A 121,896-nucleotide genomic window follows, 5' to 3' on the forward strand; every position below is an offset into this window, starting at 1 on the left:
GAGGCTGAGGAGTGCTGTCCACACCAGGAACGCCCTGAGAGGGGCCCCCAGATATGGAAGGCAGCCGCTCCTCCTCCCCTGCAAGGCATACCTATACCTCCCTGCGACCTGAGAAGTACAAGGACCTGGTGGTGACTCCAGGTGCCTCGTCCCCCTCTCACCTTGCCACTGCTGCATTGAGCTCAGGGACGAGGTGATGGTGTGCAGGTCCATGCACATTTCCGGCAGCCACTGAGTTGTCTGCTGGATCAGTCTTTCCAGGAGGGTCACAAATCTCTCGACCAAGCTAAGTGTGCATCTGTCAGAGTTATAGCAGCACTAAAGGCCGAGATGGACTCCTCCACTGTCTGTGTCAGAGTGCCTCTGGAAGCTCCGCCAGATGTTCCCTTACCTCTAGTTGCAGCTCCAGCATTTGCTGTCTTGCCGACGTTTGCAGAGGTACGTCAACAGCCTGGGGTACAGCAAAACACTGGCCTCCAACAGTCCTCTGAGTGTCAGTGGCATCAGCTGTCACTGTCTCCATCAGCTGCTCGGGCTCGTCTGTGCTGTGCTCACCATGTTGTGAACCTGAATCTATGCATGAACGGACACCCACTGAGGTGGAAATACCTGCGCTGGCGGAGGAATGATGTGACAGTGTGGCCTCTGAGGTCCCCTCCTCTTCCTTAGAGGTGGGGCAGCTGGCTGTCCCCTGATCACTGCAGTGCTCTGTTCTTGTTGATGACCTGGATAAGAGAAGACAGATGAAAGGGTTATGCGTTTCCCATTATGTCCTTTCAATTACTCCAGTTGTGGGCACATGAGCATTATGCCTCGTCTGTGCCAAAGGCTCCCTTGTGCCTCTGCACTCAGCCACTCACTCTCTTGTGTCTGCACTCCTGTCTTGCCATCTGCACTGGAGCAGACTCTGTGCTGCCCTGCCAATCCCAACATCGCCTCTTCCGTGGGGGTTAGGATGGCCAGGTATGGAACCCTTCCGCCAGTCTTGGCCTATACCTTAACATCATGGGCTATCTTCTCCTGCAAACACAAACATGAACGCTGTTAGTTACCCCACAAAGACAAGCACAATGCCTATGTTGGTGGCAGCCCAGTTGTCCACGATAGGGGCACATGATTGCTTCCTGCATATTGCCACTCTTGAGGGACCTTGCCAGTGTCAGCAATCACAGATGGGTGCCTCTCACTAAGATACAGCCATGCCTCTGACAGGATATGCTGCTGCCTGACTCCCATTTCTACCATCTGGGTGGTCACTCCCTCTCCACCAAACTCACCCTCTTGTGTTGCCACATGCAAGCCCCAAAAGGAAAAGAGGTATGCTGTTCTCACCTTGTCAGAACGAATAAGGTCATTGATGCCCTTGCAACACTGGAGCCATGTAGTTGAGGGTGACCCCATGGCTGCTGACCTCCTCTGCTATCTCGGTCCAGGCTTGCTTGGTCAGGCGGGCCGGTCTCCTCAATTTTCAAGGGAACAGGATCTCCCGCCTTGCCCTTGCAGCCTGGAGGAGTGCCTGCAGGGAGGTATCGCTGAACCATGGGGCCACCAGGGGGCTTCCTTCCACCACTGTCTCTGCCGAGTTCCTTTCCTTCTGCAGATGTCCTGGCAGTCCCCATAATACTGAGTGTTGGAAGCCTTTTAAATATGGTGTCAGCATTTGCTACAGCGTGACCTCACATTGCCTCAGGCACCTGTCTTGCCGCCTTTGCTGCCTTAGTAGTCGGTCCCCATGCGAAAGGCCTGCTCAAGTCACAAAGAAAAACCCCACCTGAACCCGATGGAACCACCATTGGACCCGAGCCCGACTGGCCCGAGTCCCTCCATTTCCCCCCCCCCGAGTTCGACCCGAGCCTGTCCCGCCCCAACCTGACCTGAGCCTGACCCAACCACCACAATGTTCCCTTTACTTACCTTCTGACTCCCAATCTGCAGGAAGCTGCAGCATGGGGGTGATGATGTCATAGAGATGCTCACACGCTCACTGCGCAGACTCAGAGTTTCCCTGCTTGACGTCCCGGACTTGCAGCTCAGGTAAGTTTTTTTCCTTTAAACACTTACCTGCAATTCTTACTGTGTGTGTCTGACCTGGACCTGGCCGGACTCGGACCCGGCCCAACCCAACCCAAGCCTGAACCCAGAAGAGCTGCCCGACTCGACCCGAACCCAACACATGTCATCGGGCCCCATCGGGTTCAGGTCGGGTAGCAGGCCTTTACCCCATACCTGCCGACTCATAATTGGCTGGCTGCTGGAAAATTGCTTGTGGTTGATCAATCCCCGCCCAAGCGGCAGCAGCTCTCACTTCCGGTACCGATGGCTGGATCGGTGGCCTAGCCACAAAATTCAGCCCCACAACTAACTTTCTTAATTTCAAGTATGATTCCAATGTTCCCTCTAATTCCCCCTTGCTGTGCACGTCCCATTTCTTGCACTGCACAGTCCCTTTAAGATTGCCATGTGGCTGCACATCTTAAAGGGACTGCTGCTTGTGTGTGGCCTGTATGTCCCCTGTGCAGCACATTCCCAATTGCTGTGCAGCCATGCACACTCTGCAGCTGAGAGGGAATGTTGGACACCATCCACTGGTGAGTACCCCCTCCTCCCACAAATACCTATTGACTTCAGTTATATTGGAGCTGCTTGGTGCCTTACTGGATCAAACATTTCTTTGATGTCAAGGGTAATCACTCTTACCTCACCTCCAAAATTCAGCTGGTTTGTCTATGTTCGGACCAAACCTGCAATGAGGTCTGGAGAATAATGATCCTGGTGGAATGCAAACTGAACACCAGCGAGCAGGTTAGTGTTGAGTAAGTGCTGCTTGATAGCAATGTTGAAAATGCCTTCCATCATTTTGCTGATGATTGGTAGCAGGCTGATAGGGCAGCAAATGGCCAGATTGGATTTGTGCTGCTTTTTGTGGATAATTTTCAGGTCAATTTTCTACATTATTGTCGAGATATCAGGTATCAGTGTTATATCTGTACAAACAGCATGGCCAGGGGCTTTGGTAGTTCAAGAGTATGTGTCTGCAGCATTGCAGCCTTTGCTGTGTGAAGTGCACTCAGTCATTTCTTGAGGTCGCGAGGAATAAATCGATTTGGCTGAAGACTGGAGTCTGTGATGGTAGAAACCTCAGAAGGAGACCAAGAAATATCATCCACTCGTCACTTCTGGCTGAAGATGATTGCAATCGCTTCAGCCTTGTCTTTCAGATTCTGTAACTATTTTTATGGCCATAAAGTAGATGTTGAGCTCAGGCACCAAGATCATTGAATCATTGCTTAGTTCCTGAGCCAATAGTGCATTAATACAAATATGGGCCAACAATACAGGGACAAGGTCCACACAACTTTCTAAAGAAGGATAAACCAGCTTCAGTCAGAGTCAGAGAGATACAGCAATGAAACAGGCTCTTCGGTCCACTGAGTCTGTGCCGACCAACCACCCATCTATACTAATCCTACATTAATCCCATATTCCCTACCACTCTCCTACACTAGGGGCAATTTACAATGGCCAATTTACCTATCAACCTGCAAGTCTTTAGTGGTGGGAGGAAACCAGAGCACCAGGCAGAAACCCACGCAGTCAGAGGGAGAACTTGCAAACTCCACACAGGCAGTACCCAGAACCGAACCCAGGTCGCTGGAGCTGTGAGGCTGCGGTGCTAACCACTGCGCCACTGTGCCACCCGCATTTTTAACCTAACAGAATGTAGCTGTCAAAGCCAGATTTCGACTAATGTGATTGATGTTATAGTCAATACAAGCAAGAACTAGGCTAAGCTCAAGGATTTTCTTTTGTTTGTTTTTTCAAGTTCTAGTAGAACTGAGAAATTTACTACTCCAGAGGAAATCCAAACCCCTAGTTTAATAAAACCAGGCAAACTTGTATTAGCTTAGAGTTCCACTCTGGGCTTTCCTCATCTTGTAGCTTGTTCAAGCTTTCTCATACAAGATTCAACATCATATGAACGCTATCAGACGCTCAGTCTCACACACACTATTTATTTACAAAAGCTTATTTTCTTAACGCTAAAACATCTCACCACCATTCAGCAAGTTATTTTCACCATATGCTTGTCTTCTGACATATTTCAACAGGAGGAAAAGCAAAACAATCAAGATAATTCACTAAAACAAATACAAATTGCATTCTAATTTCCTAGCATAAGTCTTTAGTGCCACCTGATGGTAAATATATGGAATACCTATTTGACCTCCTTGGCAAATTTAAAGATGCATCATCTTTATGCAAAAACTGTTCAGCAAACCTTTGCTTTGTTTAAAACTGTACACCAACATGAGTCTAGAGGGGTAGTCATTGCAAATTGTGACTAAGGTTATTAATGACTTCAGGAGAACATAGGTAGTCTGGCAGGTTGAGTAAATGCAATTCAATGTAGAAAAATGTAAATTAAGACATTTTGGAAGTAAAGGAAGGAAATAGGCCTTAAATAAAGTAGCAAATCTAAGGTCCTTTGATATTCAGATACGCAGGTCATTAAAGATATCAGTATATGGAGATAATGTCATAGAACAAAGAACAAAGAACAGTACAGCACAGCACAGGAACAGGTCATTCGGCCCTCCAAGCCTGCGCCGATCTTGATGCCTGCCTAAACTAACACCTTCTGCACTTCCGGGGACCGTATCCCTCTATTCCCATCCTATTCATGTATTTGGCAAGATGCCTCTTAAACGTCGCTATCCTACCTGCTTCCACCACCTCCCCTGGCAGCAGGTTCCAGGCACTCACCACCCTCTGTGTAAAGAACTTGCCTCGCACATCCCCTCTAAACTTTGCCCCTCGCACCTTAAACCTATGTCCCCTAGTAACTGACTCTTCCACCCTGGGAAAAAGCTTCTGACTATCCACTCTGTCCATGCCACTCATAACTTTGTAAACCTCTGTCATGTCGCCCCTCCACCTCCGTCGTTCCAGTGAAAACAATCCGAGTTTACCCAACCTCTCCTCATAGCTAATGCCCTCCAGACCAGGCAACATCCTGGTAAACCTCTTCTGTACCCTCTCCAAAGCCTCCACGTCCTTCTGGTAGTGTGGCGACCAGAATTGCACGCAATATTCTAAGTGTGGCCTAACTAAAGTTCTGTACAGCTGCAACATGACTTGCCAATTTTTATACTCTATGCCCTGACCGATGAAGGCAAGCATGCCGTATGCCTTCTTGACTACCTTATCCACCTGCGTTGCCACTTTCAGTGACCTGTGGACCTGTACGCCCAGATCTCTCTGCCTGTCAATACTCTTAAGGGTTCTGCCATTTACTGTATACCTCCCACCTGCATTAGACCTTCCAAAATGCATTACCTCATATTTGTCCGGATTAAACTCCATCTGCCATTTCTCCGCCCAAGTCTCCAACCGATCCATATCCTGCTGTATCCTCTGACAATCCTCATCACCATCCGCTTCTCCACCAACCTTTGTGTTATCCGCAAACTTACTAATCAGACCAGCTACATTTTCCTCCAAATCATTTATATCTACTACAAAGAGCAAAGGTCCCAGCACTGATCCCTGCGGAACACCACTAGTCACATCCCTCCATTCAGAAAAGCACCCTTCCACTGCTACCCTCTGTCTTCTATGACAGAGCCAGTTCTGTATCCATCTTGCCAATTCACCTCTGATCCCGTGTGACTTCACCTTTTGTACCAGTCTGCCATAATGGAGAGGAATGGAAAAAAATGATTTTTCTTTAAAGAAGAAAACTAGTTCATGATCCAGACAGGATATCTTCAGTAGCTAAAATTCACAGATGAGGGCTAAATTTTTCCACTGTGGCTGAGATCCTACCGACAGGGCCAAAAGCGGGAGGCGATTCCGCTTTGGTTGGTGGTGGGACCCAGGGAGGCATATTCCTGCCGGTGGCCCATTAAATGGCACAGCCGGGGATGCCGTCCCAATTAAGGTTGGCAGTCTGTCTCCATGAGTGCCCGGCCCAATTAGAGGGCTGGAAGATCAGTAGCCTCAGCACCCTCAAAGAGGGGTGTGTGGGGTAGGGGGATCATGGGAGCAGGCAGGTGGGGTTGCTGAGCCCAGGTGGCTATTGCCTCCGGGGGCTCCTCTGTGGGCCATGGAGTGCCCAAAAAGGTGGCCTCCCCGACCCCGGAGCCCGCTTGGAGGCCGCCAGGTTTCACTGGATGGTCTCCCCACACGGCGGTGGGCCACCCTGACACAGGCAAAATGCCCATGGAGGCGGGAAATGGCCGTTAATTAGTCACTTACATGGCTCAATTGGGCTCCGGTCGGGTGGCCGTTCTGCCACCTCTATTGCCACTGGCAAAATGGCATGGTGGAGGGAGGACATCGGGCATCCCACTGATACCTTCCCATGCCATTTTGCCAGCCTTCCTGCCTGACAGCCAGTCCCCAAAGGCCTGGTAAAATTTCGGCAAAGATGTTCAGCAGAAAGATGTTGAATCGAGGGATGCACTACAAGGAAATACAAAAATGTAACCTCATCCTGCAACCAGGTTTTAGGAACAAAAAAAGTCCCTGGGCGCAACAAGCCCATCCCAATTGCACGTGATCACCAAATTCTTCCATCTCCTCTGTCAAATTCAATTATACTGTCTGCTTCAATGGTCTTTCCTTGTATTTATATCATAAATTTATTACCTCTGTGCAAAGAACATTCTGCCTGACTTGTTTCTACATCTAAATTTATAATTTTAACTTCCAATTCAGAGCTTGGCCTACATTATCATGCTATTACAGGATATATTAAATATGCTTATTTATGAAGAACAGACATGTCAGAGGCAATTTTAACGCACTCCGCCTGGTGGAAAAGGAGTGATCATGCAGTTATGTTAGCTTGCCTGCCCTACTAAAGCCATTAAAATTCTTGTTGCACTGGTCTGCTGTCCTGGGGTTGTGAGAGTTGCTAGTGCCACCACCTTCCAGGTGGCATGGTGACATTTCTGGCAGGTTTGCTGCCACCAACAGCAAGGAGTATGTATCCCCCGAAGTCAATTTCCTCAAGGAGAGCTTGCAGGTCAGTGTTTGTGAAATTATGGCTTTTTCTTCTGTGCCTTTATGCTATGCCCTGTGACTTGTTTTGCTATGTCACCAACTACTCCTATAGTAGACACTCTTACAACAGTGATGACACTTCAAAAGTAATTCATTGGCTGTAAAGCCATGAGGTTGTGTGACGCTATAGGAATGCAAATTCTTTGTTTTTTAACTTTCTTGAAAAACGGTAGGAAGTGATTCTTGAGACATACAGTAATGCTAGCTGACAGTCATGCGAGAGAGCCAAACACTGCTCCTTCCTTACCTGCTTGTCCCATAGTCTGCTGTTAAAGAAATGTTTTTTTAAAGGCTAATTTCCATGCATTCCAACAAATTACACCCATTTAATATGGAATTTAAGTCAAGTACTCCTTCAAGTACGCCATCTATGAGTCAGCTTTGACCACCTACGGCAAAAGTGCGAAGAGAAATGCAGACTGGTTTCAATCTCATAATGAAGAGCTGGAACCTGTCATAGCCGCTAAGCGCATTGCACTTTTGAACTACAAGAAAGCCCCCAGCGATTTAACATCCGCAGCACTTAAAGCAGCCAGAAGTACTGCACAAAGAACAGCTAGGCGTTGCGCAAACGACTACTGGCAACACCTATGCAGTCATATTCAGCTGGCCTCAGACACCGGAAACATCAGAGGAATGTATGATGGCATGAAGAGAGCTCTTGGGCCAACCATCAAGAAGATCGCCCCCCTCAAATCTAAATCGGGGGACATAATCACTGACCAACGCAAACAGATGGACCGCTGGGTTGAGCACTACCTAGAACTGTACTCCAGGGAGAATGCTGTCACTGAGACTGCCCTCAATGCAGCCCAGCCTCTACCAGTCATGGATGAGCTGGACATACAGCCAACCAAATCGGAACTCAGTGATGCCATTGATTCCCTAGCCAGCGGAAAAGCCCCTGGGAAGGACAGCATTACCCCTGAAATAATCAAGAGTGCCAAGCCTGCTATACTCTCAGCACTACATGAACTGCTATGCCTGTGCTGGGACGAGGGAGCAGTACCCCAGGACATGCGCGATGCCAACATCATCACCCTCTATAAAAACAAAGGTGACCGCGGTGACTGCAACAACTACCGTGGAATCTCCCTGCTCAGCATAGTGGGGAAAGTCTTTGCTCGAGTCGCTCTGAACAGGCTCCAGAAGCTGGCCGAGCGCGTCTACCCTGAGGCACAGTGTGGCTTTCGTGCAGAGAGATCGACTATTGACATGCTGTTCTCCCTTCGTCAGATACAGGAGAAATGCCGTGAACAACAGATGCCCCTCTACATTGCTTTCATTGATCTCACCAAAGCCTTTGACCTCGTCAGCAGACGTGGTCTCTTCAGACTACTAGAAAAGATCGGATGTCCACCAAAGCTACTAAGTATCATCACCTCATTCCATGACAATATGAAAGGCACAATTCAACATGGTGGCTCCTCATCAGAGCCCTTTCCTATCCTGAGTGGTGTGAAACAGGGCTTTGTTCTCGCACCCACACTATTTGGGATTTTCTTCTCCCTGCTGCTTTCACATGCGTTCAAATCCTCTGAAGAAGAAATTTTCCTCCACACAAGATCAGGGGGCAGGTTGTTCAACCTTGCCCGTCTAAGAGCGAAGTCCAAAGTACGGAAAGTCCTCATCAGAGAACTCCTCTTTGCTGACGATGCTGCTTTAACATCTCACACTGAAGAATGCCCGCAGAGTCTCATCGACAGGTTTGCGTCTGCCTGCAATGAATTTGGCCTAACCATCAGCCTCAAGAAAACGAACATCATGGGGCAGGATGTCAGAAATGCTCCATCCATCAATATTGGCGACCAAGCTCTGGAAGTGGTTCAAGAGTTCACCTACCTAGGCTCAACTATCACCAGTAACCTGTCTCTAGATGCAGAAATCAACAAGCGCATGGGTAAGGCTTCCACTGCTATGTTCAGACTGGCCAAGAGAGTGTGGGAAAATGGCGCACTGACACGGAACACAAAAGTCCGAGTGTATCAGGCCTGTGTCCTCAGTACCTTGCTCTACGGCAGCGAGGCCTGGACAACGTATGCCAGCCAAGAGCGACGTCTCAATTCATTCCATCTTCGCTGCCTTCGGAGAATACTTGGCATCAGGTGGCAGGACTATATCTCCAACACAGAAGTCCTTGAAGCGGCCAACATCCCCAGCTTATACACACTACTGAGTCAGCGGCGCTTGAGATGGCTTGGCCATGTGAGCCGCATGGAAGATGGCAGGATCCCCAAAGACACATTGTACAGCGAGCTCGCCACTGGTATCAGACCCACCGGCCGTCCATGTCTCCGTTATAAAGACGTCTGCAAACGCGACATGAAATCGTGTGACATTGATCACAAGTCGTGGGAGTCAGTTGCCAGCATTCGCCAGAGCTGGCGGGCAGCCATAAAGACAGGGCTAAATTGTGGTGAGTCGAAGAGACTTAGTAGTTGGCAGGAAAAAAGACAGAGGCGCAAGGGGAGAGCCAACTGTGCAACAGCCCCAACAAACAAATTTCTCTGCAGCACCTGTGGAAGAGCCTGTCACTCCAGAATTGGCCTTTATAGCCACTCCAGGCGCTGCTTCACAAACCACTGACCACCTCCAGGCGCGTATCCATTGTCTCTCGAGATAAGGAGGCCCAAAAGAACTCCTTCAATGGATTTGCAAATGAGCTGATCTAAGAATCTGTCATGTAAATGCCTCTTGATCACCAGTGGGTGCAAATGTTTTGTTTAGTTTAGTTATACAGCACTGAAACAGGCCCTTCGGCCCACCGAGTCTGTGCCGACCATCAACCACCCATTTATACTAATCCTACACTAATTCCATATTCCTACCACATCCCCACCTGTTCCTATATTTCCCTACCACCTACCTATACTAGGGGCAATTTATAATGGCCAATTTACCTATCAACCTGCAAGTCTTTGGCATGTGGGAGGAAACCGGAGCACCCGGAGGAAACCCACGCAGACACAGGCAGTACCCAGAATTGAACCTGGGTCGCTGGAGCTGTGAGGCTGCGGTGCTAATCACTGCGCCACTGTGCCACCCTTTTACTATTGGCGTATAAGTGGACAACTCATTGTGAATTTCTAGAACAGTGCTTTCAGAAGAAGAGAAAATTGGAGAAATAAGTCAATCATTTAATTAAATTTTACATAGAAAAAGATGCATTGAGTCAGACCATTTCTAGATAAACAGTACATTGTGCACTGGAACTGAATAGTCTGGAATCATCGTCAGATTCCCTAAAGCGATTTGGAGAGATACTGAAAACTATGCAAGTCTGTACTAGTTTTAATGAAAGATTTAGTCACGTTCCACTTGCCACAACAGGATTTCAAATTGTTTTCTTTCTCTTATCTCCAGTGATACCTGGAATTTACTTTACTACTATCCCTCTACAGAATTACTGCACTTCAGGAACAGATGTTATCGCATGAATCTGCCAACTTTGCTTTTATTTTTAACATTACTGTAATACTCATCTGGAGTCATGCAGATCAGAGGGTCCCAGGTTCAAATCTCAGATCCAGATTTTAACTCCAGGACAGGTTTCGATGGATATTTTGATTTCAGTTCAAAATTCACCCACTGCTGCCAAAACCAGAGTCACGCTATTGTAACTGGCATTATTCATTATAATCTCACTAGTGAGTTTTCAACTGAATTGGCTGACCTTTTTTTTATTTTTTTTATTTATTTTTTATTTAGAGCTACAGCACTGAAACAGGCCCTTCGGCCCACCGAGTCTGTGCCGACCATTAACCACCCATTTATACTAATCCGACACTAATTCCATATTCCTACCACATCCCCACCTGTCCTTATATTTCCCTACCACCTACCTATACTAGGGACAATTTATAATGGCCAATTTACCTATCAACCTGCAAGTCTTTGGCATTTGGGAGGAAACCGGAGCACCCGGAGAAAACCCACGCAGACACAGGGAGAACTTGCAAACTCCACACAGGCAGTACCCAGAATTGAACCCGGGTCGCTGGAGCTGTGAGGCTGCGGTGCTAACCACTGCGCCACTGTGCCGCCCTGGCCTGATGGAAAACTCACCCACTTCCAAGGCACAATTTTCGGTAGGTCAGCCAGAGGCCCATTTAAAGCAGGAATGTACTTCTTCAAGCGGGTTTACAATCTCTGTGTCTTGTTTTATTTGCAAGGTTCTGGACGAAGACTCTCAGAAGTGATTAGGAGGCTGATGCCAAGGTTCTCAGGAGCCTCTGGTGAGATGAACCATAGAACGAACAATAGAAAAATTGCGGCAGAGAAAGAGACCATTTAGCCCGTCGTGACCATGCTGGCCGGACAAAAACTAGCTGCCCAATCCTATCCCACCTTCAAGCTTCTGGAAAAGGTGCAGGTGAGGAGGGATCTCCTGTTTTCCAGCAGTACCAGAAGAGTTGCCAAACACTGTGTCCACCAGGCATAGAAAGAGATTTCAGAGATTGTCAACTCCAGGAGTGTCACCTGCAGAACCTGGAAACAGTGTAGGAGGTACTTCACTGACCTCATATTTTCCCACAATTTCTAGGTGTTCTAGCAACAGTCCTTCATTCCCCCTTTCCCAGTACCCCACCACAATTTGCTTCCCACCATAATTTCCTGCACCCCACAGCACATAGGGTGGCACAGTGGCGCAGTGGTTAGCACCGCAACCTCACAGCTCCAGCGACCCGGGTTCAATTCTGGGTACTACCTGTGTGGAGTTTGCAAGTTCTCCCTCTGACTGCGTGGGTTTTCGCCGGGTGCTCTGGTTTCCTCCCACAGCCAAAGACTTGCAGGTTGATAGGTAAATTGGCCATTATAAATTGCCCCTAGTATAGGTAGGTGGTAGGGAAATATAGGGACAGGTGGGGATGTGGTAGGAATATAGGATTAGTATAAATGGGTGGTTGATGGTCGGCACAGACTCGGTGGGCCGAAGGCCCTGTTTCAGTGCTGTATCTCTAAATAAAAAATAAAAGTAGGCACACCAGACCATCTCTCATTCTTGTGCCAAACACATTCACTTCTTCCTTGCTCTGTTTACACCAGCCACTGGCAGCATTTTCCTCTCACTAGCTGGTATTTACACAATCGGCATTGCTCTCAGAACCCTTCCTCACTTGGCACTCCAGACATTTCCCATTTAACACCTCCTCATCCTGCTTGTATCTTCTCCCTCTCAGCATATGCACTACCAGCACAAGCACCAAACATTTGCACTCTCCCTTTCAGTAACCACTCATCAATTCTCATGCTCGCTGCAGGACAAAACAATGCACAATAATCACGAGAGGGGCAAGACTGAGTTATGGAGCTGGGGTTTCACTGAACAGTCTGTGACAATTACCACTTCATTAAGTACTGGAAAAATACACATTCACCCAGCTTCACTACCCGAAATTACGCTGTCTTCTGCAACTGTGTAGAGCCTTCCCATGCCATCCTAATTCTTGTCATTTTTCTCTTTCCTCTATGTCCTTCTCAACAGCGAGGGCCCCCTGAAGAAGACACCCCAGAGGGGGAAAATCTTTCACAGGCTCCATCACTCCCAAGCATTATCACAGTATTAGATTACAGAATGAGGTAGATAAATCTGCACGTGGTGATGCACCTAGCACTAGTATGCAAAAACAGGTCTGAGAAAACCTTGAGAAACTTGCAAGGGCCTCTACCAGCTCTGCTGATGAGGAGAGAGATGACTCCTTTAGGGAGCCAGCAATGAGAAGAAAATTGGTGACCTCACACAAACAGTTGTATTGGTAGTTTTGCCAAGGAGTTTTATCACCATGGTTGAAAATATAGAGGAATTCACTTCCAGCCTGAGTGGTGTCATCTTGCATGGAATCAGCACTCTGTAGTTTACCTAGGAGAGTGTAGCCAAGGATGATGCAGCCAGACCCTTACAATCAGATTCTATGATCACACACTTTTCAGATTTGGTGGAAGCTCAAACAGCTGCCATAAATGTTCTAGGCTCAAACCCCTGCTCTACATTGGAAAGCCAGATGTCAACCTTGGAAAGATTGGTGGAGCAAGTGAATAGGGGCTTTAAAGGTGTCACCTATCTTCAGCACAGGGAGCATCACCTCGCAGACCTTGCTTCAGTGCCAAAAGTGGTTTAATGACTTGACCAGGACAACAAGGGTGAGATGCAGGTCCAGAATAAAAACAGAAAGTTCTGGAAATACTTAGCAGGTCAGGCAGCATCTGTGGGGAGAGAAGCAGAGTTAACGTTTCAGGTCAGTGACCTTTCATCAGAACTGTTCTGAAAGGTCACGGACCTGAAACGTTAACTCTACTTCTCTTCCCACAGATGCTGCCTGACCTACTGAGTATTTCCAGCACTTTCTGTTTTTATTTCAGATTTCCAGCATCTGCAGTATTTTGCTTTTATTTTAGTGAGATGCAGGTCTTTCTGATTCCATTGTGACGTCATACATCTTTCCATGGTAGTTTCTTAGTAGCTTACCCCTGAAGTACACTGAACTCTTCACCCCACACAATCTGCAAACAGTTTTAACACACACCAGGTCTGGGCAGCAGCTCTCCATCTTATCACAATTGCTCCCCTGCTGCTCATACCCTCAGTACAGTCACAAAGAGCAGTGTGGGTTCACCTGCACAAATTTGAAGACCTTTCACTATTGCTTGGACCTTTTCTCACTGCACCCACTGTCCTGCACAAGAAGACCTTCCCATCCTTCTCCAAACTTTCTTCTCCTTCTTGCATTCTTTCCAGATGAAACCTCACACAGCCAAACAGCACTTTACAAACAAGAAGTACTAAATTTCTACAACTCTTTTGCAGAAGATAACATACAAGTGGGAAAGGACCCAAATTGGAGTGGGAGGGAGAGCTGCCTCCATCCACATCTACACTCAGATGGAGTAGGAAACAATCAGAAACATTGGAAATGGTATGACTTTTAGGGTGTCTACCTTTGGTTCACTTTTTCCTCTCACTATGCTGCATGAAGGCTGCACGGTGCCTTGGTACCACATAGTGCCAACAGTCATCCACTATTTTATTAACTTACTGTCATAGTAGCTCATATCCCTTCTACCATTCTCTACATTCTCCTTATCCTTCAGAACTACAGCAGAAACCTTGGAGGGAGAGAATCATCCTGAAGAAACACCATCATTCACTCTATCTCTTCCAAGCATCAGTGTAGAGATCGACATCCAACCTAGGAAAGTTAGTGAGCTGGAAGGTGGTGCATATGGGATTCGTACAGTATTTGTGAGCAAGAGGTATGGAAAGGGAAGCCCAGGGTATGGCTTACCAGTGACTAACTCTGCTGAAGAGGTTTCAGACACACAACTTAGATGCTCAACCTACAAAAGAACATGCACCAGCGGTTGTTGAGGGTGTTGGAGTGCCTGCCTAAGAGTTGCTGCAACATGATGTAAGAGACTATGAAGGAGTCTCATTCCAACACGTGTGGCACTCTGGCCAGTAGCATCAGCAGTCTGAAATTTATCATGGAGCATGAAGTCACCTTTATGAATGCTGCAGTCAGGATCTCTGCACAGGATTCTGTGTCACCAGGTATTATCCATGCAATTCAGACTCTGGATTTCTGTGTCTTCCCTGGCTTTAAAAAGCTAGTGGAACATATTGAAATGGGATTCCAAGGTATTTCTGATTTCCTATGTCTGCTCTCCGACAGATCACTAGGAATGAGTCCTGCAGGCTGATGGAAGTAGCACATGCTGCCTTCTCTCAGAACGGAATAATGTCTGCTACCACCCCACTCACTCAACTAGTGTCTGCCCTGGTGCACGAAAGGTAGCTGGGCCAGACTTCCCTAGCAGCAGCCATGACATTGCAGTCTCCAGGGGCCCCTGAGCTGCTAGAGATAGCTAATCACAAACATTGAATAGACCCTCCTTCAAGCATTAGTGGACTTCCACCACCCTTTCCAAAGCCACTGGGGAGCTTTGTAGATGTAGTTAACTGCAAGAAAACACTTAGGAAGAGCACTATAGGGTCATGAAATTATTCTGTAACACTAATCTGTGAACACATAAAGAATGATAATGGCTCAACTGTGCAAGTTTGTCTGTTCAATGGCCTATGAAGCAATCTAGCAAAACTGGAGTCAATGGGAATCGGGGGAAAACTCTCTGCTGGTTGGAGTCATACCTAGCACAAAGGAGGATGGTTGTGGTTGTTGGAGGTCAATCATCTCAGTCCCAGGACTTCAGTGTAGGTGTTCCTCAGGGTAGTGTCCTATGCCCAAATATCATCAGCTGCTTTATCAATGACCTTCCCTCCATCATAAGTTCAGAAATGGGGATGTTCGCTGATGATTGCACAATGTTCAGCACCATTTGCGACTCCTCAGTTACTGAAGCAATTTGTGCCCAGCTGCAGCAAGACCTGGACAACATCCAGGCTTGGGCTGAGAAGTGGCAAGTAACATTCACACACACAAGTGCCAGGCAATGACAATCTCCAACAAGAGAGAATCTAACCATCTCCCCTTGATATTCACTGGCATTACGATCGCTGAATTCCCCACTATCAACATCCCGGGGGTTACCATTGACCAGAAACTGAACTGCACCAGCCACATAAATACTGTGGATACAAGAGCAGGTCAGAGGTTGGGAATTCTGCGGTGAATAACTTGCCTCCTTGCCTGTCCACCATCTACAAGGCACAAGTCAGGAGTGTGATGGAATACTCTCCACTTGCCTGGATCGGTGCAGCCCTAAGTCTCCTTCAACAGCACCTTCCAAACCCACAACCTCTACCACCCGGAAGGACAAGTGCAGCAGATGCATGGGAACATCACCACCTGCAAGTTCCCCTCCAAGCCACACACCATCCTGACTTAGAACTATATCACCATTCCTTCACTGCCACTGGGTCAAAATCCTGGAACTCTGTTCCCAACAACTCTGTGGGTGAACCTCCACCCCAAGGAGTGCAGCAGTTCAAGAAGGCAGCTCACCACCACCTTCTCAAGGGCAATTAGGGATGGGCAATAAATGCTGGCCTAGTCAGCAATGCCCACATCCCGTGAACGAATAAAAAAATTGTCATCAATGGCAGGTGGCATCTGTGCAAATGGTGCTGAGAGTCTGTGGGTAGTGGGTTTCTTGCAATGTGAATTGGTGTAGAAGGACTTTACTGCAGGGCCAATGTGAAAGCGATTGGCACTGATTGTTCTTTCACTGGAGATGCTCATCTATGAGCTGCTGCCTAATTACCTTAGTTGCTTGCTGTGCTTTTCCTGCATCCTCTGGCTCCTGGCTCTCTTCCTCCAAATTATGATCCCTCCTCAGTTGGTGCTGCCTCGATGTCTTAGCCATGTCAAAGGTCTAGACTGTACAGGGCCCAGCAGATGACAATGGTATGTGAAATGCGATGGACTCAGTACTGAAGGGACCCCCCCACCCCAAGATTTATATACACACCTTAATTATTGCTTACACACACCAATGGCTTGCTCCATTACTGCCCTGGCACTTTCATGACTATCCACCCTTCTGTTAGAATTAGTCACAGAGAGATACAGTACCGAAAGAGGGCCTTTGGCCCACCAAGTCTGCGGCAACCACCAACCACCCATTTATACTAATCCTACATTAATCCCATTTTCCCCTCTCACATCCCCACCTTCCCTACCACCTACCGACACTAGGGGCAATTTTTTGTTTACAATGGTCAATTTACCTATCAACCCACAAATCTTTGGCATATGGGAGGAAACCAGAGCACCCAGAGGAAACCCACACGATCACAGGGAGAACTTGCAAACTCCACACAGGCAGTACCCAGAACTGAACCCAGGTCACTGGAGCTGTGAGGCTGCGGTACTAACCACTGCACCACTGTGGGTACTGGATAGGTGTCATCAGCTATGGCAATAACAGATAGGCCTTTTCCACTAATAGGCATTCTTGGACTTGCTGCTCTTTGATCAAAAGGTGTAGCGATGTTGAACTGATGCAGGATGAACATATCATGGCAGCTACTAGAGTACCATGAACACATCTGCATAATTCATAATGGTCACATCCCAGCTGCTCAGTGAAAGCGGTACCCCCTTCCTGTTTATAAAAGGTACTTGCTCATGTGATGGGACCTTCATCACGGAGTCCAGCTACTAGCAGGCTGGACATGGGAACCCAGCAATTGCTGCAAACCCCACTGCCCTGATATATTGATTGGCAGTGTCTACGGGGAGACTTAGGGGCAGAAATTTGTCCCGGATGGTGGTGCAGAAGGAACGGTATCTGATCAGCCACCTGTTCTACATGGCACCTGATATTTGATTCCATTGACTGTAATGGAACTGAATATCAGGCATCTGTATAACAGGTGGCTGGTGATCAGACATGGCTTGTTTTGTGCCACTGGTCAAGATGAATTTATATCCCCAGATGTACTGGTTTGCCTCAGTAAACAGGGGATCCGTCATTTACCTTAGGCAGGTATGTGCAAACAACAAGCTAACATGTGCCATGTCCTCCACTGCAGACTGGAAGGGCCCTGAAGAAAAATAGCTGAGTGCAATCACCAGTTTCACTGTCACTGGAACACTAGATGGCACAGAAATCTGCAGATTCTCCTGTAGGAAGCTGTACAGATCTATGAACATACGAATTAGGAGCAAGAGTAGGCCACTCAGCCCCTCGTGCCTGCTCCGCCATTCAATAAGTTCATGGCTGAACTGATTATTCCACATTTCCACCTACCCCCGATAACCTTCCACCCCCTTGCTTATCAGGAATCTATCTACCTCTGCCTTAAAAATATTCAAAGACTCTGCTTATACCGCTGCCTGCCAGGAGAACACAAGTTCTGTACACATTTCTCCTCAGTGAGCTCCTGGTAACCGATTCAAAGTCGATAAACCTTATGTGGAGGGTAGCACGGCACGAGTGCAACTCTCTCCAGTGTGGTAATCTGATAGTACCTGCTACAGTTCCAGCAAATTCTCCTTGCTGCTGCTAGTATTTCCCTACAATTGGGTCACTCCTGTGGCTCCTCTTCTCACACTTCCTCCTTAAAAGGTAAAGAATAAATTCTAGCAAGAATTTTCAAATAGTCCGTCTGTTATATTCAGTACTGAAGTTACAAAGTCTACAGCATTCAACTAAGACTTTCAAAGTACTTCCACAATTTTTGTCTGCAGGTGCTTGACCCTTTAAATTAGGTGCTTAATTGCCAATTCTGGTATTTACTGCCAAGGATTACTGGCAGGCACAGCCCCACCCCTCAATGCCTGATATTCATCAGGGTCATATTCATGCCATAGGATCCCAATCTGCATATATTGATGAGCCTATAATTGTGTTCGGGAGGGTGCCCAAGCCAGCTATACCAATAATGATAAAAGGGCAGTAAGTCTTTCCGTAGGATAGTTGGAACACTATTGTCCCATTTCCACTGGGCAGGAGGCCTCATAATTTGCCCCTTGAAGCTAAAAGTTCAGACAGGGAGAGAGATCACTCAGCATCGCAAAGAAAAATAGTTCAAGCACACTGATGGAGAGTGAGCTGAAAAAGAGAAAGCTAGTAAGTTGTAGACATAGGGGAAAAAAAGAGAAAAGATCAAAGGAGGAGACAGGGCAAGTGAAAAGCATAGGCACATTAGAAGATAGAGAGGGGGAAAGGGAGATAAATTGGCAAGAGAGAGATAGAGGGACTTTCAGCCACAATGACAGTACCACAACTGGCAACAGAACAAATACAGATGTCATGTTGAAGAAAACCACAAATATGCACAAGGGTATAGAGAGGGAACACCATAGTGATAAAGAAGGTTTTGAGTTTTTTCATGGCCATGGATTAAGTTGTCATATGGGTGGAAGTGAAGACAAGATTGTGCACATAAAACATGAAAATTAAATCATTTTTCTCCAGAGTTTCAAGATTTTCTTTCAATAAAACTAAGTATGCCCATTCTTGTATGCCATTATTACTGAATATCTTAAATTTTACACTGCTTGGGGAAACCTCTCTGTTCCTGTCAGGGAATCACAATGTTATTGAAATTAATTAGCTGTAATGAGCTTCCAGGGCATCAAGCTACTGGAGGTAGCTCCTTGACAATACGGGGCAACCAGTACAGCAGATTGATGACCATTTGTTTCTATCATTCAGTACAGGGAACGTTTGCTGTGAAGAGTTGAAAGAAGATGAGAGCTTGAATCATGGAACAGAGTAAGAGTGGATGCTTTAGTGATAAAAGACACGGAGTACAATCTGCGAGAACAGCATAACTTGAAATTAAGAAAGTTAGAAACTATTTTTTTTTTAAATCTTGAAATGGATTTTAAATCTAGCTTCTGATTGAGGAAAGATGCTGCCACATTCTCTAAGTCCCAAAACCCAACAGCAGAAGCTTAAAACATTTGCTGCAAATGACACCAAAACAGCGTCAAATAGCATTTCTTGGCATAACCCCAGACTTTCAGCAGAGGGTTGATAAAGTAGCGCAGTTGATGCAAGAGCAGCCCAAGAACTCAGCGGGAATAAATGAAGCAGTGGGGAGCCGAGATCACAGCAAAAGCAATGGCAATCCAAGAACACAGCGAGGATAAATTGCAAACTGTTGTCACAGCACACGGAATCACGTGGAGTGAGTATAATGGTAAACTTTTAACTTAGTTTAATCAACTATAAAGACTAGATCAATTAATTAGTATAAAAAATAAATCTAATTTGATAATTTATCATATAATTAAAATCAATGTTCAATTACTTACTCAGATCTGGGGGAATAAATTAAACAAGGGATAGTAACACTAAAGGTTCTGAGTTTTGCAATAAATTAAAATCTGAGGTGTATAGATAATAAAAGTTAAGTAAAAACATTTAAGTTAACCTCCCTATAAAGTGACATCAGCACAAGGGAAGCAGCTGATTGCGGAGTAGCGGGTGAGTCTTTATTTAAGCCTTAAGTTTAATTCTGTTAAGTCAGTTAATAGTCTAATAGAGACATAACAGGGCAACTTGGTCCCCTGGAGTGCTCATCCTGTTCCATGTGGGAATGTCAGAACGCTTCTCCTGTCCTGGACAACCACATGTGCATGCAGTGTCATTAGCTGGAGCAAATAGAACATTTCTGAATGTGGTCACCAGGAATGGGTGACTGCTAGCCAGTCAAGGAGGACTAGGCAGGTAGTGCAGGAGTCCCTCGAGTGCATCTCGCTCCCTAACTGGTATTGGGTTTTGAATACCAGTGAGAGTGATGGTTCCTCCAGGGTATGCAGCCAGAGTCAAGGCCATGGCATGGTGGCTAGCTCAACTGAACCAGGATGGGAAAGCAATAGCAATAAGGAATTGTGCAGTTAGGGGAACTGACATGAATCCAGGATGTTATTTTGCCTCCAAGGTGCCAAGGTTAAGGATGTCACCAAGCAGCTGCAGAGCAATCTGAGGTGGGGTGAACAACCAGTAGTTGTGGTCCATATAGGTAGAAAGAGGAATGAGGTCCTGCAGGTAGATTATAGGAAACAAGGAAGGAGACTACCAAGCAGAACCTCAAAGGTAGTAATTTCTAGCTTACTCCTACTGCCACGTGCTAGTGAGTATAGAAACAGAGAGCATAGAACAGATGAATGCAGGCAATAGAGATGGGGCAGGAGGAAGGGCTATAGATTCTTGGGACACTGAGACTGGTTCTGGGAGAGGTGGGACCTGTATAGGCTGGACAGATTGCACTTCAACAGGGCTGGGATCAATGTCCTTGCAGGGTGGTTTGCTAGTGCTATTGAGGAGGGTTTTAAACTAAATTGGCAGGGGGATGGGAACTAGGATGTAACGTTAGAAAGGAAAAACAAGGTTCACAAAGGACTGGGAAAGCCAGCACTAGAGTAAGAAATAGTAAAGCGTTAGGTGAGGTCAGTGTAAGAGGGAATGCAATAAAGGTCCCAATTAGGGCTACAGTGCATATATATCAACACAGTGCACGGTAAATAAAGTTGGTGAGTTGCAGGTGCAGAGAGTCATGGGCGATAACGGAGTCCGTCCTGGCTCAAAAAAGGGCAGGACTGAGTACTAATATTCCTGAATACAAAGAATTCAGGAAAGATAAGGAAGAAAAGAAAGGAGGAGGGGTGGCAGTATTAAGGAGAATATTACAGTGCTAGAGAGGATATCCCAGAGGTGTCAAGGATAGAATCTATTTGGTAAGAACTAAGAGATAATAGAGGGATCATTACACTACTGGGTGTTTTCTCTCGGCCAACTAGTGGGAAATATATTGAGGAACAAATTTGCAATGAAATTACAGAGGTGCAAAAACTATACAACAGTTATAATGCAAGGGGAAGAAAGGGAGAAGAGCTTCCTGAAGTGTGCTTGAGAATTTTCTTGATCAGTATGTTTTCAGCCCAACGAGGAAGGAGGAATTGCTGGATCTGGTTGTGAGAAATGGGGGCGGTGGTGGGAATGGAGGTCAAGTCGATCAAGTGTCAGCAGGGAAACATTTAGGGGACAGTGATCATAATATTGTAAGGTTTAGGTTAGCTATGGAAAAGGACAAGGTACAATCCAGAGTAAAAATAATTAATTGGAGAGGGCCAATTTCAGTGGGGTGAGAATAGATGTAGCCCAGGAAAATTAGAATCAAAGACTGGCAGGCAATACTATAACGGAACAATGGCCTGCCTTTAAAGAGATGGTTTGGGTTAAAGTTGAGGTACACTTCTATGAAGGAGAAAGGTGGGCCAAACAAATATGAAGCAGAAAAAGGTGTGTATGAAGATATAAGGTTAATAATACAAGTGAGAACCAGGCTGAATGTAGAAAGTTCAGAGGGGTAGTGAAAAATGTAATGAGAAACAAACAGTATGAGAAGAGACTGGCAGCTAACATAAAAGGGAATCCAAAAGTCTTCTATAGGCATATAAATAGAAAAAGGGTGGTAAAAGGAGTGGGGCCGATTAGTGACCAAAAATGGGATTTACCCATGGAAGCAGAGGGCATGTTGAGGTACTAAATAAGTACTATGCATCTGTCTTTACCAAGTAACATGTTTCCAAAGTCATAGTGAAAAAGCAAGTAGTTGAGACACAGGATGGGGTAACAACTGATAAAGAGGAAGTATTAAGAAAGGCTGGCTGTACTTAAAGTTAAGTTACTAGGACCGGATGAGATACATCCAAGGATACAGAAGGAAGGGTGGAAATTGAAGAAGTACTGGCAATAATCTTCCAATCCTCCTTAGACATAGGAGTTGTGCCAGTGGACTGCAGAATTGCAAATGTCACATCTTTGTTCAAAAAGGGGTGTAAGGATAAGCCCAGCCACTACAAGCTAAGTCAGTTTAACCTCAGTGCTGAGAACGCTTTTAGAAATGATAATCTGGTACAAAATTAACTGCCCCTTTTGGATTAACATGGATTAATTAATGAAAACAGCAAGGATTTGTTAAAGGTACATCATATTTAACTAACTTGATGTTTTTGATGAGGTTAACAGAGAGGGTTGATGAGGGTAATGTGGTTGATGTGGTGTACGTGCATTTCCAAAAGGTGTTTGATAAAGTTCCACATAACAGGCTTGTCAGAAAAATTGAAGCTCATGGAATAAAAGGGACAGTGGCAGCATGGATATGAAGCTGGCTGAGTGACAGGATGCAGAATACTGGTGAATGGTTGTTTTTCGGACAGGAAGGTATACCGTGAGGTTCTCCAGGAGTAGAATCCTAGTAAGGCAGTAGCCCTAAGATTCTTGTGCAACCTGGAGAAGCCTATAAAGACAAGTTTTAAATTCACAGAACAAGACCTCTGCTGGGTATCCGGCAGCTTTTATTAAGCAGAGGTCCATGCAGACGCTCCACTCAGTAGGCAGTTCCATGACAACACAGGACACCAATTTATGTTTATTTGTGAATCTCCCACCTCAATAGAGCCAAACCTTTCACAATTTCTTGAAATCATCAAAGGCAACATTTTGTCAACAGTATGAAAGCAATTACTTGCAGTGTACTCCATCAAATAAATGATCTGTATCACTGCAAGAGTACAAAGTAATGCTTTATTTTAAGGGGACATAGACAAGTATTTATCAACAATGTAATTGCAAAGCAGTAAACTATTTTTACATTCTGAACTCAGATTAAAATGCAACAATTCTTACTGTAGTGAAAATGAAACCAGTTTTCTATTGCTTAACCGATTAATGACTGGAATTTACCTCAGATCAATGGAAACAAGTATTCAGTAATAAATGACTTCATTTTGTTTGGGTATTCACTGAATGTTAATTGTACTTTTGAAATAAAACAGTTACTTCCTTTCAGTGGTGTCCTGTATCTCTGTCCATTTTAGGATCACCCCTTTTTGATGAAACAGGCAGCAATTTACAAGTTTGCTATAAACTTAAGAACTTTCTGCTCATCACAGTTGACCATGAAAACATAGGACCAGGAACATAGTTCCGGAACAGGCACCATCATGATCAACAAAATTTATCTGAAAAGAATTCAACTGAACAAACAATTGGCTACGCTGTGGCCTAAATAACCACACATGAGCACACTAATGAACCGAACAGAAGAACAGTTATTTCATGCAAAACAAGTTGTTGCCATTTTCGTTGATGCTTGTTTGTCATCTTAAAATAAATTGTGTGTGTGGTGCCCTTTCACGTACCAATTTGCATAAATTTCTGGTTGTAATACAATACTGCTGTTGATAATGAGAATGCATATTTAGTTGCCAACCAAAGTTAATTTTAGTTTTCATTTAGACCATTTAGGAGGCTTGAAACAAAATATAATCAATAGAGTACAATATATATGTATATTTGTATTTTATTATGTTTTTTAATTCAACTTTCCTAGCCCATGTTCATCTTCCCCGAAAGCATTTTCTCTCTACAATATTCAGAAAACTTGAGCATGGAGTAGGAAATGATAGTTTACAGTAACACTTTTCACATTTTTCAGGTTTTTTCTTTAGTTATTTCTTCGCCGATATTTTATCTTCTGATTTAATAGCATTAGATTCTTAAGTGATTACTGTAGGGCTGGTGCGGCCTGTTCGCTCATGAATCTGAGAGATCTTCAAAGCTATTTTTATTAGAGGGGCGAGCATTGCCTGTAAAAGAAACAGAAATTACATTTCTAAATTTTTTTAAAAAGCAATTATTTTCTTTGCTCTCTTATTTTGAGTGCACGCACGAGAGGGTCCAAATACCATTTTCTCTCGTACTCAGACTTCCCCAAATGATTCACCATTTGCAGTTGAGGGGCTGCTTATAGGACTTTGACGTATGCGAGTAATCAGTCTTGTGGCTCTACGCTGAATAAGCTGCAGGACTTGAATGACTCCTTTGAATGTTGTTGGTCAGAAATGGACATTCTTTCTAGAGCACTATATAATTTGAACATGACTTTGTCTGACGTGTACTCTACTGTTTTGGCCATATAGTTCAGCATTCCATTTATTTTGTTAATTGCTGCTCTGCCACTAGTGATAGGACTATTGAGTCAGCTCAAGTCTATTGAACTCCTTTTTCAACCCCAGTCTATGCTATTTTACACCTTTTCATGGGAAGCGAAAGTAGCTAAGGTCTGGATTTCTTTCAGATTTTCCTCTCTGTGAAGGAGACCTGTCCTTCACTTGGCTGTTCTCTAAAATGGCATGGTTGAGATCAAAACCTCTGTAGTGCAAGCAATCACAGAAAATAACCAATGGACCATTTCACAGTAACACATCTTGGTGTTCCAATGAATTGCAACATCATGCTATACAACTCGAAATTTGTTTTTGCTCCTTCTCTCGGAGTTGTTGAGTGATCCCGGACAGTTTCATCAGCAGTGGGAACCCAGTGGTACCCCACCCAAGTGCACCATTTTCATGTGCGAACCTACATATTGAGTGATTTCCTAGCATGTATTTTGATCATAGGGAAACACATAAATCCCAATCCTGTTTACACATGCACACCAGCATAAGTCACACAAGTAGAAGTAAAACCCCTGGCATGTTTCTCACTTTCAACCAGGAACACAGAGATCAACTACAGAACCCTAACTGCTGCCTTAGCGAAGATCAGCTAACCTGACACAGACTGAAATCTGGAACCTTCTAGTCTGTATGGCTCATTCCCATTTAATCATTGAGCCATCAAGAACAAGCTATTCCTTACATTTTTAATTAAAACAATTAGCCATGATTTTTAACTTAACACAAAGGCACTGCTTTTACTGCAAATTGTATTTGTCACAGAAGAAAAATTCAAGTCAATAATTTAAAAACTCACAAAAGATCTTTAGCTGTGCACACACCAATTCAGAACTAACAGTAATTTACCAAACAGGTCACCAGATTTGGTTTTATTGAAGTAAGTCAATAAATGCAGCCAGATATCGCTAAATTAGGGCACAAGGTCAACAATTCATAGCCCTGAAGCTCCTCCACTGTCAACCTTACAAAAACTGGCTTATAGTTGGACAGAAAAGATGACGAGGAAATATTGTGTGCACACCCACAACAAAAATACCCTTTCATTCCAATTTTCTTCCTGAGGGTACAAAGGTCCATTGGTGCCTGCAGCCCTTCAGTGTCTCGCACAGTGTATGTGATCCTAGATGGTGAGTGCTGGTAGAGTATTTGACTGTGGAGGAAACTGCATTCAAGGTGTGCTTTTCAGCAATGAGGAAAGGAAACATGGGCTGACTTTACCTTATTTGCTTAGTGGAGAGGCAATGAACTAATCTGTAGCATCCCTGCCTCCGATTGACTAATCAACAGAGCCCCGCAACAAATGCTAGCATCCAGAGCTGTACAGATAAGTACCACACCATGTAGTGCATTAATTAGCTAAGTCATTCAGTTCGAAACTGAACCATAAAAACAAGGAAATTTCACTAGAGTAATCTCTGAGCTGTGCTATGCCAACTAATAACACTCAGGGTAACAGTACTACAGTTATCTTCAATGCCCCTGGATTAGGGAGAAGCAAAGCTCCCACAGTGCCATGCTGCAAGTGCATGTTTGGATGAGGACAGAATTGGGTTCAATGATTTCCCCATGGTTGAAAAAACAGACAACACTCACCATCAAGGCTTACACATGAATAAAGGATGAGGTAATAGAGTGTCTGCATCTGTGGAATCATGTCTCAGGAGGTGAATGCATTCAGAAGATGAGGAGAGAGGAACTTTAAATTAAACAGTTTTCTTCCATGGTTCCAAAGCTTGCAAGGCTTCCTTTTAGTTTTAAATATTTCATTTTTTAAACAAAAACAAAAGGTTAATTTAAGAAAATGCATTTACAACTTTATCAGAAAAGGGAATCATAGCCAACTATGCTAACAGATTAGACCTAACTGCACAAATCGGACTCATTCATAAGATCAAACATGGATCTTAGGAAACTGGAAATTAATAATGACAAGGGCGATGCCAGTATATTACTGTTTGGTCTATGACAGAGTTATGATCAATATATCTTTTGTTGTAGATACTTAAAAGAAAGCAACAAAAAAAAATCCAGTAAAGTTGTACTGGAAAAATAAAAATCTGACACAAAATGAACCAAGTACCAATGACTGTTTAGTTGAACAACATTCTTCAAATATGCACAGATAGGCTTCATTGATTCTATCACTGTCTGACCGTGCAGGGTAGTTGTTCATTTAGTTAATATAACAGCGTCCCTCCTTATTTGTGTTTTCCAGGGCAATATCCTTTTAGTCCTCATTACCAAACCTGCGTAGAAAGGTGACCTCCTCTTAGAACTTTCCCTGTAATTGTCCACAGGAGAACAGCCTGAGGTGGTTCTTTCTGAATGAATGCCTAACCATTGTTTGAAAGATCATGCAGACACTCAGGCAGAGCAAACATGGTCTGCGAAAGGGAAATTGTGTTTGACTAATTTATTAAGAGTTCTTTGAGAAAGTAACAAGCAACGTAGATAAAGGGGAACCTGTAGATGTGATGTACTTGGATTTCCAAAAGGCATTCAATAAGGTGCCACATCAAAGGCTACTATACAAAATAAGAGCTCATGATGTAGGGGGTAACATATTAGCATGGATAGCGAATTGATTAGCAAAAACAGGAAGCAGAGGATAGGGATAAATGGGCCATTTTCGAGCTTTTAAGCTGTTGCTGGTGGAGTGCCACAGGGATCATTGCTGGAGCCTCAACAATTTACAATCTATATCAACGACTTGGATGAAGGGACCAAATGCATGGTAGCTAAACTTGCTGATGACACAAAGATAGGTAGGAAAGCAAGCTGTCAAGAGGACACAAGGAGTCTACAAAGGGATTTAGATAGGTTAAGTGAGTGGGCAAAAATTTGGCAGATGGAGTATAATGTGGGAAAATGTGAACTTGTCCACTTTGCCTGGAAGAATAGAAAAGCAGTATATTATTTAAATGGAGAGAGACTGCAGAACTCTACCGTACTAAAGGATCTGGGTGTTCATGTACATGAACCACAAAAAGTTAGTATGCAGGTACAGCAGGTGATTAGGAAGGCAAATGGAATGTTGGTGTTTATTGCAAGGGGAATCAAGTATAAAAGTTGGGAAGTGTTGCTGAAGCTGTACAGGACCTTAGTTAGACCGCATCTGGAATACTGTGTATAGTTTTGGTCTCCTTACATAAGAATATAATTACATCAGAAGCAGTTCAGAGAAGGTTCACTCAACTGATTCCTGGGATGAAGGCATTATCTTATGAGGAAAGATTGAGCAGGTTGGGCCTATGCCCAATGGAGTTTAGAAGAACGAGAGGTGATCTTATTGAAACATATAAGATCTTGAGGGGACTTGACAGGATGGATGGGAGTCTAGAGCTGGGGGACACAGTTTAAAAATTAGGGATCTCCCATTCAAGATGGAGATGAGGAGAAAATTTTTCTCTCAGGGGGTCATTGGTCTGTGGAATTCTCTTCCACAGCAAACAGTGGAGGCTGGATCATTGAATATATTCAAGGCGGTGTTAGATTTTTGATCGACAAGGGAATCAAGGGTTATGGGGGCAGATAAGAAAGTGGAGTTAAAGTCACAATCAGATTAGCCATGATCTTAACGAATGGCAGAGTAGGCTCGAGGGGCCAAACAGCCTATGCCTGCTCCTAATTCTTGTGCCCAGTCAAGATCAGGAACACACCATGTATGGAAATCACAGTTCAAACATATCCTACTTCAACTAAAAAGCAGAAACATTTGTTGGGCCAAAAGCCCTTTTCTTATTCCTGAAATTGTTTCCTTATTGCTTTATATGTTTGGTTTGATTTTAACTAGCTTTCTGGGAAGTCATCACTTTTCCACTGAATGATCTCAACATTTGTTATAATTCTGACCAAACATAGTGTTCCACCAAAGATACTGTGGCTTATCCATAACATTAAAATTAATTCACAGTTTTCCAGATGCTCAACTCCTAATCTGAGTCAGGCCTTCAGTGACCATGAACTTCCAGGCTGTTGTTCTAAAACTCATGCTAACCCACTTCAGAGCAGCACTACTTGGCACGAGGTCACAAAGTTTGGTGGGAAAATGCAAGATGACAAAGCAGAATGGTAACAAAATGCCACTTTAAGAAGTTTCAAATAATTTACCTGTGGATCTTTGCAGATTTTAGATGCATCTTTATAATAGCTATCAATGTAAATTCTGATAGTTGCTCCAGCGCTGCCAGTTCCACTTAATCTAAAGATAAGGCGTGATCCATCTGTGAAGATGATTCTCAACCCCTGTCAACAAACCATTTATGAGAATTATTGATGAGCTGATACTGATGCTGTGTCCTGTTAATGATATGGCTAACATTCTAAATATATACAGCGTGCTGCTATTATGAGTTACTGGTGTATATTTCCACGTAAAATGTAAAAGTAGAACACATCGTTACAGCTTCTAACAGGAAATCAAAAAAAAAATTGGAACATTTCTGAGGGTTCAATTCCTAGTCTTTTCTGAACGAGCTGATCCTCATCAGGGTAGCAGCTGGATGCTATAACTTATCTCAGTGCTCCTGGGGTAAGGGGTGGGGGAAAGCTATGGTTCTCCCTCCTGGCAACAATTCAGTGATTCCTGCTGGGCAGCCCATGTGCATGAATTTCTGATTAGTGCAGAATTGGGCTTTGGCTGATGTCTTCCACAGAATAGCTTGCTCTCATCATCCAGGTTCATTTCTGAAGAAAGGCCACATGGGGGAGTTACCAGAAGGTTCTAAGCTTAAGGAGAGGCAGTGGTGTAGTGGTAATGTCACGGGACTAGTAATCCAGAGGCCTAGGCTAAAGCTCTGGGGACATGGGTTTGAATCCCACCACGGCAGATGGTGATATTAGAATTCAATTAATAAATCTGGAATTAAAAAATAAGCTAGTCTAATGGTGACCATGAAACCAGTCGATTATCATAAAAACCCATCTGGTTCACTAATGTCCTTTAGGGAAGGAAATCTGCCATCCTTACCTGGTCTGACTTACATGTGACTCCAGACCCACAGAAATGTAGCTGATTCTTAAATGCCCTCTGAAATGGCCTAGTTCGAGAGCAATTAGAGATGGGCAATAAATGCTGGCCTAGCCAGCGACGCTCATATCCCATGAACGAATAAAAAAAAAATTGTACATTGGAAAGAAAAAATGAGGAGGAGAAGACAACTGAAAGAAAGAAATTTTCTGGGGATGTTAATCACTGCCTGAAGGAAAGTTAAAACACACCTCTAAGTTTTCAGTTGTTCTGTAGATTACAACCATTCCCAAATTACTGTCATGGAAGGAAGGTTTTTATTTTGTTAATGGATTAAATGGATTGTAGAAGCTACTGGTTATATAAAAATATTTAATGTATACAAGCAAAACAATTCCAAAATCTTCTTTGGTGCTTACATTGCAAAATTATTCATTTTTTGGTGACTTTTATATTCTCATATGAGGGCTTTTAGATCTGGAAATGAAACATGCTGTCAATTCAGGCATCTACTTTTAATATTGTGTGTTCCTAAGTGAGATTCACCACAGTCAAATGTAAAATAAATCTCTGTACTAGTCTAATATATGCTTTTGCTTGAATGCCAGTCTCAAATCAACCATCCTTGTGGCCTCTGAATGAAGTGGATAATTTTCAGCCAAATTAGTGGCATTTTATGCTGGAGACACGTTTCCATTTGAAACCACACTGAGGCTGCCAAAACATTGTTCACAAAGTAGCCTCATAGACTCCTCTGTTTGCTGGCTTTCATTTATGACATGGAAAGGGCTAATGTTCTAACCCATTGCAGCTCATGGTTCCCCCAACCTAATTCTTAACCTGCATTAAAGGCCTGCTACCCGACCCGAACCCGACAAGACCCGATGACATATGTCGGGGTTGGGTCGGGTTGCAGTTCCGGGTCCGGCATTCGGACTCGGGTTAGGTTAGGTCGGGTCAGATCGGGCACGCTCTATCACCACCTCAGGTAAGTGACTTTAATGTTAATTTACTTTTTGGACTTTAAAGGTGGTTTTGCTACAGTTATTTTAAGCTTGTGTAGGTAAGGAACAATGTGAAAAATGGAAGGTAGGTTTACTGATGGTCGGGTCAGGCACGGGAAAAAAATGGAAGGACTCGGGCCGGGTCGGATGGGGTTCTGTCAGGCTCGGGTCGGGTCTCATTTGCAGACCCGAGCAGGCCTTTAACCCGGATATTAAAGAAAAAAAAATCACCACCCAGATTTCCAGTCAATCACAGCTAACAATCTGTGGCTGTGTTGCAGTTTACGGTCTTTCCCATGCCAATATTCCTGACTGGAAACTCTAAAGATAAGCAAAATAGAAGAAGCAAATACAAAAGCAAAATACTGCAGATGCTAAAAACCTGTAATAAAAACAGAAAATGCTGGAAACACCCAGCAGGTCTGGCAGCAACTATGGAGAATAAAAAAGAGCAAATGTTTCAGGTCGATGACCCTTCATCAGAATCCTAATCAGAAACTAGATGAAGAGCCATCAACCTGAAACATTAACTCTGTTTCTCTCTCCACAAATGCTGTCAGACCTGCTGTGTATTTCCAGCATTTTCTGGTTTATTACAGAAGAAACTATTGTTATCGGTCATCATCTGTATTGCTTTACTCCCTCTAAGTATTATTGTGGGATGTAATCTTTTGATTCATGCAGGTTTAAGTTACAGAAATTTCAACTTGTAATGTACTTCTGTGATTGCTGGTAACTGATGAATTAGATATCGTGCACTTGCAGCATCTTTCAATCTCCTACCTGGTTTCTGGAGATACTGCCATCAACAGGGTCACAGTATTCAAAATTATCAGCCTTGTCCACAACATACTCTTCCTCACAAACTGTGAACTTGTGGCCAATGAAAGCACGATCCAACATCAGAGTCTCCAGATCCTTCATTATCTTACCTGCTGCTGCAGCATCTACTTCTTCATAGTCGTACCTGCCGCAGAAAAACTCAGTGAACAATGTGCATATAATGTGCTAAGAAGGTTAAGAAATGATTCGATACAGGTCTTCAAGGTTAGGAAAGTGAATGTGATAGTTTCCAAGACAGTAATGACAAGCTGTAATTTTAAGATAATCCTAAAAAAATTCGAGAGGTTAGAAAAAAATTCTTCAGTCAGTATGGTTAAAATCTAATTCTCTGCCACAAATCGTTGCTGAAGGAGAGTCCACAGTTCTTTTAGAGGGGAATTAGACAGTTGCTTGAAAACAAGGAATATTAAAAGATATGGGTAGTGAGCAGGAGCGTGGGACTGGACTAGGTGGCTCATGTGAACAAAAACATCTGTGCGGACTTGATGGGCAAATACCCCATCCCGATGCAGTAATATGATTCTATCTGATTTGCATACTGGTTGATCTGTTACATGCCTTACTAATGCAGCATTCCTTCAAATTTGGCCAATTAGAGAGAACAGTTGCACTTTTTTCATGTTTCTTAAACACAATTGCACTTCCCTTTCTCCCAATCTCTCCTGATTTGTGTTGAAGAATACTTCCACAGAAATTGGCAGCTTTCTGATTCTTCACATGCAGAAATAGACTGTAAGCTATTTGATTGTGGAGGGTTTCTCAGCTAACCCTAATACTGGCATTCAAAATTCACACATGAACATTTTTCAACAGGGCTGACTGGATAGAAGTAGGGAGCAAGAACTCCAGCTGATTTTCCCCCCCTCCGTAACCCAGGGCACTGAGACCAATTCAAGAGTCCAAATTAATGTCAGCTGGAGTGGAAAACAAGTTTCAACTGACCTTAATTTGGTACTTTCTTGTCTGTATGGTTTAGCACCAAACCATGTAATGCATTTACACACAAACATCGGGGGAGTTCAAACACTTCATTTCATTTGAATCAGACAGGATGTTGATAACTCAGTTTTACTCCACAGTTCCCCAGTGACTATCTGAATTTTTTACATGAAAGACGAAATGACGAATCAAGCCAGCTCCTTCCAACAGATCAAGTAAAAATTACACTATATGGGATCTCCCCAACTCATTTATCATAGTCAATCATACCATAGATGAGCAGAGATGGAAAATGCAGTTAAAATAATTACAGTTTATGAAATAACCTAAGCATGGATTGCAGGCATTTGTGACTTCTATCCATCACAAGGAATTATTCATTTTGAACAATCTCTCATCTCCGATGTGTATTCTGTTTATATGACAAAAATAAGGCAACTTAAGCCATAATTTTTTTAAAAAACTTAATATATTGGCCATTCATGCAGACTTCGTAAGAGGAGTGTGAAAAGACTCGCAAGATTATGGGTAAGAGTACAAAATCACTAAACACCACAATAACTCCACATAAAAACTATTCTCTTTTAACAAAGCAAAACAGAGCATTCCCCCATTGGAAATGCATGTATGATTTCTTGTAGGGTTACAATATATAAAACAAATTCTTTAAAAACATAGTCACCAGGCAGAAAGCCCCAGTCCAGAGCCATTAAATGGCAGATGGCTAGACAAAAAGCATATTGCAATAGTTTGCATATATAGCATCTTCTGCAACACAAACCTTCCAGGTAGCAAATAATTTGGTTCTCAAAGCATTTTTCAGAGCAGGATCTTTCAGTAACTGAATACACAGAAAATTCTGGAAATACACTGACGATTGATCAAAATTTGAAACGGAGACACACAGGCCAGCATTTCAGGAATGACCCTTTTACAAATGACATAAGGGGATATGGGGATAGTGTGGGAAAAAGGCATTGAAGTGGATGATCAACCATGATCATACTAAATGGCAGGGCAGGCTCAATGGGCTGAATGGCCTACTCCTGCTCCTATGTTCCTATGTCAAAGCAGAATTCTGAAGGGTTCTTTCTGAAATATTGACTTATCATTCCCTTTCAACTGATCTGTTTTGGTTTGTCATTATTTTATATTTTTAATGCTGATTTCCAGCATTCACAAGGTGCCTCACAATAGGCTGCTACACAAGATAGAGTCCTGTGGGTTTGGAAGGCAGATCTTGGGATGGATAAGAATTGGTTACATTTTTGAACACAGGGCTATTGATGCAGTGGCTCGGAGTGGAGACTGGTGACCACTGGAGTCCAGCCAGGATAGGTGTGAAGGCTGTTATTCTTTGTATTATACATTAATATACAGGGGAGGCGGTAGCATAGTGGTAATGTCACTTGACTTGTAATCTAGAGCCCATGGCAGATGGTGAAATTTGAATTCAATTAATAAATCTGGAATTAAAAGCTAGTCTAATGGTGACCATGAAACCATCGTCGATTGCTATACAGTTCACTAATGTCCTTTAGGGAAGGAAATCTGAAGTCCTGACCTGGTCTGGCCTGCATGTGACTCCAGACCCACAAATGGCCTAGCAAGCCACTCAGTTCAAGGGCAATTAGGGATGGGCAATAAATGCTGGCCTAGACCAGTGATGCCTACATCCCACAAATGAATAAAAATGATCTAAATGAAGGCATTTTGGGTCCTGATGTAAGTTTGTGGATAATAAAAAAAAGATCTGTGCTGGTGTCTGAACCTTTGAGAAGAAAAGATGATAATCTGATCTAGATGCAATGGGAGAATGGGTTGATAAATAAAAAACATTTATTGTTGATAAATATACGTGATGCATTTTGGTAGGGCTAATGCCAACCATTCTGGTATCTGAATTAAAATCTGCGTCTGATAGTGCATAAGTCACTCAAGGTTCATGACCACTACTGAGAGGTTGCAGCAAGAGCAAACAGAGTGTTAACATCTATACTAGGATAAGGCAGTACAAAACAAAAGCACCATAGTGTTCCTGTCCAAGATAATGGCAAACTCCATCTAGAATACGGCGTCCAGTTCTGGTCCCCTCACATGGTGTGAGATATAGAAGCATAGAACTAGGTTAGATGTCAGGAAGTTTTTCTTTCGACCTTTAGAATAGGTTGCCAGCTTGTGCAGTGGATGAAGCTTCATTGCAAATAGTCAAAAGGAAGTTGGACAAATTCCTGAACCAGTTGGATATGCTGTGTACAAAAGGTAGGTGGAACGTAGGGTAATGCACCTTATGATCATTGTTTTAGCCTGGAACTCTTCCTTTTCACCTTCAGAGTTGGAGAGAAGCTCCCCCCCATGAGTTGGCCTAGGGCTTTTTTAAAATCTGTTTGGTTGCTTCTCTCAGAAGACTGATGGGTGGGGAGTATTGAGGGTCATGTGGCTTAGCTACAACATAGCTAAAGATGACAGACCTGGTCTGCTTCTTTCCACTCATTTGTAAGTACGTATGTATGACTCTTAACACTCTTCCTGAAAATAAACTGGAAAACGCCCTGAAACAGAAATAAACAAAATCTTCTTCAAAACACTACCTACTGACAAATGATAATCTAGGACTTTGCATAATTTAACCATATAGTGTGCAGATGAACATGAGAATCAGATCTGGGATATATGCAAGCTGTTTGTTTTGAAACCCTGCATGTTACTGTGAAAGGTAAAATAAATTTTTTAAATGAGGTGATCTAACCTGGTGAAAAAATTGCGACCATATTTCTGCCAGTGTTCCTGCATGATCACCTCCACACTTTGTTTGCGTTTGGCAATAATGGACAGCCAGGCAAGCACAGCCCACAGACCATCTTTTTCACGGATGTGGTCAGATCCTTAAAAGAGGTAATAAACATAGAAAAACTTTTTGTGAATATCATGATGAGGGAATACTGACACAAGGAACACTTTTCCAATATCATCAAGCACTCTCAGGTCAGGTTAGATTGGGGAAAGCTCCCTTTACTATGCATCTAAACAGCCCTGGAAGTGTCCAATGCTCAAAAAAACAAAGCTTCTTCTACTGTATTCCAACAATGTCCTTAGCCTTAACCTACTGCACTGGATAACTATCATGATTGGGAATAATGGCTGATTTTCTCCTTCAAAGCCCAAGGAGACCAATACTTATGAAGAATCAGATCAGCCAACTCAGCAGAGATCAGAAATTCAACATGCGCCAGTGTCATTACCCAGTAAGCTATTAGAGGAGTTACCAACTCGGGGTTTTTTTTAAAATGAACTTTTGAAATTTTTTTGAGTTACATAACAATACTTTCAAGACCCGGGGAGAGTAAACAGAAATAAAAAGAAAAGTTAAAATTACAAAAGGATCGACATATAATGTACAGCAGGATAGCAATATCAAAATAAAAGCTTAAATACACGTTTAAGTCAGACATATCAGTTAAGATTAGCCAATCAACATTAATGTTGATCAATCATATAACCCAAGACAAATAAAAATGCAAAAAACTTGCAAAAGTTGAAAATCTGAAATGTAAATAGAAAATGCTGCAAATACACAACAGCTCAGTCAGCATCAGTGAAGCGAAAAGATAAGTCAATGCTTTGAGCTGTAACTTCTATTACATCATTTCAGGCAAAGGCACGATGAGCCGAATGGCTACCGTCTGTGCTGCATCATTCTATGATCTAACAATCATTCCACCAATACTTCCTCTCTGTTTGCCTACAATTTTTCCTCTTGTTTCTAGTCCTTTCTTTCAAATTCTATTAAAATCATTTTCATCTTTCATTTTCCCTTCTGAAGAAAGGCCTAAATTGGAAATGGTGATTTACCTGACCTGAGACAGTTGTTGTTTGGAGTCTTGAGGACTAAACTGATAGAAGCATACAAAGCCTATTCATGTCTGATATTGGCTGGGTGAATGGGAGAAAGGCAGCAAGCCATGGAGTTTAGTGTAACAACGATCTTATTGAAGCAGCTCCTCAACTGGTTAGGGTTGTACCTCTCGTCATGGAAACCAGTATGGAATATAAAAGTCAAGATGTAATGGTAAATCTATATAAAACCTCACTAAGAACAGTTTGAGCAGTGTGCATACTTTTGGACTCCACACAATAGAAAGGATGCTGAGACAATATGGGGGTACTGACTGGGATGCTAGAAGCAAAACAAAAAAAGATGGAAATACTCAGGAGATCAGGCAGTATCTGACAAAAAACAGGAGCCAATCAACATCACAGACCTAGGAGATATTACAGATGAGCAACATTTATAAAGGCACACAACAAAGAAAAACTGGGTAAAAAGAAATACACAGGGAAGGAAATAGAATGGCAAGTGAAGTGCTTGGGTGGAGAACAGAAGATGATAAATTGGTAGTCATGATATTAGCAGGAGATAAAAAGAGACAGAATTAAATAAAGTCAAAGAAATAAAGATATTTATGAGACCCAGGGCTGTATTTTTTGAGTGCACTGCAAATCACGGCAGCACGCTTTGAAGTTCGCGGTCCACCCACCCGGATCCGCCGTCACTGAGCCACCATGATATTTCGCGCAAGGTCTCATTTAAATGGAGGGGTGAGACGGCAGCCCCTGATGACATAGAGGGGGCAGTTGCTCCGTCCCTGCCAATGGCGTCCAGTGCCACCGCACAGGTGCCATTTTTAAAGCGCTTCAAGCCCTTAGAAGAAATTTGAATTTTTAAAAGGAACATTATTGTACATGTGGTCTTTAAAAAAATTTAAGTAAAAGCTGGAGGCCCCTTCCCAGCAACCCCCACCCCATGTTTGTTTTTGGGCCATAGAACCAAACTAAACTTTCCCCCCTGCAACCGCACCCCCCAACCTTGTTACCTTTGCCCTTCAATCCCTTCCCACCATCCCCTCAGCCAATACGAAGTGTTTTCCCCGCTGCCCCCACCCCAGCCCTGAAAGTTTCACCCCTCCCCTACCCACCAGTGTCTTGTCCCGGTTCCCCAAATGGGAATCAAAAGGTCCGGGACTTCCAGCCACCAGGCGGAATATCTGCATGGGACAGCCCCCTGGTCCAGGTAAGTTCATTAACATGCATCTGAATTAATTTTACTACACAAATGAAGGCTCTGCTGCCATGTGGTGTAGGTGGTGGGGCCGCACTGAGGCCTCGGTGGTAAAATGTGGTGGGGCCTTCTTGGCGTCGGGGGTCGAGGCAGGCCTCTCCCAGAAGAATTTTCCGGGCCTCCCGGCCACAACCCCTGACAGAGGCGGACTAGTAAAATTCAGTCCACTGTGTGTGAATAGTTAAAAAGAGGAAAGGTAGAAAGGGAAGCGTTAAAAAAACAGCAAAGCAGAGCATATTCAAGTGGCCTGGATGTCTGGTGAACGAAAAGAAGCAGATCGATATGACAAGTGCAGACCACCACAATAGTCATGTTCCGATAACAAGTAACAAGCAGATCCCACCCCCCATCATTGGAAACACCGCCACACATATTGTTTGTTCGCTAAGTTGCTGGCAGATATGAGGAAAGACGTGAGAAATTGAACTGCTTTCATTAGAACAGAGGAGATTAGAGTAATTTGATAGAGTGTTTAAAATTATGAATAGATGAACTCTCAAATTCAGATAATCATGCAAGTAAAATTAAGGATGTGTATTTAATCTTGATACATTGCTCAATTCACAATGATGTTATAATGTTAAGTCTTTAAAATTAGTCCCAAAAGGCTTGTCCATTAAAAATCAGTAGTAAAACTGAATTTTCCATTGACCATATACCAATAAATTGTTCTGTGCATCAAATTAGCATAAAATTCAGACAGGATTCAAGAAAATCACCATGATTTATAGTGGGTATGATTCCATGAGCCCACACATCCATTTTTCAGCAGGGATCACTAGATACTGATCAGGGATAGAAACCCTAGTTAATTTGTCCCTTCTTCTTGCTCAAGGGCACTGAAGCAAATTATAGAATTCTAAACTGCCACCCAAATGAAAGTGAGCACAGGCCAGAAATCAAATTTACAACCTTCCAGTCTGTATGACTTAGTACCACACTAGGTTCGTGGCATTGCCCATTGAGCTTTAAGAACAATTGACTAGTTTACACAATTTTCCAATCATTTACTACCATATACATATTAAAGAAATGTCGAGTTTCCAATGCATCAGATCTTTGCTAAAAATTAACTCAAATTTTTACCATTGCCGTTCCAGTTCCATATAATCAATTTAATTCTTAGCCGTGGTGGTACCCTGAATTGCACGCAAGAGGGGAAAATGGGCATTCTGAGTACCCCATCACCTCCTGTGTCATCTGACAGAAATGGAGCCTCTGTTCACCAATCTCAGAAAACACTGCTGATGCTTTCTGGGAAATTTAAAGCCTAGGACATTGCAGGTCAAAGAAGGAGTGTGCTGATGGTGGAGAATACAGACTGCTAGAGGAAAAAAATATGGCAGTACCTTGCTGTATTACATGGGATTGAAAATAGTACATCATAAAATCAAAGTTAACCGTATGATGAGATTCAAGTGTTGAAAATAATTTACAAAGTACAGGAATATTTCTGATCTACTATACCCCAGTGAGATTCTCACTATGCATGTACACTTATAAAGTTAAGGGGCACAAAGTAATTTATCGCCACATGGATTTTTTACATTCTTATCGTGCAGAGGTGCCAAGCACCCTCCCTAACCTCAACAAAATGACAATCCTTCATGTGTTGGCATAGGCAGTGATTTTTAACAGACAACTCAACAGTAGGGTGAATCACAACCTAACCTGATCCTCTGCCTCCCCAAACATCCACATATGTATACTTTCCAGCTGAAGTCACTGGACAGTAATCAGAAATGGGAGCCCTAGCTCATTTTTCCCCCTCACTCACCAAGAGGTGCTGAAACCAACTACAGCTCCAGTACATCACAATTCTGTTACAGCCACCCTGGTTGAAATCAGCCAAACCAGCACGGAGCAAGAATCAGAACTGAGAACTTAGGGTCTTTGTACCTCAGCAGCCTAAAGCTTTCTGAATTATCATTACTTTTTTTGAGGGTGTGAATCTCACAATATTGTCCTTTAGTACTCCACAAGAGGCCAAAGGGAAACGGCAAACCTACTCTCAGCTCACTGCCACTACTACTGGCAGGAGGCACACAGTAGCAATCCAATGATGGATTACTTTGACTTTCGATCCACAGTGATATCAACCACTCAATGGTGTTGGGTTCTAAACCTCTGTTTCAGCACTGCCAAGGCACCACATGTGGAAGCATGCCTGCTATTACAAGTTTTCTACATTTAGACTATATCTTAATGTGCTAAAGCAACAATTTTTAAAAATCATCCCATGACAAGTTCAAATGTGAGAATGATTTTTAGGGTTCTAATATACACAAGTCATTACACAGTTAAAATTTAACATTTATAAAACAAAAATGTCTTTGTTCTGACAGCAGATAAAGTCCAGCTGCACTGAAATTTAGAAACTATCTCTCCACCAAACTAAAATTCATTCTCTCTTTCATCCCCCAAACAAAAAATTAAAAAGCACCTTACCGGTACCAAAGCTTTCTTCTCCACAAAGGGAAAGTTTGTTGGCATCCATCAGATTTCCAAAGAACTTCCAGCCAGTAGGGGTCTCATACAAGGCTATTTTTGTAGCCTTGGCAACCCTTCAAAGAAAGGAGTTAAGAAGTCCAGTTTTCAATGTTGTTCAACTCGTAAGAAACTGAGACCTTAGGGTCTTTATACGTCAGTTGCCCACAGCTTTCTGAGTTATCATTACTTTTTTTGAGGGCCCAGAAAATGTACTATTTATGCATTGTGAAAATTAACCTCATGTCTTCAGATCCTGTCATAAAAGGGGAGCACGTAGAATAGAATGAGGAGAGAGCCAAGGATGGATCCTTGGGGACTCTAGAAACAATGGCATGAGACCAGAAAGAAAAACCAATGCTGGAGTGTGTTCATTATAATTGGATAGGTAAGAGTGGAACCAAGTGAGGACAGTTCACTGAGCTGGACTATGAAGCAGAGCCATTAGAGGAGGATGGTGTTTTCAACCACGTCAAAGGCTGCAGAAAGGTCTGGAAGGTTGTGTCGGGGTTTGGGTGGGGGGGGGGGGGGTGGTGGGGTGGTGAGAAATAGTGCACCATGCTCACAGTTACATTACAGAGGATGTTATCTGCGACTTCCATGGTCACTGTAAGAGAGGGTGTCATTTGTGACTTTGATTAGAACTGTTTTAATGCTGTGACGGGGACAGAAACTGGAGAGATTCAAACATGGACTTATGGGAAAGATGGGCATGGATTTGGAAGGCAACAATATGTTCAAGGACTTTAGATAGAAAAGGTAGGTTAAAGATGGAATGGTAGCTTGTAAGGCGAGTGGGTCAAAGGAGGGCATTTCGAGGACAGGGTGATGACAGCAATTTTGATAGGGAGGGATACAGTAGATTAGATTAGAATAGAATATACAGCACAGAAACAAGCCATTCAGCCTAATTGGTCCATGCCGGTGTTTATGCTCCGCACGAGCCTGCTCCCACCCCTCTTCATCTCACTCCATCAACATATCCTTATTTTCCTTTCTCCCTCATGTGTTTATCTAGCTTCCCCTTAAATGTTACAATTCTATTCACCTCAACTACTCGCTGTGGTAGCGAGTTGCACATTCTCACCACTCACGGGGTAAAGAAGTTTCTCCTGAAATTGAGGAAGCAATTACAACATCGGGGAGGTTGGGTGCTCAAAAGTTTAGCATGAATGGGATTGAGAGAGTAGGAGGTGAGTCTCATGGACAAGATGAACTCAGAGATGCATGAGGGAGATAGGAGCCAAACTAGAGAAAGCTGTGGGTTCAGAGCCAAGGTACAGGGAGTCTTTGAGTAAGTTTGGCTTGGTGGACAAGAGAAAGGGGGGGGGGGGGGAATAAATACAGCAGAGCCAATTAACAGATTATCTCTATCTTAGTCACAAATCCATGAGCTGCCTGCACTTGTTGCTGGAGGTGAGGGTGGAGGGAGGTTTAAGTGCTGATTGGTAATATGGAAACAGTTATCGATGCTCTCGCGGAGGATGTTGGAGTTCTGAATTTTGATGCCAGAGGAGAGGAAGGCCTGGTGATAAGTGTTAAATTACCAACAAAAAATGAAATGGGCTTCTTGCTAACTCAGTACATATTTTATCATTTGTTAGTCTACCTTTTTATGGTTGGGCGACAATGTGTGCATAAATGTTCATTCATGAAATGCCAAGTCAACATCAGCTACCTGTACGACCTTCGCAAGAAATGTCATATGATAGTAACTGAAAAAAATTCTACATCCAAATGACATTCACAGACTATCCAAAAAAAAACTTTAAAATAAGACTGAGGGTAGGCTGGTAGTTCAAGTGATTTAAATCCTTGACTTGGCAATAAAGAGAACAGTCAACCACAGAATGTAGATAAGGCTAAAATGGGAAACTCCATTCTAGCTTTAGAATGTTAAAAGACTCATTCAGAGGGCCCAAGTTTTAATCCGAATCTTGACTGTCACTGCGCACTCTACAACGTTATAATCTTCATTTTGGTGTCAGGAGGAGAAACATAAGGGGGTTAAATTCCAATTAAAATATAGCAGCATTGGTGGTATTTACTTAAGAGCTCAGGTCAAGCCCATCTTACTCTACTGATTGAATGAAAGGTATACACAGGCAGAAGGCAATGTTGAGGAAGTAAAGTACATACAGGCAGAGGAGGGGAACCTACAATGAGCTGGGAATGCGCAGGTTGTTCAAAAATCATTCTTTGCAAAATGTTTAGTAAAGTGTTGCAAACCACAATTCTTTGGAACATTCTGAAATTTAAACTACTATTTTCACAATATAGTACAAACGAATAATGCAGCTTTAATTAAAATTAAGTAGGAGTATCTTAATTGTAAGTGTGGTAGTTTGTCAACATGCCAGTATTTTTGTTGAATGGGAAACAATACTAGAATGGTGAAAATGTTCCAAGGAAGCATTTTCTGGTTAGAGGAAATCGTGTCATTAAAACCCTTCAAAAAAAACTGCTCTAAAGAACTATATTTAAGATTCTTTTGTTCTATTTGTCTTGATTAAAAAAAAAGTTTAAACAGTGATGCTACCATTGGCGGAATTGCTTTGGAATGATTACTGAGCTCAACAGTGTTTGAGAGCTGAATTACCAGCACTATTAAACAAGTAAGCTTTGCTGTAAATTGGACTAGTACACAGTGTTTAAACTCCTAAAAGGCCACGGTTAGCCTATTATCATGGGTCCTACTTGAGGGCAGATGATATTTTGGACAATTTTGGATCGTAACTGTTCTGGCAATTCTATGGAACTGGTCATGGAATTCTTCCACTCACAATTTGACCACACTTAAGATCACAAGCATGCTCCCATAAGCAGAAACATAGGAGCTTTGCTTTAAAAATCAAATGAAAAAGGACAAACAAATGTCCATGTCCTCATAAATGTACTTTTACCAAAGGGGTCGCAAAGACAATCATTCCAATTTAATAAAACAGAAGAGTAAAACAGGAGTCTCAGAATACAAGTAAATCATACCCACCGGTCCAGTGCTCCACTAGTGGGCATGCTGCGAGCAAATCCACGTACACCAGTCCGTTGGAAGTATGGAATAGTGAAGATGTTTGCAGCAATCACAGCCACGGAATCAGATGGGTTTACGAAGAATCCATGCTTCCCAAGGATCATGTTCCGATCCTATAGGAATACAAATATAGCTGGGCTTCATTTATTGTGTTTTCCATGTAATCAAATATAAAAAAATTCAAATTAAAAGATTTAATATTTTATCCCAAGTAAAATGGATAGCAAAAATCATATCAGGGTGGTATGAACACAGATACTCCGATACACTGAGTCACAAAAGGGTAGGATGTGTCTTAATGTGAAAAATTCTCATCTGCTGAGTAGCAGTCAGTCCTATGTGATTGAGAAATGGAGAGGATATGGTGAGGAGGTGGGAGGGGGCAATGGATGAACAACAAAAAAATTATTTCCAAGAGAAACCCAAAATCAAAAACACTTTTCTAAAAGCCCTGGGCAATGTAAAACTTGAATCAACTGTTATTACATCTATAAAGATCACAAACTTAAGATGGGGAGAAATTTACCTTTTTTTAAACAAAATATATTTAACAAGGAGAAGCAAACTTCCAATCTGGTGTCTGCTCAAAGCACTCCCTAGCTTTTATTAGAAATAATGCAGTATAACTTTTTAAGAACGGGGAGGGTGGGGTATTGGGTTTAGCTTTAATGGCCCCCTACATTAGCACAGTGATTATAGCTCAAAGGTGCTTCACTGGCTTTGGAGTGCTATGGGGCATCCCATGGGCGTGAAAGGTGCTAGGTTAATGCAAGTTCTTTCTTTCTATTCTAGTATGAAGATCCCCGACACAGAAACAGAAAATGCTGGGGTCAGTCAGCAAGAGACAAGATAACATTTCAGATGTGGTGGACCCTTCTTCAGAGCTGAAAAATATTATAGATAAGCAGTGATTAACAATAAAACAGAACGAGGGGAAAGGGAAAAAACTCACAAGAAACAGAATGATCTCTAAAAGTGCTTTATTAGAAAGCAGCAGATGGCTAAATGGCAGATGTGGCCCTGAATTTTATTATTCCCCCACCGGGAGCAACGGCAGGTGCACAAAATGGTGGCAGTCCCACCTGTGACGTTAGTGGCTGTGCAACCGCGATTACGCGACGGGCAGCAATTTAACATAACGACGATGGCCATCCTCCCCTAATCAGATGGCGGGGACAGCATTGGCGACACGGTTAACTACGTCACCTGATGATGGAGCAGGTGCTGGCGCCATCTTTAAAGTGCTGCCAGCCCTGTATTTACACTCTGCGTTTTATTAGCATCAGGTTCCTGCGGCTAAAAGTCTGTGCTCTTCAAAACGTTTCTTTTATCTGCAAGCAGCCCTCCTGGGCATCATTACATCAATGGCAGATGTACGATCAAGAGTGGCCCCACCCTTCTGTGTTGCCTCCCTGCTGATCCTCCTCCACGCTGCAAGGGCAAGGCAGGAGGTCCTTTTCCCCTGTGATGGCAAAAGGAGGTCCTCCCGCCTGACCAAGCAAGGCTGAACAGAGATCACAGAAGAGGTCAGTAGTCATGTGGTCACCCGTCGTAACTGGGTGCAGTGCAGGAACAGGGTCAATGATCGCCTACGCTCAGCCAAGGTAAGTTGCGTGGTTCCAGATAGCCTGTTGTGATCTGCTAGCCCACAAGTGTAATGCCGCACAATTGCCAGAGCCATTCCAATGATAGGAAGGTCATAGCATAATGATGACAGATGACTGACTGCATAAATGAGACCAGTCTCACTCGTATCTAACTTAGCCCAATTGAGACCCATGACAGGTAGAGTCAGTATAAGAGCACAGACATGCCACAGTTGCAGATGATAGGCCCAGGTTAGTATTTATGTGATGTAGATACGTTTGGAACGTAACGATAGCTGCATCCTTGATCTTTCAGGAGAAGAGAGCCCACAACAGCAGGGAGGAGGCCAGGACCAGTGGCGGAGTGCCCAACCTGCAGCCTCTGTCTCAGGCCAAAGAAGAGGTGCTTGAGTTAGGCAGGAGCCAAGGAGCAAGTGCCATATCAGACGTCGAGCTCGGGATCCCAGCTGAAGAGAGTGATTATTTCCAAACACAGAATTAATCAAAATTACATTTTATACAGATACACAATGATGTCATCATTGGGACATGTGTACCATAACACATAAATGTCTGTCCTTTACATTGTATCTTGCAGGACGCCGCTCTCAAATGATTCCAGACAATGATGAAACGACGACAACCTCCGCGGACGAGGAACACTTGGAGAATGCACCGTCCCATGACTCTCCTGCACCTACCACCAGCGCAGATACTCTCACCTCAGTGGGTATCCGATCAGCATTACATTTGGGGTCACAGCTGGCGAGAGCACCACACACGTGCCTGAGCAGCTGGCTGCGGCACAGACAGCTGAGGCCTCTGACAGACGGAGGACTATGGGTGTCCAGGCCCATTCTGAGCCCCAAAATGATGACGAGCCTCTGGTGCCGACAGCACAGGGCATGCTGGAGTTGCAGGGAGAAGTAAGGCAACATCTGGCAGAGATGTTATAGGCCATGCGCAGCTATGAGCGGACGATGGAGGAGTCCATCCATGCCATGACTGCTGCCATGGCCCAAGCATACGAGCGCATGGCTTCATCCATTGAGAGGTTAGTAACCCTCATGGACAGCCACATTCGCAGATGAGCCAGGATCTGCAAACCCTCGCCTTGGCCATAACTTCAAATCAGCAGTGGCAGGGCGAGTGAAGGATCAGGAGCCTGGAGAGTTTTCCCACTCCTAGTCCTTCTCGGGAGAGCAGGGAGGTTTAACTATCCTCAGGAGGGAGGAGGAGAGGATGCGCTCCATATCTGGGGTCTCACCTCAGAGTGATTGGAGTGTGGATACGGGCTCCTCAGCCCCTCCGCCAGGGAGTCCAGCTCCAGCACCAACGATGCCAGAGGACAGTTCTGCACCAGGCAGGAAGCCTTCAGGCAGCTGCGGCTCTCCAGGCCTCAGACACCCAGAGGACAACCACTGAAGTCATCCCATGCCAAAGGGCATCCTGATCAGCAGCCTGCCTTCCGTCCAGCTGCTAGCGCAGAGATTACACTGCGAAGGTGCACCCGCTAACATATTAAAGATACCATGACGCACATGAGTATTGACGGGTGAGACAGACACATCATGTTTTCTTTCATTATACCATCACAAGCCTTACAGCATTGTCAATGTGACCAATGACATCATTAACATGCCAGTAAGCATGATGTTTAATTGCACAAAAGATGTCACATAGGCACTGGCTCAGTTTGTTGCTGCCATTCATGCTGGAGAGACAATATTACGAAGGCGAAAGACTCGAGACTACATGTGTGATGGTGAGTTTTGGTAGCAAGCATATTTATTAAAATTCATGAATTGTGGAAATGCGCAATTATTAGGCTCTGCCTTGCCTCCCTTGCTCGCTGCTCACCATGTCTGGCCTCCATCACTGCTCTCTGATTTTCCATGTATGCTTGGCCTTGGGTGCCTGGTATCCTCATCGGAGATTGTCTCATGCTCTTGTATTTCTTCATCTTGCAAGGCCGCCCCCCTCTGTAGTACTATGTTGTGTAGAACGCAGCAGACCACAACGATACGCGCAACCCTGGCTGGTGCATACTGGAGGACTCCACCAGATCTATCGAGGCAGTGGGACCTCATCTTCAGCATACCAATGGTCTGCTCAATGGTTGCTCATGTGGATCCGTGGCAGGCGTTGTAACGTTCTTCCGCATCATTGCTGGGGTTCCTTACTGGCGTCAGAAGCCATGTCTTCAAGGGGTAACCCTTATCCCCAAGATTCTACCCCTGAAGGCCGGCAGGGGAGTGAAAAGCAGTGGTACCTGGGACTGGCAAAATATGTACGAGTCATGGCAGCTGCCCAGGAAGTAGGCACATGTAGGAAATGCCTTCTGTGGTCGCATACTAGTTGGACATTAATTGAATGAAAGGTCTTCCTGTTTATGAAGGCAGCTGGTTGGTCCATGGGATCTTTGATGGCCATATGCATGATCACACCTTGGATTTGTGGGAATCCCACAACAGCCCCAAATTCAATGGCCCTCTCTGCCTGACTCTCAGGGTCGGTCCTGTAGCGTACATAGTTGCTGGCCCTCCTGAATACAGCATTGGTCACGTTGTTGATGTAGCGGTACACTGCAGACTGACAGACCCCACATGTCGTCGGTAGATCCCTGGAATGATCCAGAGGCACAAAAGTTAGGGCCACGATAACTTTGAGGGCCACAGGCATAGGGTGTCAACCAAAACCCATGGGTCGCAAATCATTGTTCAGCAGCGCGCAAAGGTCTGCGATGGCCTCTCTTCTCTGGACAGCTGCAGTCTTCTCTGGCAGTTTCGCTCAGACATCTGAAGGCACGTCAGCTGAGTCCGACAGACTCGCTGGCGTATCTGGGCTCTTTGCCTTGGCAGCTGCTGCTGCTTGCATCTAGGAGCTTCCTCTTGAGCTCGCCTCTGGCAGAGACACCTCAACATAGCAAAGGGATCCAGGAAAACAGGGTGAATCATACCTATTTCTATCCTTCTTGAACCTTTGGCTTTGCGACCAATGGACACCCTATGCTTGTGGCCCTCAAAAGGTAAAGTATACCTATCTGGGCAGAGATCTGTGTTATTGTTGGTTCCGCAGGTTTCATGCATTAGCTATGTGGTATGGATTGATGTCGCTCTCAACTTCAAAAAGTATGAGTCATCATGACCTTACCAATACCATTTAAGTAACCTGTTCTAGTGCCCCGAAAAAAAAAAACACCTGCACAGTTGCTGAGTTCCCCCTCCCCTCCCAACAGTATCCACTTGCCGGGTTCCCCCCACCTCCCCTCCTAATAGTATCCATTTGCAGAGTTCCACTCTCTCTTCACATCTGCAGATTGAGTTTAGCAGCAATGCCCAATTTAAAAACAATTTCCCTAGATCACAACAGTTAACTTACCAAATTTCTGGAGGCACCAAGGACTCTCACCTCGGTGGCACCAGCTTTTCAGAGACAGGAAAGTGAGACATGTGAGTGGCGCACATCATGCACAAAATTGCGAATGCCTGGTAGGATCGCGGTGAGGTAGGTACAAATTCATGCAAAACAGCATATAACAGATTTAAATTACAATCCCATCACCTTGCGGCGGAGGTGCCACCACAGAACTTAGCTGCCTCCGTGAAAATCAGAAACCGGCATTATGGCATTGGGTTCCGTGGCGGTACCCTGCGCTGTTCTCCAGCCCTGCGCCCCCTCCCCCCGCCAAAGATCCGCCTTCTACAGGACCATAAAATCCAGTTCGTGATATCAGAATAAGACAATAGGAAGCATGACAACATGAGAGATAAAAACAGAAAATGCTGGAAATATTCAGCAGTATCTGTGGAGAGAGAAACAGAGTTAATGTTTTAGGTCTGTGACCTTTATCAGAAAGTTCTGATGAAAGGACACATACCTGAAACGTTAACTCGGTTTCTCTCTCCACAGATACTGCTGAATATTTCCAGCATTTTCTGTTTTTATTTCAGATCTCCAGCGTCCACAGTATTTTGCTTTTGCATAATGTGAAAGAATAGCTGTAGAGGTGGGGAGGGCACAGCTAGTCGAAATAGAAGCATAAAGAGCAGGCAAAGAGGTGCAGGCACCAGCAGTCTGGAAGAAGGAAAAAGGTCAACACCAAGAGGAGTGTAAACGCCCCACCAGTAAAGTGTTCTAACAGAAGGGCCCTACACAAAGCCCTACTCATCCTAAAATGCACCACACTCATCCCACACCACCAGCAATATCTGCAAAAAGAAAATGACAGCTATCGTTTATGTTTGAAGTCAATATTAAGATCACAAAGTAGTGTAATTTCCCAGGGTCCTAGGCCTCAGGTGTGGTCCAGCAGAGTGGAAGCCTGACTTCAGAGCTGGACCAGAACCTGCAGTATTTCTCCTCCAAGGCACTGAGTATTAGAGCACCAATACTCACCAACATGGCACCGCCCTCAGGAGTAGGCCACTCAGCCCTTCGAGTCTGCTCCACTATTCGATGAGATCACAGCTGATTTGGTTGTGGTCTCAACTCCACTTTGCTGTCTGCCCCCATAACCCTTCACTTCCTTGTCTATCAAAAACCTATTTTGCTCAGCCTTGAAGAAACTCAATGACCCAGCCTCTACTACTTTCTGGGGAAGAGAATTCCACAGACTAATGATCCTTTGACACAAAAAAATTCTCATCTCCATACTCAAAGGAAGACCTCTTATTCTTAAACTGTGTCCCCTAGTTCTAGACTCCCCCACAAGGGGAAAACATCCTCACAGCATCCACCCTGTCAAGTCCCCTCAGGATCTTATATGTTTCAACAAGACCACCTCTCATTCTTTTAAGCTCCTAGGGCGTAGGCCCAACCTGCTCAATCTTTTTTCATAAGATAAGCCCTTCATCCCTGGAATTAGTCGAGTGAACCTTCTCTGAACTGCTTCTAACACAATTATATCCTTTTTCAAATAAGGAGACCAAAACTGTACACAGTAGTCCTGATGTGGTCTCACCAAGATCCTGTACAGCTGCAGTAAAGCTTCCCTATTTATATATTTGATCCCCCTTGCAATAACTGCCAACATTCCATTTGCCTTCCTAATCACTTGCTATACCTGCATACTAACCTTTTGTGATTCATGTACCAGGACACCCAGATCCCTCTGTACCACCGAGTTCTGCAATCTCTCTCCATTTAAATAGTATACAGCTTTTCTATTCTTACTGCCAAAGTGGACAAGTTCACATTTTCCCACATTATACTCCATCTGCCAAATTTTTACTCACTCACTTAGCCTACCTATATGCTTTTGTGGTCTCTTTACCTCCTCTTGACAACTTAATTTCCTTCCCATCTTGGCGTCATCGGCAAATTTAGCTACCATACATTTGGCTCCTTCATCCAAGTCATTGAGATAAATTGTAGATAGTTGAGGCCCCAGCAGTGATCCCTGTAGCACTCCACTAATTACAGCTTGCCAACCCGAAAATGACCCATTTTTCCCTACTTTCTGCTTCTGTTAGCTAACCAGTCCTTTATCCATGTAATATGTTACCCTCATGTGCTCTTATCTTGTGTAGTATATTCATATATATTTACTTGGGTCTTTTTCATTTACATTTAATAATAGACTCAGTCACCAGCACTGGAATTAGAAAGTTACAATACAACAGCTCTGAGTTAGAGTACTGACAGAAAGATGAATGGTTTTCCTTACCCCATCACCGTCAAATGCAGCTCCAAAGTCATAGTCTCCTGTTTCCATGGCCTGCACTAGGTCAGCAGCATATGTCAAGTTTGGATCAGGATGGTGCCCACCAAAGTCTTCAAGGGGTGCGCAGTTTACTGCTGAGTTTGCAGGAGCCCCAAGCTCTTCACACAGAATCTTCTTAACATAAGGGCCCATAACTATGAAAGAATAAAATGAAATGAAACAAACATACTGATGGTAGAAAGGTGCAGCTTATAGACAATAAAAAGATAATACACCGAAATGCAATCGGCAGAAAAACAATGATGTCCAGACAATAGTAGATTTGAACCTAAACAAAATATATATCACAGTAGGAGCTGCTTATTTAATATTTATGTTTGAACACGCAAAACTGCCTGTATGATTTGTGAGGTTTCTCATCCACCCCCAAATATCTCCTAAATGTGCAGACTTGTACTGGGAAGTGGCATTACAAATGCCGAATGCTCTCCTGTTCAAACGGCCATTCCTCAGCTGTGAGTCTTGGCTCGTGAGCATTGGTAGACTATTTAATAAAGTGTCATCCTTAGCTCAGTTGTAGCAATCTTGTCTGAACCAGAAGTTTGTTGATTCAAGCCCCACTTCAGAGACTTGAGCTTAGTTTATCTTGTTTAACTTGCACAAACAAGATGCCAAATGCTGCCCATGGCTCAGTTGGTAAATAGATTGCAAAATGTAGAATTCAGCCAAACAGACCAAGAAGTTTTGCAGCTTAATCCCCTATCTGTGCTGAGTCAGTTGATCTTAGCTGAGCCCAGCACTCCTAGCCTAAGGGGGAAATAATCAACCCAGTTTCACATTTCCAATCACTATTCAGTGACCCCTGCAGGAAAATAAGTCAGAGAAAGAGAGAGAGACAGTGCCAGAGACAGAGACAGCTGGGAAGGTGAGTTTCAGTTTAAAATAACTTACCTTTTGTTTCAGCAGCTTTTTCTTAAGCAGCGATAGTGCAAGCGAGGTGTCAGCTGGGAAGGTGAGTTTCAGTTTAAAATAACTTTTGTTTCGGCGGACACGGGGACTGCTGGGTAAGTAAACCTATATATTCGGCAGTGGCGAAACCCGAAACACTACACGTGTAGTGTCTCCCACCCATCCTCCTCCTCTAACCAAAAAAAAAAGGACTCTTGTGTGGAGGGTTTGGTAAGGTAAGATTTTCCTTTTTTTTAATCTCTATTGTCAATTTAGTGCGGAGGGGATGGAAGCTAGGGCAGTTGCATGCTCCTCTTGCAGGATGTGGGAGGTGAGGGTCACCACTTGTGTCCCTGCTGACTTCACCTGTGAGAAGTGCACCCAACTCCAGCTCCTCGCAGACCGCGTTAGGGAACTGGAGCTGGAGCTGGATGAACTTTGGATCATTCAGGATGCTGAGGGGGTGATAGCGAGCAGTTATAGGGAAGTAGTGACACCTAAGTTACAGGATAAAGGTAGCTGGGTGACCGTCAGGGGAGGGAATAGGCGCACAGTGCAGGGATCCCCTGTGGCCGTTCCCCTCAATAATACGTATACCGTTTTGGATACGGTTGGGGGGGGACGACCTACCAGAGGAAAGCCACAGTGGCCAGGTCTCTGGCACTGAGCCTGGCTCAGAAGGGAAGGGGGGAGAATAGGAGAGCAATAGTGATAGGAGATTCAATGGTTAGAGGAACAGACAGGAGATTCTGTGGTCGCGAACGAGACTCCTGGATGTTATGTTGCCTCCCGGGTGCCAGGGTCAGGGATGTCTCGGATCAAGTCCACAGGATTCTTAAGGGGGAGAGAGAGCAGCCAGAGGTCGTGGTACATATCGGTACCAATGACATAGCTAGGAAAAGGGATGAGGACCTGAAAAGCGAATATAGGGAGTTAGGTTGGAAGCTGAAAGGCAGGACGAGCAGATTGTTCTCAGGATTGTTACCGGTGCCACGTGCTAGTGAGGCTAGAAACAGGGAGCGAGTGCAGCTGAACACGTGGCTACAGAACTGGTGTAGCAGGGAGGGATTCAGATATGTGGATCATTGGGATACCTTCTGGGGAAGATGGGACCTGTACAAGAAGGACGGGTTGCATCTGAACTGGAGGGGCACCAATATCCTGGGCGGGAGGTTTGCTAGAGCTCTTCGGGAGGGTTTAAACTAGTTTGGCAGGGGGATGGGAACCGGAGCTACGGATCAGTGGATGGGGTAGCTGTTGAACAGGCAGATACCGAGTGCAGAGAGTCTGTGAGGAAGGTTAGACAATTGACACGACAAAGTTGCAGCCAGTATGATGGATTGAAGTGTGTCTATTTTAACGCAATAAGTGTCAGGAATAAGGGTGATGAACTTAGAGCATGGATCAGTACTTGGAGCTACAATGTTGTGGCCATTACGGAGACGTGGATATCACAGGGGCAGGAATGGATGTTGGATGTTCCGGGGTTTAGATGTTTCAAAAGGAATAGGGAGGGAGGTAAAAGAGGTGGGGGAGTGGCATTGCTAATCAGGGACAGTATCACAGCTGCAGAAAGGGAGGTCGTCGAGGAGGGTTTGTCGACTGAGTCATTATGGGTGGAAGTCAGAAACAGGAAAGGAGCAGTCACTTTGTTGGGAGTTTTCTATAGACCCCCCAATAGCAACAGAGACATGGAGGAACAGATTGGGAGGCAGATTTTGGAAAGGTGCAGAAGTAACAGGGTTGTTGTCATGGGTGACTTCAACTTCCCTAATATTGATTGGAACCTCCTTAGTGCAAATAGTTTGGATGGAGCAGTTTTTGTCAGGTGTGTCCAGGAAGGTTTCCTGACTCAATATGTAGATAGGCCGACTAGAGGGGAGGCTATGTTGGACTTGGTGCTTGGCAACGAACCAGGCCAGGTGGCAGATCTCTCGGTGGGAGAGCATTTCGGTGATAGTGATCACAACTCCCTGACCTTTACTATAGTCATGGAGAGGGACAGGAGCAGACGGGATGGGAAAATATTTAATTGGGGGAGGGGGAATTACAATACTATTAGGCAGGAACTGGGGAGCATAAACTGGGAACAGATGTTCTCAGGGAAATGCAAGACAGAAATGTGGAGGCTGTTTAGGGAGCACTTGCTGTGACTGCTGGATAGGTTTGTCCCGATGAGGCAAGGAAGGGATGGTAGGGTGAAGGAACCTTGGATGACAAGAGATGTGGAACAGCTAGTCAAGAGGAAGAAGGAAGCTTACTTAAGGTTGAGGAAGCAAGGATCAGACAGGGCTCTAGAGGGGTACAAGGTAGCCAGGAAGGAACTGAAGAATGGACATAGGGGACATGAAAAATTCTTGGCGGGTAGGATTAAGGAAAATCCCAAGGCATTCTACACTTATGTGAGGAACAAGAGGATGGCCAGAGTGAGGGTAGGGCCGATCAGGGATAGTGGAGGGAACTTGTGCCTGGAGTCGGAGGAGGTAGGGGAGGTCCGAAATGAATACTTTGCTTCAGTATTCACTGGTGAGAGGGACCTGGTCGTTTGTGAGGACGTGGAATAGGCTGATATGCTCGAACAGGTTGAGGTTAAGAGAGAGGATGTGCTGGAAATTTTGAATGATATGAGGACAGATAAGTCCCCGGGGCCAGACGGGATATACCCAAGGATATTACGGGAAGCGAGGGAAGAGATTGCTGCGCCTTTGGCGATGATCTTTGCGTCCTCACTGTCCACTGGAGTAGTACCGGATGATTGGAGGGTGGCAAATGTTATTCCCTTGTTCAAGAAAGGGAATAGGGATAACCCTGGGAATTATAGACCAGTCAGTCTTACGTCGGTAGTGGGCAAATTATTGGAGAGGATTCTGAGAGACAGGATTTATGATTATTTGGAAAAGCATGGTTTGATTAGAGACAGTCAGCATGGCTTTGTGAGGGGCAGGTCATGCCTCACAAGCCTTATTGAATTCTTTGAAGATGTGACAAAACACATTGACGAAGGAAGAGCAGTGGATGTGGTGTATATGGATTTTAGCAAGGCGTTTGATAAGGTTCCCCATGGTAGGCTCATTCAGAAAGTGAGGAGGCATGGGCTACAGGGGAAGTTGGCTGTCTGGATACAAAATTGGCTGGCCCATAGAAGACAGAGGGTGGTAGTAGATGGAAAGTATTCAGCATGGAGCTCGGTGACCAATGGTGTTCCGCAGGGATCTGTTCTGGGACCCCTGCTCTTTGTGATTTTTATAAATGACTTGGATGAGGAAGTGGAAGGCTGGGTTAGCAAGTTTGCCGATGACACGAAGGTTGCTGGAGTTGTGGATAGTGTGGAAGGCTTTAGGTTGCAATGGGACATTGATAGGATGCAGAGCTGGGCTGAGAAGTGGCAGATGGAGTTCAACCTGGAAAAGTGTGAAGTGATTCATTTTGGAAGGTCGAATTTGAATGCAGAATACAGGCTTAAAGACAGGATTCTTGGTAGTGTGGAGGAACAGAAGGATCTTGGGGTCCATGTCCATAGATCGCTCAAAGTTGCCACCCAAGTTGATAGGGTTGTTAAGAAGGCGTATGGTGTGTTGACTTTCATTAACAGGGGGATTGAGTTTAAGAGCCACGAGGTTATGCTGCAGCTCTATAAGGTCCTGGTTCGACCACACTTGGAATATTGTGTTCAGTTCTGGTCGCCTCATTATAGGAAGGATGTGGAAGCTTTAGAGAGGGTGCAGAGGAGATTTACCAGGATGCTGCCTGGACTGGAGGGCATGTCTTACGAAGAAAGATTGAGGGAGCTAGGGCTTTTCTCATTGGAGCGAAGAAGGATGAGAGGTGACTTGATAGAGGGGTACAAGATGATGAGAGGCATAGATAGAGTGGATCGCCAGAGACTTTTTCCCAGGGTGGAAAGGGCTATCACCAGGGGGCATAATTTTAAGATGATTGGAGGAAGGTTTCGGGGAGATGTCAGAGGTAGGTTCTTTTCACAGAGAGTGGTGGGTGCGTGGAATGCGCTACCAGCGGTGGTAGTAGAAGCAGATATATTAGGGACATTTAAGCGACTCTTGGATAGGTACATGGATGATAGTAGAATGAAGGGTAGGTAGTTAGTTTGATCTTAGAGTAGGTTAAAGGTTCAGCACAACACCGTGGGCCGAAGGGCCTGTACTGTGCTGTACTGTTCTATGTTCTATGAGACACAAACAGTTAGACAGGCCCAGCTTTGGTAATTTACAATTAAATCTTATTGTTTAGATCCATGAATAAACAGAGCAGAGGGGAGCTGGCTACCTGGCATCTGTACCTTCACTCTTTTGGTTTTTCAGCTAAGACGGACACCCTAGATGTCACCTGACAGAAATACTCAAGATAAAAAATCTTTTTACTTTATTATATTACTTTAAATTAAGCTGCAAGAGTTGGACAAGGGACAGAGGTTCTAACTAGCAAAAGGTAAATTTGGGATTGATATTAGGAAATGCTTCACAAAAGAATGATCCATAGAATGGGCTCCCAGATAAAGTAGTGCATGTGAAAACCCTGGAATCAACTGAATGCTGCAATGAGGGAAGTTTAGTATCTTTCTGAATGGGCTGAATGGCCTTATTCATTCTAATTATCCTGCATTCTTCAGCCAGTGGGGGAGAAATGCAACTCAGGATTATCAGTTTATTAGCCCTCCAACCTCTGCCCTGTGAACTGCTGCACCTGATCTGACCTGGAAGTGCACCTGATGCCAGATTGCTTTCAGGTGGCTTTTACTTATCCAGGGCACCTACCTGAAACAGGTGTTAGGCTCCTTAAACATACAAGTTGGGGCCCGATGCCTCAAATGCCAAATTCAGATAGAATGTGAACATGCTCCACCTAGCTGTGTCAGGCAGGCACTGAGCCCTCTAACCAGCAATCTGTCAAGGGGCTGCTGAAGACCACTCAAAAAAATGCAAATGACAATGTCCACTTTTATTCCTGTGGGCCCAGGAGAAGCAGGAATGTTCTCCTGAGACAACAAAAATCACCAGTCTGCTATCCTTACTGGCTCCTCCCAACCTGCCAGCCAGCTCAGCATAGGAACTGTCAATTTCCCATCCTCCCCAACCAGCGAGCGACTGCGGCGTCCCCATTTGGCACCTGCAGATTGCCAGCTGCATTGAAAATGAGGCCCGAAGCAGAATATGGCTCAGCCCCCAGAGCCATCGCTCCGCCGACTTTATGGCTGTTATAACGCAAATCAAATTTTTCAGCCAGTGACTTTCAAGTGGAGTGGGAGCAAGGAAAGAGAGAAAGTTTGAAAAAAAAAGTTAGAAATAGAATCCTACAATGAAAATACTATAATTGCTAAATAATAAGCTGTAATCAATAATTTGCACTTTTGCTTCTTATCAAAGTTATATAAGCAAAGCCATGGTTCTTAAATTGAAGGACGCAATTAGCACTGCTTCACCAATTCTGTTCATTCTTGAGTGGGACAGGGATATTTGTCATCATATACAGAGCAGTTATATTCCCATTCAGCATTCTTCACACATTTAGCACCACTTAATAACATGACACCTACTTTGCAGCAGCTGTCGTCAGTTAACATTACGATGGTCAAAAGTCTGTAACAGCTGAGTGGGCAGTTTGGGAACCAGAAATGGGAAGGGCATATTCACAGTCAGCAACTCCAACTTGATGAAGGAACCAATGGTACAGAGCTTTTATATCAGAACTGACTGCACCACAGAAACAATGAACAACTGCTTCACGTTACCGACAGTTTTGGTCCAAGCTCATGAATGTCTTGTCAGCACATATTTCAACAAACCTTTTACTTTGAAAAATATATGTTCTACTTTAAAATTCTTCAATAATTATTTTTGAATGGTTATATGGATGAAAAAGGTATTTAGAATTTCTGGTGATGAGGTGAATGTGAAGCAGTTTGGTAAATTGTTGTAATTTAACACAATTTATACAATGAGAACTACTATAACTATTCAGCCCAAAACCCAGTTGTGGAATGCTTACTACTGCATATGGAACCTGCTCTGGTACGGTGGGGCAAGAAGAGGGCGGGGGGGGGGGGGGGGTGTGGGGGAGGCAAGAAGACGGCGGGGGGGGGGAGTGGGGGAGGCAGGAAGAAAGACAGGGGGCAGTGGGGGGGGGCAGGAAGAAGACAGGGGGAGTGGGGGATGAGACGACGGGGGGGGTGGGGGATGAGACGACGGGGGGGGTGGGGGATGAGACGACGGGGGGGGTGGGGGATAAGACGACGGGGGGAGTGGGGGATAAGACGACGGGGGGAGTGGGGGATAAGACGACGGGGGGGGTGGGGGGGAAGACGACGGGGGGAGTGGGGGGGAAGACGACGGGGGGAGTGGGGGGGAAGACGACGGGGGGAGTGGGGGGGAAGACGACGGGGGGAGTGGGGGGGAAGACGACGGGGGGAGTGGGGGGGGGAAGACGACTGGGGGAGTGGGGGGGGAAGACGACGAAGACGACGGAGTGGGGGGCGGGGCGCTCAGTGATACTCAGTTTGGATTCTGCCAGGGCTACTCAGCTCCTGACCTCATTACAGCCTTGGTTCAAACGTGGACAAAAAGAGCTGAACTCCAGGGGTGAGGAGTGACTGCCCATGACATCAACGCAATGTTTGACCAAGTATGGCATCGAGGAGCCCTAGCAAAACTGGAGTCAATGGAATCGGGGAAAACTCTCCGCTGGTTGGAGTCATACCTAGCACAAAGGAAGATGGTTGTGGTTGTTGGAGGTCAATCATCTCAGTCCCAGGACATCACTGCAGGAGTTCTTCAGGGTAGCGTCCTAGGCCCAACCATTTTCAGCTGCTTCATCAATGACCTTCCTCCATCATAAAGGTCAGAAGTGGGGATGTTCGCTGATGATTGCACAATGTTCAGCATCATTCAGGACTCCTCAGATACTGAGGCAGTCTGTGTCCATATGCAGCAAGACCTGGACAACAATCAGGCTTGGGCTGATAAATGGCAAGTAACATTCGTGCCACACAAGTGCCAGGCAACTCAGTATTTTACTTTTGCACCTTTCGATAGACAACATTGTGTAAAGTAACAATGTTACAATATAGGAAATAATCTCAAGAGGTGAGGGTTTAGAAATTGAGCACTCCTGAGGAAACTGACAGAAATATAATGCAGTGTTTGGCTTAATTGAACTGTTACAGCAGTTTGAACTTCGACAGTTAAAAGGGCACTATTCTCACAAACAAGTGTACGGCAGGCATTTTTTTTAAAATGGTTTAGCAAAGTTGGCAATTATGAGGAGTGGGGCTGATTAAAGACCATAAAGGGATTTACACATGGAGGCAGAGGGCATAGCTGAGGTATTAAATGAATACTTTGCATCTGTCTTTACCAAGAAAGATGATGCAATTCAGGCAATGGTGAAACAGGTGGTAATTCAGGCAATAGAAGGCTTTAAAATTGATAAAGAGGATGTATTAGAGAGGCTGTCTGTACTTAAAATGGATAAAGCACCAGGACCAGATGAGATGCATCCAAGGATACTGAGGGAAATGAGGGTGGAAATCACAGAGGCACTGGCCATAATTTTTCAGTCTTCCTTATACTCGGGGGTGGTGCCAGAGGACTGAAGAATTGCAAACATGACACCCTTGTTCAAAAAAGGGTGTAAAGAAAAGCCCAGCAATGACAGGCCAGTCAGTTTAACTTCAGCGGTGGGGAAACTTCTAGAAAAAATAATTTGGGACAAAATTAATGGTTACATGGACAAACGCGGGTTAATTAAGGTAAGCCAGCATGGATTTCTTAAGGGAAAATCCTGTTTAACTAACTTGCTGGAGTTTCTTTGAGGAAGTAACAGAGAGGGTTGATGAGGGCAATGCTGTTGATGTGGTGTACATGGACTTTCAAAAGGCGTTTGATACAGTGCCATACAACAGAGCTGTGAGCAAATTTATAGCTCATGGAATAAAAGGGACGGTAGCAACATGGATACAAAATTGGCTGAGTGACAGGACACAAAGAGTAGTGGTAAGAGTAGTGGTTAATGGATGAATTTTGGGCTGGAGGAAGGTTTGTAGTGGAGTTCCCCAGGGATCAGTGTTGGGACCCTTGCTTTTCCTGATATATATTAATGACCTCGACCTTGGTGTACAGGGCACAATTTCAAAGTCTGCAGATGATACAAAACATGGAAACATTATGAACTGTGAGGAAGATCGTGTAGAACTCCAAAAGGACATAGACAAGTTGGTGGAATGGGCAGACAGGTGGCAGATGAAGTTTAATGTAAAGAAATGTGAAGTGATTAATTTTGGTAGGAAGAACATGGAGAGACAATATAAAATAAAGGGTACAATTCTAAAGGGGGCGCAGGAACAGAGGGACCTGGGTATATATGTGCACAAGTCATTGAAGGTGGCAGGACAGGTTGAGAGCGCAGTTAATAAAGCATACAGTATCCTGGGTTTTATTAATAGGGGCATAGGAATGAGGAATTTCAGTTATGAAGATAGATTGGAGAAGTTGGACTGTTTTCCTTGGAGAAGAGGAGGCTGAGAGCTGATTTGATAGAGGTATTCAAAATCATGAGGGGTCGGGACAGAATAGATTGTGAGAAAATGTTCCCACTCATGAAAGGATCGAGAATGAGAGGGAACAGATTTAAAGTATTTGGTAAGAGAAGCAAAAGTGACATGAGGAAAAACTTTTTCACACAGCGAGTGGTTAAGGTCTGGAATGCACTGCCTGACAGTGTGGTGGAGGCAGGTTCAACTGAAGCATTCAAAAGGGAATTAGACTGTTATATGAAAAGGAAGAATGTGCAGGGTTATGGGGAGAAAGCAGGGGAATGGAACTGAGTGAATTGCTCTTTCAGAGAGCTGGTGCAGACACAATGGGCCAAATGGCCTCCTTCTGTACTGTAACAATTCTGTGATTCTGTGATGTAAATCATACCGAAATGCATTATCACATATTGAACATGACTGTGATTTAAGTGTGGCTCAGCTAGCTCATCTCATGTGCTCAAAAAATGTTTGCCAAGCATCTTTTCAGGAAGAAGATACATCTTTGACATTTAGTTTATACAAAGAATCTTCCACCAGAATATAAAAATACGTTCTGTTAACTCCACTAGTTGTCACATTGCAGTTCATACCTCCATGCATAGCATCCAATCTGATCTTCAACTGATTTGGACCAGAAAGTATCTCCTTCAAGGCACTAAAATCGAAGATGTTCCGTAACATGTTAGTGTAGGCCTCGACTGAATCCACAATCTCCACTGGAAAATAATCATGCAGTGCTTATAGGTAGTGATTTGGAATTCAGTTTTAACAGAGTTAGCAGTTCATACACCAGAAACTCAGAAATCAAGCATATTTTGAGTCCAGGACCAGTAGCTCTACAAAAATAGGTACGAAACAGAAAAATACAGGATCCTACTCTGAAATTCCCATGGAAAATATTATGAGAGCGAAGACTCAATGAACCAGTCAATGGCTGGAAACACTACAGAGAAGGACAAGCTGATTCTTTGCACCAGAGGACTGAGTTATAAGAAAAGCTTAGAAAAATCTGACACTCTTCATCTATGAAATGAGGTGAATAAGAAGGGACCTTCTAGGGTTTTACAAGATACAGAATGGAATAAAAGAAAATTAAACAACAGCTGCAGAACAAGGGGACTTATGTCCAAACCAATGAAAGGCAAATTCATGACTGATGTGTAGGCAGTGGTTTTGCACATAATTCTGATTAATCCTAGAAATGTTCTTAAATGTATTGCAATGGAGGCAAAACACTTGAGTCGTCCAAAACACAATTAGGTGTTTGCACAGGAGAGGAAAGTGACAAAAAGTATCATAGGTCCCTATGGAAAGATGAGTTAGTTCAGTAGAATGGCCCCCCTCACCTGCACTGAATTGAATCTAAATGAAACTCCATTTCACCTTCAGAACAAGGAAAATAGCTTTCCTCCCAGTCTGGGCTGGATTCAAATGCACCCTCCTGGAGATTAAAGGACAGTGTGCACCCTATGTCAGACTCAGTCTCCCACAGTTATTCTTCGAGAGGGCATCATGGACTCCTTGTTACCTTCTGACTTGGTTCCGGTCCATACTGAACAGATGGGTGGTACATTCTTATTGTGGAAAAAAGCAGGTTTCAGGGCTTTATCCATTTCTTCAGCCCAAAGTGCAGAATCTTTGCTACTCTGAAGTATCTTACCTCATATGCCTACATAGATGAGAACAAATTCATCTCACCGGTGGCAAATCATACCCCACTTATATTACAGAATTACCAACGGAAGTAGTTCTAAAATACCATGGATGTCAAATCTGCCTAATTTATTCTGCAGGGTGGATAGCAACTTTGCCAGTCTGCCACGTGGACCTCTTCTGATCAGCCAACTTTCTTTTTCTTCAATCCCTACGTGTTCTGATTTTTTTAAAAAAACATTTCTGTATAAAGAACGAAAGCTACAGACATCACTGGATTGGAGGACGTGATATGCTCAGTGACTGGATTAAGTCAGACGTTAACCGCAACGTGTTTCAGTAATTTGGTTATTCCAAATGTATAGATTAAAGCATTTAGTGGATGGATAACCTATGGCAGATCTTTCAAATCTAGAAATTTGTGTCCATAGGGGAAAATAAATGTTACTAACCTTATTCTTTAAAAGAAAGATTTTTTATGAAACAGAATCAAAACATATTCTGGGCTAATGTTAAATTAATACAAAACTTAAGAATTTTTCAGAACAGAAAAAAAGCTGTTGGGTTCATCAAACTTATTGCTTTTGATAGATTTCAATTCCATCAACCTACCATCTTACAGATTCCTCAAATCCTTTATGTCAGGTGTTTGATAAAAATGGTTTTACAATTACACCTTTTAAAGATCAAGCATGGTAGCCTAATTGGTAAATTCTCTTTTCCTAGTTCTCTTTATTTTCCCATAAAAATAATCAGTTTGTAACTACCCTGACAAGTAAAGGCAACACTCCATAAGTACTAAAGCCACAATTAGCCTCAGTCCTCTTTGAACAAGGGAGTGGAAAAAAAACAAAAAGAATCATTGCTCCCAATTGATATCCAGGGACCCTTGCAGGAAAATGTGAGACAGTATCAAGTGAGAACATGACAGCTTGGTTCTAATGCTTTCTACGGTTGAAATGTTTGCCAATATTCACTAAGCTCATGTATGGGAAATGGATGAGATACTGATCAACCATGTGCTCCAGATGAATAGTACCTTCAGGAGAGAGGGGAGAAAAATTGGGAAGATGTACATCTAATCCTGCATGCAGCTGATTTGCAGTTTGGAACTACACTTCGTGCGGAATCACCATGAGAATCATTACAAAGTCCAGTATTGAATATTGGGTAGACTGAAGCCATCGTTTTTAGTGCCAACTGCAAACTCCGCTCCCTAGCTACCAACTCCATTCCTCTCCCTAACAACAGTCTGAGATTAAGTCAATCAGTTCGCAATCTTGGTGTCACATTTGACCCTGAGGTGAGTTTCCAACCTCATATTCATGCCATCACTAAGACTGCCTATTTCCACCTCTACCTTTGTCCCTGTTTCAGCTCTTCTCTGTTGAAACCTTCATTCACGCCTTCATTATCTCTAGCTTGACTATTCCAACACACTCCTAGCTGGTCTCCCACATTCTACTCTCCATAAACTTGAGGCCATCCAAAACTCTGCTGCCCATGTCTTTACTCGCACCAAGTCCTGTTCCCCTATCACCCTTGTGTTCTTTGACCTACACTGGCTCCCGGTCAAGCAACGTCTTGATTTTAAAATTCTCATCCTTGTTTTCAAATCCCTCCATGACCTCGTCCCTCTCCACCTCTGTAATCTCCTCCAGCCCCACAACCCTCAAAAGATATCTGCACTCCTCTAATGGTGTTCTCTTGTGCATCCCTGATTTTAAAATCGCTCCACCATTAGTGGCTGCACCTTCAGTTACCTAGGCCCCAAGCTTTGGAGTACCCTCCCTATATGTCTCTGCTTCTCCACCTTGCTTTCCTCCTTTAAGACACTCCTCAAAACCTACCTCTTTGACCAAGCTTTCGCTCATTTCACTCAATATCTCCTTTTGTGGCTCAGCATCATACTTTGTTTTATAATGCTTCTGTAAAGCACTTTAGGACATTTTATTACATTGAAGGTGCTATATAAATATAAGTAGTTGTTGTTTTGTATGGGTCTTACTAACTAGATAAGAGCAGCACTTCCCAGGGGCAGGTCATTGAGCTACACTGGAAAACTAAACAAGGAATGAGGAGACAATGAAAAACTTGATATACTCACAAAAAAAAGTGCAAAAAAATTGTTATTTTAGGTCAGTGATTTGAAATGGTTCAAGTAACTAGTTACCTGTAAATGGTTTGAACTTGTTCTCCAAGTCAAACTGCTGTTTTCCAATTGTAGTTAGGTCAACTTTCAGATCAGGACAGATAGCATATTCTTCAATAGTTTTGCTGAGCTGAAAAATCTTCTCTGTGACAGGTTCAGGAGCTGGACCTACCAAAGACAAAGAAAACCCATTTATACTGCTAAAAAAGTCAGCATGCTAAACTGGTTAATCATTCATCATGTATACTTTTCACCTAAAGCACTCCTACCACTTCATAGAAAATAGGTTAAAAAAAAAGTGTCTCCTCCCGGACAGGAAATATTTCCTACTTTCTTGTTTAAACTGCTGCCTCTGATTTTAAAAAAAACACTTGGATGAAGGTAATAAAAGCAAAATACTGCAGATGCTGGAACTTGGAAATAAAAACAGAAAGTGCTGGAAATACTCAGCAGGCCAGGCAGCATCTGTGGAGAGAGAAGGAAAGTTAATGTTTCAGGTCTGTGACCTTTCATCAGAACCCTTGGATGAAGGTGATGTGCTTATCCCGAGACAGTTACCAGTTAGTTAAATGAAATTCAGAATCCTTCCTGCTTCTGGATACTGATCCTGTGCTCAGATACAATTTGAAACCGTTAAGAATCAGGAGAATACCTGAGCCATAGAGATCAGGAAGCTGGCTGATCTCAGTTCAGGTACTGGGGGACTAAAAATTGCCTCAGGCTCAGGAGAGGAAACCAAAACTTGGTCATTCCTGATCACTATTCAGTGGTAATATGCTGCCAGGTGAGGAAAGGACTGAGGAGATTGGCAGAGATGTCCAAGATTGAATAGCCTGTTGGCACTTCCTGGCCCATGAGTAATGGCCATTTGAGCGAAGTCTCATAGGGTGCCAACACAGCCCAGCAAGACCTCAACACCTTCATAAGAGCACAAGAGGCACGAAAACTGGCAGAGAAAAAAGTAAGCAAGTCATATAAATTGTCAGGGCTTAAGTCCTGCCATAACTTTTTTTTCCTCTGCGTCAACATTTAAGAGTAGGAAGGATAGTTTTGTTCAATAGCACAAGACTGGATATATTAATGAAGATAACCTTATCCTTCAGGGGACTGGATGTGACAGGTACCCATAAAGTTGCAGCTTCACCAGGAGGATGGAGAAAATTAAAAAGTACTTTTCTATCCCCCAATGAAGAAGTTGGTAAGCCCGGGTGTATCTGAGCCTGCTTCAATTCCCAGTCTATTGAACAGCTGACTTATCGCGGGTGAATTTTCCCATTCTCATCGGGATGGTGGGTGCTCAAATTCTGGCTACAGCCCTGGGGCAGTCAGCCAGCTCCATGCCACTGTTATGTCAAGAGGCTCGACCTGTTTCCGGGCCAAAGAGGATAGGTCTGCTGGGAGGCCTGCTATTTGGAATGGGGGAAGGTGGAGCAGCAATGTCCACCCAGCCCCACAGAACTTACCTTCAGGATTCTCTTTGGCCGGACCAGCACCCGATGCTGGTTGGAACGTGCCTGATGCCCACTGTGGCCTGTTCAGACAAAAAAGGCAACCCGGGTCCTAATGGTATTATAGAATCCTGATTTTCATTATAAATGAAAAATACTGTCTGATTCTAAGGGTCACTCAGGTCACACAGTGATAGGCACTGGTGAACACTGGCCATCTACAGGGTGCTACCATTCTGTTTCTGCTGGGTAGAAGTGCTGCAATTCTGTTCCTAATCCTAGCATGCAAGGAAAAAAAGTAGCGGTACACTGGTCTCAACATGCCTGGGTTAGAGAGAAGGTGGGGGGAGCGGGGAATCCCAATTCCTAAACACTGTCTCATGACCTCTTACTAGAAAGAATGTGTGTGGGGATGCTGGAGAGGGTAGGTTCGCACTCAGGTGTGATGGTTCTCGTCAAATGTCCCACAAAAGTTGTCTGACTAGGCTCATATGTGGAGAACAACAACTTGTGAAGTACTGGGAGTCAGTCAATCAAAATCTATGCAACTGTACCCTGGCAGGAATCAATCCTGAAGAAGAAAATCAGCAAAACACACAAGTTCCCCCTCCCAAAGTAATATTCCACTTTAAATGAAACCTGTTTATAATTAAAATGCTTTAAACTCATATTTACCATATTTCAGTGAAATAGTACCTAGCTTAATGCTTATAACTAGTACAATTACATCTACACTGTTACATATAATACTGGACTACATTCTGAAACTAATGCTTTTTAAAGTTTGCTTCAATTACTGTTTACATGTGCCCCAGTGGATGCTCCAGAAAAAAAGGCTAGGGAATCTTTGGCCTAAATTAATTGCTCAACTGCATGGTGGAACTTGAACTTACAACCTTCAGATTCAGAGGCAAAAGTACCACCAACTGAGCAAAGCCAAAGTTAGGACTTAACATCAGATTAAAGTAGGTAGGTCTGACGTGGAGCTGGAACAGACACAAATGGACCAAAGAGTCTCTTCCTGTATTGAAATTTCAATTATGATGTATGCCAATGGCATCAAAATTAATATTCAGTGTTACATCATGGAATGTTAGTGAACCCACTGACAAAATCAAAATTACCTCCGTATTCTTGGACAGAAATGACATAAGACACAATTAAATACAAAACCAATCTGAAGGAGTAATAGCAGTAAATTAAAAACAAATTTTGTGGCAACATATCAATTGTTATTTCCTCAGAAGTGTGGTGTAACACGTCATGGTGGTTTCAACAAGTATGTCATCTGAAACATGCTCTACACTGATGCTATTAGTTCTATCATAATTTCAGCTCCCCAAAAATGATTTTAAATAGTAAATGGATGGGAAGGATGGAGACTATACTATATTTATATGATGCAGAAATGTGTTTACACTATAAATGTCAGAGCAAAATGAAAAACGCTGAATAGAACGTTGTCACTCTTAGCACATACATTCAAGTTCAGTGCTTGACCAAGTACCTTTTTGGATTAAATGCAGGGGAGTGGAATTAACTGGATCATTCTTTCAAAGAGTCAGCACAGGCACAATGGGTTGAATGGCCTCCTTTTGTGCTGTAAGATTCTTTGATTAAAGAGAAAAGGGGAGCAATACTTTTTGGTAGGGGAGGAAAGAAGTGAAAATCATGAAGAACACCTACTTCACAAAGAGATGCTGTCTCCGCTTTGAAACACATCCTAATGCAGGCCTGTTGCATCAAATCTCTGACCTACACAGATGTTACATTCAGATGGTGTTATTAAGCCGAGCAGGGCCAGCATCTTACTTGTACTGGCACCTCAGAATCTCAGTAGTTGAGTTGGAATCAGCATCCAGGATTAGGCAGGAAGCCAAAGCCTGCTCAATCTAAAAGTAGCCCATTAGAAGAAACCTTCAAAGATAAACCAAATATTTTTTCTTTGCCAGAGATAGAAAACAGCAGATCACAAGGCCACAGTTTGTAGTGAAGAGAGACATTCCTAATTAATATTTTCCCCAGCCATTTTTTAAAGTAAGTATTTTCTTCCTGCAACATCCTCTCTGAATCTCATTTCATTTTGCACAACTCATCTCTCAAATATTATTAAATTTTAACAAATATAAAGTCTCATGGAAACTTTACTTGGCAGGTGTTATTGTATGATAGTGACTGTTAACCAGTCTTGCTGGAATGTTGCATCATAGGAAACAAGGAAAACAGCTGGAACTGAGCTGAGACCAATGAACATTTCCATCTCTGGTCTAAGATGAAATTATACTGATATAATTAATACCATTCAAACTATTCTTTTTTTTAAAAAAAATAAGCATCACAACATTGGCTTGAAAAATCTGAGCGAATCACAGCCATTTCTACAATGGTTGGCGAATTACACACCTCCACTGGAAATATTGTACTTGATCCCAAAATCTCCATCAGGCCCACCAGGGTTGTGGCTTGCTGTCAGAATAATTCCTCCAATTGCTTTGATTTTTCTGATTATGCAGGATACAGCTGGAGTTGAGAGAATTCCATTTTGTCCAATTACTAAGCATCCAATCTGTTAAAAAAAAGTTAAATATCTTGAAAGAGTGACAGATTATTCACTTAAAACTCCTTAACCCTACTTTCTTTGAAGTGAAATTTATTTTTGCAAAAATTGAAGAATGCCAGAACTGAGGAATAAAACACTTCTCTTATCCAGCATCGCAAGGTTGGGTATGGCATGAGTTAGTGCAGAGTGAATTGCCCTCCTAAGCTGGACCAACAATATGGCTTATTTCCAACCTCAGAAAAGTATCCCTTACTACACCAGGTTGACATTTCCACTACCCACATCCTTGGTCATCCGTGTGATCTTAAGATTGCAAATTTACTGTAAATTATGGGCAGTTATGTGATGGATATCTGTGCCTCTAAGGAATTAAATTAAGATCACCTCAAACTCATTTCACTTAGGACCATTTCACCAGGGGCAGTAAAATAGCGACCTTCAAGCCATTAGGAAGTAATTGCAGTCTAAAATACAGTTTCAGTGATCTCTCTCATTAATTTGCATTTACTGATAATTCAACTACAGCTTTTTAAAGAATGTTACTATTTGTGAAATGAAAGAACGTTTTACGGAATTTGAAAAAGAAACATACTTAAAGACTGATTTAACACAAAGGAATCATGATTTACCTTTTTTGATAAAAGGGCTTTAATAAAATTTTGTACACCACTAGTGGATCTCCTTTGACATTATTCAAAGTGAGTTGGACGATATACGTTTTCATCCCTTGTAATAAAATATTTTATCAGGGCCACCGATTTATAGTGATTGAATTTGTCCAATTTTTATTGTACTTCAAAAGTATCTCAATGGCTGCAAAGAATTTTGCGACATTGATGGGCAACTTCCTTGTTTCTTACTGGAAGGGAGATTCAGGGGACCATGAACAAGAGGAGAGGGTCTCTGCAAGCTACCACTGAGAAAAAGGTAGCCACATGGTTTTTATTAGGTATGACTCACAAATGGAGGGAAAAAACACGGACTCTGTGCAGGAGGATGGAACTGGTGAGAGTGAGCTGGAAGTGGTGTGATAAAGGTGCTTAAGGTGGGTGATGTGGAAGTAGTAAGAGCAGTTGCAGCGAACAGTGAGCTGGATATGGGTACAGTGGCATAACGTGGACGGGGAAAGAGTGGTGGGGCTTAGATAAAGGATTCCCAGCATTGAGATCGGGAAGTCTGTGTTATGTAAAATAAACAGCTCTGTATATTTCTTCAAAGCATTAACAGAGGCTTCACAACCTAGCCAATCAGACCTCAGAATAAAACTGTATTCCAGCTGCAACTAAGAAATTACTAGGTTGAATGAACACTTTTACAAGGGCAAAGGCCATTGTAAAGCACTGAAAGTGCTTAACAAACATAAGCTAGTTTCAGTTCGTGGTCAAGAATTCGGCTCTTTTTACTGCTGAGACTAGCAGTTGGAGTGGTCAGGTCAGGGCTCGGGTCATTCAACAGGGGCAGGATTGGGGCTCAGTCATACTTTGAGCATGACTGAGGGAAGGGAATCACACCAAGGCAGCAGGGTATTAGGTAGAGAGACAGACAGAGAAAGAGAGAGACTCAGAGAGAGAGAGAGAGAGAGAGAGAGAGAGTCACAGAGACAGAGACAGAGAGACACACACAAAGACAGAGAGAGAGACAGAGAGAGAGAGAGAGAGACAGAGAGAGAGAGAGACAGAGAGAGAGAGAGACAGAGAGAGACAGGACTTCAATTGGCTTCAGGTGATGGCACTGTGCTGCACCATAATGGCAGCCTTGAAGATGCAGCTAGAACCGGTTGGGAATCAAGAAACAGTAAGTATAATGAGGAATAACTGAAGGACAGTCAGGCAGCAGTGATAGACAGTAATGGTGGAAATGGAAAGAGACAACAAAAGGATTTTATGGGAAGACAAGAATCGTGTGCTATTCACAAGATTAATATATTTGTAGCAGATCTCCCAGGATATTGTTCATGCTGAGTTAGAAGATACTTTGCTTTATAACAATAGGAACATTATGCCACATAATACTACACATATAGGGGTCAGATGGAATAAATCAAATTCTATTCTATCAAATCAATCTGCGTAAGGAATCATTAAGGAAGTCATTCAAACCATATCTTCTTTCTGGTCATTAGCATTCACTTTCAGAGGATAATTTGTTGATAACAGCATAGATGGACATTTGAGGGTTTTGAACTAAATGTGGCTGTTTATCTGTTCAAGAAAGGAGGGAGAGAGAAAACAGGCAACTATAGAGCAGTTGGCCTGACATCAGTAGTAGAGAAAATACAAGAATCTATCATTAAAGGTATGGTAACAGGAGGATTGGAAAACTCACATGATTAGGCAGAGTCAACATAGCTTTATGAAATGGAAACTGCGTTTGAGAAATCTATTAGAGTTTTTGACAGTGTAGCTAGTAGGGTAGATAAGGGAGAACCAGTGGATGTAATATATTTGGATTTTCAGAAGGCGTGAGACACAAGAGGTTACTGGAGCTCATAGAGGTAGGGGTAATAGCATGAATTGAGGATTAATTAATGGACAGAAAACAGACAATAGAAATAAATGGCAAGGTGTACATAGGAGAGCGCAGGAAGAATCAGCCTCAGCTATTTACAATGTACATCAAATGACTTAGACAAGGGGACTGGGTCTAATGTATCTTAGTTTGCTGACGATACAAAGCTGAGTGGGGAAAGTCAGCTGTGAGGAGAACGTAAAGAGATTGCAAAAGGTAACTGAGCAGTTAGGTAATTGGGCAAGAAGGTATCAGATGATGTATAATGTGTGGAAGTGTGAAATTATGAAATTATCCACTTTGGTAGGAAGAATAGAAAAGCAGATTTTTTTTGAAAAGGTGAGGGCCTAGTAAATGTTGGTATTCAGAGGGATGGGAGTCCTCGTACACGAACCATGGAAAGTTAACAAGCAGGTACAGCAAGCAATTAGGAAAGTAAATAGTATGTTTGCCTCCATTGTAAGGTGGTTGGAGTATAAGAGTAAGTTTTGCTGCAATTAGGTAGCGCTTTGCTGAGACCATCCCTGAAGTACTGCGTACAGTTTTGGTCTCCTTACCGAAGGAAGGACATACTTGCCTTAGAGGGGGTTCAAAAAAGATTCTCTCGATTGATTCCCGGGATGAGAGGGCTGCACTTTGAGGAGAGATTAAATCGAATGGCCGATATTCTCTGCAGTTTCGAAGATTGAGAGGTGACCTCATTAAAACATATAAAATTCTTAGAGGGCTTGACAGGGTAGCTGCTGAGAAGCTGCCTGCCCTGGCTGGACACAGTCTAGAACTAGGGAACAGTCTCATGATAGGGGTTAGGATTGAAATGAGGAGAAATTTCTTCACTCAGGCGGTTGTGAATCTTCGGAATTCTTTACTCCAGAGGGCTGTGAATGCTCAGATGATGAGTATATTCAAGACTGATATTGATAGATATTTTGGGCACTAGGGAATCAAGGGATACGGGATAGGGCAGGAAAATGAAGTTAATGTTGAAGTTCAGCAATGATCTCACTGAATGGCAGAGCATGCTCGAGGGGGCATATGGCCTATTCCTGCTCCTATTTCTTATGCTAAAAAAAAGTATAAAAGAAAAAGTCACGGTATAAAAATCACAGAATAGCAAGTAGCTGACAACAAGACTGACTTTTAAAACTAAGGTTCAAGGAGGAAGGAAAGGAAGAGTTCCTCAGGTTCAAGGTCCTGGAAAAGAATGAGTTAAAAGTAGGAAATCTTAATTTCAACATAGTAAGCTTTGAGGAAGAAAGAAGAGCACATGGGATTATGTATTTGAAATTTCAGTATAACAAGACAGGATAGTTTAGCATAGAACTGACCACAGAATTAGCAAAGCAAAGGGAGACCAGAAAGGTTGCAAAAGACTATGGAGGAGTGAATGAGTGCCTATCAGACTATTTCTTTTTTGCATTCTGTCCAGCAGTATGTAAAAGATGTTAGAAGAATCTCCTGGATGGACTTGGACAATTAAGCAATTAAGCTATGAGGACAAAGAAGATTGAGAGTCCATAAATGTTAACAACTGAAGGACATAGCAGTGGAGCCAACAGGTGAGAGGGGTTTAGCTGCTTGTTAGATTTGTACGAGACATGCATAAACTGTGTCCCTAAAGAATTGAAAGAAACTGCCCTAATGAATGGCACGGAAGAAATCAAGATGCAGTAACTCAGCCACTGCCGGGCAACAGTGCTGGAGATTTTATGCATCATGCATGTGTATTCCAAAGAAGTTGATGACTATAAAGTAGAATTATTAAAAAGAGTAGATAGGGTTGGATGAAGAGTGAAGGTGGCCAGAAATGTTAAATAGGAACAGAGTACAGAACTCTGGCTCTTTCCTATTGACTCTAGTTGATCAGTCAGCAGAACAGTCATCAACCTTAACAAAGGGAGGGCAGTGTGAAAGCAAATTGGATAGCTATTAACTTGGTAGCTTTGGCAGCAGGAGAAATAAGAAACATTTATCTTCACCTGTAAGGTACATTTGTTTGAAGGGAAAGCCAAACCCTAATAATATCTTCTACCTTCTTATTTATGATCAGTCAGTCTGTGGGCTTTATCCATTTGGTACTTGCATTTTTGAAATGCCAGTTTGTTGTAATTCCATCCTCATGTGACTATTTGTCATCTCATTTTATGTTTATTTTAAAACAAAAAGGGAATCAAGATCATTTTACCTCAATTCAGGAAAATGGAGTTGAGACCACAATCAGATCAGCCATGATCTTATCGAATGGCACAGCAGGCTCAAAGGGCCGAGTGGCCTTCTCCTGCTCCTAAGTTTCTATGTCCTAATTCATTCTGCCTGTTCTAGAAACATTGAAATAGCATCAGATGTGCAAATTTGTAGAAGATACTGCAGGTCAAATAGTGTTCTTTACTCCAAACATCACTGCATCATGCAAATATGTAAATAGTTGAACTCAATCTACGGTAAACAACAGCCAGACAAATCTAAAACTCTTGATACTGCAGGGGACTTCTGCATTTGCGGCTATCTTAATTTTTGTGTCTTTTGTCTACTACTTAAATTCTCTGAAGTGGATGATCAAAATTGTGAAAATGTGCTACTCTGTTCAACAGAAAACCACAAATTAGTTCATTTCTTGCCAAGTTGATGGATTACCTTTAAAGTTTATAAAAGGGACAAAATGCCCTACTTCTCCCAATGCCAATCATCAGCATTGAGACTAAACTATGTATGTCCTCAAGGCATTTCTGTCTGGTCATTTTTTTTTCTTTTGATATATTTGTGCATTCACAGGGTTGAAGACAAATCTAACATTTAACATAACATTTGTTCACGATCATAACCTCAGAGAAAAAAGATTTAGAATTGGGTCTAATAATGGCAGAGTCTTCCTAAAATCTACATTTCAGCTTAATTTGGGCAAAATGTGTTCTAGCATGACCCTTGATGACAAATTTAGTAAATTTTCAGTTAAGATGCTAGGTACAGGGGGTAGTTAAATTAAAGGAAAAACACCATTCGTCTTTCCTTGGGAAAATAAACAAACTTGCAATCATTAATACAAACGCCAGAAATAATGGTGGAATGCAAAACCAATTTATTCACTCTTTCAAATGCCCATTCACTTCTACATCCTATAATTGAATCAAGTTCAGACTGATGGTTTTCTGTTTGTTAGCTTTAATAGTCACAAATGAAATTTGTTGATTCAATCTTAACCCAGTCCCCAGCTCACAGCATTAGACTGGAAATAACTGGTAATGTTAGCGAGACCACAAGGACGGCTGCGTGAAATGTAAATGGCACATAAGGAGTGTTCTGTGAGAATAAAGCACAAAACTGTGGTAAAATACAGACGTTTTTATTTTGCTTCCTTTCCTTCTATGACTGACCTGGACAGGCTTGCCAGTGATAATGGGTGCTCAAAATATGAAAATGGTCCATTTCCCAGCACCAACATCCTTTATTCTATTGAACATCAGAATATTCAAAAATAGGGAAACACCTTCCTTAAATTAAAAAAGACCCCAAACTGCACTTGAAAAAAAAAATCAAGACTGCTTTCATCCTGTGTTGAGTTGTGATCATACAATCCTTCAATGAAATATTATCGCTTTTTACTTGGGATTATGTAGGATATACAGCACAAAAACAGGTCGTTCGGCCAACCAGCCCATGCCGGCATTTATGCTCCACTCAAGCCTTCTCCATCTTTCCTCATCTAAATCCATCATTGTAAACATCTGTTCCCTTCTCCCTCATATGCTTGTCTAGCCTCCCCTTAAATGCATCTATACTATTCGTTTCAACAACTCCCTGTGGTAACGTGTTCCACATTCTCATCAATCTTTGGGTAAAGAAGTTTCTTCTGAATTCCCTATTGGATTTCTTGGTGACTATCTTATATTGATGGCCTCTAGTTATGCTCTTCCCCACAAAAGGAAACATACTCTCTGTATCCACTCTACCAAAACCTTTCATAATTTTAAAGGCCTCTTATTAGGTCACCCTTCTTTTTTTCCCCAAGAGAAAAGAGGCTCAGTCTGTCAATCCTTTCATGACATGTATACCCATGCATTTCTGGTATCATCCCTGTAAATCTTCTCTGTACCCTCTCTAGTGACTCTATATATCCTTTGTATAATACGGCGACCAGAACTGCATGCAATACTCGAAGTGTGATCTAACCAAGGCTCGATACAGGTTTTGCATAACTTCCATACTTTTCAAATCTATCCCTCTAGAAATATAGCCTAGTGCTTAGTTTGCTCGCGACTTTTAGTGATTGGTGTATTTGTACTCCGAGATCCCTTTGTTCCTCTACCCCACCTAGACTTGCACCTTCCAAATAACAAGTGACCTCCTCTCTATTCTTGCTACCAAAACATACCTCCCATTTGTGTTGAACCTCATTTCCAAATTATTTGCCCATTCTGCATGTTAATTTATGTCCTCTTGTAATTTGTTGCAGTCCTCCTCAGTATTGATTATCCCTCTCAATTTTCCTTTATCCGCCAATTTAGAAATTGTGTTTTTGGTTCCAAAGTCCAAATCACTAATGTAAATTGTGAACAGTGGTCCCAGTACTTTTTTTTATTTAGAGATACAGCACTGAAACAGGCCCTTCGGCCCACCGAGTCTGTGCCGACCAACAACCAACCATTTATACTAACCCTACAGTAATCCCATATTCCCTATCACCTCCCTACACTGGGGGCAATTTACAACGGCCAATTCACCTATCACCTGCAAGTCTTTTGGATGTGGGAGGAAACCGGAGCACCCGGCGAAAACCCATGCGGTCACAGGGAGAACTTGCAAACTCCGCACAGGCAGTACCCAGAATCGAACCCGGGTCCCTGGAGCTGTGAGGCTGCGGTGCTAACCACTGCGCCACTGTGCCGCCCAGTGATCCCTGTGGAATACTACTTCCCATGTTCTGACATGCTGAATAACTACTCTCTACCCCCACTCCAAAAAAAAAACTTTAAAAAATGTATTCATGGGATGTGGGCGTCACTGACTAGGCCAGCATTTATTTCACATCCCTAATTGCCCTCGAGAAGGTGGTGGTGAGCCACCTTCTTGAATCGCTGCAGTCCTTGGGGTTGTGACGGCTCTGCCAAATGGAAACATATTAATTTGGTCATATGGGACACTGCTTGAAACTTTTTTAATTGGACATTGCAAATAAATTGTTTTATAAAAAGAACTGAACAGCAAAAACATGGTTGCACATTTGCATTCTGAGAAGACAAGGACTAGCTGACAGTTGAATAGACACACAACGGAAGTACTCACTGATTTAATTAGTAAGATGGGTTTTGTCAATAGTGATGATCAAAAGACATCAACAGCCTTTGACCTCGTAAGAGCCAAACTCCACCACTATCGAGTACGTCTGAAAGTCTTTGAAATCAAACAACCCTCCAAGAAGCTGTTGTTTCAAACAAAGATGGTCACCTGACCTACCTGATTAGAGATACAGCACTGAAACAGGCCCTTCGGCCCACCGAGTCTGTGCCGAATATCAACCACCCATTTATACTAATCTTACACTAATCCCATATTCCTACCAAACATCCCCACCTGTCCCTATATTTCCCTACCACCTACCTATACTAGTGACAATTTATAATGGCCAATTTACCTATCAACCTGCAAGTCTTTTGGCTTGTGGGAGGAAACCGGAGCACCCGGAGAAAACCCACGCAGACACAGGGAGAACTTGCAAACTCCACACAGGCAGTACCCGGAATCGAACCCGGGTCCCTGGAGCTGTGAGGCTACGGTGCTAACCACTGCGCCACTGTGCCGCCCTTGCTGGCCAGACTGGGGTTTTTTGAATTGTGCCTCACAGAAAGGAAACAGACTGCAACTGGACCGGCAGAAAGTCTCTCTCTCTCTCTCCCCGTCTCTCTCCAGCAAAGTCCCAGGAACCCACGGTGACAGCGTAAACTTCAAAACTACAGACAAAGCTCCACTTTGGCCTTCTGGTACCAGAGAAGACAGCCTGAAATTGTGCACCTGGCCCCAACGAGGATTCCAAGATCTTCACTTCAATCAAGGGTACTACCGCAACGACACTAAGAACCGTAGCTGTATTCCATTTATTACAAACTCTACTTCAACACCCCCCCCCCCAATTCTTTCTTCCCCTCTGTGTCGATTTGTGTGTGTGTGTGCCTCTCCTATGCATGCAAGCGTGGTTGCGTTGCATATCTTAGTAATTTTAACTGGGTTAGAATGATAATGCTTACATTTTTCTTGTTTAAACCTAAGAAAACCTGTCTGATTGGTTCATTTGCAATTGTAGTGAGTGTGCGGTGAGCAAGGGCTCACTGAGGTGGTAAGCTAAAATCACTGTGTTTTAAAAGATAAACAATGTTATGGCCAAACCAGAGAAGGGGCAAGAGGGGAGGCTGAGACCCTTCCTCACCTGGTCGTAACAGGGTGTAGGTACACCCAGAGTGCTGCTAAGAAGGGAGTTCCATGATTTTGACCGAGTGACAGTGAAGGAACGGCGATATAGCTCCAAGTCAGGATGGTGTGTGGCTAGGAGAGGAATTTGCAGGTGGTGGTGTTCCCATGCATCTACTGCCCTTGTCCTTCTAGGTAGTAGAGATCGTGGGTTTGGAAGGTGCTGTCGAAGGAGACTTGGCGAGTTGCTGCAGTGCATCTTGTAGATGGTACACACTGCTGCCACTGTGCATCGGTGGTGAAGGGAGTGAATGTTGAAGGTGGTGGATGGGGTGCCCATCAAGCAGGATGCTTTGTCCTGGATGATGTCAAGCTTCTTGAGTGTTGTTGGACTTGTGCCCTGTAGATGGTGGACAGGCATTAGAGAGTCAGGAGGTGAGTTACTTGCCATAGTATTCCCAGCTTCTGACCTGCTCTTGTAGCCACAGTATTTATAGGGCTGGTCCAGTTCAGTTTCTGGTCAATGGTAACCCCCAGGATGTTGATAGTGGGAGATTCAGCAATGCAATTGAACATCAAGGGGAAAATAGTTAGATTCTCTCTTGTTTGAGATGCCATTGGTCATTGCCTGGCACTTGTGTGGCACGAATACTACTTGCCACTTATCAGCCCAAGCCTGCAAGTTGTCCAGGTCTTGCTGCATCTGTACATGGGCTGCTTCAGTATCTGAGGAGTCACGAATGGAGCTAAACATTGTGCAATCAGCGAACGTCCCCACTTCTGACCTTATGATGGAGGGAAGGTCATTGATGAAGCAGCTGATGTTTGGGCTAGGACACTACCCTGAGGAACTCTTGCAGTGATGTCCGGGGACTGAGATGATTGACCTCCAACAACCACAACCATCTTCCTTGAAGCCAGACAGCAATACATTCTGCCATTTGTCGCCAACTCCTCATTCTCTGACTTTATTCATTAGTCTATTATTGGGCACCTTTTGAAAATCCAGAAAAATTACATCTACCGCATTACCATTATCTACTTTCTCGGTTACCTCTTCAAAAAATTCAATAAGGTTGGTCAAGCAAGATTTTCCCTTTTGAAATCCATGCTGACTATTCATTATATTTTTCAGTTCCAGATTTTCTTCTATTCTCCTTTTAGTAGGGCTCCATTATTTGTCCTAACACCAATGTTAAACTGACTGGTCTATAATTCCCAAGGTATTTTCTGTCCCCTTTAAATATCGGTATTACATTAGCTATCCGTCTGTCTCCAGCAATACAGCTTCATAGACGGCAAAGAAAAAACAACTCCTGTTCCTGGACTCAGTAAAATCACGCAGACCAGCATAGTTGATGATGATCAGCTACTGAATGCATGGCCACCCTCTCCTATACTAACTGGGTTGTTATTCCCATATCAGCATCACAAGAACTTAACCCAGAACAAAGCTGCTGAATTTGCACTGCAACATTCAGTCTCAATCCAAAAAGTTTCCACAAAATGCCAACTTAGCCACTGAGCCAAGGCTGACACTAGTTAAGCATTAGCTGTGTGAATGTCCCTTCAGATGTTACCCTTTGAAGGACACACACGTACACACAAAAACATTTTGATCTGGGTACCAAATATAATTGAAGGAACTTCTCAACTCAATACTCAAATAAAAACATAACCATCAGAGTCTGACCAAATATTACTTGCGCTTTTTGACAACCCAGCAGCCTCCTTACGCTTAAGTGTTATACTGCCATTGAATTTTACCGCACAAAAAGTGCCAGGCAATGACCATCTATCTTCCCCTTGACGCTCAACAGCATTACCATCACTGAATCCACCAACATCATCCTGGGGGTTATCATTGACCAGAAACTTAACTGGGCCTGCCATATACTGAGGTAATAAGTGCAGACTAAAGGCTGGGAATTCTGCAGTGAACAACACACCTCCTGACTCCCCAAAAGGCTGTCTACCATCTACAAGACACAAGTCAGGACTGTGATGGATTACTCTCCATTGCCTGGATCAGTGCACCTCCAACAACACTCAAGAAGCTCAACACTCTCCAGGAAAAAGTTGCCCACTGGACTAGCACCCCATCCACCACCTTCAACATTCACTCTTTCCACCACCAACGCACAGTGGCTGGAGTGTGTACCATCTACAAGATGCGCTGTGGCAACTCACCTTGCCTCCTTAAACAGCACCTTCCAGACCCACAACCTCTACCACCAAGAACAACAAAGGCAGCAGACGCATGGGAACACCACCAACTGAAAGTTCCCCTCCAAGTCGCACACCATCCTGACTTGAAACTATATCCCTGCTCCTTCAATGTTGCTCGGTCAAACTCCCTCCCCAACAGCACTGTGGATGTACCTACACCACATAGTCTGCAGCGGTTCAAGAAGGCAACTCCACCACCGGCTCAAGGGCAATTAGGGATGGACAATAAATGCTGGCCTTGCCAGGGACACTCAGATCCCATGAACAAATAAAAAACTTTACATCATATTGCACCATGAAAACACCCAGTGAACCTATCGAACTACATCATGAAGGCAAATGTTCTTGTATTGGTCGATAATGTACCAGTGCAACATACCCCATTGGCAGCAGCCATCTGAACTATGATTTCTATGGCAGCCTTATTGTAGTACCGCCCATCACCTCCGACCACCACAGTAGATCCCTGGCGATCCCTTAAGTCAATGGAAGCAAAGATGCACTGAACAAAGTTCTGAAGATATCGTGGCTTGGTTTGAAAAACGTTGGTTTTCTTCCGGAGCCCGCTGGTTCCCGGTTTCTGAGCATCATACGGAGCTGTAAGTACAGTCACTAGAGGCAAAGGACTCCCATTCATATCGAGATTCACGTCGGTGATTCATAAAACGTAGTCTGAGGAAAGGAATGAATAATACAGACGGGAAAAGTACAGAATTGCTTTTGAAAATTCTCTGGCGATATGGGTCGGTGAAGGACCGGATTAACGCTGCCGGGAGATTCAGATGTTCAGAAACAGAAAAACAGCGCCCAGAAATAGCTCCCTCGAACAGATACAGCACTTTCTGTAATCGAAGAAGCGTTGCCACACTTGTTCCAAAAGATCACTGTCAAGAAATCAGCACCAAAAAAAACAGACTGCTGTAAATCAATGAGAAGAAAAATTGAACTGTTCAGTTGGGAGCGAATTTTCTTTCAGTCTTTGCATTAGACAGACAGGTTCCCAAGACACAAGGCGAGTCTCGAACTTGCTGCTTTCTGTTGACAGATCTGACGGATGAGGAACTGTGAAAACGTCATGATCTCAGCGCCATCCCATCAAGAAAAGTCTGCTCTTCTCAAATGAGCGAAAGCCAAAGGCGTAGAGAATCCGAACTAGCTCTGGAGGAGATAACTGGGTATAGTAATGCGTACAACATATAGCACGGATTTAGGCACTAAATGTCTTGAGAATGTGATAAGAAGGATACGTGCCGACAGTTCTGATAGCTTCTCTTATTTATTGCAGTTTAAAAATGACACTACACGCAAAAAAACGAACACAAGTGACTATGTAGTTTATAAGCATTTAAGAACATGAACACTTCACACATTACATAAACATCTTCCACTGAACTTAGTGCACTGCGATTCACTGCTGTTCTTAAGTGTCAGAAAATAAGTGGATTTTCGAATCAGTTTCCTGTCCATCCGTGCTGATGCCCCCTATTTTTAAAACGATAATTGAATTTCATGCTGCACTCGTCTCCAAACATAGTTTAAGGGCTATTTTCACCACATACGTATATATTAAACGTAACCATCTGCACAAGATATCAAAAAAGAGATTCTATCTGTATTTTTTCAACTTCCCACGCTGCCCGACAGACATTAGATATCTGTATTGGTACGGAGTGGTCGTGCTGTGGAAAGGACTGTTACATGCGGGGAGAATTCATAAGTTCTGAGAAAGCACAACTATTTGTAATATCAGACGTTGAAGAACCTATTTAACACCCCTCTTGCCGCCCCCACCCCCCCCCCCCCGCCCCCTTCTTTCTAGTGCCCCACCAGCATTTATCCAGCCAATGCTTTTGTTTGCTACTTTGTCTCCTCGTAGCATCACCTCCTTGTAAAATTCAAGGAAACTTCTTTCTGTTCACAAGATTAATACTGTTTAGAACAAAATTGTAACCAGAGATATTAACGCAGAAATTACTGCTGGTGTCCTATTCAAGGTTTAACCGTGGATTACTAAAAGTTTAAGGGAATTTAGAACAATTCTGCCAAAGTCAGAGCACCAAAGCTACCAAAATCCCCAGATCCCATTCACGCTTGGTTACCTCAAGTATGTTGCTATATAACATGTAATCCACTTTCTAACTCCTAATAGTCTCATGGCTTATCTGTGTTAAATTCCACCTCATTGCCCTTTGACCATGACAATTAAGAAATTGCCATATGTAAGCATTTCTCATTGATTGACAGGAATAAATCCGTCAAAACAAAAATCAGAAAAGACAAAATATGGCTTAGTTTCATGCCTATATAAAGAATGTCGACTGCCTTCAGATAACTGGATACTGGGATTCGCCAAAGTGCATTTAAAGTTCAGTGACTGAAGCATATATTTAATGGGCCAGATTTTGTGATGGCAACAGCAACAAAAAGGTCAGCGTTCGCCGTCATTACTCCAATGAAACAGATAACTTCGAGAGTCCACGCATGCACGGAAGCTACCAGCGATTCAACAGTCTAGTCCCGCCGCTTCTTCAGCAGTCCCTCTGTTGAGATTGCAATCAATGGAAAATTTATGAATATAAATAACAGATGGGTAGTAGAGTGGGGACCTTTAGGGACTAAAAAGAAGCCTACACATGAAAGCAGAGGGCATGGCTGAGGTACTAAATAAGTACTTTGTATCTCCTTTTGCCAAGGAAGAGGATGTTCCCAAAGTCATAATGAAAGAGAAGGTAGTTGAGGTACAAGATGGGCTAAAATTGATAAAGCGGCGGTACTAGAAAGTCTGACTGTACTTAAAAGCTTTTAAGTCACCAAGATTGGATGGGATGCATCAAGGGTGCTGGGGGAAGTAAAGGTGGAAATTGCAGAGGTACTGCCACAATCTTCCAATCCTCCTTAGATATGGGGGATGATTCCAGAGGACTGGAGAACTGCAAATGTTATGCCCTTGCTACAGGCTATTCAGTTTAACCTTGGTGGTGGGAATGTTTTTAAAAACTATAATCTGGGACAAGTGTGGATTATTTAAGGAAAGCCAGAATGGATTTATTAAAGAGAAATCATATTTAACAAATTGATTTGAGTTTTTTAATGAGGTGGCAGAGAGGGTTGATGAGGGTAATGCCCATTGATGAACTTCCAAAAGCAGATTGATAAAGTGCCACATAAAAGACTTAGCAGCAAGGTTGAAGCCATTGGAATAAAAGGGACAGTGGCAGTATCGATAACAGCATATGGAGCATACGAATCAGGAGGAGAAGGAGTAGGCCACTCTGCCCCTTGAGCCTACACAGCCATTCAATAAGATCATGGCTGATCTGATTATAACCTCGACCCCACATTCCCGCCTACCCCCGATAACTTTTCATCTCCTTGCTCATCAAGCATCTATCTACCTCTGCCTTAAAAATATTTAAAGTCTCTGCTTCCACTGCCTTTTGAGGAAGAGTTCCAAAGACTCATGACCCTCGAGAGAAAAACAATTCTGCTCCTATGTCTTCAATGGGCGACCCCTTATTTTTAAACAGTGACCCCTAATTCTAGATTCTCCCACAAGGGGAAAATATCCTTTCCACATCCACCCTGTCAAGACCCCTCAGAATTTTATGTTTCAATCATGTCGCCCCTTACTCTTCTAAACTCCAGCAGCTACAAGTCCAGCCTGTCCAACCAAGAAGTTGGCTGAGTGACAGGAAACAGACAGTGGTGGCGAACGGTTGTTTTTCGGAAGGTATACAGTGGTCTTCCTCAGGGGTTGGTACGAGATCCACTGCTTTTCTTGATCTATATTACTGACTTAAACTTGGGTGCACAGGGCACAATTACAAAATTTGTAATGACACAAAACTTGGTAGTATAGTGACCGGTGAGGAGAATAGTGATAGACTTCAAGAAGACAGAGACAAGCTGGTGGAATGGGCAGACACATGGCAGATGCAATTTAATGCAGAAATGTGCAAAGTGTTACATTTTGTTGGAAGAACAAGGAGAGATAATGTAAATTCAAGGGTACAATTCTAAAGGGATGCAGGAACAGAGAGACCTGGGGGTATATATGCTCAAATCATTGAAGATGGCAGATAAGGTTGAGAAGGGGGTTTAAAAGGCATACAGGATCCTGGGCTTTATAAAATTAAGGCACAGAGTACAAAAGCAAGGAAGTTATGATGAACTTTTATAAAACACAGGTTGAGCCTCAACTGGAGTATTGTACCCAAATTCTGGGCACCCCACTTAGAGACGATGCAGAAAAGATTTATGAGAATGGTTCCAGGGATGAAGGACTTCAGTTTCATGGATAAATTGGAGAAGCTGGATTTGTTCTCTGTAGAATAAGGTTGGGAAAAGATTTGATGGAGGTGTTCAAAATCATGAGGGATCTAGACAGAGCAGATAGCAAGAAACTGTTCCTATTGACAAAAGGGTCAAGAACTAGAAGACACAGATTAAAAGTGATTGGCAAGAGAACTAATGGCAACATGTGGAAGAACATTTTTTATGCAGTGAATGATTACAATCTGGAATGCACGGTCTGAAAGGATGGTAGAGAAAGATTAAATTGTGGCTTTCAAAGAAGAATTGTATAAGTATCTGAAAGGAAAAAATTGCAGGGCTACAGGGAAACGGCTGGGGAGTGGGACTAGTCAAATTGCACTTGCACACACGCAACGGGCTAAATGGCCTCCTTGTGTGCTGAAGCAATTCTATAATTCTAAGACTTGATCAGAACTTCCACTCTTATGCTGTTAGTCACACTGTAAAACTCCCTCAGCATGTTCTGATGTCTCCCCATTTTTCTAGTACTACAATCTCAATTACAAGCAATTCGATGTTGTTCTGCGCAATAAAAACTGCCTGGTCTAAAAAAGTTAAGGGTGGTCTGGTAGTGTGATTTGAAGAAATTTAAACCAAACACCAAATTATGAATGAGGTGGTGTTGATTTTTTGAGGAAGTAACATGGAGGGAGAATGAAGGAAGTGCATTTGATGGATCCAATCTACATGGATTTTAGCAAGGCTTTTGACAAGCTCCTACATGGCAGACGAGTCAAAATTTAAAGCTCAGGGCATCCAAGGGAAAGTGGCAAGTCGGATCCAAAACTGGTTCAGTGGCAGGGAACAAAGGATAATGGCTGACAGAAGGGCCGTTTCCAGTGGGGTTCTGTAGGACTCAGTACGGAGTCCCTTGTGTTCGTGGCATCTATCAATAATTTATATATCAATAATAATGTGGAGGGCACGATTAAGAAGTTTGCAGATAATACAAAAATTGGCCATGTGGTCAATAGTGAGGAAGACAGCTATAGACTGCAGGAAGATATTAGTTATGAACAGGTGAGGAAGGGGTCATAGGCTCCCCTCTTGCCCTTCTCTGGTTTGGCCGTAACAGAGTTTATCTTTTTAAACAGTGATTTTAGCTTGCTCACTGTTCCTCAAATATAATTACAAATAAACCAGACAGATTTTCTTAAAGTTTATTAACTTACACTTTTCATGTTTAAACCTCTCACTCTAAACCAGTTAAAATTACTGAAATACATGATGCATCCACACTCACATGCATACGAGAGGCACATACACACATAAATAGATACATACAGAGGGGAAGAAAGAGTTGGGAGCTTGAGGTAAAGTTGGCAATACGTGGAATGCAAATACTGGGTTGTCTTCTTCTTCTTTGGCCTCCATTGAGAGACAATGGGTAAGTGCCTAGAGGTGGTCAGTGGTTTGTGGAGCAGCGCCTGGAGTGGCTATAAAGACCAATTCTAGAGTGACAGACACTTCCACAGGCGCTGCAGAAAGAATTGGTTGTCAGGGCTGTTACACAGTTGGCTCTCCTCTTGCACTGGCTTTTTTCCTGCCAACTAAGTCTCTTCGACTCACGACTCTTTAGCCCTGCCTTTATGGCTGTCCGCCAGCTCTGGCGATCACTGGCAACTGACTCCCACGACTTGTGGTCAATGGCACAGGACCTCACGTCACGTTTGCAGACTTTAAAGCGGAGACATGGACGGCTGGTGGATCTAATACCAGTGACGAGCTCGCTGTACAATGCTTCCTTGGGGATCCTGCCATCTTCCATGCGGCTCACATGGCCAAGCCATCTCAAGCGCCGCTGGCTCAGTAGGGTGTATATGCTGGGGATGTTAGCTGCCTCGAGGACTTCTGCGTTGGAGATATGGTCCTGTCACCTGATGCCAAGGATTCTCTGGAGACAGCAAAGATGGAATGAGTTGAGATGTCGCTCTTGCCTAACATACATTGTCCAGGCCTCGCTGCCGTAGAACAAGGTACTGAGGACACAGGCTTGAAACACTCGGATTTTTGTGTTTCGTGTCAGTGCATCATTTTCCCACACCCTCTTGGTCAGTCTGGACATAGCAGCGGATGCCTTTCCCATGCGCTTGTTGATTTCTGCTTCGAGAAATAGGTTACTGGTGATAGTTGAGCCTAGGTAGGTGAACTCTTGAACCACTTCCAAAGCATGGTTGCCGATATTGATGGATGGAGCATTTCTGACGTCCTGTCCCATGATGTTCGTTTTCTTGAGGCTGACGGTTAGGCCAAATTCGTTGCAGGCAGCCGCAATTATGTCGATGAGTCTCTGCAGATACTCTTCTGTGTGGGATGTTAATGCAGCACCGTCAGCAAAGAGGAGTTCCCTGATGAGGACTTTCCGTACTTTGGTCTTCGCTCTAAGACGGGCAATGTTGAACAACCTGCCATCTGATCTTGTGTGGAGGAAAATTCTTTCTTCTGAAAACTTGAACGCATGTGAGAGCAGCAGTGAGAAGATGATCCCAAACAGTGTAGGTGCAAGAACACAACCCTATTTCACGCCACTCAGGATAGTAAAGTGGTCTTATGAGGCACTGCTATGCTGAATTGTGCCTTTCATATTGTCATGGAATGAGGTGATGATACTTAGTAGCTTTGGTGGACATCCGATCTTTGCTAGTAGTCTGAAGAGACCACGCCTGCTGACAAGGTCAAAGGCTTTGGTGAGATCTATGAAAACAACGTAGAGGGGCATCTGTTGTTTGTGGCATTTCTCCCGTAGTTGGCGAAGGGAGAACAGCACGTCAATGGTGGATCTCTCTCCTCGAAAGCCGCACTGTGCCTCAGGGTGGACTCACTCAGCCAGCGTCTGCAGCCTGTTTATAAACGACTCAAGTGTAGACTTTCCCCACTATGCTGAGCAGGGGGATTCCACGGTAGATGTTGCAGTCACCGCGGTCACCCTTGTTCTTATACAGGGTGATGGTATTGGCATCGTGCATGTCCTGTGGTACTGCTCCTTCATCCCAGCACAGGCAAAGCAGTTGTAATTGAAGTTAAAGTCTTGGAGTCCTTCCTGGGGCCACGTGCATAATTTCAGGCTTGCTTCTCTGGTTCCAGAAGGCTGAAGGGAGAGTTCAACTGTCTTCTTGGTGGTCGCCTGTAAAGGTTCTGTAGTCTTGAGGCTTAGAGGCTGCCACCGTGGTTTCCCTGGGACTTTGCTGGAGAGAGACAGAGTGGGATAGATCCTTTTCTCTTCCAGTTCAGTTGTAGTCTCTTTTCTTTGAGGCACAATTCAAAGACCTCAGTCATACACTAGGTGTGTCATGTGACCATCTCTGTTTGAAACAGCAGTTCCTGGAGGGTTGTTTTAATTTCAGAGTCTTTCAAAAATACTCGCTGGGGGGGTGGTTTGGCTCTTTCAAAGTCAAACAGTGTCGATATCTTTTGATTACCACTATTGACAAAACCAATCTCGCTAATTGAATCAGGGAGCACCCTCATTGTTCCAGCTAGACTGGGTAATTTATTTCTGTCTCTCAGCCAACCTTTGTCTTTAAGATGCCCATGTGCATGGCCATTTTCTAGCTGTTCAGTTCTGCAAATAACTTTTTTTTTAAAAAGGCAATGTCCAGTAAAGGTTTTAAGCAATGTTCCATATGACAAAATTAATTTTGCCATTTGGGCTTTTGAGATTTCCGTCACACAATAGACTGCTCAGGTGGTCAGAAAAGTTTCAAATGGAATTCAATTTGGAGAAGTGTAAGGCAATGCATTTGGGGAAGACAAAACAAGGCAAAGGAATATTCAGTAAATGGTAGGATTCTGAAAAGTGAAGATGAACAGAGGGACATTGGATGCATGCCCAAAGATCCCTGAAGGTAGCAAGACATTGTTACGACTGCCTGGTTCCAGGTTTGTATTCATTTTCTAGAGGTAACTTTTAATTTGGGAATTGATATTTTCTTAATGCAAGACAAATGAAAAGACCTGGGTTGAAAAGCTGGCAAACAAATCTAAGGTAGTTACAAATCAAAGGGTAGCCCATGTTTATTTAGTAAGATCATATTGGGAAGTGTTAGGACGCAATACAATAAGAACTTCTATTAATTTGTTGACAGAGACAGGGTGTCTACCATCATCAGGGTTTAAATGATTCATATGACCTCCCAGAACAGAGAGAATATTTAAAATTCAAAAATATCTCAATGAAAGCTTACAGAAACAAAGTTAGAGACGTAAATGCCACGGAAACCACAGGTGAGCTCATTTAGTTGGGCAGTTGGAACCACTAAGTGTAGAAGGGTTTGCTCTGTCATTGTTTATTATCAATTATTTATGTGGGTACCAGGAATCAAAATGATTTGGAGGTGGAAACAATTTAAACTGCTATCTGGGACATTCCATATGTGCCATATTGCTATGGGGATAGAGGAAGCAGGGGGTGCCTTTTTTTTTTATTTATGTGGATGTTTGCTGACACAGTCAGTTAGCTGGCTTTGGAACAAGCAGTTGGCTTTTGGAAAGCTGTTGGCTTTCAGACAAGCAGTCAGTTGGCTTTTGGAAAGGCGCATTGTTACGACCAGGCGAGAAAGGTGTCGAGGGGTCTGTTACTATCTGCACCTGGTCTTATTGTAACAGGGTTTAATTTTAAACAGTGTTTTGAGCTTCACCTTTGTGAATTCTTGTTCACAGCTTTCCAATTAATTGGCAGAGAAATGAGCACAAACGGGTTTTTTTTTGATTTAAGGAAAAGTGAAAGTTATTAAACTTACTTAGATTATAATACGGTTCACGCCTACGGATATATGACGCGCCCATGCTAGCATGGACACGCAATATGCACATGCAGATAGGGACAGAAAAGAGAAAAAGATAAAGTGGAACAGTTTGAGGCAATATCTTGTTACTGTGCTTCGCTCAAGGTATAGTCCTCTTGTAGGTAACTCTTGCGTTTCGTTGGGGCTCAGTATTCTGCTTAAACCTTGTTCACGTAGGAAACTTTTCTCTGAGGTTCACATGTCTTCACAAGATTCAGTTCCATGACAGTTGAGCAGGCAGACAGGAGAGGCTGTAATTCTTGCTTCAGTTCCAGAATCACACAGCGTTCTGAGTTCAAATTCTGCTTTTCCAGTTTAAAAGTCCCCTAGTTAGCCAGCAGGTGGTCACGTGATTGACTGGTTTGACCAGGTCTCTTGTGTGTGTTGGGGCAGGGACTGGTTCCTTTGTTTCAATACTGTCTGGTACTATGCAAATGTCCTTCCAGCCAGGGGCTTGCAATTTTAAGTTTTAATGTTCATGTGGTGAAATCATGTGTGCCTCAGTCTTGGCAGGTGCGAGGTTTGCCTGACACCCATGATCATACTGGGAGAACTAGATTCGTGAAGTGTTGAAGGTAAACTAGAGGATTTGCCTAGCTGAAGCTAAAGGGAAAATTCCCAGGAAATCTCAAACCTTGCAAGACAGGTGAGAAATTAGGGAAATCAAAGTGAATTCCTAAGCCCTGAGATACACTTTGGATTTGACCCTGGAGGAGAAGTGAACAAACCAAGATCCTGCAACGTATAGGGAATTATCTGGGGGTAGAACTAACGGTCAAACAGTGTGTGTTCTGTTGTGATTTAGAGTTTAAAGTATTCATCTTCATGTTCCATTAAGCTTAAAATATGTGTTTTCAAACTGTGGTATTATTAGTAGTGCTTTGCTTTGTTAAACTCTTGTACAGTAAAGTTTTGAGTTTAAACCGTGAAGTCGTGTGGTGTAATTCTTTTTCAGTAATAAGTGGGAATTCAACTTCCTTATTTCAAAAAATTAACGGTCCCAAACGGGTTCGCAACAGGTAGACAAGGTGGTCAAGAAGGCATATGCGATACTTAAGAAGCCTTACAGGTAAGGCAGATGAACTCAGAGCATGGATCGGTGCATGGGATTGTGATATTATAGCGATTACAGAAACGTGGTTGTGGGATGTGCAGGACTGGCAGCTCAACGTTCCGGGGTACCGATGCTTCCAGCATGACAGGGGCAGAGGTAAGAGAGGAGGGGGAGTTGCACTATGATTAGGGAGGATATCCCAGGGGGAACGTCCAGCGAGGCCACATGGGTAGAACTTAGAAATAAGAAAGGGGTGATCACTTTGATGGGATTATACTATAGGCCCCCCAATAGTCAGAGGGAAGTGGAGGAGCATATACGTAGGGAAATCACAGAGAGGTGTAGGAATTATAGGGTTGTAATAGTAGGTGATTTTAACTTCCCTAATATTGACTGGGACTGCCTTACTGCTAAGGGATCAGATGGGGAAGAATTTGTTAAGTGTGCCCAGGATAGTTTTCTGAAGCAGTATGTGGATGGCCCTACTAGAGAAGGAGCTACACTCGACCTCCTCTTAGGAAATGAGGATGGGCAGGCAGTTCATGTGTCAGTAGGGGAGCACTTTGGGACCAGTGCCCATAACTCTATTAGCTTCAAGACAGTTATGGAAAAGGATAAGACTGGTCCACAAGTTGAAGTCCTAAATTGGGGGAAGGCTAATTTCGATGGCATCAGACAGGAACTCTCGAAAGTTGATTGGGAGAGGCTGTTTACAGGTAAAGGGACGTCTGTCAAGTGGGAGGCTTTCAAAATTGAGATAGGAAGAGTTCAGGGCCGGCATTTTCCTGTTAGATTGAAGGGCAAGGCTGGCAAGTTCAGCGAACCTTGGCTGACGAGGGATATTCAGGGTCTGGTTAGGACAAAGAAGGAGGCATACATCAGGCATAGGCAGCTGGGATGAAGCGAGTCCCTCGAGGAGTATAAGGGATGGAGGAGTACACTTAAGAAGGAAAGTAGGAGGGCCAAAAGGGGCCATGAGATTTCCCTGGCAGATAAGATAAAGGAGAATCCTAAAATATTCTATAAGTATATTAAGAATAAAAGGGTAGCTAGGGAGAGAGTAGGTCCCCTTAAGGATCAGTGTGGTAATCTGTGTGTGGAGCCACAGGAAACGGGCGAGGTCTTAAATGAATACTTCTCATCTGTATTTACTGTGGAGGTGGTCATGGAAGCTAGTGAGTTCAAGGGAGGGAACAGCAATATCCTGGAGCATAGCAACATTACAAAGGAAGTGGTATTGGAGGTTTTGAAGCGCATTAAGGTGCGCCTGACCAGGTGTATCCTAGGATGCTATGGGAAGCAAGGGAGGAGATTGCTGGGGCCCTGGCAGAGGTTTTTGTATCATCGTTAGCCACGGGTGAGGTACCTGAAGACTGGAAGAAAGCTAATGTTGTGCCTTTATTTAAGAAGGGCAGCAGGAATAAGCCAGGAAACTACAGGCCGGTGAGCCTTATATCAGTGGTGGGAAAGTTATTGGAAGGGATTCTGAGAGACAGGATTTATATGCATTTGGAAAGGCAAGGTCTGATTAGGGATAGTCAGCATGGCTTTGTGCGTGGGAAATCATGTCTCACGAATTTGATTGAGTTTTTTGAGGAGGTGACCAAGAGGAGTGACGAGGACAGGACGGTGGACATTGTCTACATGGACTTTAGCAAGGCCCCGCATGGTAAGTTGGCCCGGAAGGTTCAAACACATGGGATCCAGGGTGAGCTGGCCAATTGGATACGAAATTGGCTTGGTGATTGGAGGCAGAGGGTAGTAGTGGAGGGTTGTTTTTCAGGTTGGAGTTCGGTGACCAGTGGTGTGCCGCAGGGATCGGTGCTGGGGCCTCTGTTGTTTATCACATATATTAATGACTTGGATGAGAATGTAGGGGGCATGATTAGTAAGTTTGCAGAGGACACCAAAATTGGTGGTATAGTGGCCACTGAAGAAGGTTGTCTAACGTTACAACAGGATATAGATCAACTGGGAAAGTGGGCAAGGGATTGGCAAATGGAATTTAATGCAGACACGTGCGAAGTGATGCATTTTGGGAAGTTAAACCAGGGCAGGACATATACAGTGAATGGCAGTGCCCTGGGCAGTGTTGTTGAGCAGAGAGACCTTGGGGTGCAAGTACATAGTTCCCTGAAAGTGGTAACACAGGTAGACCGGGTAGTGAAGAAGGTGTATGGCATGCTTGCCTTCATTGGCCAAGGCATTGAGTACAAGAGTTGGACATCATGTTACAGTTGTACACAACGTTGGTTAGGCCGCATTTGGAGTACTGTGTGCAGTTCTGGTCGCCGCACTACAGGAAAGATGTTATTAAGCTAGAGAGGGTGTAGAAAAGATTCACAAGGATGTTACCTGGTTTAGAGGGCTTGAGTTATAAAGAGAGATTGGACAGTCTGGGTCTGTTTTCCCTGGAGCGAAGGAGGCTGAGAGGGACATGATAGAAGTATATAAAATTATGAGAGCCATAGATAGGGTAGATAGCCATAGTCTGTTTCCCATGTTAGGGGTGACTAAAACTAGAGGGCACAGATTTAAGGTGAGAGGGAGGAGGTTTAAAGGGGATCAAAGGGGTAAATTTTTCACACAAACAACAGTGGGTATCTGGAATGAGCTGCCAGAGGAGGCAGGAACAATAGCAACATTTAAGAGAGGCATCTGGACAGATACTTGCATGAGCAAGGCATAGAGGGATACGAAATTAATGTAGGCAGGTGGGAATAGTATAGAAAGGCATTATGGTCAGCATGGACATGGTGGGCCAAAGGGCCTTTTTCTATGCTGTACAACTCTATGACTCTGTGATTCCTTTATTGGCCACGGCTAGAGTATAACAGCAGGGAGGTTATGCTAGAACTGTATGAAACACTAGTTAGATCGCAGCTAGAATACTTCATACAGATCTGATCACTGCATTACAGGAAGGGGGTGATCGCTCTGGAGAGGGTACAGTGGAGATTTGAGGAGGTTGCCAGGAATGGAGAATTTTAGCTATGAGAAAAGATTGGATAGGCTGGGGTTGTTTTCTTTGGAACAGTTGAGGCTAAGGAGAGATTTAATTGAGGTGGATAAGGTAGTCAAGAAGGCATACGGCATGCTTGCCTTCATCGGTCAGGGTATAGAGTATAAAAATTGGCAAGTCATGTTGCAGCTGTACAGAACCTTGGTTAGGCCACACTTAGAATATTGCATGCAATTCTGGTCGCCACACTACCAGAAGGACATGGAGGCTTTGGAGAGGGTACAGAGGAGGTTTACCAGGATGTTGCCTGGTCTGGAGGGCATTAGCTATGAGGAGAGGTTGGATAAACTCGGATTGTTTTCACTGGAAAGATGGAGGTGGAGGGGCGACATGATAGAGGTTTACAAAGTTATGAGCGGCATGGACAGAATGGATAGTCAGAAGCTTTTTCCCAGGGTGGAAGAGTCAGTTACTAGGGGACATAGGTTTAAGGTGCGAGGGGCAAAGTTTAGAGGGGATGTGCAAGGCAAGTTTTTTTACACAGAGGGTGGTGAGTGCCTGGAACTTGCTGCCAGGGGAGGTGGTGGAAGCAGATACGATCGAGACGTTTAAGAGACATCTTGACAAATACATGAATAGGAAGGGAATAGAGGGATATGGGCCCCGGAAGTGCAGAAGGTGTTAGTTTAGGCAGGCATTAAGATCGGCGCAGGCTTGGAGGGCCAAATGGCCTGTTCCTGTGCTGTACTGTTCTTTGTTCTTTTGTTGTTTGAGGCGAGTAAAATTAGGGAGGGCCTAGATAGTGGATAGGAAACACCTATTTCCATTAGCAGAGAGATCAATAATTAGGGGGCAGATATTTAGAGTAATTAGTAGAAGGATTAGAGGGGAGTTGCAGTTTTTTTTCCACCCAGAGGATGGTGGGGGTCTGGAACTCATTGCCTGCAAGGATGATGGAGACAGAAAGCCTCACCGCATTTTAAAAACACTTAGATGTGCACTTGAAGTGCTGTAGCCTACAGGGCTAGGGACCAAGAGCTGAAAGGTGGGACTAGGCTGGATAGCTCTTTTTTGGCCAGCACAATATGATGGGCCAAATGGCCCCCTTCTGTGCTGTAAATTTTTCTATATCTTTACCATTTCTATGTTTCTTAGTTTGTTCTTGTACCTCTCAGAAGCACTAAAAGTCTGGCATGAGGCCACTGTCTCAGTTCTCTGTGTGCTTTAAGTAGAGAGCAGACATTTGTTTCTTTTAAAATCCAGAGACACCCTTGCAGTTGTACACCATGCATGCTTCTGCCATTTCAAGCCCATTTCCATCAGGATGAAAATCCAGTCTTCATGATGGTCAACAATAACGGAATAGAAGTGACTGGATTACTGTCTATCACTGACTCAGAAATCCTGTAGAATTCTGTACACATGAAGGTCACAATGCTGACATCAGTCTGCATGAATCGTCCCCCAACATCAAGGAGGGACCACAGCCAGAATGATAAAAGTCATTTGAAGTAATTGAAAACCTTAAAAAGTGAAAGTCCCGCTTCTGAAGAATTGTTTCTTTTAATTACAAGGTTTTTGTAATTTACCCTCATTTTTTGCCAGGCATTTCTCCAGTCCAACTCCACCAGTGCTGCTCTTTATCAGCAGCCATGAAGTGTGCACAGTGATTGACATATACTAGGAACTGGAATGGGGTGGAAATCTCCCATTATGACTGCCACTCGAACACAATAAAACATTATATCGACCTAGAATATTTTATTTTGCCTAGGCAATTTCCAAGCATATGTTCAAAATGAAAAACAGCAAATGCAATATTATTCAGCATTCAGTTAGTTATTGTGTTCAAAAGTACTGACCAGGAAATATTTGGCCAGGATTTAATGCAGAACTAGAATTGAGACAGAGAGCATAATTTAGGTAGTTGGGATGTTTTACTGCATTTAAAAGGTGCTATGTAAATGCAAGTTGTTGTCATTGCTTAAAACTATCACATTTTATTGTGGCCAGAGTAGTTAAAGGCAAAATTTAAATTAAGTGCTAATACTTGTGTGCATGAGCAGTAATTTAAAAAAAAAAATCACAATTTTGATATTAAATATTTTATGAAAAAATTAAGTTAGTGACAGTCTGGAATTACTTACAACAAACATATTGATATATCAATCTTATGTTACTGACTCACTTAGTTGCAGAAATTGGTTATTTACATGGAAGGAAATAGCTATGAATGAAGGAGGTTGAAAATGTAGCTTAAAAAGAGATTTGAAGTGGATTTGCATAAACCAGCTGTATTTATTGTTTGCCAGTGCAGTAATCTTTGAGTTTTGCAAGGTTTCCCCCCTGTGGTTGAGAAGTGCAAGATCAATACAGAATGCAGCCTCCCAAAAAGTGCACTTCGTCAGCTCGCCATTGTTTAGTATTTCCTCAACATCCGTGATACATTGCTTTCTGATTCAACCTATTTCAAGGTGTGCATTCTTTGAGGGCAAAACTTTTAAGTTACCTTCTCCCTTAATGTAGCCATCCTTCCATCACACAGTACTTATGGCTAAGCTAATTTTACCATCAAGACAACTAAGAAATCAATTGTTTCAGAAAGTACAGATCATCCCAGGAGGACATGCTGTTGGAGATTTCACTGTGCAGAAACACAACTTGTAGTCAGCATTTCCCCAGTGAAATAGCAGAGATCAGTAACTCAGCAAAATGAATGATCAACAACATTCCACATTCTACCACTTCTTTATGATACAATGCACTGATATAACCTAATTCTTCATTTAGGTTGTGTTCATCCATTATAAGAGGCAACCCTCCTCATGCCTTTTTCATTTATCTCCAAATCTTGCATGTTCTCGCCCAAATGTTTCCTAGGTATATTGCCATCTCTCCATCTTCTTCTCTGTTTCCCCCTTCTTTTCCTGTTCTTGGCTGCCATTCCATTCGCCTTTTTGTCCACCTGTTTTCATTTCTTCCAACAACATGCCCAGCCCATCTCTGTTTGGCTTCTTTTATCTTCTGAATGATGTTCTTAATTCCAGTTTTCTGGTGTATTCCATTACACCCGATTTTATCATGAATGGAGATGCGTAACATTTGTTTTTCCATTGCCCTGAGCTGTACAGATTTTGTTTTATATATTTTGTTATTGTCCATGATTCCATCCCATGTCATGGTCGGTAGCACATACTGATCATACATCCTCCTCCTTAATGCCAGTGGTATTTTCTTATCACAAATATCTCTATCTCCTGAAACAGAATTGTTACAGCGCTGAAGGAGGCCATTCGGCCCATCTTGTCCAGACCGGCTCTCAGAAAGAGCAACTCTCTCAGTTCCATTCCCCTGCCTTCTCCCCGTAACCCTGCACATTCTTCCTTTTCATATAACTGTCTAATTCCTTTTTGAATGCTTCAATTGAACCTGCCTCCACCACACTCTCAGACAGCATCTACAGAACTTAATCACTCACTGCGTGAAAAAGCTTTTCCTCATGTCATTTTGCTTCTCTTACCAAATACTTTACATCTGTACCCTCTCGTTCTCGATCCTTTCATGAGTGGGAACAGTTTCTTCTCTATCTGTTCTGTCCAGACCACTCATGATTTTTAATACCTCTATCAAATCCCCCCTCAGCTTTCTCTTCTCCAATCTATCTTCATAACTGAAGTTCCTCATCCCTGGAACCATTCTCATGAATCTTTTCTGTACTCTCTCCAATGCCTTCATATGTTTCCTCAAATGTGGTGCCCAGAATTGGATGCAATACTCTGGCTGAGGCTGAACTAGTGTCTTATACAAGTTCAACATAACTTCCTTGCTCTTGTATTCTATGCTCCTGTTAATAAAGCCCAGGATACTGGATGCTTTATTAACTGGCTCTCTCAACCTCTGCAGCAATGCACCAAGGCTCCTTAGACAGCACCTTCCAAACCCGCGACCTCTACCAACTAGAAGGACAAGGGCAGCAAATACATGGGACCACCACCACCTGCAAGTTCCCCTCCAAGTTACACACCATCCTGACTTGGAACTATATTGCCGTTCCTTCACTGTCACTGGGTCAAAATCCTGGAACTCCCTTCCTAACAGCACTGTGGGTATTCCTACCCCAAATGGACTGCAGCGGTTCAAGGCAGCTCACCACCACCTTCTCTAGGGCAATTAGGGATGGGCAATAAATGCTGGCCTGGCCAGTGATGCCCACATCCCATGAATGAATAAAAAAAAACTGTCCTGCCACCTTCAATGACTTATGCACATATACACCTAGGTCCCTACTCCGACCCCCCTTTAAAATTGTACCCTTTATTCTAAATTGTCTTCCCATGTTCTTCCTAGAAAATGAATCACTTCGCATTTCTCTACCACCTGTCTGCCCAATCCACCAATTTGTCCATGTCCTTTTGAAGTTCTGCACTATCCTCCTCACAGTTCACAATACTTCCAAACTTTGAAATTGTGCCCTAAGTCATTAATATATATCAGGAAAAGCAAGGGTCCCAACACTGATCCTTGGGGAACTCCACTACAAACCTTCCTCCAGTCCAAAAACATCCATTAACCACTATGATTTGTTTCCAGTCACTCAGCCAATTTCGTATCAATGTTGCTACCATCCCTTTTATTCCATGAGCTACAAGTTTGTTCACAAGTCTGTTGTGCAGCACTGTATGAAGTGCCTTTTGAAAGTCCATGTACACCACATCAACAGCATTGCCCTCATCAATCCTCTGTTACTTCCTCAAAAAACAACTCCATCCTGCCCTAATCCTATTCAGTACACCTCTTAACTTGTACAATCCTCCATCTTTAATGTTTGGCCCAGATATTTGTATTCACTTTTTCAATTTCTTGGTCTTCAATTTGTTTGGTATCTTCTGTCCCAAAATTTGTCATATACTTTGTTTTACCTTTATGCATTTTCAATCCAATATTTTTACTCTCTCTATTTAAGTCATTTCATTGTATGTTCCAAGTCTTTAACAGATGAAGTAATTAGTGCAATATCTGCAAAGCATATGTCTGTTAATTTTTCCCTATCAATAGTTAATCTTCTCTCCTGAGGGTATCTTCTTGGATACGTCTTCCATTACTAAATATTTTTGGTGAGATTGTATCCCCTTGTCTCACTCTTCTTTCAATATTTATAAACGGTGTTATGTCTTTGTCGATGCGCACCACTTGATGGAAGAATTAGAGGACTTTAGGTGGAGCATCATAGTTCTAACAGAAACAAGCAGGGAAGGAGGTCGAGAAGAGATTCAAGGAAGTGCATGGTTGTACTATCGAGGAAAAACAGAAGACAATAAAGAAGAGGAATTGGATTCCTCATACACCAAGAGATTATGTTAAACAAATCAATAGTTATTCAGACAGAGCCATCTCTCTTCAAATACAGTTGGCAGGGAAGGAGGAATTGTGTATATCTCAAGTATATGCACCAACTAGTGATCACACAGAGGAGGAAGTCGAGAAATTCTATTAAGATGTGACAAAGGCAAAAGAACAACAGAAGTCAAAGTATACACTTGCCATGGAAGATTTCAATGCTGATAGGAAAATCCAAATCTGCTAATTCACTCAAATTTAATTGACTGATGTATTTTTAATGTCATATGATCTTTGTTCCCTGTCTCTACATCTCACTGCACCATGTAATTTCCCAGTTACGAAAACAGACAAGCAATCTATTCCTACTGTCTGAAAATATCGTCTTAAACTGGCTGCTCACTACCTAATCCCTGCCCTGTGCCTTCTCCTACTGGTACAATCAAAAGCGAGAGCTCGACAGCACAGTCGCGTGAAGCACAAACTCTCCACAATATTAAAATTTGCAGTTTAAAAAAGCTTTCCTCAGGTAAGCACATTGGTCAATTGTTGCACAGTTTGGAGGTTGATATGAACCATGCAGTGAGTTGCAATTCGTACACAAATGAAATTTAGTTTGAAGAAAATTTCACATGCACCAGACGTTTGCATTTTATTAATGCAGTCCAGTTCACACTGTGACTACCTTCAAAATATTGTGTACAGCAACTGTACATTTTTTCCTCAAAATATTCAACATCTAGCTTTGAGGTTTAGAGCCACAATTGCTCAAATTTTAAAACTAAATCATAATCATAGAATCACAGCACAATACAGCACAGAGAGGTGTCATTTGGTCCATTGTGCCTGTGCCAGCTATCCAAATAATCCCACTCGGTTGCTTTCCCCATAGCCCTGTAAAGTGATTCGCCCTTCAAGTATTTATTCAATCCACTTTTGTAAGTTACTATTGAATCTGCTTTTCAGATCACAACAAATTACTGTGTATAAAAAGTTTCATGTTGCCTCTGGTTCTCTTACCAATCACCTGAAATCTGTGTCCTCTGGTTACCAATTATTTTACCACTAGAAAAAGTTTCTTCTTATTTAATCTTTCAAAACCATTCATGATTTTGAACACCTCTGTCAAATCTCCTCTTAACCTTCTCCAGTCTAAGGAGAGCCACCCTGGCTTCTCCAGTCTCTTCATATGACTGAAAGTCTTATCATCATCCCTGGCACCATTCTAGTAAATCTCTTTTTCACCCTCTCCAAGGTCTTGAAATCCTTCCTAAAAAGTGTGGTGCCCAGAATTGAACACAATACTCCAGCTGAGGCCTAACCTGTGTTTTATGAAGGTTAAGCATAACTTGATTGCTCTTGTATTCCATTCCCTTATTAATAAAGCCAAGGGTCCCATATATTTTCTTTTTAAACAGCTTCCCCACCTTGTCCTGCCACTTTTGGTTTACTTAGAAACTATCAATAATTATTTTCTCCCCTCACTAGAATACTTTTTTCTGCCTATTAACTTTCCCTATATAATATATTAGCCCCAAAACATAAATATATGACCCTTCATTGCACATGTTTTACTGATACAGAGGTAGTGATATATGTAACATTTCAATAGGACAGCAATGTAATCGCGTGGGTGTATAGAAGAATGAAAAAGCATGCACACTGCAATGTTATATTACTACGAATATACATTTAAAGCGAACATTTTAAATGTCCTAGTAATTGAGATGTACTGAAGACAAAAATTAGCAGGCATCATCTTCTCATATAGCATCCCTATGACCTCCAAAGAAAGAACTTGCATTTACATAGTGCTTTTCAAGTTCCAAATTAATTTTAAGTGTAGTGATTGTTCTTACATCTGCAAATGTAGCAGTTTATACACAGCAAAGTCCCATAAACAGCAATTACATAAATAACAAGTTAGGGGGTGTGTTATTGGTGGTTTTGATTAAGGGATGAATTTTGGCAGAACTATCCTGCTGTAAAACAGTGTCACAAGATCTAGCATATCACATAAATAAGTGGGCATGTCCTTGCTTTTACATCTCATTTAAAAGATGGTGCCTTGATACCTTGGTACTGCGCTGTAAATTTCAGCACAGATTACATTTTCCACAGAATTGCACTCAATCCCACATCCTTCTGATTGTGGACTCTTCTGGATAGGCAAGGATGCTACCATTGGACCAAGTCAAAATAATAATTCACATTGTTATTAGAAAGAAAAAAGCTTGCATTTTTACAGAATCTCATCATATCCACAAGGCAACCCAAAGCACTTCATACCCAATTAACTGCTTATGTAGAGAAATAGGACAGCAAATTCAGCAAATTTTCACACAGAAGATCCCACCTCAAATGAGATGAATAGCCAATTAAAGTTTTTAGGTCACATTGGATGTGGGAGGAATATCGGCCAAGTTACCGGATCAACGTCCTGCTTTTCTTTAACTAGTGCTGCAGGATCTTCCACCTGAACAAGCATAAAGAGCCTTGGTTTAACGTTTCATCTAAAAATGAGGCCTCTGACAATAATGCTGCAGTACTTCAGTGGAGTTTCAGCCTGGATTACACAGGGTTGGGGGGTGCAGGGAAAAATCATAAGTAAAAATAGCACAGTGGAGAAAAAAAAATCAGGGCGAGCAGAATTAAAGTGTTCAAAAAATTTCAATTAAAAAACTGTACATTGCTTGTTTTAGTAGTTTAGGATTAATTACAGAAAAATAACTGCTACCTTTGAGTTGCTTTATTATTAGCATATTCGTGTTTCAATATCACTGTGTGAAAACCTATACAATCCCAAAAAGAGACAGAATGCCAACAGTTCAAGGAAATTCCTAAGGGGCAAGTTATTTTATGGCTTACTGTCTCTTTTGTTATACACTAATTGCTCACCTCTTTAAAAATATCCTGATTTACAGGAGAAGCAGAAGGGAAGCAGCTGATCAGCGAGTAGCCGATCAGTCTTTATTGAAGTCTTAAGTTTATTTCTGTTAAGTCAGTAATAAGTCTAATAAATAGAGGTATGGCAGGGCATCTCAGTTCCATGGAATGCATATCATGTACCATGTGGAAACTACAGGATGCTTCTTATGAAATACTGGATTGGCCTCAACTGGAGTATTGTGCCCAATTCTGGGCACCACATTTTAGGAAGGATGTGAAGGCATTGGAGAGAGTGCTGAAAAGATTTACAAGAATGGTTCGAGGGATGAGACACTGCAATTATGTAGATAGATTGTAAATGCTGGAGTTGTTCTCCTTAGAGAAGGTTGAGAGGAGATTTGATAGAGGTGTGCAAAATTATGAGGGGTCGGGACAGTAGATATGAAGAAAATGTTCCCATTGGCAGAAGGATTGAAAATTAGACGACGCCAATTTAAGGCGAATGGCAAAAGAACCAGAGGCAATGAAGAAGAACTTTTTTTTTTTAAACGCAGCGAGGGTTAGGATCTGGAATGCACTGCCCGAGAGTGTAAACAGATTCAATTGTAGCTTTCATAAGGGAATTGGACACTTATCTGAAGAGAAAAATATCACAGGGCTACGGGGAAAAGGCAGGGGATCGGGACTAGCTGAGTAGCTCTTAGAGAGAACCGGAATGGATCCAATGGGCCGAGTGGCCTCCTTCTATGTTGTAACCATTCTCTGATTCGAAAGTCTTTACGCCTTTTAAGTTAAAGCTATGAACGATATGAAAAATATGAAACTTAAAATCTAATACTTGAAGAGTCGAACTGAAAATCCGAGTGGGTCAAGAGTTATGAATTTTGTTTAGGCACAGAGTGCGATTACATGATAGGACTGTTTTAAGCCTTGGCACTTAAGGCATTTAGCTTTGAGATTCAATAATTTAATAACTGTGTTAATACAAGTTAGTTACTTCAGATACAAAATCATACCGGAAAGGTTCAGAGAAAAAGGCCATTTATTTTTTAAAATCTAACTTTTCAGACTTTATATGCAGATCCATAAATGATGGTCTTACCAGTATCCAGATTCTTTAACCTCTCTGAAGATGGAACAGGTTAACACTAAGCAAGGCAAGGATTGACATGAATTATCTAGTTGTGTTATTTCACAGTAAGGTGAACATACAGAGCAATAGTTAAGATCAGATTCACTTAGTCCAATCGGTACAACTTATCTCTGTAAGATACAATGCAACAAACATGCTGCACTTACTCACATCAGTGGATCAGCTTATTTGACCTGAACAAGAGGTTTTAAGTATCCTCTAGCAATCTTAAGCTCTTTGCTTCAGCAACGTTCCTCACCACTTTCTCAGGTTTCCTACCTCAAAAAAAAAACTCAGCTCTGTGTCCCATCCTCTTTCTTGTATCTCTTTTCGCAGTTCAAATTGGTTTCCAGCACAATGGGATGGTTTTCAAAGAAACAGACAAACCAATGAACTGCCTATTATTTTGTTCCTGAAGAAAACAAGTTTCCTTTTAGCATATTAACCACTGCTCATCAATGTGATTTTTTAAAAATTTGTGCAAAAATACATTGCTCTTTTAAAAAAAAAACAGTAACTCTTTCAAAATTATTTATGTGGAAAAATGGTTGTAAAGTCTTGAAATGTGACAGGCGAATATACATCAGCAAGATAAGGACTAGTAATAAACCAGTAAATAGGAATGAGTGGTTTAGCATTGCTTAACATCTATTTTGCCACAAAATATTAACAGCAAAGTGGCAGATCAGGATATATATGCTGAGATTAGCAATGTAAGGAATTGCAACCTAATAGAACTGTGCAACCTAAACTAAAAGATAAGGTACATCCCATGATCGTTTGCAACCCACCTTCATGCTCATCCAAAAACAGGCAAGGTTAAAAAGACGAGCAACAATCGAACAATAAATCTCATGAGTCATATCTTTAATGAGGTTTAAGGATGACCTCCAGGAAAACAAATACAGAAAAAAATTGATGATTAAAATCAATGAAGAACAGGGGGGGTTTCAACAAAGGATGGGTATCCAGAGAAGGTACTACAAATCAACACCTTAACCTGATCATAAAAAAAGAAGAGTAGGCCATTCAGCCCCTCAAGCTTGCTCTGCCATTCAATAAGATCCTGACTGATCTGACTGTGGCCTTAACTCCACTTACCTGCTGGCACTCCATAACCCTGGACTCCCTTATGGATTAAAAATATGTCCAATTCAACTTGCACTGCTCTCTGGGGAAGGGAATTTCAAAGATTAACAACCCTCTGTGAGAAGAAATTCCTCTTCATCTCCATCTTAAATGGGAGATGCCCTTAGTTTAAAACTGTGCCCCCAAGGCTGGAATTTTACGTTGGACGGGAGGCCCGGCCTGAGGCCGAAAAGTTGGTAGCAAGCCTGCCTCCACCAGGCTAAGGATCCAGGCCAGGATTTTTTGCTCCCCAGGCCCTTAATTGGTCTTGTGCAGTACTTCCACCTCATTGAAGCAGAAAGTCCCACCTAATTGACCTGCCAGCCAATCAGCAGGCCGGCAGCTCTTAGTCCCAGCTGTGTCACCATGAGCGGTGGCCACTGCTGGGACTACACCCTGCCACCACAGCAAGAGGAAGAACTGCCCCGGAACTATGATAAACTTTTGGGGCCTGGCCGGGGGGGTGGAAAAAAGTGTTGTGCATTGAAGCGTCAGGGTGCCTAATCAGGAGGGCCAACCCGAGCCTGCAAGGCCACCTGGTTTTATCAGGTGGGGTTCTTGAGGCCTTTGCTGTCTGGCCGGCAAGGGTAAAATACCCACGGTGGCGGGAGGAGACCCTTAAGTGCCAGTTAATTGGCCACTTAAGGGCCTCGATTGGCCTGGAGCAGGCGGGCCGTTTTTCGCAGCCGCCATCAAACATAAAATTGCAGCCGGGGCGGGAGGGGGGTGGGAACGGCTAACACCACCCCCCCTCCCCCAGCCCACTTGTTTGGGGGCCATAAAATTCCGGCCCTAGTTCTAGATTGCCCCATGAGGGGAAAGATCCTCACAGCATCTACCCTGTCCAGCACTCTCAGAATCTTCTATGTTTCAATAAGATCACCTCTCATCCTTCTAAATCCCAATGAGTTTAGGCCCAACCTTTCCTCATAAGCCAAACCCCTTCATCCTAGGAATCACCAGAGAAAACCTTCTCTGAACTGCTTCCAATGCAAGTATATCCCTCGTTAAGTAAGGATACCAAAACTGTACACCGTAATCTAGGTACAGTCTCACCAATGCCCTATATAGCTGTAGCAAGACTTCGCTCCTTTTATACTCCATCCCGCTTACTGTACCTGCATGCCAACTTTTTGTGATTCATTGCAGGGACACCCAGATCCCTCTCTGTAGCGCAGCATTCTATAGTCTCTCTCCATTTAAAATATTCTGCTTTTCTTCTTCCCGCCAAAGTGGACAACTTCACATTATAATAAAAGCAAAATACTGCGGATGCTGGAAATCTGAAATAAAAACATGAAATGCTGGAAACACTCAGCAGGTCTGGCAGCATCTGTGGAGAGAGAAGCAGAGTTAACGTTTCAGGTCAGTGACCCTTCTTCAGAACTGACAAAGATTAGAAATGTAAAATTTTTTGTGTTTATTTTATCTCATCTTAGTTTGTTCAGTTTGCTTACCCACTTTTTTTTCATATTTGTACTTGTGGCTGTTCAATTTTCAGTCCGTTAACACCCTATCTGTACTAATGCTTTGTCTTTCAACACACCATTAACATATTGTTTGTCTTTGCTCCATGACCTTCTGGTCAGCTATTCTGTGACCTTGTCCTATCTACACCTTCTCCTTTGTTATCTCTTGCCCCACCCCTGCTTTACTTGCTTATAACTTTTTACATTTCTAATATTTACTAGTTCTGAAGAAGGGCCACTGACCTGAAACGTTAACCCTGCTTCTCTCTCCGCAGATGCTGCCAGACCTGCTGAGTATTTCCAGCATTTCTTGTTTTTATTTTATATATTAACTTCACATTCTACTCCATCTGACAATTTTTTACCCACTCACTTAACCTATCTATATCTCTGCAGACATTGTGTCCTCCCCACAAATTGCTTTCTTGCCTATCTTTGTATCATCAAATTTGGCTACAATACACTCAGTCCCTTCATTCAAATCATTAATATAGATTGTAAATAGTTGAGGCCCCAGCACTGTTCCCTGTGGCACTCCACTAGTTACAGTTTGCCAACCTAAAAATGCTCCATTTATCCTGACTCTCTGTTTCCTGTCAGTTAGCTAATCCTCTATCCATGCTAATATATTACCCTCAACAACATGAGCTCTTATCATGTGCAATAACCTTTTGTGTAGCCCCTTATCGAATGCCTTCTGGAAATCCAAATACACTACATCTACTGCTTCCCCTTTATCCACCCTGCTTGTTATATCCTCAAAGAGTTCCAATAAATTTACCAAACACGATTTCCCTTTCATAAAACAATGCTGACTCTGCCTGACTGCATTATGGTTTTCTAAATATCCTGCTACTACTTAATAATGGATTCCAACATTTTCCCAATGACAGATTTTAGGCTAACTGGCCTACAGTTTCCAGTTTTCTGTCTCCATCCTTTCTTGAATAGAGGTGTTACATTTATGGTTTTCCAATCCACTTGGAGCTTTCCAGAATCTAGGGTATTTTGGAAAATTATAACCAATGCATCTACTTACCTCTGCAACCACTTCTTTTAAGACCCTAAGGATATAGACCAATCAGGTCCAGGGGACTCATCAGCCTTTAGTTTTCCTAATATTTTTTGTCTAGTGATGGTGATTGTTTTAGGTTCCTCCTTCCCTTTTGCCTCTTGATTTTCTACTATTCTCGGGATGCCTTTTGTATCTTCTACTGTGAAGACACATACAAAATACTTGTTCAAAGTCTCTGCCACTTCCTTTTTTCCCCCATTATTAATTTCCCAGTCTCATCCACTAAGGGACCAACTTTTACTTTAGCTACTCTTTTCCCTTTTATATACTTGTAGAATCTTTTACTGTCTGTTTTTATATTTCTTGCTAGGTTACTCTCATACTCCAATTTCTCCCTCTATTATTTTCTTAGCCGTGCTTTGCTGGTTTCTAAAATTTTCCCAATCTTCTGACCCATCATTAATCTTTTCAGCATCATATGCCTTTTCTTTCAATTTGATACCATCTTTAACTTCCTTAGTTAGCCACAGATGGTACATCCTTCTCGTAAGAGTCTTTCTTTCTCAATGGAATAGATCTTTGAGGGTTATGAAATATCTCCTTAAAATGTCAGCCACTGCTCCTCTACCATCTTACCTTTTAACTTATTTTCCCAGTCCACTTCAGCGAACTGTCTTCATACCCTTGTAATTGCCTTATTTAAGTTTAAGACTCTAGGTTCAGACACAGGTTTCTCACCCTCAAAGTGAATGTGAAATTCCAAAAAGTTATGATCACTCTTGCCTAGAGGAGAGGATTCTTTACTATGAGGTCATTTATTAATCCTGTCTTATTACACATTACCAGGTCTAAAAATAGCCAGCTCCCTGGTTCAGTCCAGAATGTATTGTTCTAAGAAACTGTCTTGAATGCAATCTATGGACTCATCCTCCAGGCTACCTTTGCCAATTTGATTTGTTCAATCTATAAAATGATTAAAATCACCCACAATTATTGCAGTACCTTTCCTACAAGCCGCCATTATTTCTTGATTTATACTTTGCTGTACAGTGTAGCTACTGTTTGGGTGGCCATGTGAGCCGCATGGAAGATGGCAGGATCCCCAAAGACACATTGTACAGCGAGCTCGCCACTGGTATCAGACCCACCGGCCGTCCATGTCTCCGCTATAAAGACGTCTGCAAATGCGACATGAAATCCTGTGACATTGATCACAAGTCGTGGGAGTCAGTTGCCAGCATTCGCCAGAGCTGGCGGGCAGCCATAAAGACAGGGCTAAATTGTGGCGAGTCGAAGAGACTTAGTAGTTGGCAGGAAAAAAGACAGAGGCGCAAGGGGAGAGCCAACTGTGCAACTGCCCCGACAAACAAATTTCTCTGCAGCACCTGTGGAAGAGCCTGTCACTCCAGAATTGGCCTTTATAGCCACTCCAGGCGCTGCTTCACAAACCACTGACCACCTCCAGGCGCATATCCATTGTCTCTCGAGATAAGGAGGCCCAAAGAAAGAAGAAAAGAAAACTACTCCCACCAGTGACTTCTTTCCCCTGCTATTTCTTATCTCCATCCAAACTGATTCTACATTTTGATCTTCTGAGCCAAGATCATTTCTCATTACTATACTGATTTTATCCTTTATTAACAGAGCTACCCCACCTCCTTTTCTTCCTATCCTTCAAAATGTCAAATTTTCTTAGCCATCCTTTGCTGGTTTCTAAAATTTTCCCAATCTTGTCACCTACCACTAATCTTTGCAGCATTGTATGCTTTTCTTTAAATTTGATACCATCCTTAACTTCCTTAGTCCCTATGCCAATTTGCTTGTGGCTTAGGTAATAATCCAGAGATCAATACCTTTGTGGTTTGGCTTTTCAATTTAGCCCCTAACTGCTCACATTCCCTCACTAGAACCTCTTTCTTAATTTTACCTATGTCATTGGTACCCACATGGACCATGCCAACTGGATCTTTCCCCTCTCACTCCAGCCCCAAGGAGATGTCCTTAGCCCTGGCACTGGGCAGGCATCACAACATTCAGGACTCTCACTCTCGGCTGCACAGAACAGTATCTATCCTCCTAACTATACTGTCCCCTACAACCTACATTCCTTTTTACACCCCGTACTTGAATGGCCCCTGTATCACTGCACTGTGGTCAGTTTGCTCATCCTGCCTGCAATCCCTGCTCTCGTCCACACAAGCTGCAAGAGCATCGAACCTGCTGGACAAGTGCAAGGGCTAATATGTAGCAAGATGACAGAAATTAAACATTCGGTTGACAGGGTTATACCGCTGTGAAAACTAAACCCTCTATGCAGCAGCATGATTAGCAATATCTTAAAATGTAGACATATTATAGGACGCTCTACAGAAATCTGGTACAACAATGACAACTGAGCAGGTGCTCAATGTGGCAGAAGAAGAAAATAAAGTACTGAGATCAGTCTCTGAAATATTGTGGTCATATCAATTGAAAATCACAGGAAAGCCAACATGTGAATAGGTGATGAAGGAAAAACTGCAAGGGGAAAGCAGATATACATATGCCTCAATGACATTCAAGAATGGCTTGAAGTGAATAAAATCTATTAGATTGTTCAACTCGCTTAGGATCAAGGTTTGGAGATGGTAGCTGTAGAACTGATAAAGGGAAAACAAGTGATTGACACAAAATAAGGAAACTGAGCTTCTTGTAGAATCTTTAACATTGGATAAAATGTGAGACTTCCATTTGAGGTCAGAATAGATTACAAATCTGGGTTTTTCTTCCACCAGTTTATTCCTCCCCTTAGTACTTCTTGTGAACATACCTTGCTGACCATTTATCTACAATTAAGCATAGATATGAAATACCCAAGTTTACCAAAATACTAAAACTACAGTATTAAATGAAAAAAATCTAATGATTTGGTTTTTATTAGCCCTGGGAAACAAAATTCCATTGATAGGCAAGGCAAATTCTGTAGATGACATCAGCTAAAGCCACTTACAGAACTGCAAACTTTCTTGCAAGCATAATTAAAAATGAGCCTTTGTTCTCAGCCATCACCAAAAAGTACACAAACTGAGCCAAACTCCATCAACTGAAATCTTTTGAAGTCAGGTTATTAGACAAACTTACAATCATAAATACAAATTATTAAATATCTGATTAATACATTGATGCAGGTGTGAAGCCTAACAAAATTTAAACCATATCAGGAGCTGCTAGAATTCACTCAATTGATCAATTCCCAGACAGTCTTCGTAAACTAACAATTGGCTTAGATAACAAGAAACAGCTTCTATTTAGCTTAATTCATTGATTAGACATTTTAATCTGTCATCTGATCTGATTTAGGATCAAACACCACATCATACATTCAGATTTGGGAAATCAATCTCCGACCACTTGATGAAAAGCCAAAGTTCTAATGTAAAAAAAAGCCTAATATATTTCAATGCCATCACCCCCTCCCCTCAAGATGGAGAAGATGTCCCACAAGTGTCACTTACATGGTATCCTCATGAACTGAATCTGTGCATCATTTCTAACACAACCCATACTGTTGATTAATGTGATGGCCATATCATATGCCTATAAAAGAGGGGATATAAAAGAGCAATTGTACATTTCACAAGTTGAATGTAGCCATACCAGGATACTGTGATCAAATGTACTGTAAAGCACACATCAGATATGGTTGGAGTCTCAAATATCCATAAAATCATAGAATCATACAGCACAGGAGGCCACAGAAGTGCAAAGTGATACAGGAAATGCAAAGTGATACCCAGGATGAGGGACTTCAGTTACATAGATAGATTGGAGAAGCTGGGGTTGCTCTCCTTAGGTCAGGGAGGTGGAGAGGAGATTTTATAGAGGTTACCGCTAGACTTGACTACTCCAACACACTCCTGTCGGGTCTCCCACATTCCCCCACTAAATTTGAGGTCATTCAAAACTTTGCTGCCCGTGTCATAACTCACACCAAGTTCCATTCTTTTATCACCGCTGTGCTCACTGACCAAAACTGGCTCCCAGTCAAGCAAAGTCTTGACTTAAAAATCATCCTTGTTTTCAAATCCCTCCATGGCCTCACCCCTCCCTATCTCTAATCTCCTCCATCCCCACAACCCTCCAAGATACCTGTGCTTCTCTAATTCTGACTTCTTGAGCATCCCTGATTTTAAATCGCTCCACCATTGATGGCTGCACCTTCAATTGCCTGGGCCCCAAGCTCTGGAATACCCTCCCTACACCTCTCAGCTCACTTTCCTCCTTTAAGACACTCTTTAAAATCTACCTCTTTGACCAAGATTTTGGTCACCCGACAATGTCTCCTTATGTTGCTCGGGATGTTTTATTACATTAAAGGTGCTATATAATAGAAGTTGTTGTTGTGGTGGTGGTGTTCAAAATCATGAGGGGTCTAAAAGTAGATAGAAAGAACTGCTTCCTTTGGCAGAAGGTAGAGAAGGTTGAGAACTAGAGGACACAGATAAGAATCAAAGGTGACACAAGAAAGAATTTATTTTACGCTGCCAGTGATTATAAACTGGAGTGCACAGTCTGAAAGGGTTGTGGAAGCAGGTTCAATCACGGCTTTCAAAAAGGGAATTGGATAAGCACCTGAAGGGAAAAAATTTGCAAGGCTACAGGGAAAAGGCGGAGTAGTGGGACTAGCTAAATAGCTCTTGCAGAGAGCCAGCATGGGCATGATGGGCTGAATGGCCTCCTTCTATGCTGTAACCATTCTATGGTTATATTTTTCTGTTTCTATTTGGCCCATCAAGTCTGCACTAGCTCTTTTTAAGAGCAATCCAACCGGTCCCATTCCACAGATCCCTGCAGTTTTTTCCTCTTTCAAGTATTTATCCAATTCCCTTGTGAAGGCTGCTACTCAATTTGTTTCCACCACCCTATCAGGAAGTATATTCCAAATACTAACCAGTCGTTGCATAAAAATGCTTTTCCTCAGGTCATCTGTGGTTCTTTTGCCATCATTTTAAATCTGTGACCTCTGGTTATCGACCCTTCAGCTACTGGAAACAGTTCCCCTTCATTTATTCGCTCTATATGAGAAATTCATACTTTTTTTCTCATTTGCTAAGTACACCATTTCTTTCACCAGCAAATTGGGGCTCAGGTAAAACGTAGAGTTCACGCCTAATCGGTCATTCACCTGACCAGCATGACCCAAATACCTTTGGCTGAAACACCTCTGTGAATCAAAAACTATGGGGCTTAATTAGGATTGACTGAAACAAGCTCTGTGCAAAGCTGCTGTCAGCTGCTAAAAAAGAAAAGAAATTGCACATATACAGCACCTTGACACATCTTCAGGGCAACCCCGAATGCTTCACTTCTGAAGTTCAATCCCTATTGTTATATTGGCAAACATGACAGTCAATTGGCATACAGCAATGTCCCAGAAACAGCAAATGAATGAACAGTTAAAATGCTGAAATAAAAACCAGAAAATGCTGGAAATACTCAGCAGATCGGGCTGCAGCGGTTCAAGAAGGCAGCTCACCACCACCTTCTCAATGGAAATTAGGGATGGGCAATAAATGCTGGCCTGGCCAGCGACGCCCACATCCCGTGAATGAAAAAAAAAATCTGTGGAGAGAGAGACAAAGTTAACGTTTCAGGTCGATGATCTTTCGTCGGAAGTGGAAAAAGTTAGAGATATAACAGGTTTTATCAAGTACAGTGGTGGGGGAAGGGAAGAATAAAAGGGAAGGTCTGTGATACGGTCGAAGGCAGGATAGATTAAATGACAAAAGGAATGATAGTGTAAGGCAAAAGGGGATGATAATGGGGCAAGTAACGAAACAAGAGATGCGCCTTCAGGAGGTGTAAATGGCAATAACAGAGTCACTGCCACCAGCAGCTGCCCAAAAAAATGGCAGCAATCTGAAATTGCTGAACTCAATGTTTAGTCTGGAAGGCTGTCTAGTCAAAAGAGGAGGTGCTGTTCCTCAAGCTTATTTTGCACTTCATTAGAACACTGTAGGAGGCCAAAAACAGAGATCAGAGTGGGAGCGGGGAGAATTAAAATGACAGGCCACGCTTGCGGACTGAACAGAGGTGTTCTGCTAAGTGATCACTCAATCTATACTCTCAGCACTACATGAACTGCTATGCCTGTGCTGGGACGAGGGAGCAGTACCCCAGGAAATGCGCGATGCCAATATCATCACCCTCTATAAAAACAAAGGTGACCGCGGTGACTGCAACAACTACCATGGAATCTCCCTGCTCAGCATAGTGGGGAAAGTCTTTGCTCGAGTCGCTCTGAACAGGCTCCAGAAGCTGGCCGAGCGCGTCTACCCTGAGGCACAGTGTGGCTTTCGTGCAGAGAGATCGACCATTGACATGCTGTTCTCCCTTCGTCAGATACAGGAGAAATGCCGTGAACAACAGATGCCCCTCTACATTGCTTTCATTGATCTCACCAAAGCCTTTGACCTCGTCAGCAGACGTGGTCTCTTCAGACTACTAGAAAAGATTGGATGTCCACCAAAGCTACTAAGTATCATCACCTCATTCCATGACAATATGAAAGGCACAATTCAACATGGTGGCTCCTCATCAGAGCCCTTTCCTATCCTGAGTGGTGTGAAACAGGGCTGTGTTCTCGCACCCACACCTTTTGGGATTTTCTTCTCCCTGCTGCTTTCACATGCATTCAAATCCTCTGAAGGAATTTTCCTCCACACAAGATCAGGGGGCAAGTTGTTCAACCTTGCCCGTCTATGAGCGAAGTCCAAAGTACGGAAAGTCCTCATCAGAGAACTCCTCTTTGCTGACGATGCTGCTTTAACATCTCACACTGAAGAGTGCCTGCAGAGTCTCATTGACAGGTTTGCGGCTGCCTGCAATGAATTTGGCCTAACCATCAGCCTCAAGAAAACGAACATCATGGGGCAGGACGTCAGAAATGCTCCATCCATCAATATTGGCGACCACGCTCTGGAAGTGGTTCAAGAGTTCACCTACCTAGGCTCAACTATCACCAGTAACCTGTCTCTAGATGCAAAAATCAACAAGTGCATGGGAAAGGCTTCCACTGCTATGTCCAGACTGGCCAAGAGAGTGTGGGAAAATGGCGCACTGACACGGAACACAAAAGTCCGAGTGTATCAGGCCTGTGTCCTCAGTACCTTGCTCTATGGCAGCGAGGCCTGGACAACGTATGCCAGCCAAGAGCGACGTCTCAATTCATTCCATCTTCGCTGCCTCCGGAGAATACTTGGCATCAGGTGGCAGGACTATATCTCCAACACAGAAGTCCTTGAAGCGGCCAACACCCCCAGCTTATACACACTACTGAGTCAGCGGCGCTTGAGATGGCTTGGCCATGTGAGCCGCATGGAAGATGGCAGGATCCCCAAAGACACATTGTACAGCGAGCTCGCCACTGGTATCAGACCCACCGGCCGTCCATGTCTCCGTTATAAAGACGTCTGCAAACGCGACATGAAATCGTGTGACATTGATCACAAGTCGTGGGAGTCAGTTGCCAGCATTCGCCAGAGCTGGCGGGCAGCCATAAAGACAGGGCTAAATTGTGGCGAGTCGAAGAGACTTAGTAGTTGGCAGGAAAAAAGACAGAGGCGCAAGGGGAGAGCCAACTGTGCAACAGCCCCGACAAACAAATTTCTCTGCAGCACCTGTGGAAGAGCCTGTCACTCCAGAATTGGCCTTTATAGCCACTCCAGGCGCTGCTCCACAAACCACTGACCACCTCCAGGCGCGTATCCATTGTCTCTCGAGATAAGGAGGCCCAAAAGAAGAATCACTCAATCTGCACTTGGTCTCCCCAAAGGAGACCGCACTGTGAGCAGCGAATACAGTTACTAAATTGAAAGAAGTACAAGTAAATCACTGTTTCACCTGAAAGCTGTTTGGGACCCTGGATGATGGGGAGGAGGTAAAATGTAAGTATTGCATCTCCTGTGCTTGGATAGGAAGGTGCCGTGGGAAGGTGCGGAGATGTTGTGGATGATTGGAGAGAAGACCAGGGGATCGCAGAGGGAATGGTCCCTTCAAAATGCTGAAAGGGGAGGGGAGATGATGCGTTTGGTGGTGGCATCATAGTGGAGGTGGTGGAAATGGCAGAGGATTATCCATTGAAGATGAAGATGGAGGCTGGTGGGATGGAACACAAGAATGAGGGGGACCCTCCCAGGTTGTCTAGTTCAAAGAGGAGGTGCTGTTCCTCAAGCTTATTTTGTGCTTCATTAGAACAGTGTAGGAAGCCAAAAACAGAGATCAGAATGGGAGTGGGGAAAATTAAAGTGACAGACCACGCTTGCAGACTAAACGGAAGTGTTCCGCAAAGTGATCATCCAATCTGCATTTGGTCTCCCCAAGGTAAGGGGGAACCACATTGTGAGTGAAGGAGGGGAACACACAACAGCAGAAGTGTGGGAAATGGGACAGATACGGTCAAGGGCTTTATCAGCTATGGTGGAGGGGAGAAACCTCAGTTGAGGAAAACTGAAAATATTGGAAGCACTGGTATGGGAGGTGGCATTGTTAGAACAAATGGAGAAATTGGGAGAATGGATTACACTCCTTACAGGAAGCGTGGTGAGAGGAAATATAGTCTAAATAGCCGTGGGAGTCGGTGGGCTTATAGAATATATTGGTCGACTGTCTATATGCAGAAATGTGATAGAGAAGTTGAGGAAGGGAAGAAAAGAGTTGATGATGGAAGAAACTGGAAGCAAAGTTTCCAGTCGGGGGTGAAAGCAGGAAACAGCACCAATATGCTCATCAATGTGCCAAAAAAAAAGGTGAGGGAGGGGACCAGAGTAGGATTGGAACAAATGAATGTTCCACATATCCCACAAAAAAAAAACCATAGTTTCATAAAACACCTGTTACTCAGAAGTAGTGAGTGGAAGTGGGAAGAGGTTAATATGCTGGTTGAGGCAAGAATGTTGTCCAGAACATCAAGAAAAATTCCTGTACCAGGCAATCTTTGACATCGACTTGAGCTGTCAGCAACTGCCTCAATTTAATGTCTCATCTGAAAGACAGCACTTCCATCATTCCCTCAGCAGCGCACTGAAGTATCAGCCTCTATTATGTGCTCCAGTCTGTGGTTCTGCTTGAGCCTCCAACCTTCTTGCTCATAAAGAAGTGCTAACAATTGGCCATAGGAGTTAGAAACGAACGCTCACAGCTATGTAATCAGACCGCTTGATTCAGCAGCTGTTTAATGCTGACATCCATTAATGGTACAACTATCCTGCAGTTCAACTACTGTCCTGAGGAAAGTTCACACCTGGTCATTTCTATTAGGCAGGACAACTGTGACACAGCATTCATTTTCACCCAACCAGGTTTCTATTCAGCGTGTTTCCCATGCACTCTACTTCATGATAAAACTTCAGCCATCCCAATGTAACATTTTCCCCACTTTGAGTGTTCTGGAATTACCTTAAATGTTGAATAGCCAGTATAATTCCACTTTATCCAACTACAGTTAATTATCAAGTCATGACCTAAACCAATGCATTACCGCTATTAGTAAATGCACTTCAAAGTCTGCCATGTTTATTTGGTATTTAGGTACATAGGAAATTGGAGCAGGAGTAGGTCATTCAGCCCCTCGAGCCTGCTTCATCGTTCAACTAGATCATGGTTGATCTTCTACCTCAAAGCCATTTTCCCACACTATCCCCATATCTTGAATATCTAGAAATCTATCGATCTTGGTCTTGAAAATACTTAATGACTGAGCCTCCACAGCCCTCTAGGGTAGAGAATTCCAAAGATTCATCACCTTTAGTGAAGAAATTCCTCCTCATCTCAGTTCCTAAATGGCCTACCTCTTATTCTGAGACTGTGTCCCCTAGTTCTAGACCCCCACCACCTCCTACACCCCCACCTCCCCCCCTCAGCCAGGGGAAACATCCTTTCTGCATCTACCCTGTCGCACTTCGGTAAGAATTTTGCATGCCTCAATGAGATCACATCATTCTTCTAAACTCTAGAGATACCAGCTCAATCTCCTCAATCTCTTCTTTAGGTAAGGAGACCAAAACTGTACACAATAGTCCAGGTTCTCACCAAGGCTCTATACAATTGCAGCAAGACTTCTTTACTCCTCTATTCAAATCCTCTTCCAATAAAGTCAATCACAATTAATTCAACACTCTTAACATGGGATACAGTCAACTTACCAAAAAGTGCCACTACCACTAGCAGTGACAGACACATAACCAAATGTTGTACGGCTACTAGAAAGTGCAAATGTAGGTTTCAAGTAAAGACTGGATTACACATTTGGCTCCAATGCCACGCAAAATTGAATAGCGTACCAATGCTCAGTTTCTGAACTCACATTAAGAACACAACCAACACAGATCTGTACCTCAGCATGGATCATCACTTTTTAAGAGAATGTAAAAATTGTGAGGAAAAGCAAACATATATTTAACTAGCAGTGAACTCAGAATACCTGCTGGTGGGCAATTGATGGATCTTACATAATATTACACTTGCCAAAACTCCACTCAGGTTCAAATAGGATGCCAAGGTTACAAACACCCCGGTTCACCCACAGACAGTGACCAGGGAGAGGGATAGAGTCAGTGGCTAAGGAAGTGTTTGTGGTGGGCACCGAAGACAATGGTTTCAGTCTTCCCAATATTTAATTGGAGAACATTTCAGACAAGCAACGTGACAAATCAGAATCAGTGGAGGAATCTAGAGAAGTGGTGGTAACGTACGGCTGGGTACTCTATCTTTCCAATCCAACAAACGAGCAACAATACTGCAAGTGCTAAAGACAAGAAGCAAACTTGGACCTGTATCTCCTTCTTCACTAAATCCACAAAGGAAGCACACAAGCATTTGATGCATATTTCATTAATATAAAAAGATGTGCATTTATATAGTCCCTTTCAAGACCACAGGATGTCCCTTACAGTCAAAGTACTTTTGAGGAGTAGTCACTGTTGTAATGTTGGAAACGCAGTAGCCAATTTACACACAGCAAGTTCCCACAAATGGCAATGTGATATGTTTTTGTAATGTTGGTTGTGGGATAAATATTAGCCAGGACACCTACCAACCTGAATTGGTAAGTTCAGCAACTCAATGAAACTCTCAGAAAATCGGGGTCAGTTGAGGTTTTTTTTTTCCTCTTCCTGCAACACACAGTATTTTCCCAGCACAACAGCTCTAAATCTGGTTGTGTATTAAATTTCAGGCTTTTCCACGGGGTCCAAGGAAATGGTGGAATTTCAGACAACTAGACTTTATTTTAAACCCCAACTCTAAACCTACCCTGGGATGTTTCAATTTTTTGCAAGAAATAACATGCTGCCGCTTACCCTAAATGCTGCAGTGCCTATTGCAACACACACATTAACCTCTTGTGTAACACTGTGCGCTCTCTCTGGCTTTGTCCACAACCTGCACCCGCCCATCCGCTACCATAGCAACTAGGCCTGCAAAATCCCAGGCAGCCTGTGAACAGGAACTGCAAGACATTTGAAAATATACAAACACGATGCATAGTAGCATCAAAAATCCTTGGCAGTAAACCTATATGGCTGGCATACTCTCTAGTCTCATTACAGATAAGAAAATGTCAGAGGACAACTGAGGGGCAGAAAGTCAGCGAGCTGCAGAAGTGTACCAGATACAGACAATATAAAAATATATCAAATTAAACAAGCACATTTTGGAAAATAATTCACCACACAACTTTCATTCATGCATAAAAACCATTTAAAATGAACCAAAAGATTAATTTACACACAGCTTTGGCAAAACAATTGTTTAAATGCTGGATCTGCACAGAATCCTGAATAAATGAGCTAAAATTTTAAAGATAGGCATTCAATGTCTAAAACGGCAAACAATTAGAATCTAAAGTCAGCCTCTACCTTCATCGTGGATGGAAACGTCAAAATAAAGTAACTTTAAAAAGGCAGTTTCGCTTCAGCAGCACAGACTAGAAGGGCCGAATGGCCTGATTCTGTACTGTGTTCATTCGACGCGACATGCTGCGCCTTTACAGTAAATAACTGTAGTGTGTTTGCAGTGGATTGCTGGGTGGGGGAGGATGGGGGTAAATAACAGTGGAGGGAGTGAGTGTTTTTTACCCCGTTGGCCGCCGCCATCTGGATGATGAGCTGGATGACATGCTTGTTGTAGTAGCGGCCGTCTCCCCCGACCACCAGCACGGCGCATTGCTGCTCGGCCGGCTCGACCGCCGCCGCCAAGATGCTCTGGATGAAATTCTCGGCGTAGTTGGCCTGCGACTGGAAGACGCCGACCCGCTTCCTTAGGCCGCTGGTGCCCGGCTTCTGGTCGCCAAAGGCGGTGGTCTTCACCGTCAGGATCCTACTCATGCTTCGGGCTTTTGGCAGAGTTTTTGTTTTCAAGTCCTAATATTGTTTATTTTTAATGGTTCTTCCGTCCCTCCCCCACGGTTCTCCTTACCACCCCCTCCCGCTCTCTCACATCTCCTCTCTTACTGCTCGCTGTCGCTTTTTGACAGCCCAGCGCTCCGCTCCGCTCCTCCCCTTTCCTTTCTACCCCCGGCTGCCCAGCGCAGCAGCACGTACACCGCCCCCGCCAAGGTCACACACCAGCTGCTGCTCTGCTCACTTTGGCAGGCTCATTCCCCCCGCCGGCTCAGGTTAACGCAGATACCCTCTGCAGCCTTTCCCAGGAGGACATGTTCCACTTCACTGCACCAAGACTGTAGTCAGGTCATTCTACCGTGGAAGGCATCACAGCCAACACTCTTCAAATAATAACAAAAGCAAAGTACTGCGGTTGGTTGGAATCTGAAATAAAAGCACAACGTGCTCGAAATACTTCAGCAGGTCTAGCAGCATCTGTGGAGAGAGAAGCAGAGTTAACGTATCAGGTCCACAACCTTTCATCAGAATTAGGGAAAGTTCGAAATGTGAAAGGTTTTGATCAAATGAAAGAAGGAGGGTAGGGGAAAAAAGAGATATGTGATAGGATGGAAGACGAGAGATTAAATACAAACAGAAAGTGCTGGAAATACTCAGCAAGTCTGGCAGCATCTGTGGAGAGAGAAGCAGAGTTAACGTTTCAGGTCTGTGACCTTTCATCAGAACTGGCAAAGGTTAGAAATGTAATAGGTTTTAAGCAAGTGAAGCAGGGGTCAGGGGGAAAGAGAACAAAAGGGAAAGTGTGTGATAGGGCAGAGGGCAGGAGAGATTAACTGACAAGGTCATAGCAAAGGCAAAGGGAGTACGCTATTGGTTGTGGTGAAAGACAAAGCCTTAGTGCAGAGAGAGTGTTAATGGTGGAATAACGAACAGCTCTGTCCAAAAACACAAACATGAAAACCAAGTTTAAGGCAGGCACATGGTTAAAAAAATTATAAAACAAAATAAAATAATTTAAAAAAGGGCCAGTCATGCTCTGAAATTATTGAACTCAGTTCAGGCCGGAAGTGCCTTATCAGAAAATGAGGTGCTGTTCCTCGAGCTTGCATTGATGTTCACTGGAACACTGCAACAGGCCAAGGACAAAAATGTGGGCATGGAAGTAGAGTGATGAATTGAAATGGCCAGCAACCCGAAGCTGGGGGTCATGCTTGCGGAAGCATAACTGGCCCTTTTTATTAATATTTTATTTTGTTTTATCGTTTTTAACCATGTGCCTCCCTTAAACTTGTTTTGTCATGTTTGTGCTTTTGGACAGAGCTGTTCATTATTCTGTCATTAACACTCTCTCTGCACTAATGCTTTGTCTTTCACCACACCATTAGCACACTCCCTTTGCCTTCGCCCCATGACCTTGTCAGTCCTGCCTTCTGCCCTATCACACACCTTCCCTTTTGTTCTCTTCCCCGCACCCCCCCCCCCCCACACACACACACACACACACACTCCCACTTCACTTGCTTTAAACCTTTGCCAGTTCTGATGAAAGGTCACAGACCTGAAACGTTAACTCTGCTTCTCTCTCCACAGATGCTACCAGACCTGCTGAGTATTTCCAGCACTTTCTGTTTATATTTCAGACTTCCAGCATCCACAGTATTTTGCTTTTATATAAGAGACATTAAATGGTGCAAGGCCAAAGAGAGTGGTAATAGGACATGTAAAGAAACAAAAGGTGTGTCTGGAGGAGGTGTGGATGGCAGGATCCTGAATAGTGGCCCTCTGACAGCAAGAAAGAAACAAGAGGGAAAACCAACCAGCAAAGAAAAAGGAAACAAAATGGGGGATAGCTGAGGTTATGATCTAAAATTGTTGAACTCCTTTAAGTAAGTGTGTATGTCATACCCACCTGTAAACCTGTTGGGGAGGTTGCCCAGCTATTTAATGCTCTTAAATACCTACCAAAAGCAAAATAAAAAAAACTTAGGATGCTGGAAATTTGAAACAAAACAGAACATTTATTTCTGTTCCCCATCACCGCCCCCCCCCCCCCCCCCCCCCCACCCACCTTCTTTGCTGAGGTTGGGTTAACACACGCCCCAGAGCCTTCTGCAACTTTCCGCAAATAAGCATGTTTCATTTCACTGGACAGAGACTGTAGTCGGGTATTCTACTGTGGAAGGCATCACAGGCAAGCCTGATCCTGCTTTTTAGCTAAATGTTTATGTCACACACCTAAATATCTACAAAAAAAGCAACCCAAAAAAGCGCTGGATGCTTGGAAATCTTAAAAACAGAAAATGTTGGAAATACTCAGCCAGCCAGGCAGCTTCACAGAGAAAAACAGATAAGTTAACATTTTGGGTATGGACCTGTTTCGTTACTAAATAGCTACTGGCCATGAACTGTGGTAGGAACACTGACTAACAATAGGAGCAAATTCACGTTCCAGGCCTCTATGCATGAACTATGCATGAGGGGAGAATGGGTCAAATAATCAGCACCACAGTGTTTTACTCCTATCTCCAAGTGTTGGGGAGATGGTGGCATAGTGATAATGTCACTGAACTAATAATCCAGAGGCTCAGTCTAATGCCTTGGGGACACAGGTTCAAATCTCATCACAACAGCTTCAGGAATTTAAGTTCAATGAATTAATAATCTGGAATTGAAAGCTAGTCTCAGTAATGCCATGTAGAACATTTAAAGATTGTATTTTTCATTTGCCTTTCAAGACAGAGTCGGTGCCTGCCCCTATTAAAAGTGATAGACAATAGCTTTCATTTTTTTCACAGAGAGGCTATTTGTTAACACAGCTGTTCAACTTTTTTTAGAACTGTGAAATGCCCTTTGTTTTTAAACAGCAGTTTTTTTTAAAGAGGACTGGATGTTGCAGTACTAGCAGCTGTCACAACCAATCTTTTACTTCATGTTGGACCTCCCGTGGTACCATCGGGTTCTTCCAGCTCTTTTGGGCTTAGGCCCTGCCCACAAAGCCAGTCAGGTTGATGAAACTATCATTAAGTGTCATTAAAAAAATCTGGTTGATTAATGCCCTTTGGGAAGCAAATCTGTCATCCTTGCCTGGACTGGACTGTATATGACACCAGACCCACAGCAATGGGATGGTCAACAAATGCTGGCCTTGCCAGCAATGCCCACATCCCGTGAATGTATATATATATTTAAATTACTTCCTTTGAATGTTGCTGCAGATCTCTTTCTTTGGCTGTGCTCCCTCTCCCTACTTCTTTCTTTTCTCTGTTGTGTTGCACACTGATTTGGCTTTTTGCTTCTGCTGTTTCTTTACACTCAGCCTATCACTTTGTTTTCTGCTACCTCACTAGGAATGCCTCTTTACGTCTTGCACTTAGCCTCATCTCTCTTTCCACTTAGCTTTCACTCCCTCAGCTTTATCCCCTACATTTTCTTCTTCACTTGCTTAGTGCCATCCAACCTTCCCAGTGCCTCTCTCCTCATATCTTTCTGCTGCTGCTTTTGTAGACTTCTTGGGCTTAACTTTTTCCAGCTTATACTTCCCACAAACTTTCTCAGCCTCTGTTCATAACATTGTCCCTCTACAGATGCAGAACTAACTTGTTTTCTATTCCTTTTGCCTCCAGCTCTGTTGTGGGAATGAGCTTGACCTTAAGAGCGGACCACCTTAAGAACTGCATGTGAAGGTCATCAGAGGAACGGTTGTCGGGACACACATGACCAGGGAGCAGGGAGTTGTGGGTGGAGCCCGGCAGAGTGAGAGGTGTTCAAATCTAGTTCATGCAGTAACTCTTTGTATATATATGTTCCAGTTCAGTTGTAATAACACCTATGTTTATGTTGGATATTACTTGTAGTCCTGTGAATCTTAACAACACATCACACACCAAAGGACAAGTAATATTATATGGTAGCAGCATCAGGAAAAAAATTTTTTTTTGTGTAGACCACCAAACATCACATCATGGTAACTTTTGATCTTTCCTGAAGAATACATCAAGTTGGGGAACAAGGAACAGCAAGTTGCCTACCTGAGTGCTGAAGATCCAGCAGGAGAGCAGCTAGCAAGAGACCCCACAACACTGCAGCAGCCAGGACACAGACAGGATTGCAGGCGATTGGAACTCTGTGAGTATAGCAGGCAATTTGCCATGAGATCAGAGGTTTCACCTATCTGGCAGTAGGTCGAAAAACATTTAAAACAGTAGCTGAAGCCAATACTGTTTTAGCTTTCTTTTTTCTTTGCTTTGTGGGCAGGGCCAAAGCCCAAACGAGCAGGAAGAGCTCAACAGCACCAGGGGAGGTCCATCATGAAGTAAAGGATTGGTTGTGGCAGCTGCTAGTACTGCCAGAGCCAGCCCTCTTAAAAAAAAGCTCTGTTTAGAAACAAACGGCAGTTCACAGTTCTAAAAAAATTGAACAGCTGTGTCAACAAAGAGCCTGTCTGTGAAAACAATAGAGTCATACAGTCACAGTTATACAGCACAGAAACAGGCCCTTTGGCCCATCGTGTCTGTGCTAGCCATCAAGCACCTAACTATTCTAATCCCATTTTCTATTGTCTATCACTTTTAAAAGGGGAAGGCAACGAATCTGTCTTGAAAGGGAAATGAAAAATGCAACCTTTAAATATCCTACATTTAGAAAAAGTAGGATCATTAAGACAATGGCTTTCAAATATCCAGTTGTGGACTGGAATATGTTGGGTACAGTGCCTTAATTTAAACTATTCCGACAGCAAATGGAGCTGTGTTTCCTGGACCTAGAAGTGAGTGAACCAGAGAAACAAGCTGCCAAAATTAAGCTTGCACTGGGCAATAAGGGTCTGCAATAGCTCAGTAAGTCAG

At 43.2% G+C, this 121,896-nt stretch overlaps 1 protein-coding gene across 3 annotated transcripts; it reads right to left on the reverse strand.

Moving 5' to 3' along the window:
• Nucleotides 1-23,056: 23,056 nt before the first annotated feature.
• On the reverse strand, nucleotides 23,057-117,186 carry pgm1 (phosphoglucomutase 1). 3 transcript variants are annotated; one of them, XR_010975528.1, is made up of 12 exons: nucleotides 116,789-117,186; nucleotides 67,299-67,461; nucleotides 63,469-63,615; nucleotides 60,233-60,358; nucleotides 50,153-50,343; nucleotides 42,857-43,011; nucleotides 39,829-39,944; nucleotides 35,011-35,146; nucleotides 31,263-31,446; nucleotides 28,617-28,751; nucleotides 26,100-26,251; nucleotides 24,047-24,134 (listed from the first exon to the last, which is right to left on the reverse strand). XR_010975528.1 is itself a non-coding variant. In XM_068037325.1 (11 exons), the coding sequence occupies exons 1-11, from the start codon at nucleotides 117,035-117,037 to the stop codon at nucleotides 24,045-24,047; spliced, it is 1,692 nt and encodes a 563-aa protein (XP_067893426.1). In that variant the 5' UTR covers nucleotides 117,038-117,185; the 3' UTR covers nucleotides 23,057-24,044. The 3 variants fall into 3 exon arrangements, 2 of the variants coding, with proteins under 2 accessions (XP_067893426.1, XP_067893427.1); XM_068037325.1 differs by lacking the exon at nucleotides 26,100-26,251 and having other exon boundaries at nucleotides 23,057-24,134; nucleotides 116,789-117,185; XM_068037326.1 differs by lacking the exons at nucleotides 26,100-26,251; nucleotides 116,789-117,186 and adding an exon at nucleotides 116,570-116,744 and having other exon boundaries at nucleotides 23,057-24,134.
• Nucleotides 117,187-121,896: the final 4,710 nt, after the last annotated feature.

Source organism: Heterodontus francisci, chromosome 8, assembly GCF_036365525.1.
Source record: "Heterodontus francisci isolate sHetFra1 chromosome 8, sHetFra1.hap1, whole genome shotgun sequence".
NCBI lineage: Eukaryota > Metazoa > Chordata > Chondrichthyes > Heterodontiformes > Heterodontidae > Heterodontus > Heterodontus francisci.

What these genes read in the sequence shown, in the direction of transcription:
- pgm1 (XM_068037325.1), bottom strand. Translation starts at nt 117,037, where the DNA reads ATGAGTAGGATCCTGACGGTGAAGACCACCGCCTTTGGCGACCAGAAG. An exon ending in CAAGTTCAAACCATTTACAG is followed by an intron (nt 60,359 to 63,468) that starts GTAACTAGTTAC and finishes ATTATTTTCCAG; the next exon opens with TGGAGATTGTGGATTCAGTC. An exon ending in AGAAGAAAGCTTTGGTACCG is followed by an intron (nt 35,147 to 39,828) that starts GTAAGGTGCTTT and finishes ACCTCTTTTAAG; the next exon opens with GATCTGACCACATCCGTGAA.